This window comes from Strongylocentrotus purpuratus, unplaced genomic scaffold, assembly GCF_000002235.5.
Source record: "Strongylocentrotus purpuratus isolate Spur 01 unplaced genomic scaffold, Spur_5.0 spur5_scaffold_4, whole genome shotgun sequence".
Lineage (NCBI taxonomy): Eukaryota > Metazoa > Echinodermata > Echinoidea > Camarodonta > Strongylocentrotidae > Strongylocentrotus > Strongylocentrotus purpuratus.
Genome location: NW_022145610.1, coordinates 16,348,155 through 16,492,333, shown reverse-complemented (window position 1 = coordinate 16,492,333; position 144,179 = coordinate 16,348,155). Strand labels below are relative to the sequence as shown.

The 144,179-nt window shown below is 37.7% G+C and overlaps 6 protein-coding genes across 10 annotated transcripts in view; 5 read left to right on the top strand and 1 right to left on the bottom strand.

Moving 5' to 3' along the window:
• Positions 1 to 28,411, top strand: part of LOC582411 (guanine nucleotide exchange factor VAV2) — a 66,188-nt gene extending 37,777 nt beyond the window's left edge. The window contains exons 12-26 of one of the 5 annotated variants that reach the window (XM_030997427.1): positions 62 to 154; positions 3,149 to 3,215; positions 5,287 to 5,307; positions 10,350 to 10,436; positions 13,098 to 13,216; positions 13,885 to 13,980; positions 14,598 to 14,913; positions 15,514 to 15,623; positions 17,981 to 18,085; positions 19,689 to 19,776; positions 21,188 to 21,296; positions 22,327 to 22,368; positions 23,922 to 23,954; positions 27,026 to 27,189; positions 28,235 to 28,411. In XM_030997427.1, coding sequence (XP_030853287.1) covers positions 62 to 154; positions 3,149 to 3,215; positions 5,287 to 5,307; positions 10,350 to 10,436; positions 13,098 to 13,216; positions 13,885 to 13,980; positions 14,598 to 14,913; positions 15,514 to 15,623; positions 17,981 to 18,085; positions 19,689 to 19,776; positions 21,188 to 21,296; positions 22,327 to 22,368; positions 23,922 to 23,954; positions 27,026 to 27,189; positions 28,235 to 28,285 — 1,501 coding nt within the window. In that variant the 3' untranslated portion in view covers positions 28,286 to 28,411. The remainder of the gene's footprint in view (positions 1 to 61; positions 155 to 3,148; positions 3,216 to 5,286; positions 5,308 to 10,349; positions 10,437 to 13,097; positions 13,217 to 13,884; positions 13,981 to 14,597; positions 14,914 to 15,513; positions 15,624 to 17,980; positions 18,086 to 19,688; positions 19,777 to 21,187; positions 21,297 to 22,326; positions 22,369 to 23,921; positions 23,955 to 27,025; positions 27,190 to 28,234) is intronic. The other 4 variants (XM_030997428.1, XM_030997430.1, XM_030997429.1 and 1 more) reach the window with 4 other exon arrangements.
• An 11,146-nt stretch (positions 28,412 to 39,557) lies between these two features.
• On the top strand, positions 39,558 to 57,159 carry LOC590270 (multidrug resistance-associated protein 5). Its single transcript, XM_789879.5, is given in 11 exon segments — positions 39,558 to 39,635; positions 44,054 to 44,510; positions 46,423 to 46,698; positions 47,265 to 47,396; positions 51,060 to 51,207; positions 51,954 to 52,102; positions 52,913 to 53,158; positions 53,450 to 53,548; positions 53,908 to 54,426; positions 54,845 to 56,026; positions 56,028 to 57,159. Coding segments are annotated over 10 exon segments (4,098 nt in total). The 5' UTR covers positions 39,558 to 39,635; positions 44,054 to 44,090; the 3' UTR covers positions 56,955 to 57,159.
• An 8,925-nt stretch (positions 57,160 to 66,084) lies between these two features.
• LOC590074 (multidrug resistance-associated protein 5) lies at positions 66,085 to 81,511 on the bottom strand. Its single transcript, XM_030997711.1, has 11 exons — positions 81,392 to 81,511; positions 76,251 to 76,473; positions 75,199 to 75,649; positions 74,192 to 74,467; positions 73,502 to 73,633; positions 71,961 to 72,108; positions 71,118 to 71,266; positions 70,262 to 70,507; positions 69,834 to 69,932; positions 68,953 to 69,471; positions 66,085 to 68,481 (listed from the first exon to the last, which is right to left on the bottom strand). Exons 2-11 carry the CDS (start codon positions 76,400 to 76,402, stop codon positions 66,370 to 66,372), a joined length of 4,284 nt encoding a protein of 1,427 aa, XP_030853571.1. The 5' UTR covers positions 76,403 to 76,473; positions 81,392 to 81,511; the 3' UTR covers positions 66,085 to 66,369.
• Positions 81,512 to 88,625: 7,114 nt separating this feature from the next.
• LOC580956 (4-trimethylaminobutyraldehyde dehydrogenase) lies at positions 88,626 to 105,112 on the top strand. Its single transcript, XM_030997720.1, has 9 exons — positions 88,626 to 88,781; positions 93,363 to 93,488; positions 95,211 to 95,356; positions 98,099 to 98,228; positions 98,818 to 99,149; positions 100,047 to 100,187; positions 102,108 to 102,296; positions 102,645 to 102,871; positions 104,173 to 105,112. The coding sequence occupies exons 2-9, from the start codon at positions 93,380 to 93,382 to the stop codon at positions 104,378 to 104,380; spliced, it is 1,482 nt and encodes a 493-aa protein (XP_030853580.1). The 5' UTR covers positions 88,626 to 88,781; positions 93,363 to 93,379; the 3' UTR covers positions 104,381 to 105,112.
• Positions 105,113 to 118,690: 13,578 nt separating this feature from the next.
• On the top strand, positions 118,691 to 119,923 carry LOC115929057 (C-type lectin domain family 4 member M-like). Its single transcript, XM_030997180.1, has 2 exons — positions 118,691 to 118,761; positions 119,502 to 119,923. Exons 1-2 carry the CDS (start codon positions 118,695 to 118,697, stop codon positions 119,921 to 119,923), a joined length of 489 nt encoding a protein of 162 aa, XP_030853040.1. The 5' UTR covers positions 118,691 to 118,694.
• A 9,978-nt stretch (positions 119,924 to 129,901) lies between these two features.
• LOC115929037 lies at positions 129,902 to 132,846 on the top strand. Its single transcript, XM_030997103.1, has 2 exons — positions 129,902 to 130,265; positions 131,218 to 132,846. The coding sequence occupies exons 1-2, from the start codon at positions 130,004 to 130,006 to the stop codon at positions 131,472 to 131,474; spliced, it is 519 nt and encodes a 172-aa protein (XP_030852963.1). The 5' UTR covers positions 129,902 to 130,003; the 3' UTR covers positions 131,475 to 132,846.
• Positions 132,847 to 144,179: the final 11,333 nt, after the last annotated feature.

Below are 144,179 nucleotides of genomic sequence, written 5' to 3'. Positions count from 1 at the left end.
GTTTTAATATGAACTCATTCCATGTTTCATTGATCGATTCTTTGTCTTTGTTTGAACACAGTTTGGTCAGCTACAGAGGGGAGAGTCTGAATTCGTACGGACGTAACCAGAAAGATGGAGAGTTGAAGATCAGAGTCACTGGAGCAAAGAAGAAGTGAGTCCAATTTCTCGGGTACCAACAGCCATCAAATATTCCAAATGGTTCTCGATAAGTTTGGGGTCTTGAAGGAAGTTAAATATTTAAAGGCATCGTTTTACAATGTTCAGTCTTATATATGTATAGCCCTACATGTTATCAGTGTCTGTGATATGGTGTAATATTGAAGCCCTAAAAAAATTGTGCTTCATAATGATCATGAAGTGGCTTTATTTTTTTAAAATTCTTTGATTGGCCGGTTTTACCAAACTCATTTTCCCTAACAGACTGTAGTATAATAAAACAAACGTTAGGAAAACAAAAAAATTATATTCAGTCTTCCAATCATAAATATCTTGATAATCAGACCGGCTTGTAAAAGTCATGGGAATCCAGACCTAAAGGTTTAGAATTATGATTGTAGTATGAGCTAAATCCAGGATTTTTGTTTCCAAATCTGAAGCCATGTTTATACCGAGGATGTAGGAGCAAGTTTTATTTTGAAATATTTTTCATATCATTTGTACAGTTCTAGATGGCAGACAGAAAGGTACGATTGAATTGAATTGAATTGAATTGACTCCGTAAGAGTTGTCAGTTATAAATTAAATTGGAATGAAATGTGGATTTATCTCATACAGTCTTCCCTCTTTCTCTCTATCTTTTTTTTTTCTCTCTCTCTCTCTCTCTATTGCAAGTCATTCTCATCCTTCATTATAATTCATACTGTATGTACTATAAGCTGTTAGTTTAGGTTAGATTTAATAGGTTAGTTTAGTTTAAGTAATAATGGTATACAAATAATGAATGGTTACATGAGTTCAATAGTGCGAATATTTTCATGAGTTGAAAGATTAACATTCTATTCAACGAGGCGTCATAGAATAGAATTAATGTTAATCTTTCAACGAATGAAAATATTCGCACCATTGAACGAATGAAAAACATTCATTATTTGTTTCATACAACATCAAAGAAGATCTAATAGAACGTTAATCAACAAATTATGCTTTACTCCTTATATTAAAGATAAATTCAAGTTGGATTCAAGCCTTCTCGATTACATTCAGATTGCCTTCGCGTCAGATACACGCAGGGATACGCGCGCGCACGGCAGAGAGGTACGCAGTCTGCATATAACCAAAAATGCACGGCGCATATAACCAAAAATGCACGACCGTGCAATATACCATCTATTGAATATCATGTGACCAACAATCCTCCAATCAAATGACAGGGATCCACGTAGGTGTTGTATAATTTAGTTTAATCGAGGGCTGCAAGCATTACAAGCTTCATGCTTAGGCTGTATCCCTCTTATATCATGTTAATTGTAAAAATTAGTATTGTTCTCCTATGTATTATATTATCTAGGTTCTATACTATATGAGTATTATGTATTGCACTTTGAAACGTAAATTATATCACACTGATGGACATTATGTATATTTAAAATATTTATGTTTAAAATATGATATAGAAACCAATGAATCAAATGAATCAAAAGTTACAGTATATGACACGCAAAATATTGTGCAAACTATAGTTTCATATGAAAACAACATGTAGCAAACATTTGTACCTGTGTGTGTGTTTAGTTGTATGTTTGTATTAGAAACAATTATATTTAAAATAAATTTTATTACTCAACTAAAACAGCAATTTCAAATCAACTCTGCCCATGTTTTGTTCAAAATCATGCATTTTTGAAAATTCCAAAAAAATTGCACATTGTCATAAAAGTACATGTATTAATAAAAAATAAACATAAAAGATAACAAACATTACCATCTCATTAAATATGCTTCAATCTATCACCATGCTAATTTTCACATTGGACCTTATGGGGGGGGGGGGGCATAAGATTTTGTCTTACGTATGTAAAAGTCTAAAATGCAATTTGAATACGAGATAAGTAAAGTTCTTAGCTTAACAGTTTACTTAGTAAATTTCTTACTTATTTTATGTATTGAATGCCAGCCATGGCCAACATAGCAATTGTTAAATATCGGTACTTTCTCAACTCTTTCACTCAAACAACTTCCATTTTTTCTTCTCCATTCTCTCCTTTCCGCCGTCTTGGTCTTTCAACATGAAAGTATATTATTTCATTAAACTTAAAATTTTGTTTTGCAATTTCGACTTCATCTTACCAATGCTAAATAATTTCTGCTAAAGTAGACTTACAATATGTATTTTAGTTTTGTATATGTTTATATCTCTCTATTTTTTAAACTTATTTGTAAATTGAACATTTTCAACCTACGAGCTGCTTGTTTGATGTGATTCTGCAATAAACCAAACCAATACAATGCAATACAACAGCCAAAACTAAACATTATTTTACTATGCTTGGCCAAGGATCCTCCATTTTCATGTCACAGTAGAGTCGCTTGGTTGATATGACTATAAAGGTATTACTATTAGCTGGGATGATATTCTATATTGAATAAACGATAGTGACATACCCAAGCACATACCAGGTGCATAGGGACATACTTAAAGAGAAGGTCGAGTTCTGGAAAGAGGTGAAAAATAACTACATGTATGAGCGTTATCATTGTTTTTATGCTAGTGTGTAAGAACATCAGATAAAAAATGTTCCCTGAAAAGCATGGCTCCTCAAATGCCTTCACATTCTAAATATGGCATGTAACAGCATAAAAATCGGGACAGATTTTTATGCCACATGTTTGTGTAGTCCCATATACATCTTTCTGTGTACAGTGCTTGTAACTTTAACAAGACTGGGCCAAATTTCTTATCATTTTGATGATTCCAGAACCTTGCTGTACACACCAATGCTTATAGATGATCATCCTTTTCTGATCAATTTCACACCGTTTCTTTCACAATGCAATCGCATGACCAGAACTCAACTTTATCTTTTATTAATGTGTTATGCACTATATAAGAGTGGTATTATTATCATTATTTTTATTTAAAAAACATGTCTAATCAAATCAAATCAAATCAAATCAAATTGTATTTCTTCTTTTGTCTTTCTCACAGTGCCGCACAAACAAGATACTGCTTCTTGTTTGACAAGGTCCTTCTGGTCTGTAAAAGTGGTGGAAGGGTAGGTCACAATACTTGTTTCATTACTCAAAAGAAAAATCAGAGAAAACAAGAATAATTACCCCCCAAAAGAACAAAAAAAATGCATATATACGTAATTTCCTAATCACATGCTTACAACTGGAATTCTCACTTGCAAATACAATGATGAAGCAATTTTATATCTCAAATTTGTTTTTAAGTTGTTTTCTGTTCATGATAAAACTGCGTCCTTTCTCTTAATTCTTTTGTTCAACAGGATTTTTGTTATGTTGATGTTTCTAGCAACCTTTTTTTTCCTTCCGTTTTAATAGTGGGGTTTAGTTTTTAACACTTTGCTATTATGGATGAACACTTACAGGCTTTCGGAAGATAACTTTATGAATATTGATATTGTTGTAAACAAGGAACAGAAACAGGAAAATGATATGGAAATGAATTCTAATGAACATTTGTGTTAAGCATTTACGTTACTTATTCATTTTCCATTTCTTTTTTGACTTCCTGCTATTGTTTTTTTAATTTTGAAAGTAAAATGCAATGAAAGAAAAAATATTTTTGCAACTTTAAAGTGAAAAGATTTCCGTTAACACAGATTATTTTGTTGCTCCCTTTCACTTTACGAGTCTTAATTTCTTGTCATTTACAATTCATTCTCCTTGGTCTACGTGAACTGTTTTTAAACGTGGGATACGAAATGTATCTTTTCGTGCACCCGTGCTCCAAAGTATCATATTTTGAAGCAATGCCATGCCTGGTTGTTCAATACAAAAGCTTCTTAGATTTTCGATTTATTTTAAGGAGGAAATATGCGTAAAGCACTTGATGAGACATTTACGAATTTGTGCATAAGAATGTTTATAACACTCAATAACATTACTATATTTAATGAGATTTGCTAATAACATATACAACACAGTACCACAGCACAGTGTGTTCTAAGATAATGCTGCAATCTCCATTAGAACTCACGCAGTTACATGTTTTTGTGTGCCATTCGTATGTAAAGCCTGATTATATATAGTATGTGCCAGTATTATTGCAGGGAATGGCTGATGAAACACAGCTAGAGAGGTAGCAAGTCTTGCATTTGACATGGCTCTTTAATAGCTGCACTGATGTAATTATTACTGTTAGAGTTTCATAGAGCTGCATGCGTGCTAGGTCTTTAGCGACTTACATGTAGTTTCTATATGACATGCAAATAGATGAGGAATCGCATGGATACTAGATGGTTCCATAAATAACAATTGGGTTTGCCTACTGTTTGTTATATGTCTTTTCTTTATAATGACTCTCTTTCTTGACTGTTGATACTAGGACATATTATGATTATTGTTATTATTATATTTTTTTATTCTTTTTAAAAACTAAACTGCTCTCAATTATATTTATAAAAGTATGTTATATAAGAGTGTTGATAACTAAGTTTGTAAGAGTTCAAAAGCTAAGACTCTAATACCATTTAACTTGTTTTTGGCTGTTGGGGTTGATGATGTGATTAGAGTGGGGACAGGGTTTATTTTAATGTTGATATTTCATAACTTTCTGTTTTTTACATGTAAGGTGTGAAGTTAAAAAGCTTTCATATTGTTTGTTCTATCATCTCTGTTATTCTGGGAATTCTCTACTCGTTTCATCAACCTTGTTTATAGTGGAATCCCGTGGATTCAAAAAATCATTAGCCTAGGTGGACCAAGGGAAAACAGATTAGATGATCTAAAATATATTGGACACATCTGAAAGACTTCTTCTAAAATACCAGTACTGGTACTCAAAATAATACCTCTGACTTCATTGCAAATGATTTTGGCAAAGCTGAATAGTTTTGTGAAGAAAGTACTGGCTTCTGATTTCATTACATGAAATTTCAGTACTCTAGTTTACTTTCTTGGAACCACTGCCTCAAATAGGCAAGAGTTTGCAGAATGATGTAGCCGGGGTAGTACCTTGCCTGTCTCTCTCTCTCTCTCTCTCTCTCGAATAATCCATATATATTCATGGATATTCTTTCCTCGTCTTCCTCCAACCCTCCTCCTTTGACTCTCTCTCTGACTGTCCACCATGGACTCACTTTCTGTTCTCATTCGTAGCTAAACGTGGAGAAGCTATGGGTAGGTATACTGCCTTGTTCTGGAATGCCCCCCTCCTCTCCTCTCCTCTCCATCAGCTAGCTATATTCCATCCATCCATCTGTGTCTGATTTGAATTCATGCATCTTTTTCTTCCTCGTAGTAGAGTGCAGAGTCTTCATGTTCCTTTTCTTTGCAATCCCCTTGAATCGACTTTTCCATAATGGCTTGACGTCATCGCTTGTTTTTTCTGTTTTTAAATGTTTTCTTGTCTTTGATGTTCAATCCTGCATGGCTAGATGTATTTTGTTGCATGCTTTACTCTGTGCGTGCATACTAATATCAACAAGGCTCTAATATTCGTCTTTTCGGTATGCTGTGCGTAGGATTAAGAATCAAAGAGGCCTTAAATGAGATACAAGCATGTGACGGTTAGTGTCGTTTACAAAAAGTCGGTGCCATTCCTGTCAAATTTGTGCCGACACAAAAAGATTTTGCGCAAGTAACTTGGCGGGCAAAATTTAGCCGTCTCAATACTGCTGCATACATGAAGTTGTGTACCGACTGTTTGTTTTTATCTTCTATTTCGGATTGTACTCTAAAAAAAAAATGCTTGCTGTCAATACATGTGAGAGAGGTCGGTTCCCAATGTGGAAGTGGGTTCATTGTGCTTAAAGACTGTCTTATGACACTCCTTAGGGTTGAGAAGAGAAGATGGAGATATCTAAAAATAATTATTATTCAAAGTTGGTTGAAAGATACAGAAGTGAAATGGATTTTTTTTTAAAGCCCTTTGCTGCCGAAATGCATGTATAAAGCAATATGAAGAATAAAGTATACCTTTGAAAATTAATCTTTAAAGGTAAAGACCAGTTTTGGAAACGCCCCCTCTCAAAAAATGAAATGGGAGCTCCTATTATCAATCATGTGAAAGAATATATTTTGACTAATACGTGATGATACAAATTTTGCCGAGAAACCGCCTACTAATTGATATATTTGGTAAATTATCATATCCGTTTGGACCTGATAGATATCGCGCACGTGTCATGTAGTCCCATATACATCTTTCTGTGTACAGTGCTTGTAACTTTACCAAGACTGGGCCAAATTTCTTATCATTTTGATGATTCCAGAACCTTGCAGTACACACCAATACTTATATGCTAGATGATCAACCTTTTTTTATTGATTCCACAATGTTTCTTTCTCAATACAATCGCATGACCAGAACTGGTCTTTATCTTTAACAATGCCATTTAAAATGCATGCCAATTTTGCCTAACCATTCTAATAAGACAAGAAAAAGAAGCAATATGAAGAAGAAAAAAAGCATACAGCTTATCTTTATCTACAAAGTATAACAGAGAAATGAGATTAAAGGCAATACAAAGTTTTGGTATAGGGTCATGAATTTGGTTCAAATGAACATATTGGATGCATATGTGATCCTGCAATATTCAGTGATCGCTGTCGCGGTTGAAATCAAGTCTAAAGTTATGAAATTGTAAATAATTAACTCTTTATGTTGTGTAGCTCCCTCTCAAGGTCAACATATTAATCAAGCTATAAAACAATGTTTCTTGACTAAAATTGACCGAAGAGCTACATGTATTCTCGTTTGGAAATTATGTATCACAACTACGTATTCTGAGATTTTCATGGTCGCAGCTACCATTGTTCGGTCGTAGGCGCTATTTGAAATTTATCAAAATTTACCAGGAGCACCGGTAAATTTTTATATTCAATTTTTCTCGAAAGCAGAAGTGTTTGAGGAGCTAAATTTTCTAGTGCTTATAATACATCCACAGGGGCATCCAAATATATCAAAATTGTAAAGAATCACTATCCACCCAATTTTCAAAATTTCCCAAAACTTTGTATTACCTTTAAGCTAACTTATGGCACAAATAAATGAGGTAGTAGGAGGAAAATATGGAAAACTGCTCAACAGCTTCAAAATGTTCAAAAATACATTTTAAATCAAATAATAAACTGCATGCATACGCAAATGTCTGCTGATTCCATGCATATCCCAGTATTGCGAATGTATGTGACTGCATGATTGTACACTGTATTTATGTGCATCTATATGAACAAAGTTGTTTGCATTGCATGATGTCAGAATTGCAAAGCCTATTAGGGTAATTACACATGGGAGAAAAAAAATATATTATTGTGATTTAAAGTGTATTAATGCTTAACCTATAATTTTTATGCAAAATATGTCTCTATTTGAAGGAGTAAAGTAGGATACAAGTTTCTCAGCCACTATTTAAAATTCAGAAATGCATATATTGAAGGTTTGAAGGAGGGGAAGTTTTAAATTCTCTGATTCATTTCTGTCACCAACATTCTTTTGGTACAGGAGTAAATTTGGGTCAAAGAGGAATCGGTTGTTTTTAGATAAAATTTATATCATTCAGTAGTTTCTGTGAGAATCACACACTAGTCTATGTACTTCAAACTTACAGCCTCCAACGACCAACGCTATGTACACAATGTACAAATTATATTAATAACACGGTTAACACCCATGTGAAATTGCTCTGATATGAAATATTGTTGTTTCCTTCCTTGTATTAAGAGCTACCTTTCAATGTCCCACCAATGTGTAACAATAAATGAATTGATGACATGTACTCTAGTGGTTGGCGTGTTGTGAAGTGACCTGTTTTTACAATATAGTACTTGTTTTGATGTTTAATTGTTGTTTTCCTTGTCAAATATTGTAGTTTATGCATTTACCCAGTCAGTGTCAAACACTCAAAATATCCTTGTCAATATCTACAATACAGAAACCTCTAATTTAGCTTTGCTCTTTAAGAAACAAAATAATAGATAAATACACAGTATACATAAACACAAATAGATATTTGCATCCCAAGCTACCCATGTTTAAAGGTAAAGACCAGTTATGGTCATGCGATTGCATTGTGAAAGAAACGTTGTTGAATCGATCAGAAAAGGTTGATCATCTAGCATCTAGCATCTGCAAGGTTCTGGAATCATCAAAATGATAAGAAATTTGGCCCATTCTTCGTAAAGTTACAAGCACTATACACAGAAAGATGTATATGGGACTACCCTATATCTCTCACAGTCCATGAGAGAACCAAATTTACCAAATATATGAATTAGTAGTCGGTTTCCCGGCAAATTTTTTATCATCATGTATTAGTCAAAACACATTCTTTCACATGATTGGTAATGAGAGCTTCAATTAAATTTTTTGAAATTGGGGCGTTTCCAATACTGGTCTTTACCTTTAAGTGGGTAGATTGAGTATAGACAAGATAGGTTCTTGATAAACCTTGTACTATCTTTGCAGATAACATGAATACCTTACCTTATCATAATTGGATTTAGCGAAGAGAAAAAACAACATGTAGACATAGCTTGTTATGTAATGTATGAGCAAACTGTGAAAGATCCAGAGACCTGTTTCACAAAGCCTTTTTTCAATGACAAAGAACAAAAATCAGTGAAAAATCTGCTGATAACCGATCAGAAGCAAAGATTTCAGTAGCTTATAACAAAAACTGTAATTTGTCACTGATGACAAGTTTTATGAAACGCCCCCCTGTGGAGGCTTGAAAGGATTGTGGGAATGCTATGTGAACAATGTATACATGTATATAGCTTTTTTTTTTAGATCCAAATTCTTTTGAACACTTTGAGCTAGAAATTGAAAAATGTGCATAAGCATAGAAAATTAGAAAAGAGGGATTTATAAGATATGTTATGGTTTCTTTCTAGTAGATGTATCTTTAGGCATCAAAGAAGCCAAAGAGTAAGACAATGTATGAAAGTAATGATTTTCTATAAACAAATCTTTGAGTCTGATTAATTGTTCTATTTTCTCAGAAACCATGTACGGTTGATCATAAATTTCGTTAAGACATATGTTAACCTATCAAATACAATTATTTACTGTATATCATATTTTGAACATTCTAAGATTTCCTGTATAAGGCCCATACATGTATTTCACCTAAAGTTAAACTTGATGCAGGGATTTTATGTCAAGTTTTTTTAATGAAAAAAATGGTTGGTCCATTTATTTTGAACTTGATTTTAACCAGGCATACACCGAGCAGCAACTTTGACATCTTTAATTGAATACTTGACGGAGGCAAACAAACTACCTGTTGATTATAAGAATCCACATCTTGAAAACTTGAGGGGGGGGGGGGGGGCTTGTTTCTCAAAGACTCAGATCGACTTTAACTTGGGCTTAACTATGGCAGGCCGTTCATGCCACTGTTTGCTCTCGCCGTTTACTGGCATCGGTCTCTCAAAGGATGTACAAATCATGGTAAAAAAATCTACAGAATATACATTTTTAGATGATTCATTATTGAAGGAAAATATATTATCTAAAGCATCATAATGGTACGAGAAAACAGTGGCATGAATGGCCTGCCATAGTTAAGTCCAACTTAAAGTCAATCTTAGTCTTTTTGAAACACCCCCCTGAACCAAGTGAAGAAAAAATACCTAGCATTGAATTCAAAATTTGATGTACGATTTTCGCTATACAGTTAAAGGTTATAAGCAGCCTTTTGGAAGTTTCTTATTTCATTAGCTGCTTGGAAAACAATGTATTTCTTTTTATATAATCAGCTTCTTTTCAAGATAATTAAAAAAAAATGTTATTCTTACAATGTTCTATTCAAGTTTGTACTTTAGTAGATTAGTGTCATAATCCATCCATTCGACGGCTGATTGAATTAATGGATATCCATTAAACATGGTCCAAAATGCTTAAGGGGAACAAGTTTTTCTCTCATCCTGATAATAGAAAGTATCTGACTTGATGTCGATGTCGATATTGATGTACCGGGTTTAATATATTTGTTTTCTTTTTCTTGAAGTGTGGTAATATAATAGCGGATTAGCCTTGACAGGCCTTTGTTGATCCCTCACATCCACCACCCTTCATCCTTCTTTCATAGTACCATGTCAATGAATGTTTTTATATTTATATTGTTTAATTTATACTGATTTGTTTGAATATATTCTGATGAATTTTTAAAGAGATGTGAAATAAAATTGGATCGAATTGAATTGAATATTTACAGGGCCAGGAGAGCCATGAGTACAACGACACCATTGACCTAACCCAGTACAATGTGGAGAATAACTTACCAAGTGGCAGAAGTGGACGGGTAAGTAGCATTATGTATGCAAATATCCTGCATGATCTGCATTGTATTCTTAAAACACTCTGTCTGTTGAGTTCTAAAAAAATTGGAAAAAATGGTGAAACTGAGATTTGTCTATAATTACTTAAATTATGAACATGATCATGTTGTACATTGGAGTGACTCTGGCCATTTTCATTTCAGATGGTATTATTTCTGTACATAAAAACATACATGTATTAAAAATATGAATAAGAGATTCTAAAATATAATCAATAATTTTCTTAATTACATACATGTATAGATTAAAATGATCTATTCCACAACTTTGAGTACTTTTAAATGATTGCACGATTGTAGTTATTTCATTTGCATTAACAGGTTTCAAAAATAAAGGTACAGCACATAGTTCAGGCAAGAAATCTCTATAATTTACAATATTATTTACAGGAATTGTATTGCATATATTCAATCCAATATCAATGAAAAAATCATTAAAAGAATTTTTTAATATCATGTGGATCATGCATTTATGCTTTCTCAGCAGTCAGGTAAAATAACCACCACCATATATTTTGTCCATTTACTATAAAATATGAAGGCAAAGTCTTCCTAGATTTACAAAATATCTCATTTATTACAAACCATGTTTGTTTTATATTACCGGTACCTTGTGTCTTCTTGAATCTTTGTGCATAATATGCCTTGCGTGCCTTTTTCAATAATTTGTTTATCTTGCTGTGAGCTTTATGATACTTAAGTTTATTATTTTTCTTCTTGACATGCAATTCCATTTTTATTAATAATTTCAATAAAAAAACATACATTACCATCGCATTCCAATGGGATATCATTATATTATTTTGTAAAATCCAAATAGTCCAAAACAAGAAAAGCCGCTCCTCCTCCTCTACCACTTATACGATCAGAATGAATGAATGAATATCCTTCTAAATGAAATAAAATGGGTGTATGGTGGTGGCTATATAAAAATTAAATATTATTATATTATTATTGTATCCCCCGCCAGTATGCCGGTGGGGTACTTTGGATTCAGCAGCGTTACACCGCCGCCGCCGCCGCGTCATATTCTTGTGTGCGCTCTCACTGCCACATTTCTTGATGGATTTCTTTGAAATTTTGTATGGAGGTGTATCCTGGTATAATCTACATACCTATAACTTTTGGTGATGCTGCCCCCAGTGTTCCGCCTTCTATAGGGTACAAGGCCATATTTTTGTTTGTGTGCGCTCTATAGGCCACATTTCTAAAGGGATTTTGTTCAAATTTTGAACAAAGGTGTATCTTGGTATAATCTACAAGCCTATAGATTTTAGTGATGCTGCTTCCAATGTTCCGTCTTTTATAGGGTCAAAGGTCATATTTTGATATATGTCTTGTGTGCACTCTAGTGTGCGCTCTAACTGCCACATTTCTCTACGGATTTCTTTCAAATTTTGTATGGAGGTGTATAAATGGAACTTTTTTCATCAATTGCACCATCTTTTTCATGGGTTCAATTGTTATATTTTCTTTGCTGTTTTGCATGCACTCTGCCAGTCACATTTTTCTACAGATTTCTTTCAGATTTGTATTAAGGTTCATTATAGTTTACTCTAGACCTCCACAAATTTGGTGCTGCTACCCCCCAGTATTCCATCTCTTATACATGTAGGGTCAAAGGTCATATTTAAAGGAATATCTTGTGTTGCTATGCAAATCACATTTCTTTCAAGTTTTCTATAAATATGCATCATAATCTGATCTACACACCTATTGTTTTGGTGATGCTGCTCCTAGTCTTGACAATAGTCTGAGCCACTTGCGGCAATCTCTACGTCATCCTTTTGTTTCACAAAGAGGAGAGGGAATCTTTGTCCCTCCTTCCACATAAGGATAACACAAAATCGCTGCCACTGCCGGGGGATACATTCGCATTGCGCGGCAATACAGATTGCGATATTTCTAGTTATTATTACTTTGAATCCATGTTTTTGTGAAACCATAAATAGAAAAAGTGTAACTAAATGAAAAAGTGTAACTAAATGAAATGAATAAAATCACTTATACATGTAGCTAAGAAATTCTTGAATAAACTCCTCCCATTAAATATACGACACTATAAATCAGAAACTAATTTTGGTAAAGACATAAATTCATCTTCCAAACAATAATTACTTTTAATTATTTTATCCTGTAAATTACCTTCATTGTCACTGTCACATGCTGGATCACAAAGTTGTTAAAGATAAACTTGAGTTCTGGTAAAAAAAAAGAAAATGAATTCTCACAGAATCAAACGAAACTTACACTGAATATTCAAGATTACAAATAAATGTCATGTGCTAAACAATTTTGGAAGAAAATGTATACTGGCTGAGTAATGAGCATAGAAAGATAAGAAAATCAGGTAGTACTAGCCCCGACACCATTTGTGTAGTCCCATATACATCTTTCTGTGTACAGTGCTTGTTACTTTACCAAGACTGGGCCAAATTTATTATGATGTTGATGACTCCAGAACCTTGCAGTGCACACCAATACTTACATGCTACATGACCAACTTTTTTTGATCCATTCCACACCTTTTCTTTCACAATGCAATTGCATTACCAGAACTCACCTTTATCTTTAACTGCACTTACATATTATTGAAGTCCTACTTTCGTGAATTGTATTTTAAAGTGGAACTTCTGCTTTCATCTGACGGCAAAAGACAAGACTGGCTCCAGGAGCAACATTGAGGTGTACTGTAAAACTGAAGAGATGATGCTGAGATGGGTGGAAGGAATTCGCCTTGCCCAGTAAGTATCATCATTTGGACATAAACACTTTTTTTTTTTTGGGGGGGGGGTGGGGCGGTGGGGGGGGGGGGAGGGGGGAGGGGGAGGGGGGAGGGGGAGGGGGCAGTGGAGGGGGGAGGGGACATATATATATATTTTTTTTGGGGGGGGGCAGTAGGGGGGAGGGGGGGGATGGGGGAGGGGGGAGGGGGGAGGGGGGAGGGGGGATGGGGGAGGAGGGCAGTGGAGGGGAGGGGGAGGGGACATATATTGTATATTTACAAAAAATAGCCAGTTCTGGTAACAACAGATAGTTTTTGACAGCTGGTCAAACCAAGCAGTCCCTGTAAGGATAGTACCAAATGATGTTATGTATTTGTTAGGCTACATGAAACTTGGTAGTTGTATAGCATGCAAGTCAATTTCAAAGCACCATTTTGAAGATACTTTGTAGATTCAAAATTCAGTGGTAAAAATACTTTGTTGGAACTGAAGAAATAAGCATCGAATTTGAATAAGTTTTGGTGAATAACTTGATGACATATGTATTGTAGCTCCCATTTGGAGACCCATTTTTCTATTTTGTTCTGTTTATTTCTTTCTCTTTCACCCTCGCCTTGTACCCTCTATTGTGGCCTTAAAATGACTATGGTTGTTCCATTTATCACTCTTCTTATTTTGTTTCTTAGGGACAACATCCTTCCAAGGACCACCAAGGGACACACAGTAGAATACACATCCTTCAAGGAGTCTACAACGTGCGATTCATGCTCAAAACTTCTCAGGTAACATCATATTTTATCATCTATAAGCACGAGGGTAATTATTGTATGAAGGAACAAACAGTGAAACCTCCCAGGAGGAACTCGCTGGTTCAAAACCCAGCTGATGCTCTTGTTCCCATTAGTAAGGCATTCATCCTCAGTTACCATACCATGGACTTCTAAAAGGCTTGTGGTCCACTTTTTGAACATCTTTACGGAAAAGCATAGACATGTACATGTACTTTCCTCTCTTGTCAGTCGTAAGACATTTTGCAGCTATATGGACAGATCAAAGATAAGAAAAGGCCATTAAAGAGTGTCATCTGACACAAGATGTGTTCATAATAATATTGAATACATGTATTTAGGAGCTCTAAAATACATAAGTACCATAGTCCCTACAAATACAAATATATGAAAAGTCTCACAGGAAGTAGATCTCATAGGTCATTTGGGAAAAGGGTAAGTTTTGAGGGATCTTTTGAAGGTGGCAAGACAAGTAATTTCCCTATGGAAAGGGGGATGCTATTCCATGTCTGTGATGCAGCTGCTGAGAGTCTAGATTTGGGAATGTTACCTGATGCAGTTTGGGTAACAATAGTGACCATCACCTTTTGGTTCACCCATATTTATTACAGAGGCCTGTTCTTCCAAGGGTACAAGTGCACGACGTGCGGTATCTCGGTACACAAAGAGTGCATCAGTTCCAACCACACCTCCTACTGCAAGGACCAGTCAGGCGGCAAATCCAACGCGCCCTCAATGTTCACCGGCCAACAGCTCAGGGTCTCCAGGTCCTACAAGGGTGCGCCGATGCCTCCCAACGGGGAACAGCCTCTTATCGTGTCGGGCGGATCGCAGGTGGTCGTGCTGGAGAACATCGGCAGTGACTGGAAGCGAGTCAAGATGCTGAGCCCGCCAAACCAAATTGGGATTGTACCATCAGTTTACCTGGTTAGTATGCACAACAGGGGCCCGTTTCACAAAACTTGTCATCAGTTACAAGTGACAGTCCTTGTTATAAGCTACTGAAATCCGTGCTTCTGATTGGTTAACAGCAGATTTGTCACTAGTTTGGGTCATTTGTCATTGAAAAAAGGCTTTGTGAAACGGGTCCCAGCTTACATGCATTGTTTTGGAAGGCTTTGTTTTTTCTTTAATTTTAAAATTGCATTTCAAAATGAAATTATAACATTTACTTAAAAAATATTTTGGGTACAGCTGTATGCACTGAATTGACCTCCCAAAACTACCTGGCATTCTATTGGTGAACAATTAAAGGGCAAGTCCACTCCAAAAAAAATTACTTTCAATAGAAGCAGAAAAGTCAGACAAACCAATCATAAAAAGTTTGAGCAAAATCGGATAACTACTAAAGAAAACTTTGAAGATCACAAGACAAATTGGCAACTCACTCATGAGTCTGTGACGTCATTGCCTCACTGTCCGCTAATTGTTTTCTTTATATTGATAATATAAATTTCCAAAATATTTGATGTATGCATAGCTAACCACCCTGCTTGTATTCAACCTTTCTCTTTAAACCCACTTCAGATGGAGAATTATGAGCCAGTTGATATTTCTCCCCCTCAAGGATTTCGACAACAACCGCCAACGCAAACACCAAAAGCACCCGAAGTATCAGACTTATTTCAATACCCTTGGTAAGTCGTTCAATTCTAGGCTCTTTCATCGCAGCGCTTGCTTCACTTTGAATGCACTTTTGCAGAGGTGAAAGGCTTAAAGATAAACTCCAGTTCTGGTAAAAAAAAGAAAATTAATTCTCACAGAATCAAACGAAACTTACACTGAATGTTCAAGATTACAAATAAATGACACGTGTCAAACAATTTTGGAAGAAAATGTATATTGGCTGAGTAATGAGCATAGAAAGACAAGGAAATCAAGGTAGTACTAGCCCTGACACCATGTGTGTTGTCCCATATATAGCTTTCTGTGTACAGTGATTGTTACTTTACCAAGACTCGGTCAAATTTATTATTATTTTGATGACTCCAGAACCTTGCACTGCACACCAATACTTACATGCTACATGATCAACTGTTTCTGATCCTTTACATACCTTTTCTTTCACAATGCAATCGCATTACCAGTACTAAAGTTTATCTTGAAAGTGACTCAGTAACATTGGTGAAGGTTGATGAAAAAAATGTGTAATTTTTGTATGAAATGTTACTTATTATATTCCTTCTACTGGATGAGTTCATTATACGATCTATCTGCACTCTAGTTGAGGCTGTGTGTGTCTATCGCAAGATCACACAGCATCAACGAGGGCGGGTTGATCATATAATGAACGAATGAAAACATGCATCATTTGTTTTATACAACAAAACTCCTAGATCCTTGTTATTTGATGTAAAAAGAATTCATTCAAGATTGTTTCGTGACAGTATGGATGACAAATATATCTCGAGTTTAATAAGGCTTAATTTAGTGCGCAAACATAGATTTAGTAAGCGCACTTACCTCTACACCCATTTACGCATAGTGCTTCGCGAGAATAGGCCTATGCACACACAGTAAGCACTCTACGCGCACTACTTTGCATCATGTAGATCACGGGTGGCCAACCTTTTAAAGCTCGCGGGCCACATCTAACGATTGTCATAACTTGGCGGGCCGTAGGCCAGGCCCGGGGGGAGGGGGGGGTAATCACATATTGAGACATACGGGGTGTGCCGCTCTACTGGGTAACCTTTTTTACAAAGAGAATCCCTAAACTTGGGTCCCATTTTTAACAGAAATATCCTAAATATGGGTCCGTGTTTTCAAAAAATTTATTTAAAAAAAATTCAGGGTTTTAGCCATGCAAACACCCGAAATTTTTATAAAATAGGCTTTACTTTCAACAAAAATCTGCCAAAACAAGGCAACCCTTAAAAATGGGTAGAGGTTACGAGGCTTCAGCGGCACACCCCGTCAAAACCAAATCTGAAATCCCCCCCCCCCCACACACACACACACACTCATGTACACACCTGCAATTTTGCAAACAACAAAATCAGTCGAACAAAATCAGGCTTACTTTTTTAGTGTGATTTCTGGCTGACAAAATATGAGGCAAAGTTGTTTACCTTTCTCTTCTATGAAGAAATACTTCAGAGATCAATCCGATTTAAAGTTTCTGTCTTCATCAGAAACTTTCCTTGTCTTCGCACGTCTCGAAATCGATGCCATGTTGGTTGTTATTTCAAACAAAATCAATGACACAGCAGAAAGAATATAAGGGGACTATCCACGATTAAGATTAATGAAAAAATTAAACGGCGGGAGAAAAGGGTTGTTAGTTTTAAGACAAGTATGGCATTTCAAACATATTTCTTGATTCACGATCGATTGGGCAAAAAGAATTTCCATTTTCGGTTTAACTTAATAAAATTTGGAGTGGATTTTAAAAGATTATTATTATTGTTATTATTTGTATATTTACAAAGCTTACTGCATGTGGAAATAACAAACTGAAATTAACACGGCGAGTGATGTTAATGTCGTTAATGTAATGTAATGAAAGGGAATTTGAGGAGTTTTGTATAAGCCACGTAACGAATCAATATGTTGTGAATGATGAAAAAAAATTATGGAAATAGAGATAGCTGTGTGTAAATGTTTTACTCTATTTCATCGCTGTTATGCGGGCCGCATTTCATTCATTAACTATTTTTATAATTACTTTTTCAATGCTCCGCGGGCCGCAGGTTGGCCACCCGTGATGTAGATGTACTAAAAAACGTGTGATAGTATGGAAACTATTGGACGCTTTTCCATAAAAAAAGTGTGATAGTCTCAGTATTAAATAGATCACACATGACTGCGCATGACCAATCATTTGATTAGGATCTGGGAGTAAGTTGTATAATTACAATTATACTTTTTACTCTTAGTCCTTTTCTTTTAGTCCCTCTCTCCAATATTTCCCCTCGGTTTGTGTTGTAGCTCTTGTTCATTCTTTTTCCTGTTCTGTTCTTCTTCCCTGCTACCATCCAATATTATATAACAGGTTTATTGGGGAGATGGAGAGAGATAAAGCCAATGACCTGCTCATAACTAAGCCTGGATGTTTCTTACTCAGGAAGAGTAAGAGAGGATATGCTGTCAGCTTGGAGTAAGTTTTCTCTCCTTAAAGGGATCGTTTAACAATGTTAAATCTGAGATACACGGCCCTACGTGTTATTAGTGTCTGTGACATGGTGTAATATTAAAGCCCTAAAAAAATTGCGCTTCAAAATGATCAAGAAGTGCCTCAAAAAAGTAAAAATCTTTGAGTGACCGGTTTTACCATACTCGTTTTCCCCAATAGACTGTAGTGTTATGAAAACCGTCAGGCGAACGGTTTTCAAAATTTGTAATTCCAATCATAAATATCTTGATAATCAGACCGGCGATCGGCTTGTAAAAGTCCTGGGGTTCCTGACTGACCTAAAGGATTATAATTATCATTGCATCATGAGCTAAATCCAGAATATGTTTTCAGAATCTGAGACAAAGTTACCGGATCCCTTTAATCCCCATTCTAAACTTTTTTACTCTGGTATTTAATTTATTTTATAAAGACCAGTTCTGGTCAGGCGATTGCATTGTGAAAGAAATGTTGTCGAATCGATCAGAAAAGGTTGATCATCTAGCATATAAGTATTGGTGTGTACTGCAAGGTTCTGGAATAATCAAAATGATAAGAATTTTTTTGAGAGGGGGGCGTTTCCAAAACTGGTGAATACCTTTAAATGGTTTAATTCATTAAAAAAATTTGTTTCCCAAGAGACTAATTGCAAGTTCTTTTCTACAAGGTATACATCAGTGACAAAGTAAAATTACATCTAATACATATTATGGTAGAGACCAATGCCAGTATTAAAATGGCGAGAGCAAACAGTGGCATGAATGACCTGCTATAGTTAAGTCCAACTTAAATTCTATCTTAGTCTTTGTGAAACCCCCCCCCCCCCCCCCCCCCCAGGAATCAGTGAACGATTGTCAGACTGTGGATAAGTTGAAGAGAAGCTGAAACGCACCTAATGACAAGCGTTTTCTCCCTGTATTTTTGGTTTGTTTTATTCCAAGCGTCCTCGCGCAATCTCTTTGTATGCTGTTTTTTTTTAATGTATCCATTATTACATACACGTTTATTTTTTTTATAGCAGATGTTTCTGCATTTATTGATAAATCAAATATAAAACATTCAAATAACAATAATAGTATATAATATAATTGATTTACATAAAGAATGACAACTTAAATACACACAAATAGAAAATGCATAATTGAAAGCTTGAACGTATCAAGGTAAGTAAAAATAATCAAGATAAATGCAGAGGCCAACTATCATAAGCAAGAATGCTTGAGGCGATAGCAGCAAACACAATTGAGAAAAAAATCACAGATCAGGGAAAAAAACAGGCAAATGAAATGGCACAAAAAGAAAAGATAGTCTGTTAACATTTTTTAAAATTAAAATCTTTACTGTGTATATACATTTTTAAAATGTTTCACGCTGAAAATCGCTGGAAATAATGATCCTGGAAGTATTTGAAACAATCAGAGAAAATCTGGAGAAAAAATCAGGGACAATCAGGAAAATTTGTTTTCATGAAATGTTGTTAAACCCTTTTTGATTGTGGAAGGCATCATTGACTTGTGAGAGTTTGTTTGTTTGATTGTTTGTTTGTTTATTTGTTTGTTTGTTTGTTTGTTTGTTTTTGTAATGGTAGACATGAAGGCAATATCAAGCATATGAAGGTGGTGATGGAGAACAATCAATTTGGACTAGCAGAACAAACAACCTTCTCTTCATTACAAGTAAGTCTAGTAGCCTCTACTCTTCTAATCTTCTACTGTTTCTCCTTCTTTCTCCTCCTACTAAGTCTAGTAGCCTCTTCTCCTCTAATCTTCTACTGTTTCTCCTTCTTTTTCTTTGCCATCCCTCATTTTGTATTCTCTCCTTTTTTTTCTCATCCTCCTCCTCCTCCTTCCCCTGTTTCTTCTTCTTCTTCTTCTTCTTCTTCTTCTTCTTCTCCTCTTCCTCCTCCTCCTCCTCCACCTCCTCCTCCTTTTTCTACTACTTCTTCTTCTTCTTCTTCTTCTTCTTCTTCTTCTTCTTCTTCTTTCTTCTTCTTCTTCTTCTCCTCTTCCTCCTCCTCCTCCTCCACCTCCTCCTCCTCCTCCTCCTTTTCTACTACTACTTCTTCTTCTTCTTCTTCTTCTTCTTCTTCTTCTTCTTCTTCTTCTTCTTCTTCTTCTTCTTCTTCTTCTTCTCCTCTTCCTCCTCCTCCTCCTCCACCTCCTCCTTTTTCTACTACTACTACTTCTTCTTCTTCTTCTTCTTCTTCTTCTTCTTCTTCTTCTTCTTCTTCTTCTTCTTCTTCTTTTCCCTTTCTTTCTCACCTTCTCCTTCTTTTACTCCTCATGTTTGTTGTTCCCCTGTCTCCTGCCCCTCTACCTTCTTTCTCCACCTCTCTAACTATTGTTTTTTGTTTTATTTATTTGTTGTTTCTTCTTTTCCTCTCGTATGACACGTTCCAATCTAACTGGGTCATTAGTATACAGATAATATATAGCAAGGAGGGCATTAGTAAGAATTAACCACATAAGGTACCTTTGGAACATTCACACATTGCCTCAGCGTTTGGATTGTTTCGAAGGTACCAGGTCTGGGTAATTTTACTAATGCCTGAACAAAATGATGTGTAGTATTTGTTTTATGAGATGATGTTTTATTTGTTTTTATAAAACAATGTTTTAGAACATGATTTTACTAATGACCGGTCATTAGTATATTTGGTAGGGCTGCGACGAGTAGTCGAATGCCCGAGTACCCGCAATGTTGACAACTGCTCGAGTACGATTTCTCGTACTCGAATATTCTGCCGCAAAAAAATATAAAAAATAATAAAACATTAAATTTTTTTTTTTAAATTGGACTTGGATTATTCTGCCATCTTTGGTTTTTACAACAGCAATGTTTAATGTTATTATTATTATTAAATCGGCGCGTTCAACTGCAACTCGAAGTAAAATTGCGTGAGTTGCCTTAGTGTTTGGTAATGACCGGTCCGTAGTAAAATAACGTGTTAGGCAAAATAAATGCCTGTTCACGTGTAAGCTCTCAACCCATTATTTGAATTGGATCCTCTTCATCATCTTATAAACTCTCTTTACTGATGTCTTGTAGCCTTACACTCATTCAAATGCTCCATTTCCACCTCTGCAGGAAATGATCAACCACTACGGTACAAACAGCCTTGTGAGCGTGTTCCGAGGGCTGAATGCGTATCTACGGAAGCCATACAGAGGAGGAACCATGCCCTTAACGGAGAATGGTAAGGGTCCTCATTTTCTATATGTCCTTTGGCAAGGCATTAATCTTCATTTGCCACACTCGACCCAGTTGAGGTAAATGGGTACCTGGCAGGAATCAATTCCTTGTGAAATGCTGGAGCGCTGTAATGGCAGCTAGGCTAAAGCCAGGGTAATAATAAATGCACCCCGGAATAAAATTTCTAGACAGACGGCGCTATAGAAATGCCTATTATTATTATCATTATTAATGTTACATGTAGAGGTGTCGTGGTCTAGAGAATAATTTCCGGACTGTGAACCACAAGGTACAGGGTTCAAATCTCTGCCCCAGCACTATCTTCCGCTGACGAGACATTAATCTAAGTGCTGTAGTCAAACGTTTAACCGTCCGGTATCGGACCGCCCATGGCACTATTCGTTTTCATTTGGATGGTTTTGTTTTTATTTTTTTAAGTTTCGATTTATGCCCCCCACCTGGCACTATGCCTGGCAATGTCTCCCAGCTCAGTAATTGGTGTGTTGACTCACCACTCGGAAACTAGAACAAAACTCTCAATATGTACATGTAGTTTATAAAAATCCTCTAATTTTTCTTCTATTACACATGGCGTACCACAAGGTTCTATCCTAGGTCCTCTACTGTTTTTAATTTACATTAATGATCTTACACATTCTTCTAAAAACGACATTGTTACTATCATTTGTGACAAGTTCACAAGCACAAGCACAAATCAGCGCCTTCAACTGCACCTCGCAGTTTAATGAAAGTCCTTCCCGCGTGGGTTTTTTAACATGTACCTGGCTTGCTGCCGACAAGAGTCCCCCCCCCCCCCCCAGATGTAGATTTGTGACGTCCCTTGAGAGACCAATGCCAGTAAATGGTGAGAGCAAACAGTGACATGAACAGCCTGCCATAGTTAAGTTAAACTGAAAGTTGATCTTAGTCTTGTTTCCCATGCTAAGGTTGATTTAGCAATAAAATTACTGTAACTCAGTGTAATACCGTTATGAGACTGTAATGTTTACCTTATAAACCATTATTTGTGAAAGGAGCTGGTCCCAACCCTGAAGCCGAACCTCCAACTTCTTTAGGTATGCTGTGGAATCTATTTTCTAATCTTGTGCACAACATACGGCTTACTTATCACATCTTACTTCATATACATGTACATGTACTAAGGCTGCGACGGGTAGTCGAATGCTCGAGTACCCGCACGGTTGACAACTACTCGGGTACGATTTCTCGTACCCGAATATTCGGCCGCAAAAAAAATTTAAAAAAAAATGTCCAGGCCCACGCTTACCCGTGCCAGGGAGAGCGGTGGCCACACTGTCAAACTCACCTTTCAGAAACTGGGACCAAATGTCCAGATTTCTGTTTGGACTTGGAGGAAAATGGATTATTCTGCCATCTTTGGTTTTTAAAACAGCATTGTTTACTGTTATTATTCTCATTAAATCGGCGCCTTCAACTGCAACTCAAGGTAAAATTGCATGCGTTTTCAGCGAGGGACCTGGGAAACTGCCCAGTGTATGGTAGTGGCAAAAAAAGAAAAAAATGAAAAAAAATGAAAAAATCAAAAAATCAAAAACAAAATCAAAAAATTTAAAAATTTAAAAAAAAATCAAAAAAATTCAAAGAAATTATAAAAAAACATGGCGTCTGAATATTTGAGTATTCGCTTGTGAGCCTGGGAGTGTAATCGGGTACCTCATTACACTGTTGTGCACAGCCCTAACATGTACACTCACTTTTTAGGAATAAACTGAACCTATATGAAGCCTAGTTGTATGTTTGTCTCCCATGCTATTGTTTATAATAACAACATTTCATTATAGGATTTAGTAATACAGTTAAACCTGCTTTAGTGACCACCTTTCTACAAAGACCGCATTCTTTGTTTCCCTTGAAAATGCTTTCTCATTGAAACATGTACTGAAGGAACCTGTCTACAAAGACCACTTGTTGTGTTTCCCTGGGTTGGTCGCTATAGCAGAGATGCCAACTGTTCCGTTTTTGCCATATTTGTTCCGTTTTTTCGCTATGAATACGGCAGTACGTTTTTTGTATGTTTTGTTACGTTTTTTTTAAAAAAAATTTTTTTTTTTTTAAATTTTAATTTTTTTTTTTTTTAGTAATGTTTTTCTTAATTTCTGATCATGGGCTTTGTGTCGTAAGTGTATTATGCACCTACATCTTAAAACGATGCACGCAGGAAGGTGATACGGGCCCCAAACTGCGCACATTGCGAACAACCCACATGTAATGTATGCATGTCGCGCTCCGATCCGGGTACGTATACGTGGTACTGCTTGGTTTTTAAGCTCCTCGATTGGGCGATATGTTAAGTTGAGAGATTTTTTCTAAAATACTGTTTTTTTCCAAAAATACTGTTTTTTGCTCTTAAGAATACTTTTTTTTGTTGAAGAAGGTTGGCATCTCTGCTATAGACAGGTTTGACTGTATAAACGTTTCATTATAGGATTAAGTAACATTTTATTATTTTCATTTTCTTATGACATCACCAGACAGTAGGCCTACATGTATGTGGTATCAGACAGTTTTGTCAAAATCGTTCATTATAAAGTGTAAGATCGTTCCAAAACCTGAACGTTTCCTTTTAAAAACGTTATTTTTGAAAAAGGAGCTGGTTCCAACTCTCAAGCGATACTTACAGGTATGCCGTGAAATCTTTTATTTTCTAATCTTGAGCCACAATATATGGCTTATGGCTTAATTATAATTTTTTACTTCATATACGCTCAATTTTAGAAAATTTCACTTTAATTATTATTTGGTTTCGGGAGAGTGTGTAGTCAGATTGGTAGACTGAATGCTTTACTAAGAAATGCTTGAGTATAGTACTGCTCCTTGCACTAACTCCTGATGTAGTCATGGTCATCACATCGACAAAAAAGTAACATTTTATCAGAATGCAATATAATTGATGCCTAGATAAATAAAGAAAAGAATATTTCTTGTAAAAATAGTTAATTGTGAAGTCATTTATGAAGTCATTTCAGTAAACGTATTAATGAACATGCACAAAGAAGCAACCATGATAATGAGTCACTGTGTCAGCAAATTTTCAAAAAATTTATCTATACATGTACAGTAAAGCTATTCTAAACAAAACTCTTACTGCTATTCGTTCATTAATCATAATCTCTATTTAGAAAAAGTGAGAACATGAACACTTTCATAGGAAAACGTCCTCTTAAAATCTCATATTTATTTGCATTTCATTTCAATTTAAAAATGGCTTAATTTTCATACATGATTTGCTCTAAATCGCTTTTTCTCCTTAACCAAAACACATAGGTTGTAGGTGGGAACATGGTTCTAATTATTACTCAGAGATGGATAAGTGCTAAGATTACTGACTTGTGAACAATATTAAAGATGTAGTTGAGTTCTGGTCATGTGGTTGCATTGTGAAAGAAACGGTGTGGAATCGACCAGAAAAGGTTGATCATCTAGCATATAAGAATTTGTGTGTATTGCAAGGTTCTGGAATCATCAAAATGATAAGAAATTTGGCCAAGTCTTGGTAAAGTTACAAACACTGTACACAGAAAGATGTATATGGGACTACACGAACACGTGGCGTAAAAATCCTACCCTGGATTTTTACGATGTTACAGTGTACATGACATATTTAGAATATGAAGGCATTTGAAGAGCCATGCTTTTCAGGGAACATGTCTTATCTGATGTTCTTCCACACTTGCATAATAAGAATGATAACGCTCACAAATTATTTTTCATCTCTTCCCAGAACTCAACTTTATCTTTAAATGCAGTTATCCCTTTTAGAATCTCTCTATAGATCTTCTTTGAAGGAAAGAACAGGATTGATATAATCCAATCTATTGCCTGACTTTAGGCTCTGTTACCTATCCATTACAGCCTTAGGCTTCATATATTATATTTGGCTGGGTCTCTTTTCAATTAATTAGCTAACACTAAGTGGTATTCCCGAGTAACAGGTTGAATAATTTAACCCATAGTTGATGGTTCTGCACATTTATGTGCTACGTCTGTGTAATTATTCCCTCTCATACTCAACTAAAATTGTTTGTCTAAAGTGATATTTTTGTGCAATAAGCTAAATATTTGAGGACATTTGCTCATTGAATTTTTCCTTGAATATTTAACAACATTGCCTTAAGTATTTTGATAATTAATTATCAACATCTTTTTTCTAAATTTGTTATAATATTGCTGTGTTATGTTACCATTGTTATTTTATTATTTTGCTCGTGCTCAGACTGCAACTATGAACGGGCTTATACACGAAGCTTATTCTTTGCGTTTCTTAGTTTTGAAATATGAAAGTGACAAATTAGCACTTATGAAAAGTGGAGGTGTAATGGGGTAGTGGTTTATCGCTTGACTCTCAACCCAAGGGTTAAGGGTTCAAAATCCCTGTCTTACTCTAACATCCTTTGGCAAGACATTAACCCACATTTACCACTCTCCACCCAGGTGTAAATAGGAACCTGGCATTGATCCTAATAAGGTTTTCCTGGGTAAATAAAATGACTATTATCATTATTTCAAAAGAAACAATCGGTTGCAATTTTTTTGGGAGATTTGAATACAATGTGTACGAGAAAATCCAATTTGGAAATCATCTTTCTATGTAATTGCACAATGACCACAGGTTCCACTTCTGTTGATGAATATAATATTCAGTTTGTTAAAAGGATAGCACGATAAGTGGGCCCGAACATATGGATTAAGTATAGAATCCAGATTTTTTTATTTTTTATTGTAGAAGCAAATTGAGTCATGGTAAGGAGTGTGTGATTTCATAGCATGCTGATTTATGAAATCCTGTGTTTAATTTTTTGAAGATATTCATTCATGATTGAAAGTATGTTTTAGCAGAATAAACAATGACCATATTTACATGTGTATCTTTGCTGCTTTTGCCAAATAGATCTCTCCTTGGTTAAATAGTAGATTGATTGTGTGTCTTCAGCTACATCACAAACTATTCATTCTGTTGGGAAGTGTTATTTTTTTGTGGATAAGAACTTTCACCAATGCTGCACTCTTGACTCTCACTTTCTTTATGCTACACATACCACTGATGGTAAAATGTTGAAGCCTCTAGGAATTCACTACTGTTAGTTTTGTTACCAACTCTGTGTAGAGCAATCATTATGATTTTGTTGGAATATGCATTTTAAATACATGTAGATGCCAACATATGATATCTCACACATTTGGGGAACTACCATCAACAACCATCTGTTCCAGTGTTACTAATAATACTAATAATGATGAAATAACATACATCTGTGAATCTTTATGTACACCCCTTCTTTCTTTTTTTCTTTTTTTTTCTCTCTCGCGCTCTCTTTTTTCTCTTTTTCCCCTTTTACCCTTTTACCAATATTTGTTCTTCCTTTGAGGGTACTCATGCTATCAAGCTTTGCTTACTTTGTCAACTCTTCTGTTTGATGTTTTGATTAGTTACAGCCAGCCTTACTGTATTCTATATACTCTTTTGTCATGTGTAAAATTGGCAATGATTTGTTTGTTGTATATTTGTAAAACTGCAAAACAAAAAGAAAATCAAACAGAAATATATAAATCAAATCAAATCAAATAAATCAAATCAAATCAAACTTTGCTTGATTTCAATGATGCAGGTGTGAAGAACAACTGTTACACTGGACAGTAACAATAAAATAACCAATAATGATGAAATAACTTTGCTTCATTTTGATAATGCAGGTGGGAGGAACAAACGTTACAACGTGACCGGGCAGGCCAAGGCCATGTATGACTTCAGTGCGAGGGATACGAGAGAGCTGACGTTGAGGGAGAACGAGATGGTGGCCATCATCAGCAAGGCAGGAGGACATAGAGGGTGGTGGAAAGGATGCATAGGCGACAGGGTAAGACAGCATCTGGGGGGGGGGGGGGGGTTTCACAAAGATCCTAAGTCAAACTTAAAAGCATCGTTTAACAATGTTAAATCTGAGATGCATTGCCTTACGTGGTATCCAGTGTCTTTGATATGGTGTAATATTGAAGCCCTAAAAAAATTGCACTTCAAAATGATCATGAAGTGCCTCAAAAAGTAAACATCTTTGAGTGACCGATTTTACCATTTTCCCCAATAGACTGTAGTGTTATAAAAACCATTAGGAAAACGCAAAATTTGATTTCGATTTCCAATCATGAATATTTTGATAATCAGACAGGTGATTGGCTTGTAAAAGTCATGGGGTTCCTGACTGACTAAAAGGTTTATAATTATCATTGCAGCATGAGCTATATCTAGGGCTTTGTTTCACAATGTGAGGCAATGTTACCGAGCCACTTTAAAAAGCATAAAATGTTGATTTAAATCATTCATATTTTCTATTATCAAGGAGATTTCATGTTCTTGATGTGAAATTTATGAAAAGTCTAAATTACTTCAATTTTTGCTTTTAGACATAATATATTTTAAGGCTACAAATGGCTCTCCAAATGTTTATGTCCAACTTAGAGTTAAGTTTGACTTAAGATCTTTGTCAAACACTCCCCAGGATAATCGTACCGTTTATTCCTTTAGAGATATAGGGTAGGATTGCAATTGGCGATCTACATATAGGTTTTGGGTTAGGGGCAGGGTTATCAGATTCACGGGAGCTCATTTGAAGGGGGGAAAAGGCTGCAGGTTTATGAAATACATTGTAGATTCCATCATCAATAAAATTCTTATACTGCCATATATAGCACAAGTACCAAGAGTTGTAACTGATCCTGATTGATTGCAAGTCCTACAATCACAAACTTAGAAATCCTATACCTTTTCAAAACAGAGTTGCTTTTTAAGTTGCACTTAATTTGAATCAATCTCAACTGTTTATAAGTTTTAGGCTCAGATTTTGAACATGACAATGTGATCTCCTTATTTTTCCGTTCCTTTTTCCCATTGTTTTACTCCTACAGGTTGGCTATTTCCCTTCGACGTATGTTGAAGAAATCGACGTGCCGTCCTGATGCAACACGAGACTTTCACCACGATAACATCCCAGATGGAATCGCGACTTGCGTTATGATTATTGTATGTACTGTTTCACAGAGCCTTTATCCTTCTATACATACATGTGTGATAAATGAAAAAAACTAGTGTGAATATTAGACTTATATATTTGTGAGATAAAGTGGTGAAGACAAGCGAGTGTAACTAACTAACCCAGACTCCTCCTCATCGACTGATGAGAAATGTTGCCGATATTAAAGTGGCTTCGGTATATGTGCTGGACCCACAAGATATGATATAAACTGATCAGAGTAGATTCATATCAACATGTTATCCCTATGTATGTATTTGTCCCCCCCCCCACCCCCAATCAAAAAAAAAGAAAGGGAGGGGCAATCTTCTATATATCTTTTTTTTGCATTGTTTATTCAATTCTAATTTTCTAAACTACATCTCTGTGTTATAGTCCAGACGTATCACAATGTAGTGAAGTATCCGCCATTGAAAATCAACTTCTCTTTACATGGGTTGAATGATAATGTGAAAAGAGGTTGCATATAGTTTGGTTGTATGCTATAAACAACAGGTAATTAAACACAATGCTTCTGGGGAAATTGAGACTTTAAACAAAATTATCTTTTATTTTTAATTATTCATTTAGAACCATCAAATGTTTGTTATTATGTATCGCCATAATTTGTTCTATCATTTACTTAAATTTGTACAGGGATCAAGAGCAGTGATATCAAAATATTTGCTATTCTATACTATGTAGTTTTTTTGTACTCCCTTCTAAAGAAGAACAAAATGTTATTAGGGGCCTGTTTCACAAAGTCTTTTTTCAATGACAATGACAAAGATCTGTGACAAATCTGCTGATATCCAATCAGAAGCAAGGATTTCAGTAGCTTATAACAAAAACTGTCATTTGTCACTGATGACAAGTTTTGTGAAACACCCCCAGTAAGACTTTCTCATCGTGGAATATGACATCAATTACATATTTTTGATATAATACTTCTGTTTAGATGTCAAAGTGAACGTGGGTAGCTGTATCTCGTAGTTTATGCTTGCTTTCCCAAGCTTGTGTGCTGTCTGAGTAGTCAAACTTCATGTTAATTAAACTCACAGCTTTTATATCATCCTCTTTAATATTGAGACCAAAATAATACATGCGTATATTATAGTCTTAATTCATTTGGATATGTTGCACAATTTGATATGTCACAATGATATAATACACATGCTACATGTATATTCTTTATACCGATGGATGGGGGTTATAGTTGGTCAATATGCATAATTCAGGTAATGATAAAAATGATACGTGTAAACAGAACTGAGTAGACTACTTTATTTGGTTTCACATAGGAATTCCCAACCGATGTAAGAACAGAGCCTTGTATTTAAATAAAGATGAAGGTAATCTTAACTAAATATTCAATCATCATGAAATTAACAATTGAGGACTTTGTCCTCTTACTGAAACTAGTCGAACAAAGAGTACTGATGCATCCATGTTAACATCTTATACGTGCAAATAAGTGAAAGGACGAGCCATTGATATTTGCTGATGAGTGGAAAACAAGAAAACTCACACTTTGTCAATGACATTTTTAAAGAGAATGTTGAGTTCTGGTCATGCAATTGCAATGTGAAAAAAACTGTATGGAAGTGATTGATTATTGGTGTATACTGTGAGGTTTTGGAATCATCAAAGTGATAAAAAATTGGCCCAGTCTTGCTATTAAAGTGCCACATGCACTGTACACAGAAACGTGTACATGGGACTACACAAAAATGTGGCATGAAAGTTGTCATATTTTCGAATGTGAAGGCATTTGAAGAGCCATCCTTTTGAGGGAATATTTTTCTATAATACTTTCCAAACTTAAGAGAATTAAAAAAAAATACACCTTATCTTTCACCTCTTCCAGACCTCAACCTTCTCTTTAAGAAATTATAAAGACATTCCAATTTTTTCTCAAGATTGTGAAAAAAATGTCACATGTGTGGCAAAAGAGACCAAAATATATTTTTTTAATGTCAGTTTTATGGTTGGGTTGTTTTTTAACCTTGGCCAATCTTACATCACCTACCAGTACATTGTATCAGGCATGTCGGAATGTTGTGAGTAAACACTGCATGGAGGGGGAATACCAATTGTTTGGTGTACAATGGTTTGCCCCTTAATGAAATGTAAACTCACACCTTTCTGATGATTCTACATGACAAAGATCATTCAATATCTTCTGTTTTGTATGGTATTGCATATTTTGTGTTACCCTGAAATACACATTTTTCCAAGAAGTGAAGTCAGATATTTCCATGAATTTCCATGAAGTTTGATTAAGGCAAGCATAACTATTTTGGCGGAGAGAATGTCATTATGCATGCATGTTATTAAAGGAAATTACATGAGAAAGTTGTATGTTGGAATATTCATGAGGGAAAACATGTTAATATTTAGATTTGTACTAGTGGGTATAGGATTGTTATTAGGAACCAATGAATTGATCAGACTCTTTGAGTCAATATGCAAGAAAAGAGAAAAAATTATTTGTTTTGCTATTTTTAAAATGAGATGAGACTTCCGATACACTTCCTTCAGACAGCTAGCATTAACAGATCAAGAGATGTATCAATAACTTTCACAGATCAAGAGAAATATCAATAGTTTTTTATTCAGATATGGGTATTTTTATGAACAAATTTGCTTCCGTATAAACATTTTGAGATAATGTCTTAGACTGTACCGATCAAATAACTTTGTTCATGTCTGTTTCCAAATTAAGATGTCCTATAATAGATAATCTAAGAGAGTTCTCATTAGGTGAATACTTATTAAAGCATTTTTCCATGAGTTCACCTGCAACTTTTATGCCATCGAAAATAAGTATCATGGGCTCCATAGCAGCGTCAAAATCAATCCAAGGGACCTCTTAGCATCTGAAAATGCATTGGTGATGCAAGGACATTTTAACCAAAAGTAGAACGTCTTTTATAGCAGAGCAAGACTTAAATTCTTGTTTTTCACACCACGTTGGAACAGATTTTAATTGAGTTGTAAGTTGGTCTAGCTGTGTGGTCAGCTCTCCGTCTTGGCCTACGAACTGACTGGACCCCAAGACCTTCTTTGTCTCTAGGTATAACTCTAATTATAAAATCAAGGGGCTAATGAGGCGATGATTTATGGAGCTAAGATGATGCCTCCTTCTCTTAGGGCTAACCAATTGTTTGCTGAGACCCACAAGGGCGTTAACTCTGTGTAAAGGATGTGAAGAAATGACCTACTGGCCCTCAGCAGATGATATACAGTCAAACCTGTCTATAGCGACCGCTCAAGAGGAACACAAAAAGTGGTCTTTGAAGACAGGTTCTTTTAGTACATGTTTCAATGAGAAACCATTTTCAAGGGAGCCAAAAAAATGTGGTCTTTGTAGACAGGTGGTCACTAAAGCAGGTTTGACTGTATATACATATCATTGCTTCATTTTGTTTTTTGCGAGACCAATTTACAACTCTTATTTATACAATAAACTGTGTTGGCTGCCCTTCCTGCATTCACGAGGCAGTGTGTGTTTAGTGTTCTTAGATGAATGTTGAATATTGAATATTGAATCACTCACTAAGTACCTTTTGCAGACTTGTGCAAATTCCATGAAACTCGGCAAGTGTTTTGAATATATCCTTCAGATATTGTGTGTGAAATTGTACAGTCATAGATTCTGAAAATTCTTTGTCAGAAATGAAAATTGAGCGTTTTTTTTTCTTCTTCATTTTGCTACGGAGGGAGCCAGTCTCAAATCAAGAGATATAAAGATGGAATTAGTTTTTAATCACTAAAAATAGTTTTTTCTTTTGGTGGAACGTTCCTACAAATTTACTTCTTCAGTATACACCCTAGGGGGTGTTTCACTAAACTTGTAATCAGTGAAAAATGACAGTTTTTGTTATAAGCTACTGAATCCTTGCTTCTGATAGGTTATCAGCTGATTTGTCACTGATTTTTGTAACTTGTCATTGAAAAAAGGCTTTGTGAAACTGGTCCCTGGATTCATGGAACTTCAGGTTTTTAGGTCTGCAAAAGGGACAAACCGTCTTCATTGCAACAAAACCTTAAATTAAGCAAATAACATTTTGTATAAGGAAGGTGCCTACGTGGAATCGTCTCTCCTATCAGGTTCCCACTATAGTCACTGGATAATTTTTTTTAATTTGATGAACCACATGTGTAGTTTGTCAAAGATTTCATCAAATGATATCAATGTTTTTTTTTATTTTGCTTTTGCTCGTACCCTGTGCCGGTCTCCTTACACATTCTTCTGTGAGGTTGTGATTTGAAGAATACAAGTATTGCTGATCTCTCAACTGTAGTAACTAAGTGTCAAATACTTTGGGTCATTCTAAAATCCTGAGGTTCATATGACCTTGCACCTGTTCGCGATGAGTCCTGCTTCATGACTTGTTTATTTTTTTGTTTTGTTTTCATGTAACCAAGCTAATGATGACAATGAAAAATAACACATACACAATATGGAGAATGTGCTTGAGATTGTTGTGCTTATTTCCATATTACTTTCTTTTACTTAGTTGCTGTATCATATTCAACTGAAAAGAGCACAAAATAAGATAGCTTTACAGATTACAGAAAAAAAAAATGATTTAAAAATAATTTTTCCTCTTGTACTATTCTATCAATGCTAAAAAATGTAATGTTTATATAGTAAAATTTACAGTCTTGTCAAATGCATTACTGTGCATCTAAATCAATGTGTGAATTTCAAAAGGTTTGTGTTTATATGGTCTATCTATGTATAAGCATATTTATAAGTTGCTTTTGTAAACGTGATACTGTTGTGTGCCTAGCAGAAGAGCACACAAATGGCCAAAATAATCACTTTGAAAAATTTGCAGTGATAACAATAATTTGAGAAGCTTAATCTTTCACATTGAGCAGTTTAGACAATGTACTGACTAAAATGTGTTGTGTGGATATAGCAAAGGATGACTAATTTTCAAAATATACTATAGGTCTGCCTTCATCAGCTCAAGATTGCCAAATAGCCTGATATTTCTGATTTGGGAAATAATCTTGAAGTTACAAATCAGTCTTCATCAGCTCGAGACTTGACCTCGAAACTTGAAACTCAAGCTCAAGATATTAGCTCGAGATATTTTGCTCAGCGTACATGCATAGTGCAAGTCTTCGGGCTGGTGAAGGTGCAAATTAACTGGATATCTCGAGCTGATGAGGACAGGCCTATTGACTTGTTGTGCTTCCATTCGCATCCTCCTGCTTGGCACATAATGGTATCCGGTGAAGCCTCGACCTGGAGAATATGTAATAGTCAAGTAGTTATTTCAACCAAGATAAGATACTTGTACATAGCAGATTGTTTATATATTTGGAACATTAATAACAAGTTGGAAGAGAGAGAGAGAGAGTGAGTGGTTGCAATAAGACTTGTTTCTATAACTGTAACATATTTGGGCAGTAAAAGGTAGAGAAAATCTTGTATACCCTAATCTGTATAGATGTATTAGCTGCTGCACTAGGTTTTTTTAACGTTTTTTTTTTAAACATCAAATATATCATGAGGGAGCTATTTGGTGGAATAGGCCTGTGAGAGATAGAAGGGCATTAGCTTTAATATATATGTGTTTACACACAGAGTTAATATTGTTCTGGCTCTCAGCTGGAATATGGATTAACCGGGCCAGGTTCCAATCCCAGTAGAGGGACTTGTGTATGTTTGGCAAGGCGTTTAATCTATTTTTGCCATGCGAATTGGAATGGTGCACTGTAGATGAGAATAATCCTTGGAGGGGTGGAGATGGTGCACACAATGTGTGCTGGCTTGAAATCAAGTGACCAGGGTAATTACTGTGTAAAGGGCTTAGTGAAGTTAGGATTAAAAACCACAAATGCAATTAGTTATTATTTCTTCAAATGTCACACCATCTACTGTGTATATCTTTATTTTCTAAAAATCATTAAATCGTATAACAACTCTCATCTAAAGGTCTATATGGAAAAAGCCGATGTTTACTTGATGCAAAGATTGAATATTTGTATAGTTCCGGGAAAATCATATGTTATATGCACATGTACACCTTTTCAAATGTACTATTACCAGAAAGTATCCTTCTTTATTGTTTGGATCCATTCATTAATGTTTTCTTTTTTGTTTATAGATTGTGAAGGTAGTTTCTAGAAGTCTACACTCTACTCATATGTTTTTTTTGTATTATTTGTTGTCATATTTCTTTCATGGTATGTAGTTATATATATATTGTTACACATTTTCAAATTGAAATGAATGAGTCAAATTAGATGCTGATCTAAGTACATAGGAGTCTGCACATTTGTTTACCCCATTCATACTGGAATAATTTCCTCCTCCAGCCCTCACTAACCCATTAGTATTTTATGCAATTCATTGTATTCGGACCATCAAATCTACAAATAAATTCTTCATACTAAAAAAATTCATTCGGTTTCAGCAATGGACGTTTATTGATCGATAAGTTGTATTTTTTGTTGTCCCTCCCCCCTCCCCCCAGTCCAGAGATAATACATGAGGCTGTGTTGACAGGATAAAATTAAAGTGGAAATAAGGCAGCTGTATGTTGGAAGAAAGGCAATGTGATGTTGGCCATGAAAGCTCGGTTGTAATAATCATCATTGGAAAGTCTATGTAGAATCAGGAGATATGTGAAAATGTCTACTATGGCATAAAATCATCGCTTGAAGGGGGGGGGGGGGGGGGGGGTGGGGAGAGCTAGAACACAATCGCAACTATTTTTCAAAAATCAACTCGAGGGCAATTTCAATACCCTATTGTATGCCCCGTAGGAACCGTATATTCAGATTACATAATATGTTGTCATTTTCTCACAGTTCAATAGGTGACATATAAGGCTATTGAATTGCCGGAGGTTGATTTTTTCTAAAGTACATGTAGAAGTTATAATGTTTGAGGAAAAACACTTAAAATTAAGTGTCATCTCTATCTCTCTCTTCCTCTTTATCTCTCTCTCTCTCTATCTGTAGTTGTATACTTTATTGGATAACTTGTTTAGCACAGGGCTAATCTGCCACCTCACTTATATCTTCTTCTTTCTTCTTCTCTCTCCCTCCCTCCTTTTTTGTTCTTAATCATATCTGTCTTTCTCTTTGAGATGACTTAATATTTTGCCAAGGCATGTGAATGATAATTGGTGATATCAATGCACAATATCATAGTAGTATTCTAAATAACTTGAACATATCATTCATTTGTTTTAAAATGTTGAAAGCTTGTTTTCCTACTAAAACTGTAATCTGTCTCACCGAAGGTCACACACAATACCAAGACAACTCTAAATAGTTTTAATGTGAGTCAAAGTCTCCGACGATTATAAAACCATTTCCAAAAATAAATATCAGTACACACAAAACTATATTCTTCTTGTTTGTTTACTATGGGAGATAGAGTTCAAACATAAATAGAACTTCCTTACTTACAAATATATTTCACAATGTTGGTCATAATCAAGTCAGTTCAGCAAACTTCAGTAGTGCATTCTACTGCCAAATAATACAGTATTTACTCCACGTTGATAAAAGTGAACAAAGATAACTTAAGTCTTCTCAAGGTATAAACATATATTTTTTTTGCTCCGTTTTCATATTCAGTGTTGCAGCTAGCTAGCTAGAAACAAATACATATTTACTCTTTTATGCGTGTTGTACATGAGAGTTCTGCTCCAAAATTGACCCAAAAATATTATTCTTGTCCATGATACATGTAGAGTTATCCCCTCCCCCCTCTTCCGTTTATACTTGCAAAGTTTTTTCTGTGATGTACCGTGATTTACTATTCCAATCATAAATTCATTACGATGATAAAGTGTACTTATTTTGTGAAGTATAACAATACACCTTTTTTTATTAATGAAATTTTGAGCATTGAGTTGAAGAGTAATATATGTATGTCACACCCTACAATAGACTGTATTTCAATTTCTCTGTATTAAACATACAATATTTACCCTATACTGAGTGTATCAAAGCTATAGTCAAACATTTCCTGTACAAAATCGCATTAAAATTACTGTCATTAATGCTACACAGAGCCGAGCACTTTTGTGGAGCTATGTTCATTTAAAAAAAAAAAGATGCTTGTTTTTCCTGACTGCGAAGAATGAAAGCATGTATATGTGTGTAAATAAACAACCAGGGGACCAGCGGCTTGAGGTCCTCTCCGAGGGACTTGGTAATGGGGATTAATGCCTTACCACTTGCAGGAAGGTCTAATCCCTTCTGGCCAAACTAGTGCAGACGGGCTTCAAAGTAGAGAGATAGAGAAATAAATGGAGATATGTATACTTATAGAGAGAGAGAGAGAGAGAGAGAGAGAGAAAGAGGCATTGTGTGTTGGTGTGTATGTGAGACAGAGGGAGGGGGAGCAGAGGTAACGATTATGAAGAAAATATGTGAGAGAGAGAGAGAGAGAGAGAGAGGATAGTGAAAATATGTGAGAGAGAGAGAGAGAGAGAGAGAGGATAGTGAAAATATGTGAGAGAGAGAGGATAGTGAAAATATCGTAGGAGAGAGAAAGAAATGATGAGAAACAGAAGAAAATGAATGAGATGGTCATGAGGTAGAGATGAGAGTGGAAAAGAGAATTTAGCAAGAAATACCCTGGTGAGATATCAAGAGGTATTGATTTTATTTTATTTCATTTATTTATTTCTGTTTGATTTTCTTTTTCTTTTGCACTTTTACAAATACAGATATAACAATCAAAACAATGCAAATTTTATACATGACAAAAGAATATATGAAGAATAAGGTAGGCTAGCTGTAACTAATCAAAAACATCGAACAGGAGGGTTGACAAAGTAAGCAAAGCTCGATAGCATGACTACACAGGCGCGTACGCAGGTGGGGGGGGGGGGAGTTGAGGGTTAACCCCCCTCTTTGTATTTGTTTGTATTTTTTATTATTATTATTTTTTTTTTAAATATATACCAATGGCTGACCTTAAAAAGGTGACAATACCCAAAATGTCAAATTTTCAAATTTCGAGACCAAAAAAGAAAAAAAGTGTCCTCTTACCCCCCACCCCCCCCCCCCCCCCCCCCCGCTTATTCAGCGGCCGGCTGAGTCGTTGCGATTTTTTGGGGGACCCCAAAAAAAGAAAAAAAGTGTCCTCTTACCCCCCTATGCTATAGAATGAGAAGACTCGCGAGGTTTCTGGACAACGAGAATAAGATTGTGAGATCAGCGAGCTTGTTTACAAAGACTGTAAATCTAGGTCTGCGAGTCGGAGCCTTGAAGTGTTTGTATATATACAACACAGTGTTTAATCAGTATCCCAAGTTGGCCACTTTTTATTCATACGTTTATTCATACCAGCTAGTCATGGAAGGTTATAATCAACGTTTCAATGAATGGAAGCAAAACAAGTACGAGTACTGAAAATTATCGAGTTTTGTGACGACGGGTATAGGACTATCTTTTTCTCTTATTCTCCCTTTGCTATTCACCTCTTTGCGTTTTTTCCTTTTTGTGCACCCCTTCAAGTAGGCATATACCACCCTGCATGGGCAGATGGCCATTGCCCCCTCCCTCCCCCTCCCTCCCCCGTACACCTTTTTTCTCTTTATTCTCACTTTGCTATTCGCCTCTTTGCGTTTTTTCCTTTTTGTGCACCCCTTCAACAAGGCCTACCACCCTGTGCAGGTGCCCCATTGCCTCCCCCTCCCCCCTCCCCTCCCCCGTACACCACGCCATACACCACGGCATACACCATGGCACGTCTAGAGTGACAGAAGCGGATCTAGAGGGGGGGGGGGGGGTTGGGGGGTTGCAACCCCCCCAAAAAAAAATCCGGGGACCATTTTTTAAAATCTTATCTTTTTTTTTAAACTTGTAATTTTATTTTATTCTATTTCTATGTATTTATTTCATTTATTATTATTATTATTATTATTATTATTATTATTTCTTTTTGGGGGGAGGGGGGGGGGGGGTTGGGCGAACAAATGTCACAGAGTCCCTTGCCCCCCCCCCCCCCCATCAGCTTTTTTGAGGACACGGGCCACCGCCGAAGTGACAAGCTATATAGGCCAGCGTTGCCGATTCTCATCCCCAAAATCCCCACATTAAAAAAAAAAAAAAAATTGGGGGATTGTTGAAGTCTTTGGGGATGAAAAATAAATATTTGGGAATGAAAATAATATTGAGTTTTATGAAAAACGAATTTGGGGATTTTCTGTCAAAATTTGGCAACTTTGGGGATATTTTAAGTGTCGTTTGGGTGGGGATTTTGTGAAGATTTAACCTGGCAACGCACGCTGAGCTGGGCTGCTCATTTCCTGGATTACTTGTTCAAGTTGCTCACTTTTTTATCAGTCTGGTCTGAGTGTAGTGACAAGCAATATGGAAGCAAACAGGGCAAAGAAGTTGCGGCAATCCAGTCTCGCATCTTTTTTTTACTGGAAGGTATGTTTGAATCATGCAAAAAAGTTGGCATACAGGGTAAATTACCATACATGGGGGTGTAAAACGGACGTGTTGTAATACTACAATTTGAGTAAATAAAACACATCCAGCGCCCACGCTTCGCGGGGAAACAGGCGCGGATCTACGGGGGGGGGGGGTTTAGGGGGTTTAAACCCCTCCCTTAGGCGGCCCAAAAAACAAACCAAAAAAAAAAGGGGGGGGGAAAGGAAAAAAAAAAAAAAAGAAAGAAAAAAGAACGCACGCTGGAGAGAAACCCTTTCAAGTGCAAATATTGTGAGAAGATATTCAACTCATCTGGTAACTTAACCAAACACATGATAACTCTGGATATAACTGTGTATTTAACTGTTACTTGATTTAAAAAGACGTTATCATGCACTGCTTTTTATGGTCTCCATTGTGTTAATAGATGCCAGGGAAACATCACTTACGGGGTTCAAATAAACACCCAAAAAAAAAATCGGCTCGCCGCTTCGCGGCTCGTGGACGATGCTCCGCATCGTCATTATTGGTCAACCCCCCCCCCCCCCTTAGCAAAAAGCTAGATCCGCCCCTGAGTGATCCTTATTTTCACAAAGGATATATTGATGGGCAATGATTATCGCCGAGTCGCACGATCGAAATGGATCCTTGACTAGTCACCAGACCATGTCTTGAGCTATACCTGTCCTGCGTACCAATAAGTAACGAAAATAAGCCACATCGTTCTCTTAATGCTACGCAATTGCGAGTTTGTTTTTTTATTCCGGCAAAAAAAATCATTGTCTGGGTGCAAGTATCGGTGTACAACGTACGCCACAGCTTGGGAACATAGACGAGTTGGCGCAATCGAAAGTGACACAAATTCTTGGGTAAGTTTAAATTAGATCTTGTGTATTTTCGTTTCTTTTTCCGTCTGCTGTGTTCCAAATCACAGAATCATACGATTATTATGAAATACTAGAAGCAAACATAATATGCAGAACTTCCCTTCGCCTAAATCCTGCATATATGCATTAGCCAAGATATTTGATTTATTGAAGTGTGCCAAACTGTGGGTGTATCGGCGAATACTGAGGGTTCCATGGGCAGATAGAAGAAAAAACCGACAGTTAATAATAATAATAATAATAATATGGATATTTATATAGCGCCGGTATCCGTCAGGTTTTGACGCTCATGACACTTTACATAATGATATTACCCTGGTTGTAGCCGAGCTGCCAAAGTAACTAGAGCTCAAGCATATCATGTACCCATTTACACCTGGGTGGAGAGTGGCAAAATAATGTAGATTAACGTCTTGCCAAATGACTTTAGTGCCGCGGCGGGACATGAACCCCGTACTTTGTGATCTGCAGTCGGGTGACTTATCCACTAGTCCACAACAACAACACTGACATGTAGTGGCATGTGCAGATCCAGGCGGGGGCACAGCCCGCCTGTGCCCCCCCCCCCCCTTTGGCCGCTAACAAAAAATAGAGAAAGAAAGAAAGAAAACAGGGGACAAATAAACTGCTAAAAATTTCCCTAGGTATGCGTTAGAGCAGGACTTCTCAAAGTCCGGACCTCCGGGGACATTGCCTTTTTTTAAAGGAAATTACAGAGTTTTGATAGTGTCAAGGAATTTTAAAGGAAATTCAATATATCCAGGTGACGACCGAATCAGGTGCGGTCCCCTTTTTATGGCGGCCTAAAAAAGAGTAAAGAAAGAGAAACACAAAGGTAAAATAGAACAAGAGAGGAAGAGGAAAGAGAGAGAGAAGGGGAAAATAAGAAATGTTATACTAATAATATAAAAATCGCTACTCTGAGTAACAAGTTGGCAACGTATTAGATATATAGGATGGAAATCAAATCCCATTGAACTGATGCGTACTGCCTGCATCAACGTATACATCACTGGCTGAGCGGGGGTGGGGGGGGGGGGGGGGGGGGAGGGAATCAGCTGCGGCCCTGCTTTTTTGGTGGCCTTAAACAATGGAAATGGAAAAAAGAGAGAACGGTGGAAGGATAAATGAGAAAAGAAAGAGACTATAATGTAACAGAGAGGAAGGAGATAGAGGGTAGAGGAAAAGGAGAGAGACAGAGAGAGAGAGAGAGAGAAAGAAAGACAAAAAGGAAGAACATGAAACTTCAATTTACACTTACAGATTACATTTCCGATAATTTGGCTCGACATAATTATGCCAAAAAAGTCTTCGGACGAAAGTACAAAAATACGAACAATAAGTTCTATAATTGTCTTTAAGTGAGAAAAAGAGGTTATTCTAAATTGAAATGAAAGCGGCCATGCGGCTTATAACGAGGAAATTACAATTTCTATCGCTCTTGACGAATATTTTGATATTTCTAAATTTAGAAGAAATCAACTTCCTTGGGCTCCGCCCCCTAGACTCCCGGCAAAAGCTCTGCCCCTGCACCCCATCCGTAAAGATGGAAGTGGTTCCCACGTATAACATTGGAGAGAGTGTGAGTTTTATGTTGTTTAAGCTTTTAACAACCACTCCCGTGAAAAATTATTCACACAATTTACTGCTGGCTTCTGCCTCGAGATTACTGGAGCGAAGACAAGTAACAATGTATAGCAAGCGAAGGATTTATCCTTTCTATCCAAATGGATTCTTCTACCATTCTTGATCAGAGGTGCGTTTCAAACTCGATGATGTGGGCATCATCCCATTGAATGTTATGTCCAGTTTATTAGGGCCGTCTACTGAGGGTTTTTTGTGCTCGTTAAAAAGAGCACACAATAGGGGCAGTGCAGATTAAATTTCAAGTGATAGATTAGAGTTTTTATCACTCACGACGGCTATCTAGAAAGAACTACGAACTTCTGAACTACGTATTAAATAAGATGCAATGCATATCCTGAGAACTTTGTTGGGCTCTTTAAAAAGAGCACACAATAAGGGCAGTGAAGTTTATATTTTAGGGATTTTTATCGCTCATGACGGCTATCTAGAAAGTAATCTTAATTGCCAAAACTCGAGAGCTTCCGGGGGTTCCGACTCCTGAATCCCTGGCGGGGGCACTGTCCCTGCAACCCACCAGGGCCCCTAAGGCGGACCCCTGGACCCCATTAGTAAAGATAGAATTGGTAACCAAGCTAGACAACCCGCAGTTGTATAAAATTGTCCTTAGGAGAGAGTGTGAGTTTCCATAAGCCCCATAAGCTCAAGACGGTCATCTTGAGGCCCGGCCCCCCCACTCAGTGTTATTTAGGGTACGCATATGCTCGTACCCTCTTTTTGAAAGCACCCCCTATCTGAGGACTGCCAACATTTCCGAACCCCCCTTTCGCGGGCTTTTCGCGGGCTTTTTTTTGCATTGGAGACCCCCCTAAATCAGAAAAAATGCTCAATGTACCCCCCTAAATTCGGAATAATTTCTCAGGAGTCCAAAGAGATGAGAGAAAAAAAGAAAAACACCCCTTTTTAAAGAAATCTCCGGGTGAAAAGTCAAATACACCCCTTTTCTTACAATTCTCGGGCCGGACTTTGTCGCACGAAAAGTACCCCTTTACCGGACATTTTGGCAACACGCATGCGGTCATTCCGACCTCTGAGTGGGGGGGGGGGGGGGCCGGGTCTTGAGGTTCTGAATTGCTAACACTCGAGAGCGTCCTGGTGCTCCACTCCGGAACCTCCGACATGGACTCTGCCAGTCCCCAAGCTCTGCCATGTTGTATGGATCCATTTGAAAGCAAAATAAGCCCCACTAAAGTATGCATACATATATATGTAAACGTCTTTGTGCTCTGCCACTGGACCCCACCAAGAATGGCTAGCGTTTACGTGCCATTGCAGTGTACGTGCTTCGCGCACTGGCTTCGCCCCCTCCCTCTCCCAGCCCTTTGATAAATCCTTCATCCGCCGCTGAGAAAATGTATATATACCTAGTTTGATCCCTTTCCTTTTACTTCCTCAGTATTACTTGTTATTCGCAAATCTAAAGTTTACTGAAAGTTCATAATCTGATACTGTGCGACAAGTCGTATGAGTTATGACGTTGGTCTCCCCATAGCAAATAATTCATCCAAATAAAAAAAATCCACGTAAGAGGCATTTTGAAAGTTTTTTTTAGAAAATTCCAGGACAGTGGGTGTTCTTTTTCAAGAAAATCTATTTAAACGAGTGGAAGCACTAGCGGTTCTGTTTTTTAAACTGTAACAATTCTCCTTGGATCAGATATAGACTTAAAACAAGCCTCATTATTTTCAGTACCAGTATCATTGCTGTAAAACTTGGGAGAAGAATCAATACAATACATCGGCTTGATCTGGCATTACATTCCCTCTAGACAGTTACGTTCTCAAACTCTGGCGTACTTGTTATTCCTAGGGTTAAAACAAAGTGGGGAGCGAACCTTCGCTTATGCCGGGCCTTCATTGTGGAAAACTCTCCCTCAAACAAAAGTCGCAGTTCTGGTCAAGTGTTTAAAAATAATCTTAAGAAATATCTGTTTAAGTTAGCCTGTAATTGATTACCATTTCCTTCGATGTCCGTACCTTTTCTATTGCACTTATGTAAGTATTTATCATGTATTTCATCTTTCGCACAAGCTGCGCCTTGAGCATTTTATTGTCAAGTGGATTTGGCGCCATACAAATCTGATGTATTATTATTATTATGCCTGCGCGGGTGTCTGATCGTGAAAAACATACTCGTGCTGGTCTGTTCTCTTTCAACATTAAGATGTTAAATTCAGAGACAAAGCGCACCTTTCTACGTATGACAAGTGCCCCTTTTCCTTTGTAAGAACTGCTCCCTCTTCTATTAAGTGCCCATTATCCTTTTGATAAGTGCACCCCTATTTTTCATAATACTCCATTTACTTTTCTACGAATGTCCCTTTTTACCTTTGATTAAAGCCCCTATTAAAATCTGATAAGTGCTCCTTTTCCTTCGACAACTGTCCCTTTCCCTTTGTGATAAGTGTCCTTTTTCCATTTTCATAAGTGCCTGTTTTCATCTCTGGTGAGTGCCCCTTTTCAGGAACGAGAAGTACCCCTCACCACCTCTGAGTGCCCCATTCATCTTTGACAATTGTCCTTATTCAAATCTGACACTTACACGTTTTACTTTCAGAAGTGCCCCTTTTTTCTTTGTAATAATTGCCCCCTCCCCTTCTGATAAGTGCTCTTTTTCTTCTTTGATGAGTGCCCCTATTCACTTTTAATTAATGACCCTTTTATATGATATGTGCCTCTTTCCCTTGCTAAAAAGTGCCCCATATTCAATGCTAACATTCGGTTTTTTTCCCTCCATTTTCCCATGAATACTGAAAGGGCTCTGAGCTACATCGACGGTAAGACACCCAGAAAGATGAAACACGTGAGAATCGGAGAGCAGGAGGATGACCCAGGGGAAACTGAACAACTTCCGGTCAAACGGGAACTTGAAGGAGGTGATACTAAAGTAGAGATGAGTAGCAACACCGGAACTAAGCATTGGGCGACCGGTAACTTCATCAGCGTCGTAACATGGCAGTGGTTAACACCGCTGTTCCGCACCGCCAAGAAACGCGGACTTAACGACAACGATCTCTATCCCATCTTGCCCGTGGACTCAGCGGAGAAAAACGCCAAGATCTTTGCTCAGTTATGGGAGGAAGAGATAAAACATCACGGTGGTGACGCGGTCAAAGCGTCACTGGGACGCGTCATTCTGCGGTTCGTATCGTGGCGTATTCTCGGCAGTATGCTTATGGTTATGTTATCCCAATTGGTCATATTTCTTCTTTCGGTGAGTAGCCTCCTGTTATATAAACAAAGACATCATGATATTTCAAACTACGTCTGATAATACCGGGGGAGGGGGGGGGGGGGGGGATACTCAGATTTGGTTTAATTGGACGAGGGTGTGCGGCTGAAGCGGGTTAACCCATACCCATTTTTAAGGGTCAGTTTGGCAGAAAATACTACTCATTATCAGGGTTTCGAATCTAGAATTTTCACTTTGGTGTGATTATGGGTGAGATATTGTTCTGAACTGAGAAAAAAGTAACCCATATTTAAGGCAAATATGTGAAAAGTGGGGGCACTTTAAGGGATTTTGCAGGGCAAAATCATACTCCATGTGTAGGAATATTTTTGCAAAAAAATAACCCAATAGAGCGGCACATCCCCGTATATCTTGTGAGGCCAGTACCATTTTTACTCTGTTGTTAACTTAGCCATGCCCATGGTCCTGCACGTTTTTCTCAATAATCATTACCAATTAGTACTTTGTTCTCACATAATTCAAAAGTTAAAAGGCATACAGAATAAAATCTACATGTAAAATCGGTTAGTGTATCAACATTTTACTTTTCTTGGTGCGTTTTTTTAATGATTTTACGAAACGGAGAAAGAGACATTTATGATAGCTTATTACTATTGTCTGTTACATTTCAAAGCCATAATCAAATTAATCAATTGCCGGTAGAAGTAGGTAGTTGTTGACTTGTTGTATTAAATCTACGATGGATATGCGATGTCAAGGGATTAAATAGTCGGCCAATTTTAAAGAAAAATCCAACTTTTATAGAAAACTACTCTAAAAGAAAGCAGAAAACTCAAACAATTTGAACGGACATAAAATGAGAGAGTTATGCATTTTATAAAGCTGTAATAGTTATTGGCACTTCGAATTGGCTGATTGGTTGAGTGTAAAAGATAACATATTATGATGATGATATGACAAAGCAATTACGGAAGAAACATCCTGCACAGCTGGACCATTTCAGCACAGCTGTTCTTCCGTTGGGTCCGACAAAATAAAATCGGTAATGTCATTGTGACGTATAGTGCCAGACAATTTTTGTTGTTCAAACACAACAAAAATGTCTAAAATGTCAATTATTCAAGATGTATGACTCAGGAGGGCCTTTTCTCTCTACCGAGGACCTATAATAATATGCTATTCATAATATGTTTTGGGTAGTGCCCCAAAGGAGAACGCACTTAGTACGGGAAAAAATTACAATGCTTATGTACACGACTAACGGGAAAGTTGTTCGTGACTATACGTCAGGATTGCGCCCATGCAAATTTTGATAATATCACTGCCCTACGCGCTGCGTTGTGCGCGCACATCAATTTGCATGGGCGCAATCTTAATTTACGCATAAATACCAGAGGTCAGAGGTTATTGGCCCCGTTACGGGGCCAATGACCCGAGGTCAACTGTCTGCGCATGCGCACTGATACAACTGTAAACTGGTGTATTGCCGATTTGAGATTGGCATATATTTAGTGATGTCATAGTTCAAACATTTAAAACTTCCTTATACACCAGTTTACGGTTGTATCAGTGCGCATGCGCAGACAGTTGACCTCGGGTCATTGGCTTTGAAACAAAGCCAATGACCCGAGGTCAGTGGTATTTATGTGTAAATTAAGATTACGCCCATGCAAAGGATGATGTGCGCGCACAATGCAGCGCGTAGGCAGTGATATCATCATAATTTGCATGGGCACAATCTTAATTTACGCATAAATACATGACCTCTAGGTCATTGGCTTTGTTTAAAATGGTATTATTGGTCCGATTTATCTCAACTTTCGAGATTCCGTTTCGTTTCTATTTCTGCTTTCAAACAAAATGAACGAAATCACGAAAGCTGGATTGCCCTTTAACGATTTTCTTTCTCACTTTTGAACAAACATATTTTCAGTCCGTTTCCATCCGTGGTCTTATTCAATTTTCCGAGGATGCGACTGCGCCCGTTTACCGCGGTATTCTGTATGCGGTCAGCGCTATGCTCTTCACAATGCTCTACAACATTATCCTCAATGCAAACTACCTCATCGGGGCTAGCACCGCGGTGCGGCTACGAGGCGGCGTGGTGGCGTTATTACTACAGAAGGTTCTGCGGCTGCGTGGTCTTCACAATACATCGATGGGCGAGATTGTAAATCTATGTGTCAACGATGCGAATAGACTCCATGATGTAAGTCACAACAACACAAAAATGTTCTTAATTATGCATTTGATATATGGATTTATAAAAATAAAGACAATCACAAAGACATTCGGGAATTTCAATGTGTATCCCATTGACCAAAAAAAATCATTGGATTACGAAATACATCATTGTATACTGTTCGCTCATATCAAAGGGTGATGCATGGGCAATCCTTTTGAAATTGTCTTAGAATGATATTTTGCGAAAGACTATGTGACCCCGTTTATACGAAACACCTTTATTTGAACAAACATAGGAATTCCTACTTGTTCTGCATAATTATTGCAGACTGAATTATCAAGAAAAACAATAATTTTAGTTCTCAACATTAATTAGCCAATCGGGTTCAACAGCAGACAAATCTCGCGAAAGTGTTTATTGCGACTATACCCATCAACTCAATTCCAAGAATTCCGATGTTTCATGAAGAGTCTAATTCATTGAATTCATTTTATATTCAAAATACCTCGTCTATGTTATATTGCTTTCGATAATGTTTGCTAGCTCTAATCCTACTTTCCTCTATCTCTCATACTCTAATTGCTATTAAGGGAGTGGTGTATACACCTTATGTCGTTGGAGCGCCCGTGTCATTCATTTGCGCATGCGTATTCACGACTTACATAATGGGCAAATCAGCTTTGATCGGGATGTTGGTCTACGCGCTAACATACATCGTACAGGTAAGTACAAATGATAATAATCATAGTTGCTATTTATAGCGCCTTTTCCACTGAATATAAAGTGCTTCATAAGATGCCATCAATTATAGTCGGCGTTAGAGTTAAATATACACAAGTTACCAACCAGCTACATGTAATGTAAATACGTCGTGATTAATGTAATGGATGTAATTGACTCTTATCCTGCCAAATAAAAAATATTTGCAACTTTGGCGTTAAAACCCTATAAGTTGTTTTTATATCCCCCAAAACGTTATATTTTCATAGTTCCGTTAATATACATAATTCTTATGCCCTATACAAAAACATTGACGGTAGATATTATTTGTTCATATATATCAAGAATTAGCAATTGTTTACTGTTTACTAAGTCAATAATGTTGGTGAAGGTGATGGTGGCCGTGGCCATGTGGAACCCATATAGGACCCCACAGACAATGTCCATATTTGATAGTCCGTATTTTGCCCCAAAATGCCCACAAGGTTTACACAGATGGGGGCCTACGTTTAACATACCAATCTTACAATTTTCGCACAATCTTATGGGATATGTATGGATATCCCTTATGAGACCCATATTGTAACTCATATGCGGCCCACAGGCGCCCCATATTAGTCAGTTCTGGACCCTTTTATTGATTTTTTTTTTATTCGCCGACTATAAGCGTTAAGCCGAGTGATGGCGCGATACTTAATGACGGCGCGATCCCCGACAACCGCGCTAGTAAAGGGTCCAGTCCAATAAAAAATTATAATTCATAAGGTACAGGATATGTATAAGAAATGAGGTACATGGTATAATGTATAATGTATATGATTCAAGGTACGTGGTATAAGATGTAAGGTATAGAGTATAATGTATAATGTATGGAATGTAAGGTATATGGTTTAAGGTATAATGTGTAGGGTATACGGTACAGGGTATAATGTGTAAGATATAGGGTGTAAGGTACATTATATAGGGTGTAATGTACAAGGTATAAAAATGGGGTATACGGTATGGGGTATGATGTATGTGGTAAAGGGTATGGGGTATGGGGTTTAAGCTAAATGGTATGAGTATATAAGGTGAAGAGTATAGGGTATAGAAAGGGGGTGTAAGATAGAAAAAATACGCAAAAAGAGACCAAGAGTATTTATGTGTGTTCATATTACTTTAAAATACAAAATTTCCCAACTCTTATGGGGCAAGGAGTAAATCCCTTTCTGGCCTATATCTTACCCTCAATTTTTAAACATCTAGAATACCACTTTTTAAACCGGAATGCCGCGAGAATATAAGAAACCGAAAGATTCTCACATATATATTATTTTTTGTTAATTTGATAAGGAAATAACATGTCAGAGATAGTAAGGTGTCTATTTTACTCATTCGCTTTGCTCGCTCCCAAACTTAAGAAACGAGATAGTTTCAGGCGGGGAGTTCCATGAATATCTCCATAACAATAATATGACGATATTCTCTGCCCAAATATAATCATATTTATTGTATTTTTCTAATATCAAATTGAAATTCATACCAGGATAAATTGTCTCTTTATACCCTCTCTCACTTCACTTCTCGCAAAATTGATATATCAAGATGATTTCTGGTAACGACATGACCGAATATACTTTTACATTTTATCTAGTTTATATTGATGACTGAATAACATTTTTGCTCGCTCGCAATATTTCAGATCAGGAGAGCATATTTTCGGACAAGAGGCCCTCGGCCCTCACTCAACAATGTGCCCTAACGTCTATGTGTAGGAGGGATGGAAAACTAATTATGTTAAATAGATTAATTTTAGATTGGGGCGACGGGAAATGGTTTAACTCCAAAAAGGGTGCCGTGACTAAAAAAGGAATATACAGTGCGTCCCAGAAAAAAACGAAACCGAGAATTATCAATGTTTTATCATAACTTAGTCACATTTATAATTACTAAATAAAACATATTTGGAAAGCTTAGATCCTCCTCTTTTCGCAATATGTGATTAAAATGAATTTGAAGAGAGGAAACCAAAAAGTCATTTGGCGGACGGTATCTCAATTTCGAAAAGAAAATCACATTTCTAAAAAATTGAGGTTCTGCCCATTCAATCGTTAATTCTCGGCTTCGTTTTTTCTGGGACGCACTGTAAATTAAAAAAAATTAGATGGAATTTTGACTGCGCGCAGTCGAAAATGATGCCTCCGCCATAGAGCAATTTAAACAAGTTTGGAGTTTAAATCTCCAGTGGTTCTTGAGATATCATGATAACAATCTCAATGTATGGAATTTCATAAGTTGACCTCTGTGACCCTTGACCTTTGACCTACGTGCTCCAAAATCTAATCAGATTGTCTTTCTATGGTGATACACACTATCATTAAGTTTGAAGTTTAAATCTCCAGTGGTTCTTGAGATATTATGATATGGTGATACATACTATCATTAAGTTTGAAGTGAAAATTCTCCAGTGGTTCTTGAGATATCGCGATAACGATCTCAATGTATGGAATTTCATAAGTTGACCTCTGTGACCCTTGACCTTTGACCTACGTGCTCCAAAATCTAATCAGATTGTCTTCCTATGGTGATACACACTATCATTAAGTTTGAAGTTTAAATCTCCAGTGGTTCTTGAGATATTATGATAACAATCTCAATGTATGGAATTTCATAAGTTGACCTCTGTGACCCTTGACCTTTGACCTACGTGCTCCAAAATCTAATCAGATCGTCTTCCTATGGTGATACATACTATCCTTAAGTTTGAAGTTTTTACATCTCCAGTGGTTCTTGAGATATCATGATAACAATCTCAATGTATGGAATTTCATAAGTTGACCTCTATGACCCTTGACCTTTGACCTACGTGCTCCAAAATGTATTCAGATTGTTTTCCTATAGTGATACACACTATCACTAAGTTTGAAGTTTAAATCTCAAATGGTTCTTGAGATATCGCGCTAACAAACTCAATACAAGGAATTTCATAAGTTGACCTCTGTGACCTGTGACCTTTGACCTACGTACTCCAAAATCTAATCAGATCGTCTTCCTATGGTGATAAATACTATTCCCGAGTCTTAAGTTTAAATCTTAAATGGTTCTTGAGATATTGTGATAACGGTCAAACGGGACGAACGTACGGACGGACGTACGGACGGACAACCCGAAAACATGATGCCTTCGGCACCACCTTCGGTGGCGGAGGCATAAAAACGCTGATCTTGTAGACTAAAGACTCCCCCCCCCCCCTTAGGATTGAGCCGACGCTGCTCCTCTGATGGTGGTGGTGGTAATGATGATGCTGGTGATGGGGGTATAATGGTGATGGTGGCTCGATGGTGGACCCAAACAAAACATTTTGTTTGGGTCGGTGCGGCATAGCCTTATTCAAAATGATGACAATAACGTGGCGTAATTTTGTTGAGATGGGATTGCGTCAGTGATTAGCACGGCCTTGACGCGTCATAAGAGAGTCGTATCGTACACAAGTAGGTAAATGCAATAATGGTAAACAGTACAAAATAAAGTGTTTTTTTAATTAATGCAGTTTGGGCTTATTCCCTATCTAGGTTTGATTAGCGCAAGTGATGACGTGATGAAAATAAAGCCTTCTTTGCAACAGACCTATCAGGTTCATCGCCTTGCCTAGCTAAGCAGCATTTTTGTCTTGTTCTTTATAATAGTTCGCATTAACAGGAGGCAAGGTGATCTACCGTGCACGCATGATGAAAGAGACGGATAAACGAGTTCACATCATCAGTGAGATGCTGACTAACATCAAGTTCATCAAGATGTATGCATGGGAAGATTGCTTTGAGAAGAAGGTCAATGGTAGGTCAAACATGGACCAGGACTATTCTAGATTGTGTGTCGTAGCAGAGCTTTTACGGTCGGTCTACACATGGACACTATATAAGAGGGAGAGTCTGTGGTCTAAGAATCGACCTCAATTTCAAAAACTCTGCATGCAAAGGGGCCGGGGCATGGAGGAGGAGGACTAGACAATATCGATTAAAATAGGAAATGTCATATGTTACAATGAAATATGGATAATCTAATATGCAGAGACATTCTTTTAGTTTGTCTGTTTGATTAAAGTTTCTTTTTTCAAGGGATGGAATTTTCACCCTTTCCTTTGGCATTTCCCGAAATATTTGAATTGGTGAAAATGTTATTTTGGCTTCTCCTGAGTAATTGTAATTAGATACAAAGTCAGAGGCTGAGATATAAATATCGACATTACATATCTATGCACGTCCTCAAATCCTAGTCTCGTTTATTGAACTTTCAAATTTACCAATCATATTCGAGAATAAAATATAATAATATAATATAATATAATACAACAACCTGTCTAATGCTAGATGGTGCACCCCGATTGGGTATTTTCCATTATCCAATCAGCTAGGATCCAGAACCCTGAAAAACAAAATGCTGACTATTATGGGATGCTAAAGGAAAACATTTATAATACTAGAAGTAATTGCAAAAATGTAAAACTATGACCTTTCAATGGATTTCCAATGGACAGAAGGAAATAAGGAAATTAAGGCCTCATTTTGTTTTTAACTCTGCAGAACTCCGCCGAAGTGAACTACGACATCTCGTTGGTTTGCGCATCCTTAGTGGTATCGAAAAGAGCCTCATCATATCTGTACCAATAGTAGCTGTAGTAACCACAATCATGTTCAAACTCTATCTCAAAGAGAGTCTTTCCCCAGACCAGGTACGTTCAAATCACACCTCAGAATCCCAGACTCTTTTTCTCTCTCTCTGCAACATTATTTTTAATGAAAAAATGGGAATGCGAATAATGTACCATGTACGATGGTTATGTTGGTAGAGGACTAGGGCTTAACAAATTTCATCAGCAGAAACGGTATTAGGAGAAAGAAGCTGCACATTATTAAACTATTGATTTTTATTGTACTGAAGTGATGGAGAAGTATTCGACTGACATAGTAACTGCAGGTAACGTTATGTTGTGCCCATAATATATCCAAGGGGTTGCTCAAGACGACTAAAAGTATAATTATCACACTGGCTTTTAAAGCCAAGCCCTCCAAAAGTGCTGAAAACAATATCAATGAATAACGTCTTACTATGCAGGCAGGCGCGTACGCAGGGGGGGGGGGGGGGGTAAACCACCCCTTCAGTATTTTTAATGAGTGTATTTTGGAGCAACCCCCCCCCTCCTCCACCCCCTTGTGATTTAAAAAAAAAATATGCCCATGGCTGACCTAAAAAAAGTGTCCTCTTACCTCCCCCCCCCCCCCCCCTCCTTGAAAAAATCCTGCTACCTACGTACATCTAGATCAAGAGTTGTAAATGTAAAAATAATGTCTTTTTAAATGATATTCGTGCCACTGTTGCAACTCGAATTTTGAACTATTGATCAAAGTCCGGTGATGTATTCACAAGACAACGAAATCTCGACTTACCCATGGATGTATTCGGGTTAAAAATATAAAATGCAAGATTAATTTCTTTACGTTTAATTTTTTTTAAATACCATCCTCATCCTATCTATTTCTAGGTGTTGACCTATTTAGCCGTCATCTACAGTATACGTTCGATGCTCAATATGTCTCAGTATGGTTTCCAATACTTGAGTGATATCCTGGTGTCCATACCACGTATCAAGAACTTGCTGATTCAAGATGAGATGCTACCCATCACAGACAGTGTCAATGACCGGTCGAATGCGATCGAGATGAACTCGGTGTCGGCTGCTTGGGATGACTGCAGTAAAGACAAGAAGACTCAATGCGATACAGCTCGGGTAAGATAAACAAAGTAAACATATACCACAAACTGATCAATGAATCCGTTTATCGATTGATGTTCATTTTCCCATAGGAATTCCTGAAATCACATTCTTTGCGAAAACGAAACTTATTTCTTTCTTTGATCAACCCTGGATAACCAAATCAGCAAAGAGAAATGCTTCCATCTGCTTAGTGTCTATTACTCGCTTAGTATTCCTTATAAATAAGTCATGTCTGAATGTAACTTATCAACAATAAAATGGATCTATAATTTCCCTTTCTATGAACTACCTGACGGTTGCTAGGATACAGAAGATCATGACTTCCTAGACAGAGGAAATGTTCCATCATCAAACCTCTATGGAGCATGCGCATTGAATGATGTATCGGCGGCAGTCAAAAAGGTACGGTATAATTTTCTCCTTTATCTGCATATCTATTATTAATACAATCTTGGTTGTTTCCTGTTCAGTTATGAGAGTTTGCAATCAAATAGACAATGCAAAATCTCTAACAAAATCAAAATACTTTCAGAAATAAACGTAACTATAAATAGAAAGGGGTAATGCTTCGTCAATGGTTTGAAAGATGTAAAACAGAAACACAAATCTTTCGAATGCACGACAAACACGTATAGTTATAAGAATCCTTTCTACTTTAGTGATCAACGAAGGCCGAACTTTTTGAGGGGTGTCTAAATACGAGGTGACGGATTGTCGTGAATTAAGACAAAACTTGCTCTCTTTTTAAACAAATTTGGCAGGGATCTCTTGTTGGTATATGCGGTAGTTTAGGAAGTGGTAAAACCAGCTTACTACACACCATACTGCAACAGACACACATCCTTGAAGGGTCCATAGCTGTATCAGGGTCTTTGGCATACACCTCCCAACAACCTGATATCTTCAACGCAACATTACGTGAGAACATCACCATGTTCGGCGACCATTGTGAAGATGAAGTCGAGACTAAGGACGATGCTGAGAGAGTTCACAGAGAAGAGAGATACTGGGAAGCGGTCAGGGTATGTTGTCTGAGTGACGAAATCGCGGCGCTTCCGTGCGATGATCGTACGGAGATCGGCGAGCGTGGTGTCAACCTGAGTGGAGGACAGAAGCATCGTGTGAGTCTGGCTCGAGCTGTGTACGCTGATCGAGACATCTACTTACTGGATGATCCGTTGAGTGCTGTAGATACAAGGGTAGCAGAACACATCTACACAGAGTGCATCGCAGGTATCCTCAAGGAGAAGACCGTACTCTTGGTCACATCTAACCTACAGGTAAGTCTACTTGCTTTTCTATTACAGTTTGAATCAATCTGTAATGTTTTTTCAACTCTGTATATATCATAACACTTTGGAAGCGTATAGAAGCTGAATGATCAGATTAGTATAAGTTTTCTGGTAGAACATTTGGTATAATGATGTATCCATACTGACATTATAATATAGAGTAATCCTTATGTCATATAAGTACGTTGCACTATATTTACTATCAAACTATAGTCGGCATAATTAGTCTTGATGTTCATTTTCCAGAGGGTTCTATAGCTTACCCATTGATATTTTCCAAGTGCGCATATGGTAATAGTGAGAATTCAATTTTACTTACGCTTGTCGTCTTACTTAAGAAGAATCTGTTGTGACTATGAAAACATTTCATTGGAATTTTATATCTTAACATTTTCTGTTATCTTAGTACCTGAGCAAATGTGACGAGGTGATTGTTATCAGCAATGGACGGGTGATCGAACAGGGTACACACACGCAGCTCATGACAGATGAAGCCGAGTATGCTCGCCTTCTACGAACATTTGGCTCTGACCACGACAAAACAGCAGACGACTACATCAGCGTGCAGAACGACGACGAAAGCTGCACCGATAACGGTGACCTCTTGGCAAATTGCTCGACGAGAAATATGAATGAAGAGTGTCTAGAAGAAAAGATTAAGGGTCAGTTGGTAGACGCAGAGACTCACAAGCAGGGTGCAGTCAGCACAGGGACATATCTGGCCTATTTCAAATACGCAGGAGGTGTCCTTCCATGTTTATTTTCTTTATTCTTATATATTCTATCACCAGCGAGCGCTGCATTCAACAACGTCTGGCTAAGTCATTGGCTCAGCGCGGGCAGTGGCATCCCTCAAAATGGCACCCATCAGTCAGAAGATGAACAAGATATTCTGAAGAATCCTGAATTCCATTTTTACAGGGATATCTATCTGTATAGCTTTCTGAGTGTGTTTGTAGTATGTAGTCTTAGCATAGTTTATTACGTAATGATTACGCTGAGGGCGTCGTTCAACCTTCATCGATCCCTCTACAGGCAAGTCTTCAGTTGCCCGATGGAATTTTTTGATACCACTCCATCGGGAAGGGTCCTGAATCGTTTCTCTCGTGACATTGATGAAGCAGATAATGAAGTCCCGAACTCTCTCGAGACGGCCCTCTGGACATTTCTCAGTGTGTTTGCAGGTATTGTTATTGTCATCATGGTCTTTCCCTGGTTTATCGTCTTTGTTGCCATTATTGCTATTGTCCTTGTGTATTTGTCTCGAATGTTTCTACCAGCTATTCGTGATATCAAACGTATTGAAAATATCAAACGATCACCCCTCATCGGACACGTTAAAGCTACAGTCGAGGCTCAGACTACCATCCGGGCATTTGGCATGGGAGAACTCTTCGTTAAACGCTGTAACAAGCTTTTAGACGCCAGCGCTGTTCCAAAGATGCTGTTTTTACTGGGTCCGCGATGGTTGGCATTTAGACTGGACCTATGCGTAGCAGTAGCCCAACTGCTACTTGGTCTATCTGTCGTTTTTACACACAACACTACTGCTGCCGCTTTTGCCGGGTTGGCTCTTGCCTACTCTGTACAGTTTTTTAGGAACACTTCAATTTTCTGTTCGAATCTTCACCTTTACACAGGCCCGTTTCACGTCCATTGAACGCATCACCGAGTATATAAAAAGATTGATACCTGAGGGGGGCACCGGGAAAAAGCATATATCAAAAAGTGATATTGATAGTTGGCCCAAACATGGAAATATCACAGTTGATTCACTTCAACTCAAATATCGAGACAACCTTCCGATTGTATTGAAGGATATTTCCTTCCATGTTAATTCTAAAGAGAAAATTGGAATCATTGGAAGAACTGGATCAGGCAAATCGTCCATTGCAGTAGCGCTTTTCCGTCTCGTCGAAGCAACCTCTGGCAGAATCCATATCGATAACCTCGACATTGGTAGCATCCGTATCAGGGAACTTCGTTCACGTATCTCTGTGATTCCTCAGGATCCTGTTCTCTTTACAGGAACTCTTCGTTTCAACCTAGATCCATACGATCAGTACTCCGACGCTCAGATTTGGGATGCTTTGGATAAAACATACATGAAAAAAAGCATTGCTGGTATCCAACAACAACTTGAAGTCCGGGTGAGGGAAAATGGCTCTAACTTTTCCTCTGGAGAAAGACAACTTCTCTGTCTAGCAAGAGCTCTCCTGCGCAATTCTACGATACTGTTCCTTGACGAAGCGACTGCGGCTGTTGATGCTGAAACAGACAGTCTGGTCCAAAGTACAATCAGAACAGCTTTTTCAAACTGCACAGTTCTGACCATAGCCCATCGTCTTCACACAGTCCTAGACTCAGACCGTATTCTTGTCTTAGAAGATGGTACCGTCCTGGAGATGGATACTCCAGCAGCACTTCTTGCCAACCCAGACTCCAGACTGAACGCTCTCTTGAGCTCAGGACAAGACGTTTCCGTCAATAAAACCAACCATTGTGGACACAATTAGAATGTTTCCTATGAGCAGGATAAGAATGAGGTTGTGGGACTAGGCCATAATGTGTAGATTTCAGCTTTGAAACTTCTGTTTAGGATGGAAGACAGGGTAAAGCCCAATGGTAATAATATAACCGGCTTATTGATCCTAGACCTCATCTGTAATACAGCTCATATTGCTTGCTCATTTATTTAATGAATTAATTATTATTATTATTATTATTATTATTATTATTATTATTTTTTTTTTTTTTTTTTATTTTTTTTTGGGGGGGTATCCCATTGATATGTTACATAATGTGTGTCTCCTTTCAAGATTTGGTAAGGGGTAGCTAGGTTTCGAGTTAGATGTAAATAAGGGTTGCTTTTTTTAGGAGAGCGGGGGTGAGGGGGGGGGGGGTCCCATAAATATAAATGTTATGTGGATCCCCTTTGAAGATTTGGAAAGGGATAGGTTTCGGGATAGATTTACGTCAGGTTTTTTTTTTGTCATGTAAAAAGAATATACAATGAAAAGAAAATAACAAAAAATTCATTAACGTATACAAAATACACAAATTACATATGCAAGAAAAATCATATGACATTAAATTAAAAAGAACAACAAATAAGAACGGAATAATGTACATAGAAGTAAACAAACACAGAGAAACAGACTGCTGGATAGCCCATTCTCTGTTGCAACTTGCATAGTGCAGCTGGTCTTCAATGGGAACCAGAAAGAAAAAGAAGAAAAAGGAGTCGAAAAAGAAGAAGAAAATGGAAGAATAAAAAGCAAGACAAAACAAATACAAACAAGAAGAACAATGGCATTTAAAACAAATTATTAATGAAACTACTTGTGAAAGAGATCGTTGAAATAAGCACAGAGATGTGCAGTTGCGAATAGGTTGGGGAATGCTGTTGTTATAGTGTTATATAACTTAGCCTCCCTGTAGAAAAAAAAACGCGTTTGCAGTGGTCTGTTCGGCGTTTGGGAAGGGAAAGATTATTGTATTATAGATGATAAGGCCTGGGGTATAAAATGTGTTTTCAGTTAAATAATTTGATGTCATGTTATTGAGGATTTTAAACATCATCTGGCGAGATTTCAAAGTCTCCCACCGCAGTATGAAGTAACAGAAACATGTAATGGAGCTGATCTTCCATTGGGGACCAGAAAGAAAAAAAAAGACGAAGAAAAAGAAAAACTAGTAGAAAACAAGGAGAAGAAGATGGAAGAAACACAAGACCAAATAAAAGAAAACAAGAAGAACAATGGTATCTATTAATAACAAGTACCAAGGGGCTGTAAGGACTTTCTAGGCTCTAAATTTTCTCAGATTTGTATGCGTAACGGGAACATTGAAGTGTTTAAATTGACCAAATACAGGTGTAAATTCAGCAGTAACGCTTTGAAATTCTATTCCAACAGTTTATCTTATTACAAGTCCTCACGATTTTCACCTATTTTATTTTTGTACGAGTTTACACTGTGAATAGGTAGCTGTTTTGTTTTTGCTTTTTTGTCTTCTGTTTGTTTTTACTGAAATTTCTAAGAGTCAAAATAATGTGTAAAATATTTATATTCTCAATAATGATCTTTTCCCTTTTCGTTAATCATTTGTTATATCCATAATATAAATAAAATCCACAGGGCCATTTCCTGTATAACATCGTCATAACAAGATTGAGGTTGTCTAAATATTAAAGGGGGGTGTAGCATGACGAGACTACGTATTTTCCCCTGGCCAAACTCGGGGCCAATCGGGTACGACTACGGACGACCGTACTATTCACGTGCGTGCAACATGCGCGAAACCGAAGCGTGAGGAGAACTTCGGTCTGTTTCGCGAACGCTAGCGCGCTGACCATGTAGAGATTAAATCGCCGATTACCGTTAATCAGGTCCATTCGTTACGTGCAGTTGACCAAAAGAAGTCGTAGATGGTGTTAACCAGTCTATACTATGCTACACCCCCTTTAAAGATATTGTACAAGGTTTAGGACGACAGTGAAATACTAATATTAATGTATTATGAAGAAAAAATAATTGCGGAGCTTTAGCCTACAGAGAGAGAGAGTTAGAGAGGAATGAGAAAGAGAGAGTGAGTGAGAGGGGAATGAGAGAGAGAGAGAGTGAGTGAGAGAGAGAGAGAGAGCGAGAGAGAGAGTGTGTGTGTGTGTGTGTGCATGTGTTTTAATGAGGGGGTTGTAATTTGTTTTTATGTAATAACTGATTTTATCCATTTTTTTTTCTCGATAGTATATTTGTATTTTATGTATTGTATATGTATTAAGTTATTTTAGTTATGTTAAAATGACGAAAAAGAATTGTATTTAAAAAAAAATTGTATTGTTTTGATATTGAATGAAATAAAAATTAAAAAATAACAGAAAAACAGTGTGTGCATATGTGTACGAGAAAGAGAGGGGTAAGAGTGCACAGACACATAAATGTATTCCGCCTGCACCCAGTCTAATACCCCCTTCGGCCAAATAGAATCCTGTCTAAACACCACTGGGTCAAAAAGGTAAGATATTCATTGTATATATTAGGCCCAATCATTATAGCATCCCTCCATTGCTGTTGTTCTGTGAGAAAAGCAAATAAATTACATTTAAAACTAGATTTGTAATACTTGTTTGGTACAAGTATAGGTGGGCTGGTCCAGCTAAAATTTTAGACAAAATAAAGGGCACATTTGAGATAGCTAATTGTCTCAGCTACATCATACTCAAAGTTAGGCGTAAACGAAGCTAAAACGACGGAGATATTGCTCGCGAAAGACGGGAATGTAGAATCCAGTTTTGAGAAAAAGTCATGACCCATAGAGAATACACGCAAAATGTGAAAAATTGACATGCCTCCTTTAATCGCAAAAATACGCCATGATGCCTATGCCAAAATAAAGGATCGTAGTCACTTTATTTGTAGAGAATTGTCTCAGCTAAAACATATACAAATTTTAAAGAAAATCGATCAATATCTACAGAGAAACAATCAATTTTCCGTAAATATGCTGACGTCATAATATGCAAATTGGAATGTTGAGTTCGGAGGCCATTATGATGACGTCATGAGTTAATTGAGGGTCAAATGAGACATGAAACAATATCTCCGAATCATACTCTATTAAAATATGAAAAAAAATTGGGGTCACCTTCCATCCTAAAGCGCGACAATGGATTTTGTAAAGGCATGTTTTGCCCATGTATGCTATGTATTACAAGAGCTCGCACGCACGGAAATTATCTTAAACGGACGCTCAATCCGTTATTAATGGTCAGAAAAAGATGAACAAGGTATCAAAATGCTTGAAATAATGTGCCAAATATGATGACAGAGAAAGTTTGGCGATTCTATGTTGGAAAATACCAGTACGCGCGAAAACGCGCGCGCATAAGTGCTCTCGCGCAATTTTTGAAAATGCTTATAATGGCCTGAAACGTATGCAAAATTAATTTGAGACGATTTTGAGCATTTTAAAATTTTGCGCGCGCATTGACGCGCGGACGTACGCGCACGCGCGCGTTATTTGACCTGAAATTGACCGGACGGATATTGACCTCGATCATTATAAATATGAATGAGAAATACCTTTTGGTTATGAAGATATGATCATGAGTTGATTTTTGTAAAATTTTACAAAATGGCGCCTAGATGACGTCATCAGTGAAGGACAATGTTGAAAACGTTATTGTGCTTTGTACATATGCCTTTACATATGTGTGCCAAATTTCAAGGCATTTGATTGAGCCATTTTCAAGTTATCTTGCTAACAAAAAAGTGGTTAGAAATAAGAAAAATATTTAATAATAATAATAAACTAGACATATAATACTTGTTTGGAACAAGTATAGGTGGGCTGGTCAACTAACATTTGAGACAAAATAGAGCAAAGATAAGCGACATAATGCTTACAAATTCTTAAAAGACAATATCATGTAGATTCATAACGTGAACTAAATTCACCTTCTATAGGCATAACACGCAAATTATGAAGTTTTTGACATGAGGCCTTTAATCAAAATTTTCACTATGATGACGTCATCAAAATGAAAAATGGTTATTACTGCGCTTGTAGAGAATTGTCTTAGCTACAACATATCGAAATTTTGAAGAAAATTGATCAATATTTACAGAGATACAATCAATTTTACATAAATATGCTGACGTCATAATATGCAAATTCGTATTTTGAGTTCCAAGGCCATTGTGATGATGTCACGATACACTTAATGGCCAAATGAGACATGGAATCATATTTCCGACTCATACTCTATCTTAATATGAAAACAAATTGAGGATCCCGGTGCATTCCAAAGAGCTATAACGGATTTTGTATAGGCATGTTTTTGCCCATATATGCTATGTATTAAAAGACCTCGCGCGCACTGACATTTATCTTGAATTTACGCTCATCTTGTTAATAATGGTCATAAAGAGATAAACATGGAATCAAATTCCTTGAAAAAATATGAGAAATATCATGAAAGAAAAAAAAATGGCGATTCTATGTTTTTTAATGGTGTTACGCGCAAAAACGCGCGCGCATGCTCGTACGCGCGATTTTTTATAAAATGCTTAAAATGACCTAAAACGTATGCAAAATAAATTTGAGACGATTTTGAGCATTTCAAAATTTTGCGCGCGCATTGACGCGCGGACGTACGCGCACGCGCCTGTTTTTTGACCTGAAATTGACCGGACTGATATTGACCTTGATCATGATAAATATGAATGAGAAATACCTTTTGGTTATGAAGATATGATCATGAGTTGATTTTCAGAAAATTTCACAAAATGGCGCCTAGATGACGTCATCAGTCAAGGTCAAGGTTAAAATCCTTACTGTGTTTTGTCCATATGCCTATACATATGTGTGCCAAATTTCAAAGCATTTGATTGAATAATTTCAAAGATATCTTGCTAACAAAAAGTGGGTCGAAATAAGAAAAATAAATAATAAAGGCGATTTTAACAAAAATATAAGGTGGTCTGTATTAGATACAGCCCACCTGATAAAGAAATAATAATAAGAAAGAAAATTCTGACGAAAACAATAGGTGATCTGTCGTTGACAGACCACCTAATAAATAAAGGCAATTCTAACGAAATTATAAGGTGGTCTGTACGATATACAGCCCACCTGAAAAGTAGCGATGTGCAACTAGGTGGAAACAATAAATTGGGTTTTAGACATAGAGAGTGAGTGAGGTAGAAAGCCAAAGAGAAAGAGAGGGGAGTGAGAGAGGGAGAGAGTGATACAGTTAAAGAGAAGGTTAAGTTCTGGGGAGAGAGATGAAACACAATTTGTGAGCGTTGTCATTTTAAATACACGTCCGACTATTTTGTGACGAGTAGTCTGTCTCGTTTTATACCTGAAGATCATGAACTGCATGTAGGCCTACAGGTGTGCATGTAATGTATTAACATGCATCGTTTCTTCTCCCATCTCCGTGTTCTAACTATACTGGCCCGAATCCACAAAGGAGGTTTGTAGAAAAACCTAGGGTAATGTTCGTCATATGACGCGTTTTGACGAGTTTTAGACCAAGAATGGTCTTAAAGATAAACTTTAGTACTGGTAATGCGATTGCATTGTGAAAGAAAAGGTGTGGAAAGGATCAGAAACAGTTGATCATGTAGCATGTAAGTATTGGTGAGCACTGCAAGGTTCTGGAGTCATCAAAATCATAATAAATTTGACCGAGTCTTGGTAAAGTAACAAGCACTCACATAGAAAGCTATATATGGGACAACACACATGGTGTCGGGGCTAGTACTACCTTGATTTCCTTGTCTTTCTATGCTCATTACTCAGCCAGTATACATTTTCTTCCAAAATTGTTTGGCACATGTCATTTATTTGTAATCTTGAACATTCAGTGTAAGTTTCGTTTGATTCTGTGAGAATTATTATTTTTTTTTTACCAGTACTGGAGTTTATCTTTAAGTTTGGTCTGAAACGCATCGAAAGGCGTCATATGACGCACACAAACCTAGGTTTGTCGACAAACCTCCTTTGTGAATTTAGGCCCCCTTCACATACACGGATTTTTCTTACGAGTCCTTACGGATCGCAAAAGTTCAAGGATCTTTCACGGATCCTTACGATTTGGCCACTTTTTACGATCGATTTAAGAGCTGTTATGAGTTATTACGAGCTATTTACAGTTCATTACGGATTATTACGAGTTATTATGATGTATTTACGGCAGAATCCCATGATTTGTTAACGTTCTAGTTGACCTGTTTACGTGCTGTTAACGTTCTAGTTGACTTGTTTACGTGCTGTTACGAATATTTACGAGCACTTACGATTGTTAGCCAACAAAATTACATCTGAAAATGAAGTGTTCAAACTTGCAGCTTTTATACCTTTCAACAAATCGTTAACAATTCGTAAGTATACGTATATATTGGTAAAGTACTCGTAACTACACGTAGAGTGCTCGTAATAACACGTTACAATCCGCAAACCCAAGACGAAAATCCAATTGAACCCCCATTGAATGTCCCCATTGAATCCCAATTGAATACCAATTGGCAATTTGGAGTACATGGAAAGTGAAACAATGATTTGATTTGATTTGATTTGATGTATTTATTTCTGTTTGATTTTCTTTTTCTTTTGCATTTTTACAAATATATAACAAACAAATATTGCTAATTTACACATGACAAAAGAATATATGTAGAATAAAGTAAGGCTAGGTGTAACTAATCGAGAACATCAAACAGGAGGGTTGACAAAATAAGCAAAGCTTGATAGTATGACTACCCTCAAAGGATACATAATAATACAAATATGGAGGAACAAAATATTGGTAAAAGGGGTGAAAAGACAGAAAAAAAGAAGAGAAAAAAAAGAGGGGATGCACATCAATACTCACAGACTTATGTGGTAGTTGGATTTCAAATTGATATATAAAAATTTTAAAAAAGAAAAGAAAATGCAAATTTGAATACTGAGTGGCCAACTTGGGATACAATAGAATTTAAACTAACCGTAACAAATCGTTTTTTTTTGTTTTTTTTACGAGTCATTTACGGATTCTTGCGAGCAGTTTACGGATGGTTACGTGTTGTTGCGAGCGGGTTACGATACTTACGGATAGTGACGAGCTATTTACGAGCTATATTCACTGAATAACCAATCCGTGGACAATCGTAAGAAGTTTTTTGACATGTCAACAAATTTGCCTCTCCTTTCACGGATCCTTAAGAGTGTCTGCGAGTTGGTGACGAGTTATTTACGGATACCAGCTAGTTATTTATGGCTGTTTCCGATTAACTACGAGTTGGCGATCCGTAAGGACTCGTAAGAAAAATCCGTGCATGTGAAGGGGGTATAAGTCTGCCCTTCTTGCCCTTCTTCTCCCTCTCTCTCTCTCTCTCCCTCCTCGCTGTGTATCCGAGTGTGTCCCACTGAAGCAGAGTTGGGCTGGATCTGATCCAGCTTACGTAACTTGGAAAATGACTCTCGGCATTTTTTAACACTTTCCACCATTTATTAAGTGCATCTTCATCAAAAAGTTGAACATTTTTATGTTGCAATTTGTGGCAGATCCGTGCCTTTTTATCACGAAATGACTGTACTAGTAGTTCCGATAGTGTCGTTAATATTCACTTCACGACATATAACAAGTTCTAATAAATCCAACTATCCAAGTAAACCATATGATTTACTCAATACCACAGTGAACACTCAAAAAAAAAAAAAAAAAAAAAACAAAAAACAATCAACGAAAACAACATCAACAAAAAGTTTTCAGCCTGGTCATGTCACAGGCAGTTCTATAAACTTGTAGTTCATCTTAAAGTTACAATCCAATATTCTTCCGACAAAGAGAAAGGCAAATAAGAGAGAGAGAGACAATGTAGAGGGACAGTGATTATCGGAGAGAGAGAGAAAGAGAGAGAGAGAGAGAGAGGAGAGAGAGAGAGAGAGAGAGAGAGAGAGAGAAGCTGAGCTGAACCAATTCATATCATGCAGAGGGCTTTGTAGCCTTCACTTATCAAAGGGATTGGGTAACTTTGTCTCAGATTCTGAAACAAAATCCTGGATTTATTAGCTCATGCTGCAATGGTAATTATAAACCTTTAGGTCAGTCAGGAACCCCATGACTTTTAGCAGCCGATCGTGTGTCTGATTATCAAGATATTTATGATTGATATCGAAATCAAATTTTGCGTTTGCCAAACGATTTCCATCACACTACAGTCTATTGGGGAAAACGAGTATGGTTAAACCGGTCACTCAATTCGTTTTACTTTTTTTAAGGCACTTATTGATCTTTTTTGAAGCGCAATTTTGTTAGGGCTTCAATATTACACCATATCGCAGACACTGATAAAACGTAAGGCCATGCATCTCAGATTTAACATTGTTAAACGATACCGTTAAAGGTAGTTGAGATTTACCTGTGTATAGGGATGGGTAGGGGTGTGGTTTGGGCGTTACCGACCGAAGAGTTTGTGGGAAGGAGGCAACTCAATTCAGGCGGGAAATTTAAACAGAATGAAAATTATGTCCTATGATGCAAAGTTTGGGGCGAGTCCTATCTGACGGCTGGGTGGCGTACGCATGCATCAACAATGTCTTGTCTTGTCAACAATAAAGTCTTGCTATCGCTGTTTTAAAAGAGGCCGAAAATTGCCATAAATCACATTCAAATGAGCTTATAATAAAACTAATATCTTACTTTTTTGACCCAGTGGTCTTTAGACGGGAAGTTTATTTTATTGGACGTTTCTGTGCCCTCTAACCCTTCTCTTTCTCATACCATACACAAATGCACACATTTTTGTTTTTCCGTAATTTTTCATTTTATTTCATTCAATATCGAAATCATACAAATAATTCTTGAAAAATACAATTATTTTTCATCCTAATAACATAACTAAAATAACTTGATACATGTACAATTCATGGAATAGAAATGTACTATCGAAACGAAATTGAATAAAATCAGTTATAACATAATAATAGATTACAACCCCCTCATTATAACGTCTTTTAAATATTTGTTAAAAAGATGTTAATTTTCTTACTTGTGTTATCCGTATAATTTTGTATATGTTTATGAATTTTGTTATTATTCGTATTTTTTCCTTCATTGTATTTTCTTTTTATATGAAGGAAATAATACAAACAAACAACCTTTACTTACATCTTACTCGAAACCTAGCTACCCCTTACCAAATCTTGAAATGAGACACACATTACATAATATATCAATGGGATACCCCCAACAAAGGAAAAGTATGCAAGCAATATGAGCTGTATTACCAGATGGGGTCTAGGATCGATAAGCCAGTTATATTATTACCGATGGACTTTCTCCTGTCTTCCATCCTAAACAGAAGTGTCAAAGCTGAAATCTACAAATCATGGCCTAGTCCCACACCCTTCACTCTTATCCTGCTCATAGGAAACGTTCTAATTGTGTCCACAATGGTTGGTTTTATTGACTGAAACGTCATGTCCTGAGCTCAAGAGAGCGTTTAGTCTGGAGTCTGGGTTGGCAAGAAGTGCTGCTGGAGTATCCATCTCCAGGACGGTACCATCTTCTAAGACAAGAATACGGTCAGAGTCTAGGACTGTGTGAAGACGATGGGCTATGGTCAGAACTGTGCAGTTTGAAAAAGCTGTTCTGATTGTACTTTGGACCAGACTGTCTGTTTCAGCATCAACAGTCGCAGTCGCTTCGTCAAGGAACAGTATCGTAGAGTTGCGCAGGAGAGCTCTTGCTAGACAGAGCAGTTGTCTTTCTCCAGTGGAAAAGTTAGAGCCATTTTCCCTCACCCGGACTTCAAGTTGCTGCTGGATACCAGCAATGCTTTTTTTCATGTATGTTTTATCCAAAGCATCCCAAATCTGAGCGCCGGAGTACTGTTCGTATGGATCTAGGTTGAAACGAAGAGTTCCTGTAAAGAGAACGGGATCCTGAGGAATCACGGAGATACGTGAACGAAGCTCCCTGATACGGATGCTACCAATGTCGAGGTCATCGATATGGATTCTGCCAGAGGTTGCTTCGACGAGACGAAATAGGGCTACTGCAATGGACGATTTGCCTGATCCAGTTCTTCCAACGATTCCAATTTTCTCTTTAGAATTGACATGGAAAGAAATACCTTTCAACACAGTCGGAAGGTTGTCTCGATATTTGAGTTGAAGTGAATCAACTGTGATATTTCCATGTTTGGGCCAACTCTCCACATCACTTTTTAATATATGCTTTTTCCCGGTGCCCCCCTCTGGTATCAATCTTTTGATATAATCGGTAATGCGTTCAATGGATGTGAAACGGGCCTGTGTGATCGTGATAAGTCGAACAGAAAATTGAAGTGTCCCTAGGAACTGTACGGAGTAAGCAAGAGCCAGTCCGGCAAAAGCGGCAGCAGTAGTGTTGTGTGTAAAAACGACAGATAGACCAAGTAGCAGTTGGGCTACTGCTACGCATAGGTCCAGTCTGAATGCCAACCATCGTTGTCCCATTAAAAATAGCATCTTTGGAACAGCGCTGGTGTCTAAGAGCTTGTTACAGCGTTTAATGAAGAGTTCTCCCATGCCAAATGCCCGGATGGTGGTCTGAGCCTCGACTGTAGCTTTAACGTGTCCGATGAGTGGTGATCGTTTGATGTTTTCAATACGTTTGATATCACGAATAGCTGGTAGAAACATTCGAGACAAATACACAAGGACAATAGCAATGATGGCAACAAAGACGATAAACCAGGGAAAGACCATGATGACAATTACAATACCTGCAAACACACTGAGAAATGTCCAGAGGGCCGTCTCGAGAGCGTTCGGGACTTCATTATCTGCTTCATCAATGTCACGAGAGAAACGATTCAGGACCCTTCCCGATGGAGTGGTATCAAAGAATTCCATCGGGCAACTGAAGACCTGCTTGTAGAGGGATCGATGAAGGTTGAACGACGCCCTCTGCGTAATCATTACATAATAAACTATACGAAGACTACATATTACAAACACACTCAGAAAGCTATATAGATAGACATCCCTGAAAAAGTGGAATTCAGGATTCTTCAGAATATCTTGTTCATCTTCTGACTGTAGCTGGGTGCCATTTTGAGGAATGCCACTGCCCGCGCTGAGCCAATGACTAAGCCAGACGTTGTTGAATGCAGCACTTGCTGGTGATAGAATATACAAGAGTAAAGAAAGGAAACATGAAAGTATGCCTCCTGCGTATTTGAAATAGGCCAGGTAGGTCCCTGTGCTGACTGCACCCTGCTTTTGGGTCTCTGCGTCCACCAACTGACCCTCAATGTTTTCATCTAGACAGTCCTCTTCATTCAGAGTTCTCGTCGAGCAATTTGCCAAGAGGTCACCGTTATCGGTGCTTTCGTCTTCGTTCTGCTTGCTGATGTAGTCGTCTGCTGTTTTGTCGTGGTCAGAGCCAAATGTTCGTAGAAGGCGAGCATACTCGGCTTCATCTGTCATGAGCTGCGTGTGTGTACCCTGTTCGATCACCCGTCCATTGCTGATAACAATCACCTCATCACATTTGCTAAGGTACTGAGATAACAGAAAAAAAAAAGACATAGGTTTCAACGAACTATTTTTGTAGTCATGACAGATAATTAAATATAATTAATTCAAATGTCTCCATAGCCTAGAGCTTCCTGATCGTAAAACGTAAGGAAGAACTGTGGGAGTGGGAAGACATTGTGTAATGTGTTTAACTTTTTTTGTTGCCTCTTTATTTTCGAAACGATTGAATTCTCACTATTACTGTATGCGCAAATGGAAAATATAGAACCCTATGGAAAATGAACATAAACCATATGCCGATGATTTGATTATAAATATTCTACAAACGTATATGATAGTATGGATAGTTCATTGTACTAAATTGTTTTAACTGGTAAACTAATAACAATTTGTTCTTCTTCTATATAAATTATGCTTCCGACGAGTTTTGGAAAATACCGAGTTGAAAACATTATAGACTGGTTCAAACTGTAATAGAAAAGCAAGTAGACTTACCTGTAGGTTAGATGTGACCAAGAGTACGGTCTTCTCCTTGAGGATACCTGCGATGCACTCTGTGTAGATGTGTTCTGCTACCCTTGTATCCACAGCACTCAACGGATCATCCAGTAAGTAGATGTCTCGATCAGCGTACACAGCTCGAGCCAGACTCACACGATGCTTCTGTCCTCCACTCAGGTTGATACCACGCTCGCCGATCTCCGTACGACCACCGCATGGAAGCGCCGCGATGTCGTCACTCAGACAACAAACCCTGACCGCTTCCCAGTATCTCTCTTCTCTGTGAACTCTCTCAGCTTCGTTCTCATTCTCGACTTCATCTTCACAATGGTCGCCGAACATGGTGATGTTCTCACGTAATGTTGCGTTGAAGATATCAGGTTGTTGGGAGGTGTATGCCAAAGACCCTGATACGGCTATAGACCCTTCTAGGATGTGTGTCTGTTGTAGTATGGTGTGTAGTAAGCTGGTTTTACCACTCCCTATGCTACCGCATACACCAACAAGAGATCCCTGATAAATTTGTAGAAAAGAGAGAAGTTGTTCATGACGATTTATTAAAATCATCCCATTCCCCTGGTATTTAGACATCCCTCAAAAAGTTCGAACTTTGTGATCACTATATAGTTGAAAGGATTCTTATAATAATCCTTATGTGTTATGCATTTCAAAGAAATGTGTTTCTGTTTTTATCTATCATACCATTGACGAACCATTACTCCTTTTTATGTTAAAGTTTATATCTGAAAATATATTTATTTTGTCAGAGATATTTCATTGTCTATTTGATTGCAAACTCTCATGATTGAACAAGAAGCAACGACAAGTGTTAATACTAGTTAATTATACAGATAAAGGGGAAAAAGATATCGTACCTTTTTTACTGCAACCGATACATCATTCAATGCGCATGCTTCACAGAGGTCTGACGACGAACCATTTTCTCTGTCAATGACGTCATGATCTTCTTTATCCTAGCAACCGTTAGGTAGGTTTTTAAAAAAGAGTACAATTTAGAACCATTTTATTGTTAATTAGTTACATTCAGGCATGATTTGTTTTCATATACCTCACTTAAGAAATCCAGCCATCTGATAGGTCGAAACGAGTAATACAAATAGACAATAAACAGATGGAAGCATTTCTCTTATATGATTTGGTTATCCAGGGTTGATCAAAGAAAAAAATAAGTTTCGTTTTCGCAAAGAATGTGATTTCAGGAATTCCTATGGGAAAATGAAGATCAATCGATAAACGAATTCATCGTTCAGTTTGTGGAATATGTTTACTTTGTTTATCTTACCCAAGCTGTATCGCATTGAGTCTTCTTGTCTTTACTGCAGTCATCCCAAGCAGCTGATACCGATTTCATCTCGATCGCGTTCGACCGGTCATCGACACTATCCGTGATGGGTAGCATCTCATCTTGAATCAGTAAGTTCTTGATACGTGGTATGGACACCAGGATATCACTCAAGTATTGGAAACCATACTGAGTCATGGTGAGCATCGAACGCATGCTGTAGATGACGGCTAAATAGGTCAACACCTAGAAAGACATAGGATGAGGATGATATCGTTTTAAAGGTACAGTGTAGATGCGTAAAGAAACCAAAGTGACTACAGGATGCTGGGTATCTTGCATTTCTTGTTTGTAACTCGAATACCTTTTGGTTTATATCCAGGGGTAAGTCTATGTGCCGTAGTCTTGTGGATACGTCACTGGACTGTGGAACAAATAGTTCGAGATTCGATTGCTACTCTGTACCTAGGTGTATATAGGTACCTGTATAGTAGGACATTATTCGTTGCTCTTGTTTTTAGCACCTTGGGACGGATTGGCTATAAAAGCCAGTTTGATGATTATATTTTGTAGTGTCCTTGAGCATCTCCCTTTAAAAGCACGCCATAAATGTTACCTGCGGTTACTATGTCAGTCATATACTTCTCCATCACTTTAGTACAATCCAAATCAATGGTTTAATGATGTGCAGTTTTTTTCTCCTGATACCTTGTCTGCGGATTAAATTTGTTATGCCCTGGTCCTATAAAAACAAAACCATTTTACATGGTATATTTTTCGAATTTCCCTTTTTTCATATAAAATATTTAGCATATAACAAAAACGCATGATATTCTGATGGGTGATTTGAACGTACCTGATCTGGGGAAAGACTCTCTTTCAGAAAGAGCTTGAACATAATTGTGGCTACAACAGCTACTATTGGAACAAAAATGTTGAAGCTCTTTTGGATACCATGAAGGATGCGCAAACCAACTAGATGTCGTAGTTCCCTTCGGCGGAGTTCTGCAGAGTTAAACAAAAAATGGAGCCTTAATTTTCTTAATTTCACTGCTTCTCTACATTGGAAATCTATTGAGAGGTCATGATGTTAATTATTGCAATCACTTATAGTATTACGATTATCATTCTTTAATCTCCAATAATAGTCATCATTATGTTTTTCATGTTTGTGGATCCTGATTGGGTAATAAAAAATAACTAATCAGGGCGCACCATCTAGCATTATACAGGTCCTCGAATATGATTAGTGCATTGTTAAGTTCAATAAACGAGATTAGGATTTGAGGACGTACATAGATATGTAATGTCGATATTTATAACTCATCCTCTGACTTTGTATCTAATTACTGTCCGGAGAAACCAAAAATAACATTTCCACCAACTCAAATACCTCGGGAAGGGTCAAGGAAAGGGAGAAAATTTCATCCCTTAAAAAAAGAAACTTATCAAACAGACAAACTAAAATAATATCTTTGCATATTAGGTTATCATCATTTCATTGTAACGTATGGCATTTCCTTTTTCAATCGATATTGTCTAGTCCTCCTCCTCCATGCCCCGACCATAGGAGTTCTTGAAATTGAGATCGATTCTTAGACCACAGACACTCCCTCTTATAGTGTCCATGTTTAGACCGATCGTAAGAGCCATGCTACGACACACAATCTAGAATAGTCCTGGTCCATGTTTGACCTACCATTGACCTTCCTCTCGAAGCAATCTTCCCATGCATACATCTTGATGAACTTGATGTTAGTCAGCATCTCACTGATGGTGTGAACTCGTTGATCTGTCTCTTTCATCATGCGTGCACGGTAGATCACCTTACCTCCTGTTAGAGCGAACTATAAAGAACAACACAAAAATGCTGCTTAGCTATTAGACAGGGTGATGAACCTGATAGGCCTGTTGCACAGGAAGCTGTATTTTCATGACGTCATCACCTGCACTAATCAAACCTGGATAGGAATGAGCCCAAACTGCATATATTAAAAACAATACTATATTTTGTACTGCTTACCATTATTGCTTTTTCTTTCTGTACGAAAATTATGCCACCTGTAAATACAATAGGCAAAATAAATTGTCGTCATTTATATTGTCGCCGACAAGGGCATGAGTCTATGCCGTACCGACCCAAACAAAAAGTTGTGTTTAATCCTAATCCTTCAACCTTTAAAAGGACACTACTTCTACCACCACCACCTTCAGCAGCACCACCTCCACCACCATCACCATATATATACCCCCATCACCATCATCATCACCACACCACCATCACCAAAGAGGAGCAGCGTGGGCTCAGTCACAGGGGGAGGGGCGGGGAACCAGTCTTTAGTCTACTAGATCAGCGTTTTTAAAAAAAAATAGGGGGGGGGGGGTCATGGCAACCTTTTTGGAGTTCCCGTCGCCCCAAAAATTTACCAAAGAGAATTTGTTTTCCATCCCTCGTACACATAGACGTAAGGGCACTTTTTTAGTGAGGGCCGTTAGGGCCTCTTGTCCGAAGATATACTACCCTGACCTGAAATATTGCGAGCGAGCAAGCACTTTTATTATGGCAAATATGTTATTCAGTCGTCTATATACACTAGATAAAATGTAAAACTACATATTCGTTCAGTAAGATTCGGTTCCCATAAGATTTTGCAAAAATTATAAGATTGGTATGTTAAACCTGGGCCCAATCCGGGTAAACCTTGTGGGCATTATGTGGGCAAAATATATGGACATTGTCTGTGGGTTCCTATATGGGTCCATTAACATGGCCACGGCCACCACCTTCATCAGCACTATCATCATCATCACACAGCTCACAAACTGCAGATATCAAACCGGCAACGTTGTTGACTTAGTAAACAATAAACAACCGGTAATTCGTGATATATAATTATGACAAAATAATATCTACCGTCAATGTTTTATATTGGGCATAAAGACTATGTGTATTAACGGAACTATCAAAACCTAACATTTTGGGGGGAATATATAAAATAAAAAAAAACTTTACATGGTTTTAACGCCAACGTTGCAAACTTTTTCGGAGGCAGGATAAGAGTCAATTAAATCCATTGCATTAATCACGATATATTTACATTACATGTCACTGCTTGGTAACTTGTATATATTTAACTCTAACACCGACTATTGATAGCATATTAAAGCTGCACTTTGTATCCAGTGGAAAAGGCGCTATAAATAGCAACTATGATAATTATCAATATAATTTGTACTTACCTGTGCAATATATGTTAGCGCGTAGACCAACATCCCAATCAAAGCTGATTTGCCCAAGATGTAAGTCGTGAATACGCATGCGCAAATGAATATCACGGGCGCCCCAACGACCAAAGGTGTAAACACCATTCCCTTAATAGCAATCAGAGTATGAGAGACAGAGGAAAATAGGATTAGAGCAAGCAAAACCATCGAAAGCAATATAACGAGGTATTTTGGTATATCAATTAATTCAATGAATTAGATTCTTCTTCATGAAACATTGGAAATCTTGGAATTGAGTTGATGGGTATATAATAGTCACATTGAACAATTTCACGAGATTTATTTGCTGTTGAACCGAATAGGCTATCATTGTTCAGAACTCAGTAAAAATATTGCGTTTGTTTTGATAATTCAGTCTGCAATGCCAGACAAAATTTTGGAATTCACATTATGATGTTTGTTCAAATAAAGGTATTTTCGTATATTAGCGGTTCACAAAGTCATTTGCAAAATATCATCCTAACTTCCTAAGACAATTTCAATCCAATGATGTATTGCTTAATCCAATCATGATGTTTTTTTTTAAATAGGACACACAGTCAATTTCTCAAATATCTTTGTGATTGTGAATGTCTTTATGAAATATATAAATCCATATATGAATGCATATAAAATTATGAACATTTTTGTTTTGTTGTGACTTACATCATGGAGTCTGTTCCCGTCGTTAACACATAGATTCACAATCTCACCCATCGATGTCTTGTGAAGACCACGCAGCCGCAGAACCTTCTGCAGTAAAAGCGCCACCACACCGCCTCGCAGCCGCACCCCGGTGCTAGCCGCGATGAAGTAGTTTGCACCGAGGGTAATGTTGTAGAGAATCGTGAAGAGCATGGCGCTGACCGCGTACAGAATACCGCGGTAAACGGGCGCAGTCGCATCCGCGGAATATTGGAGAAGGCCACGGATAGAAACGGACTGAATATGTGTTTGTTCAAAAGTGAAAATGAGAAAATCATTTAAGGGTAATAAAAATTTCATTTGCAGGAATCAAAGCAAAAAATGAGAGAAACAGAATGGCGAAAGTTTGAGATAAATCGGAACAATAATACGGGAGTATCTGAGATCATTTAATCTATATGCGATTCTCAGTTGAACAGGGTTTTCCTATCGAAATTATTTTGCCATGTTATCATATTATATCTTATCTATTTGTTCTTATATATTCGGTAAATTAAAGTGCCCATACCGTGACACGTATAAAGTGATACCAGCTTTCAAATTTAATAACTTTCTTTTTTTGGTTCAATTCCGTTCAAACTTTCACTAGACTGTTTTGCTGATTGTTCTGCTTTCTTTTCGTGTAGATGTCGATATAGGTTGGATTTGTTTTTCTTTCAAATTGGCCGACTATTTAACCCGTTGACTAGGTGAATTCTCACATTGCTCATACGATTAATACAGAAACCATCTACTTACATTGATTAATCAATGATTTGAAACAAAAAACACACACACAATTAAAATGCAGTCACATTTCTATTTGGGGGTTCGTAAAATCACGCTCCAAGAAAAGTAAATTCTTCTTTTCATACACTACATAAATGTTGTACTTTATACTTTCCAACTTTTGAAGTATACGTGAGGACAAATTTCTTGATAAGGAATAGATTGAAATACAATGTACATTATAGCAGAAAGCTACTCACGGAAAGAAGAAATACGGTCATCTGGCTTAATATAACCATGAGCATACAGCCAAGAATACGCCACGATACGAACCGCAGAATGACGCGTCTCAGTGACGCTTTGACCGCGTTACCACCGTGATGTTTGATCTCTTCCTCCCATAACTGAGCAAAGATCTTGGCGTTTTTCTCCGCTGAGTCCACGGGCAAGATGTGATAGAGGTCGTCGTCGTTTAGTCCGCGTTTCTTGGCGGCGCGGAACAGCGGTGTTAACCACTGCGACGTTACGACGCTGATGAAGTTACCGGTCGCCCAATATTTAGTTCCGGTGTTGCTACTCTTCTGTTCTTCAGTATCACCTTCTTCCCGTTTGTCCAGAAGTTGTTCAGTTTCATCTGGGTCATCCTCCTGCTCTCCTATTCTCCCGTCTTTCAGTTCTCCGGGTGTCTTCCCGTCGGTGTAGCTCAGAGCCCTTGCATAATTCAACGGGGAAATGAATTAAAGAATGTTAGCTTTGAATATGTTTCACATGAATACTTGTCAGCGGGTTGAAAATGAAAAATGTCCGAAGGCGATATTTTTTTTGCTTGTCGAGTTATACCAGGATAGCATCAGAATGTCATGGAAAATGATCACTGAAAGCGGGTGCTTCCATATCTTATAATGATCAGTATAAGTTATTTACAAATTTGCCAAAGTGGGTGATTTTAGATAAAGGTGAACAACATTTCAGCTATGTCACCGTACTACCATTCGTATAAAAAAGCATACTCAACTATGGTTTATTTCAAGTTAAAAGTTATAGCCTATTTGACCTTGAAATATAGGCTATGATATATAACCTTTAACAAATTGGGAGTGTCCAAAGTTTAACAAGTTTTTTCCTGTGGGTAAAACGTTTAATTCTGATTTTCGAAAGCTACTTAAAGAAGGCTAATTATTGATTCCATAATGCAGGATGTATGAAAGCTGATGTAGACATTCTTGTTTTATTTTTGGTGTGTGTGTGCTCCCAATTGCATGACGCAGGGAGCAAAATGTCTTGTCCTTCTCAATTCACTGAAATTAATTACGTGTCAATCTGTGAATCCATTTCGATGACAGTTTGATCTTCTAATGAGGAACTCCTCTCTTGCACCCCAAACCCTTCATCATTGTGTATATCGCCCTCTGATGCACGGTGTGGTGACGTCATACTGAGAGGATCGTTGCCTTCTATAATCATGGTTGTTTCGTCAGTTAGATCCAAGGTTTATTTTCCCCGGCGTCATAAGTTTATAGTAAGCACCAACGAATCTGACAAGCAAGCAGAACATTGTTTTCTAATTCATTTGGTTGGTCTATCATAATCATCGTCATCATCAATTTTACAAAAATAGAATCATTAGCCTAATTAATAATAGTAATAATAATAATAACAATAATAGTAATAATAATAATAATAATAATAATAACAATAATAGTAATATAATGATGATGATAATAATATTGATAATAATAATAACAATAGTGTTTAATGATAATATCAATTTAAAAAATAATAATCATGATAACAATGATAATAATAATAACGATAATTATGATAATAATAATAATAATAATAATAATAATAACAATAACAATAATAATAATATGACTGATAATAATGATAATGATAATGATAATAAGCTGAAGTATTATACATAGTTACACAACTTCGCACGCATTTTCCAAGCTATAACTATGTGAATACATCCGTGCACTTGTGTCTTGTAGCTCGTCTTCTGAATAATTCATGAGAATGTTCGTTATATCGCTGCCCGGATCGACCATTAACATTTTTACGTCATTCATTAGAAATAAAGCATATCGCTATAAGGATGCATTGTTTGAAAGAGTTAAAGGGCCACTCTAACCAAAAGGGGCTAACAAAATGAAAAAAAGGACGTGTCGAATAATTTTTGACGGAGATTCCGAACATGACAATGATTTTTCTTAGAAATCATCAATAATTCTGGAATCTAGCTCTAAAAATGGCGACTCAGAACGCATTTGACGTCACTGCGGGCGCCTCTCTGGTGAAAAGTAGGGTGATTTAGGCATGAAAATGTCTTTGAAAAGGCAAACTATGATATTAATTGAAGAAAAAAAGGACATTTATCAAAAAAATAATATGCACTTGATAATCCCTATACGTTTCTGGCAATTTCGTCATGCCTCAGTGGCGGATCCAGGGGGGGGGGCGGTGGCCCCCCCCCCCTGTGGAAAAAAAGGGAAAAAAGGGGGGGGGGGGGGGGAAAGAAGGAAAAATAAAACAAGGAAAAAAAGGGGGAAATGTGTTACTTCCCCCCAAGTCACTGAACGAAATATCTGACGACGTAATTTTTCCAATTTCCGGGTGCAAAAAAAAAAAATGTGGAGAGAAATTAGGGAAAGAAAAAAAAAAAGAGAAAGAAGAAAGGTAGGGGAGATCAGGTGCGATTTTTTCCGCCAACAAAGTGTAGATCCGGGGGCGGGGGGGGGCGGGGCACTGGCGTCTTGATCGGGGAGGGGGTTTATTTCTGATTCCATAACTGTTACGGTGGTTTACACATAATGCTGAAATGACATAATTTTCTGAGATTTTTCCTCATGTTTTAGTAAATTATACATTTTTATGCGTTTGTTCCTAAATTCCTAAATTTACAGCCAGGCAAGAAATATGCTTCTTGAGGTGCCTTCATGTCAGGGCCCGCGGAAATGCGGGGATCGGGAGCTTCCAACTCCCCACCCCCCCCCCCCCCCCCCCACACACACACACACTTTTTTTGACAAAGTATATTAAAGAGAAATACAAAGAAAAAGAGCAAGAAAGAAAGAATAGTTAACTGCCAGTGTCACAACAAAATAAGGTATCAAAAAATGCTCATCTGACCGTAATTAAACGCCTAAAACCCCTGAGCTTTCGGGGGCAGGAAGGGAGGGGGGCCGAATTCAGACAAGAATTAAGAGTCGAGAATGGTAATACGAATCGTCTTCTTTCTCTAATGATTTAATGAAACGTAAAAGCTTCCGCGCTCTGCGCGGGAGGGGGAAACCAAATTCAAAGGAGGATTAAGAGTCGAGAACGGTACCACAAATCGGTTTCTTTCTCTAATGATTTAATGAAACGTAAAAGCTTCGGCGCTTCGCGCGGGAGGGGGGGGGTGGTAAACTAAATTCAGATGAGGATTATTTTCGAGAACGGTACAACGAATCGTCCTCTTTGTCTAATAATTCAATGAAACGTCTAAGATTTGGCGCTTTGCGGAGGAGGGAGGGGGTAGTCGCCCCCTCCCTGCACCCCCCCCCCCCCCCCCACTACGTCAATGTAGGTCACCATTACGTACCGATATTTGGGTCGCATAATTTCAAATTTGGGCCCCCCCTAAGAAATCCTGGATCCGCGCCTGGTGTAGGGCCTCTCAAGCGTTTGGAGCCCCAAAAGTTTGATGGTAAAATTTGACTCAAATTGTATCATAATATGAAAGAGGATCTAATTTAAGACATATTTCTGCGAAGGTTTTCAAAACAAATGCGTTTAAAGTCGAATATTCATGAAAGAATACAAAATTTGATTTTTCTGCGTACAACAGAAAACCCAAATTATTGTTCTGCTTCTAATGAAGCTAACTTAATATCAGGGTGGACTTCCCCTCCCTGTATTCAATAATGAGCAGAAAAGTGTAATCTATTCCTTTTTCCATTAGACCATTTTTCTTTAACATATGTCTCAGCAACAATTTGTTTATATTCTCTCAGCAAAATAAACCAACATTTCAAATATATACAGGGCGTCTATAGGTTGTTTTTGTTAACAAAACTTAAAAAAGTTACGCAAAACGTTGTTTGAATATAAAGCTAAAATCTGACCGAACGTTGCCTGCCCCAGATATCGATTTGCACAATCATGGATTGTATATGTATTAATTCCAATCATGTTTTCACTTCGATGGATTGATTATACTCCTTAGCATATAAAACAAGCTACAATAAACACACCGTTTGGAATAGTAGAATTTTAAGCAGGTAACCTTAGGTTCTTGATTAGTGCACGACAATCAAACCTTTCTGATTATCATAATAATTAAAACACCATATGGAATAGAAACGTAAACAGGTAACCTTAGGTTCTTGATTTTAACATTGTGCATGACAATCAAACCTTTCTGATTATCATAATAATTAAAACACCATATGGAGTTGATTTGTAAACAGGTAACCTTAGGTTTTTGATTAGTGCACGGCAATCAAATCTTTCTGATTATCATAAAAATTAAAACACCATATATAATAGAATTGTAAACAGGTAACCTTAGTTTCTTGATTATGTGCATAACGATACAAATTTCATGATTATAATATTACTAAAAACACCTATTTTACAATCTTTTTAGGTGCTCTCCAAAAAAAAAGATTAGAGATAAATGAGGTAAAAGTAATTATAGTTGGACAGGTTAATGCACGAAGAAATTCAAGTCCATGGAATTGAAAGGGTGTATAAGCAGGCTAAGGTAATGAGAGTCTTATGGAAAGCATATTATCTGAGTACTCTAAAATGCAAAGACTCTCCGGAGTCATACATTTTGCACAATAGAAATTTTAGTTATTTTGTGGAAAATTGTTGGACACCAGTGGTGGATCCAGGGGGGGGGGGGGGGGGGGGGCTGAGCGAATTATCGGCCGGCACGATTTTCAATTTTCAAAGTGCTCACTACCCCCCCCCCCCCTCCACCCCCTCCCCCACTATGCGAATTATCGGCCGGCTGTTTCGCCGCTAAATATTTTCTCACGAATTGCCCCCCCCCCCCCTGCCACCGGCTGGCTCCGCCCCTGTCATGCCTTATTATGAAATTATGAGATTATCAAATTGGACATGCCCGCAATGACGTCAAATGCGTCATCAAGCCACGTGACTGTATTGCCTTTTTTCGAGGGGCGTAGCCCAGCAAGCGTGAGAACTGGGAAAATGGATGGCTATTATCATTTTTGGGTAAATTTAGAGATTTTCTGAAATATCAGAGGCTGGAGTATTAATAATTATGTAGAGGTGTATTTATGTTTTGAAAGTAAGAGTGGCCCTTTTAACAGCATAATTAGTATCATATAGATTTAATGTGTGATGACAATTATTGCGTTCATAATTGTTAATAATATACAAACTATCATGATCAGTTTCTCCTTTTACAACCCAGAAATGGTTACTCCCTACTGCTCAAGAGTAATTCCTATACCTTCCTATACTTGTACTGTAGGCTATATCCAGCATTTCCAAAGGTAATCGACAAGAATATTGAAATTGCCTTTCGTCGATTTTCCGAAAGTCAGCGTAAAATTACCCCCCAAGGAGAACGACCCCCCCCCCCCGGAAAGTTACCCCCTGTTCATTGAAGGAGAAGTCCATATCCTGATAATAATTTGGTGTATTCGGGGGTGGGGGGCAATTGTGGGGTAATTTTCAGGGGGATTGTCCTAAGGGGTAATTGTCCTCGGGATGGTTGTCCATAGGGGGTAATTGTCCCGCAGGTAATTGGCCGGGGGTGATTGTCAAGGGGGTAATAGTCCTAGAATAAATTTATACCATCCTCATCTGTCTGCTGTTGCTGTTGTTGCCTCTGATGACAGCTTTCCCCTGTCTATATGTGGATAACTTTCAACCATGAAATAACAGTCCATCTCTCCCTCCTTCATGGCCCAGAACCTGCAGTTTAATTCCTTCTGGCAATACACTTTCGAAGTGACATCTCTGCCTGCCCCCCCCCCCCCCCCACACTCAGTGTTATGGTACGCGTATGCATGTTCCCTCCTTTTGAAAACACCCCCCTAAGTACGGTGTGTAAAGTCAATACGGGCCGGAGTTTTGTGTACTACGAGCCGGATTTTGGTGCATGAAAAGTACCCCTTTCCTGGTCATTTTGGGAACACGCATGCGGTCCCTCCGACCCCGGAATGTGGAGGGGGCGGGCATCTTTGTAACCAGCTCGTCCAGTCTCCATAGGTTTGTTCTTCTATCTGCCCATGGAACCCTCAGTATCCGCTGAATACACCCATATATCGGCACACTTCAATAAATCAAGTAACTTGGCTACTCCATCTTTAGGATTTAGGCTGTCTATATCGGTTTGACTTAGTAGTTCATAATATTCATGTACTTTCTGTAAATTGTAACACAGAAGACAGAAAAAGAAACGGAAATATACAAGATCTTTAAACTTACCCAATATTTGTGTTACTTTTGATTGCGCCAACTCGTCAGTCTAGTATGTTCTCAAGCTGTGGTTTACGTTGTGCAGCATAATTATCAACCTCTATTAATGAAACGTGCACCCAGAGACAATCATCTTTTTGCTGGTATAATAAAAACTTGTAGCATTAAGGAAACGATGTGAATCAATTTTGTTACTTACTGGTACCCACTACAGTCAGTGAAACTCAAGACATAGTCTGGTCGTGTATCCATTTTGTGTGACTCGGCGATAATCATTGCCCATCAAGATATCCTTTGTGAGGCTAATGATATGTGCAGTGCCGTGGTGTATGGCGTATACGGGGGGGGGGGGGGGGGGGGGCAGATCTACTTGAAGGGGTGAAAAAAAATGAAAAACGCAAAGAGGTGAATAGCAAAGGGAGAATAGAAGAAAAAATTATCCTTGAGAATGTTTCTTTCTTTCTTTGTAGTGGGGGCTGTCAGGGCTAAATAGGGGTTGTTTGGTGCAGATACTTCTAAAAGCACCAAATTTGGCCCAGAGGTAGATTATACCATAATTTTACGATTTCTGCCGGACGCCAAGAAGGGCGCCCTCTGGCTATGCCATATTGGGCAAATCCAAGCAACGTCTAGACATAAAGGTCGAATCTCAACTTTATTTTTCTTATTCTTCTTCTACTACATTTCGAAGCGTTGCATGGGATCTTAATCCTGTTTTCCCTACATACATCAATGCCCCCATTTAAGCATACTTAATCTGGTCACGCTTCGAAAAGTTCGTGGCCTAGCAAATTGTTTCAGTTGATGATCAAATAAAGAAAGCACCCTTTATAGATCAGGGAGAGTTTGAAAAAAAAGCAGACAGTAGGAGCCGTGCAATTTAAATATCAAAGGATGGATTAGAGTTTATTTCCAAAAATTGAAATGAAAGAACTATTTTAGTTTTTTACTTTCAAGAGACCTTTCATTTCATTTGAGAAATAACCTCTCTTTATATCTTAGAGACACTTGCTCTTGAGAGTCAAATCAACTCGAGAGCATCCTGGGGCTCTGCCAGACCCCTAAAGCTGTGCCATATTGTACGGATCTATTGGAAAGCAAAACAAGCCCAATAAATAATTCGTATATATATGTATGCACACATATAATCATATATATATATATATATATATATATATAATTCTCCTATGCAAACTTTCCTTTGTGAAATGCATAATAAATTTGTTTTCGAGGGTTGGCAATGAAAATAGATAAACAGTAGAAACAGATCATAACTAAAGAAATAAACAGCTTGTTCGATTTGTTTTGAAGCGTTATCTTCAAAAACCCAGACAGCTTAAACTGTATTATCCTTAAAAATAATCTCTCTTACATTGTTATGTAACTAGTCAAGTTTAGCCCCATCTAAAACTCAAAGATCTATACATTAAATTAATCATTAAGAATCATTAAAAATAATCATTGAATAACATTTTTATATTTGTACTAAACAAGACAATTTTGATTGAATTTTGAAATTTTGAAACGCTACTGTTACGACTACTCATATTAGCGCTTATTTAGGAGCGCTTAAAACAAAAGTACCATAGTTCTTACAAAATCGCAGAATTCGAAGAGAAACTTAAAATGTCTACGTTATCAATTAATATACCATTACAATAAATTTCGGCGATTGCACTCTCTTTTTAAAATATTGGCGCACAAAATGCTGGACTTAGCTCATGCTGCAATCATAATTATAAACCTTTTTTTCAGTCAGGAATCACATGACGTGTACAAGAGTGTTCGACGCCCCCCACTACTGGGATTAATAATAATAATAATAATAATAATAATAATGATAATAATAATAAATAAATACATTAAAAAAAAAATGCTTGTTCACCGGCTTGTTGAGTCGCCGCTCAATATTTTCTCACGAATTACCCCACCCCCCCCCCCCCTCTTGCCGCCGGCTGGATTCGCCGCTGTGTAAGTCCCGTCCTATGGGAAATTTGATGATCTTAACACGCAAGGGGGACTCGCGCCACGAAGAATAACCAAACAGTTTTATAGTGTTTCTCTTAATAGGCCTACTAGATAAATTGGCTTGACTAAATAAATCAGTAATATCATTTAACACAAAATTTAATGAAAGTTATATTTCGTCTTCAATAATCGTTAAAGGCAATGTGAAATTAATAAACATAATATTCATTTATTCAGCCTAATCTATGCTTGTCTAATTGAATTTAAATTATAGTTTGCTTTAAATTAAATAGTGAATGACTTTAATAGACCTACTAGATAAATGGGCTTGACTAAAAAAGTAATAATCCATTAAACGCGCGCTTTGGTGGATACAATTTTGGAAATGTTTTTTCAGAGTAAAAAGTGTCCGTTGATCCGAGTCCCTGGGGACTTGGATCACGATAATGCCGATAATACTTTACACCGATGACCAGATTCCAAGTAAAGTTTACTATAAAGAACCAATTCCGACATTCAGAAATGATTTTCGGTGACTGATGTGTCAGATGTAATCATTCACAAAGGAAAGGCCAGCACACAAACAAATTACAGTTCCTCTCTCAGCTCTCTTTATGTTCATATATATAGCTCCGTTTAGTCTCATTTGAGAACGCCCCCTATCGGCAGAGTCCAGCAGCCTAACATGTACGTTAGCCTATGGACTTTTACCCAACAAACTCGTTAAAAATTCATTTTTTGTTTAAACGAAAAGCACATCCACCCCGACGTACGTTATCACTAGCTCTTTCATTGGAACCCTCATGTCCCATTGACTTTTGAAAGTTCACCCACCGTAATTTGATCAAAGTAGGTCGCAAGCTCGTCATTGCCTATGTAACACATGTACAACAAGTCGAACTTTGGACTCAATTTACCACGCGAGTGTAAGGTTATAAGTCAAGCACACGAAGGATAAGAAGCATGAACTATCATAGATCAGTTCTGATTTGTTCATTATGTACATTTCATCCAACCACCCACCATAATTTTTCCAGTATAGGCAAGCATTTTGCCGAGGTAAGCAAATTCATGAATATTCATGAACACCATGGACTATTCGATTATTAACAGAGGGGTGCAATTGTGCACCACATCGAACTCCCCTACTTTTAGTCAAGTATTTCATTGTATATGTAGTTTGGTAGGTTTATTTTACTATCTGTTTCATTATCAGATATCAATGATAGTTTAAAGATATGGAAAAGATTCTTGTATTTTATATTTAGCAAAACAATCTCACGTACAAAATCATGCGCAGTGTGCAATTACGAACTCGCGTATTGATAAAAGAACATCATAATCAGATTACCCGACCCGGAAACCCCATGAATTCATCAACTTTTATCATACTGCTCCTTTTCCTTTTGAAACTACGCTTGACCTTTAACTCGGATGGCGGCCATTTTTTATTTGGCCAATATAACCAGCATGACAGCCCCAAGGAGACCTGTAATTGATACAAGCACATCATAATCAGCTTCTCTGACCCCGAAAACCCCTTATAAACTTTTATCATACTAACCCTTTTCCTTTCGGAACTACAATTGACCTTTTACTCAGAGGTGGCAACCATTTTGGATTTGACCAATATGACCAGCATGACAGCCCCAAGGAGACCTCAAATCGATGAAAGAACATCATAATCAGTTTCTCTGACCCCGAAACCCCCCATAAATATATAAACTGTTATCATACTAGCCCATTTCCTTTCGAAACTACACATGACCTGTAACTATCAGCTGGCAGCCATTTTGGATTTGACCAATATGACCAGTATGGCAGCCCCAAAGAGACCTCAAATCGATGAAAGAACATCATAATCAGTTTCTCTGACCCCGAAACCCCCCATAAATATATAAACTGTTATCATACTAGCCCATTTCCTTTCATAACTACACTTGACCTCCGATTGCGGCCATTTTTTATTTGACCAATATGACCAGTATGGCAGCCCCAAGGATACCTCAAATCAATGAAACCCTATAAATATAAACTATTATCATACAAGCGCTTTTCCTTTTGGAACTACGCTTGACCTTTAACTCAGATGGCGGCCATTTTGGATTTGCCCAATATGGCAGTCCCAGAGAGCGCCCTTCTTGGCGTCTCGGCGGCAGAAATCGTAATAGTATGGTATAATCTACCTCTGGGCCAAATTTGGTGCTTTCTGAAGAATCTGCACCAAAATATCCCTTACAGCCCCCACTATTGTTGATACCGCTTGATATCTCATCAGGGTATTTCTTGCAAAATTCTCATCTCTACCTTAATGACTATCTTATTCATTTTCTTCTCTTTTTCATCATTTTCTTTCTCTCTCCCACGATATTTTCACTATCCTCTGATTCCTCTCTCTCTCTCACACACACACAAATTTCTTCATCATCGGTACCCGCGCCCCACCTCTACCTCCCTCTCCCACACACGCGCACTCACGCAAAAACACACACGCAAACCCCCCACACAATGGCCCTTTCTCTCTATATATATGTATATTATTTCTCTATCTCTCTACTTTAAGTAATTCTGCCATTCTCTCTCTCTATAACTCTTCTGTGACTTCACATCATTTCGAAATATCCAATCAATCTCATACTACTTCCATCGGTTTTTTGGATAGTTGGGTTCTGTTTTCAGACCGCAAATGCCTTCAAAGTGCATGGATATTGCTCTTATTCTTTTCTATGATATCTATAGTGCCCTTTTAGAACCTAAAATTGCTATGAAGGTAATTTTTAGACCCAAAAATTTGTAAAATTTAGCCAATACGATCATACCAATTCAGCTCCACAAAAAAAAAACACGGTGACCGTTAATTAATTATTTAATTAAAAATAACAATACATGAGCCGGCTAATTGTGGGTAATATAAGCAACACATAAATGCCAACAAAAAAGCCAACATCGGCATTGGCTGAAATACGACGTAAAAGGCGTTATTTCGTTTTTTTCAACGGTTTTCAAATTTTTCAAAATATCTAATATTTGTGGTGATACACAAGTATTAGAAATCGTTATATTTCAGATGTCTCTGAATCAATTGTGATCAAACAAAGATGATTTTGTCATTTAAATATTATGTTCTTTCAAAATTGACACTCAGTTTTTCATTATCTCACCAAAAAAATGTTGTGTAGAGCCCTTTGCAACATAACTATCCTTTTAAAGATTAAACTTCCATTGTTCACAAAATCTATCCCACCTTCAAAATGAAATTTACTAACTTCCAACTGAGGTGGCGCGATGGCTCAGTGGTAGAGCAGTGGTCTCGTAAGCTATTACTTTCCTGTAGGGATATTGAAAGTGCTTGTCCTCCCAGACAGGCGCGGATCTAGGGGGGGGGGCGAGCGGGCCTTGCCCCCCCCCCCCCGAAAAAAAGAGAGGGAAGGAAAGGAGGGAAAGAGGGAAAGGGGAGAGAAAGGGAAAGAAAGAAAAGGAAGAAGAAAAGAAAAGGGGGAAGAAGGCGATCGAGGGGGCCGAAAGGGCCATGCCTCCCAGGCTGTTGCCTCGGAAGGAAAAGGAAAGAAAAAAAAGGAAAAGTCTAGAGGAGATAATGGTAAGGAAAAATGAGGAAGAAGAAAAAAGAAGGGCATATCAGATGCAATTTCCCGCCAACAAGTTGTGGATCGGGAGTGGGGGGGGGGGGGGGGGGTGAATTTGCCTCCCCCTCCCGCCCCCACTAAAAAAGAAAGAGAGAATGGAGGAAAAGGGAAAGTGGAGAGCTATAACTGGGGGGGGGGGGGCACTGTACTAATAGGGTGAGAGGACTTGGGGGAATACAATTCGTGGTTTATTTTTAATTCCACACCGGTGATTTACAAATGATGCTGAAATGACATAATTTTCCGAAATTTTACTTTAAATTATACTTTTTATGCACTTGTTGGAAATGACAAATTCCTAAATTTACAGTCAGGCATATTGAGATGCCTACATTGTCAGGGCCTGCGGAACGGCGGAGATCGGGAACCTCGAGCTCCCTCCCCCTCCCCCTCCCCCCTCAACTTTTTTGAAAAAGTATATTAAAGAGAAATAGAAAGAAAGAGAGCAACAAAGTTATAAAGGACCGTGCAGATTCTGGACTACTTTGATCCCGGCTTTGATCCATTGCCGAAAATATTTTGGCACATAATCATTCCCCCCCCCCTCAACCACAGATACAAATCGACACCGTTGGTTGTCAGGGTAGCCCATTCACCAATAAGTGGTCTTCCATGGGGCCCTGAATAATTATGAACATATTTAAATCAAAAAGCATAACATCTATAAGACAAAAGTCCATAGTACATTAAGAAAGATATAACACAGCAATAATAGACGTGGCACAAAAGAATACTCGTTTGCAAAATAATCATATCTGTTCAGTAACTAAGTTCACGATAGGAAAATATCGACTATAATTCAATATGTGAATAAACCATGTTAATATAATTACAGGGTATGTTCGGCTGAGCTATTCTCAAATTACAACCGTGTTTAAACACTATCTTAAATGAATTGACAGAGCAATTAGTGGAAGCAATTTTCGTAAAATGACTTTCTACATGTTTCAAGTGGTGGGATAGGTACCTTAAAGGGATGGTTGAGTTCTGTTTTCAGACCGCAAATGCCTTCAAAGTGCATGGTTATTGTTCTTATTCTTGTCTATGACATTTATAGTGCCCTTTTAGACCCCAAAATGTGTGAAATGCCTTTTAGCCAATACGATCATACCAATTCAGCTCCACTTTAAAAAAGACACGATGATGACCGTTAATTAATTTTTTAATTTAAAATAACAATACATGGGCTGGCAGGTTGTGCGTAATTTAACCAACACGAAAATGCCAACACAAAAGCCAACATCGGCATTGACTGAAATACGACGTAAAAGGCGTTATTTCGTTTTTTTTCAAAATATCTAATTTTTCAAAATATCTAATTTTGTGGTGGTACACAAGTATTAGAAATCGTTATATTTCAGCCATGTCTGAAATGATTTTGATCAAACAAAGATGATTTTGTCATTTAAATATTATGTTCTTTCAAATCTGACACTCAGTTTTTCATTAACTCACAAACAAATTTACTTGGTGTAGCGCCCTCTGCAACAGAACTCAACTATCCCTTTAAAAAGTTTCTAGGGAAGCCACGCCCACCAAGTGACTGTGAGCATCAAGATTTGTATCGAATCTCACTAACACATGTGCCATTCATTTGTCATTAGCGTGCATTATTGTGAACGGAGTATCGTTATTTTACCAGTCTTTGCAAGGAGCTGCCCTGCGAAAACAGCTGCTTGAGCCTTGAACTCGCCTTTTCGACTGCTGGCGCTGGCTGATATCACGCATTGTCTTTGTCCACCTCTGAAAAGCTTTGGCAGTTTGAATCTTCTTAACTGGCATTTTCAGTAAGTTCATTAGTAAATACATAATTCGTGTTTTAGATTACATTGTATTCTTGGCAATAAAAAATGAAATAAGCCACTGCTCGTTCACTTACGTTGCGGTTGTGGTTCACTTTATGACATTGCGTGTACCGTGTACTATATATACAATGTGAGAATGAGCGATGGTTGTGCACGCACTCGATTACGAGTGGCCAGTGCAGTGGCTTATTCCACGAGAACACCATATTCTTTTAGGTAGAGCTAAACTTAAGCTTATGTTTGGAAAGAGAATATGTGTACCTCCTCCACCCGACGCTTGTTCAGAACTGTTACCATGCTTTAATTTTGTCTTTGGACCCATGACTGTGGCATGGATGGAGCCAACTAATTCTATTATTTAAAGTATTAACCACTGCACACCAACAATCACAATGATCAAAACTTTCTGTCGCTAATTTCATGCACGTGTACCCGCCCGCCCGCCCGCCCGCACAGCACATGTATTATGCGGTATGTACTTGTACAGTACATGTATATTGTGCAGCGGTTTGCAGTGAAACATGTAACTCCGGGAAGCTCCAACACCGGCGCCGCAGGCGTCGGAGCTTCGGGTGGTTTCGTTGGTTTCTCGTGGGGGCTAGTAAAACAGCCGATTGGGTGATATTAGCGTTAAATCTGCAAAGGGAGTACTTACAATTTTTACATCATAAGGTGCACGACTCCTCAGGGCTCAACTCCAATCACTTGAATGTATAATTTGAAGAAGTCTTTGATGGGAAAAAAAGGCTAATTCGGGGTACTACACCAATGATTCTTCCATGTCGCAGCGTTAATTCAAAATAGCGATGAGAAGGTACGCAAGCGCGGCAGTGGCGAAGAAAATATGAATATTCATGCTATCGAGCGCCGATCGCTCGAAATCGCTGAATATGCACGAGGTTGAGAAGGGCTTTGTTTGTTCGAGTCGTGCATATTCAGCGATTTCGAGCAGTCGGCGCTCGATAGCATGAATATTCATATTTTCTTCGCCACTACCGCGCATGCGTACCTTCTCATCGCTATTTTGAATCAACGCTACGACATGGAAGAATCGTTGGTGTAGTACCCCGAATTAACCTTTTTTTCCCATCGAAGACTTCTTCAAATATGATTGTAGTTGAGCCCTGAGGAGTCGTGCACCCTATGATGTAAAAATTGTAAGTACTCCCTTTGCAGATTTAACGATAATATCACCCAATCGGCTGTTTTACTAGCCCCCACGAGAAACCAACGAAACCACCCGAAGCTCCGACGCCTGCGGCGCCGGTGTTGGAGCTTCCTGGAGTTATGAAACATGGAGCTTCCACGATGTTGATGCCAATGAGGCATGTGAGAAAGTGTATGTTATAATGTACACGTTTCACGTATAGACCGGTGAGGAACAAATATGTACATGTATCTGTTTACCAAAAAAATTTAACCCTGACCTTGCTGGTTGGTTTGGAGTTACAATATTGTTGGACTAGCATGCCATTTGTCCTTGGAAAAATAATGGAACTTTGGATAATCATTATCAATACAAATGTGACATTGTATTGTGAAGCAATAAGGATGCAGGATTCAAGAATTCCATTCCATGTTGAGGTGTTGTGGACGAGTGGATATGTCACCGGAGTGTGGATCACAAGGTTCGCGGTTCAAGTTCCACTGCGGCACTATTCCTTTGGCAAGACATTGATCTACATTTGCCACTCTCCACCCAGGTGTTAAATGGGTACCCGGTAGGATGCGAAAGCTACTGTGCTTAGATAAGAAGTGTGAGCTTGTAAAAATGACGCCTGGCTGGAATGCTCCCCAGGGAGTGGAACATGTGCATACATTGTGTGCGGGTACATGTAAGTCTGAATCCGATGACCAGGGTAATAATACATGTATATATCTGTAAAGCGCTTTGAGAGGGCCTTCGGTCTTGAAAAGCGCTATAAAAGAACTAGCTATTATTTGGTTCCAGGCATAATTATTGATACGTTGTAGGTTCAGTCTTATAAGCACCTCCTTGTCAGAGCCCATCAGAACATGTGTCTCTCTATTATACATGTAGTCTCTACCAACATAACCAAGGAGCTAACCCTCCCATTCTAACATTGTTTTAATGTCCGAATAACAATCAAGCCTTACACTAGTTGCAGACCTACACCTGAATGGTACATGTACACTGTATATACATATAATATATTCAAATCAACCACTGCACCTTGTGTAAGCCATGACTTACCGGTAAACAATATTCAATGAGCATGCATGGGCATGAATACATTAATAAAAGTATGCATCGACAGTGTTTACAAAGAAGGTACAATGCATTAAAGGGATCCGGTAACTGTGTCTCAGATTCTGAAACAAAATCCTGGATTTAGCTCATGCTGCAATGATTATTATAAACCTTTAGGTCAGTCAGGAAATCCATGACTTTTACAAGCCGATCGCCTGTCTGATTATCAAGATATTTATGATTGGAATTACAAATTTTGAAAACCGTTCGCCACACGGTTTTCATAACACTACAGTCTATTGGGGAAAACGAGTATGGTAAAACCGGTCACTCAAAGATTTTTACTTTTTTGAGGCACTTCTTGATCATTTTGAAGCGCGATTTGTTTAGGGCTTCAATATTACACCATACCACAGACACTGATAACACGTAGGTCCGTGTATCTCGGATTTTACATTGTTAAACGATCCCTTTAACCTGCATAAACACCTGTAGTCATATCACTACAGTATTAAAAGGGAAAGGAAATCATGTGTGTGGAGCCATAACAATTTAGTGTATGTATGAGTTAATGCTTTTGTGGCTCAAAACGGATGAATACTACATGAACACAGAAGCAATTTATTTCCCTTTACAATGATGATATTATTTTTACAACTACTGTACGTTATGTACATGTATTTCCAACTAAAGTAGAGCCATTTCAAATTATTTAAATAAAGCTCAAATTTCTTAACTTCTATTTCAGAAGTAGCTGATTAGTACAGTGTAAAATGTAAATCTAGGTGGAATACACACTCCCTTCATTGCATTAGTTGAGTAAATAGTAATGACTACTTTCAGTGTTTTTGTATTCATTGCTACACAGCTGTGAAAATGGTATTGTTTCATTTACATTATATATCTGTAAAGTCTGCGAGTAATTAGGGATGTTTGATTGAGCTGATTTCTGAATTGACTTGGAAATATGATACCGTACACTAGTGTATCAGGGATGATGGCATTTAAGGGCGTGTTCACACCGCAAGGGGGGACTGTGGGTGGACCGTGGATCGCGCTATTGTTACGCGACCCACAGTCCGCCCATTGGCATTCACCGGATTCACACCGCAGTGAGATCTATCGTAGCACCCCCTTTTTTGAGAGGTCCTGTTGCCATGATGAGTGACGTCATGAGGTCAGAGCGGTCAAAGATTTCGCATGCTAAATGGTTTTAACAACACTACGGTCTACTGGGGAAAAAAACGAGTATAGTAAAACCGGTAACTCAAAGGTTTTTAATTTTTTGAGGCACTTCTTGATCATTTTGAAGCGCAATTTTTTTAGGGCTTCAATATAACACCATATCACAGACACTGATAACACGTAGGGCCGTGTATCTCAGATTTAACATTGTTAAACGATCCCTTTAACGCATATAAACATTGCATGGAATCGCCCTAAAGATTTTTTTTGGTTGTTTACTCCCCTTCATCTATTACCATGCAGATTGGTTATCAGATATGATGTGTATTCTGACAGGCTTTTATTAATGTTTTGTTTGCTCACATGTAGCTTGCCTCGATCCGGGATCCAGAATCCAGATGGTTTTAATTGCAGCGATATCATTGCGACGCGTTGGAGTCTAGCTCTTTCCACATAGTAAACCACAGCATATTTTGCGCTCAAATTAAAGCTGCATCAATACTAGTGAACAGGAGGGATTATTAGACTACCCTGCAAGGTCACTGGACAGGTGGTTATCTCATCAAATCAGCTCTCAATTAACATAAGAAAAAGAGGATCATGCGGGACCAATGGTCACCGATTTTGAATGGTTTGTTATATAGAGGGAGCAAGTACATGTAGTTATAAGTACTGCAGTGTGGCTTTAATGTATCTCTGTGATGAAACAAACAGAAATGTGAAACACGCTTTCTGTGGCATATGGAGAAAAAAACCGTGAGGTGGATAGGTGCATGTAGTTATAAGTACTGCAGTGTGGCTTTAATGTATCTCTGTGATGAAACAAACATAAATGTGAAACACGCTTTCTGTGGCATATGGAGAAAAAAACCTTGAGGTGGATAGGTGCCAGCTATAGCATGTAGCCTGCATTTTATGTCCGTTTAGAGGGACGTTAGGTCATTCCATAAACAAAGAGTTAACCCCCTTCTGGCTCTGAAACAGATGACTTTGTAGGCCCGAATGCGATTAGTGTGGTACCAAAGAATTGATGCGAAGTATATGGTTTGGATCAATCGCAAGTCGTCCAATCAAGCACAAGTTTGCAGTCTCCTACATGTATCTCTAGTCATAGTTGCCACTTATTTCTTTATACATATTTCCATTCTGAAATGTCCTTTTCTTAGATAATTCCTGTTTCAACATGACTGACCCTGTCTTGACCGCACCCCTGAATTTCATCGACGGTGAACGGGTCCCGCCCACAAACACCGACGACTCTCAGGACTTCAAAGTCTATGAACCTGCTACTGGTAAGTCGCCACTGCTGGTATTCAATTACACACTTAAATTCATTTTGATAAATAGTATTTTAAATACCAATACATAATTTGAAAATATAAATGTATGTTTTAGGTTCCATGCAGAAATCTGTCTTAGTGGCCACCTCTCTATAAAGACCACCTGTCTATAGTGGCCATGCATTTTGTCTCCCTCAAGAAAGAAATGTGAGTTTCAGACCCTGTCTAGAAAGCCCACCTGTCTACAGTGGCCATTCGACAGTACTTGGCCACATTTTCTGTTTCTCTTGGGTGGCTTTTATAGACAGGTTTGACTGTATACTACTGTGAAACCTGTCTATAAAGACCCCCCAAGGGAGACAAGAAAAGTGGTCTTTATAGGCAGGTGGTCTTTATGTACAGGTTCCTTTAGCACATGTTTCAATGAGAAACCGTTTTCAAGGGAAACAAAAAAATTGTAGTCAGGTGGTCTTTCTATACAGGTGGTCACTAAAGCAGGTTTGACTGTATATGTACATGTTCAAAATGTCAGCTTCTAGTATGACGTCTTGAAAGAGAAGTTGAACAAGTTTGAATACTGAAATAATAATAATTATAATAGTGAAATTGACTTGAGTAGACAGGTTAATTTAAACGGGGTGATTCTCAAAGATGCTGCCTTAAGAATGATGTATCGTCAGGTACATGTTTTCAAAACAAATCTGACGAATGAATTTTACTACCTACATTTACAAATACTTGCTGCTCATTTTGTCATTATTCAGTGAGAAAGTTTATCCATATTCAGGTTACAACTATAACAATGATAATTGAAGTAGCATATGGAGTATGGAAGTGGCAAGTGGAATAGCGATTTGAATTTTATAAAATAGGAAATCTGCTGTTTTGACTCTCCTGATAGGGAGCTTTAACATGAGGTCATCCTGAATTTTAGGAGGTCATTTGCCTGCAAGGGTTTCAAAGTCCTGGGTTATAGCAAAAATGCAAATATATGTATTATTTACTCAGCAATCAACATTAAAGGCATCGTTTAACAATGTTAAATCTGAGATGCATGGCCCTACGTGTTATCAGTGTCTATATGGTGTAATATTGAAACCCTAACAAAAATTGCACTTCAAAATGATCATGAAGTGCCTCAAAAAAGTAAAAATCTTTGAGTGACCAGTAAACCATACTCATTTTCCCAATTGACTGTGGTGTTTTAAAAACCGTTTGGAAAATGAATTTTCAAATTTCGATTGCCAATCATAAATATCTTCATAATCAGACAGGCGATCGGCATTAAACATTGTTGATATATTGATTACATAAAAATAATAGATACAGTCAACAACTAAATTGTTCATTCCCGTAATTGTTGAAATATGTGAAAAATTGATTTGTCCCATATATGTTTTTTGAGAGTGCAGTATTTAAGCTTACATCTAAATGTATTCCACAAAGGCCCTAATTCAGCTACACTGTAGTCCTACTTTCATTCTTGAGTTACAAAACACACATACAAAATATCAAATTTAGAAGGGGTATGAGTAATTTAGTTGTTAACTGTAAATGAGGGTTGTTTTATTATCTGTCTTTGTAGGTAAGGTTCTGCGTGAATGTAAAAGTGCTAGGCAAGAGGATCTAGGTAGGGCCGTGCAGTAAAAAATAGTTAGCATTATGGATTTATATTGATTACATAGAAATAATATAATGTAAATATATGGGTTGTTTTATTCCGTATCTTTGTAGGTAAGGTTCTGTGTGAATGTAAAAGTGCTAGCGAAGAGGATGTAGATCGGGCTGTGCAGTCTGCAAAGGCAGCGTTCGAGGTCTGGTCTGAAGTGCCGGCTTTAGAGAGGGGACGTGTTCTACAGAAGGTCGCAAGGAAGCTCGAGGTAAAAAATGAAAATCTTATGATATACATGTGTGCATGGCTCAGATCAAGGGTACACTCACAAAAATGTAGATTGAACACTGGGAAATTGTTCAATTATCCAAAACCATGAGACCCAGACACAAATTAGCATTTTTATATTAAAAAGTACCATTGGGGGAAGCTCCAAACAAGTTTTCAGCTTCATTGAGTTAAAATTAAAGATTTTAGAGCAATTTTATGATGAAAAAAGGCCTATTTTAAGCACTTTTAACGTTACATTCAAAACATGCACTAATTGGATACCATATTTTTACTAATGGGATGCAAAACTTGTGATTTTTTTAAATCTTGATGTAGAATCTATGTAATAATTAACATTTCTGTTGAGTTAATTCCTATTATTTTACTTTCTTATTCCATTTACACGTGATACAATTTTTGTGATATGTACATAACTTTGGTGTCCTGCAAATTTCAAATCTTACTAACTGAAGAATGGTGTATAAATAATTGATTTATTTACAAGCTTGCAATGTTATAATGTTTAGTTTCACTTTATCTTTGATTTCTAATCAGATCATTTCATTCTGGGTCATGGTTTTAAAAATATTCAGATTTCTGAAAATGGAAAATGTTTGGTGTCCTGTAGTTATGAACAAACCATGCAACAGAATCTATACAAAAACTTATTGTATTCTTTCAAAATGATAATGCAATGGTGTATATAGGTGAATGAAGAGCACTGATAACATTGGATTCCCCATTTTAACTTGTATGTGTGATTTAATCAACAATGAATGGACACCGAGTTATGTACGTGACGAGTTATGTACGTACACCATGTTTTTTTTTCTTCAATAAGACCACCTATATTTAGTTATTTGTCATGGTAAGGTAGTAAACAATGTATAAGACATACACACGTCTGATTTGGTGAGAAGAATATTACAAAATATTGCAGTTTGAGCTTTTTCATGTCATGTACATAACTAAGACACCGTTATAAAAAGACACCGAGTTATGTACGTTACTACCAATCACAATTTGAAATAAATTATCATAAATGAATCAATTTATTTCTGTCAGCATGAATTGCACCCTTCTGCATTTTCATTTAAACAAACATTTATTGAATTTAAGGAACAAGAAGTTATAATTTGAATGTAAAACTACTTACTTTTGGTGTCCACAGTTATGTACGATTAAGTACAGAAATCTAACATTTCAGTCCTGAAATAGTAGTTTACAAACTATTTACACATTGCAAATTATGTTTCATTCAGGAAACACATCATTCCTTCAATTGAAGTCGATATTAGACTAATGCAAAACCATATCTGACAATAAGGCAAAGAGAAAGCATCTAGAGAATAAGATGTACTGTACATAACTCGGTGTCCATATTTGTTTTGGCCAAATTCTAATAACTAAATTGAAAAAAGTTAATATGGCAATGGTTTTAAGTTTTGTTTAGGGTATGTTTTAACATCTCATGTACTTTGTTGAGAAAAATTTAAATTATAAGAGAAATATCAGCATGAAGTGGACACCGAGTTATGTACGTAACATTTTTGATGATGTGATATTTGGCTACTGATTGCCGCTTAACGGCAATTTGTTAAGGTCTGATTTTTTAGCTATGTGTTGCATAATGTTTGCAGATTACAAAATTAATGTTGCCACAGTCTATAATTGACTTTTAAAATTCACCTCATATGTAACACTTTTATGCCCTTGATCAGAGCCCTGCACATGTATATGGCTATTGACTTTTATCATTCTTTCTGGCATTACTAATATTAAAGGTAATACAAAGTTTTGGAAAATTTTGAAAATTGGGTGGATAGTGATTCTTTACAATTCTTTATATTCGGATGCCCCTATGAATGTATTATAAGCACTAGAAAATTTAGCTCCTATAACACTTTTGTTTCAAGAAAAATTGAATATAAAAATTTACCGGTGCTCCCGGTAAATTCTGATAAATTTCAAATAGCGTCTACAGCCGTACAATGGTAGCTGTGACCATGAAAATCTCAGAATATGTAAATGTGATATATAATTTCCAAACGGGAATAGCTAATCAGTCGATTTTAGTCCAGAAACATCGTTTTATGGCTCAATTAATATCTGGACCTTGAGAGTGATCTATGCAACATAAATAGTGTTATTACAATTTCATAACTTTAGACTCGATTTCAACTGCGACAACGATCACGGAATATTGTAGGATCGCATATGCTTCCAATATGTTCATTTGAACCAAATTCATGACCCCATACCAAAACTTTGTATTACCTTAATAATAGACATACATTTATCTAGACAATCAAGGCACAGTGTACATACTCTATATTATAACTGAATGGTAAGTAACACAATGTATGTTAACACGGTAGGTGCAAATTTATGTTTCCCGATGTATTATGTGAAACATAAAGTACCACATATCAACAGGCACGCTAAATAGACCAGAGCGGCTTGGTCACCAAATTATCACTGTGGCATATTATAATGGAGCCTGAACATAACATACAGGTATTCGTCACTATATCAACGATAGCAAGAATTGGTACTAATTATTTTGCACCAATGAGCAATTAATAATAATAACAATAAAAACGTTACTTTCACCTGTATAAAGCGCTTACCACCGAAGTCTCTAAGCGCTAAATTGTGCAGAGAGACAAAGAAAGAAAGCAAATGAAGTGTTAAACTGACTTCTCGATCGCCACCATCTGAACTTTTTTTTTAAAATCAGGAACGACTTGAGGAGTTGGCAGTATGGGAGACAAGGAACAACGGCAAGCCTATCTGGGAGGCCAGAGAGGATATCAAGAACATCGTAGAGTGCCTGGACTACTTCGGAGGGCTGGCTCCAGGAATCGTTGGTGGGTCCAGGGCCAGTTTCTCGAAACCGTCATAAATCTAAGTTCGAGGACTTCATATAGAAACGTTTGTTAATTCTATCGCATACGTTTTAATGGGATGTCCAGGAAGTTAGACTCATGACGGTTTAGAGAAACGACTCCCAGGCTTTCATAATACTGTAAAATTAGAAATTGCATGCAAGATACTGTCACACATTTTGCGATTGGTCCAGAGTTGTGAATGTTTCGTGACAAAATGAGTGAATCACAAGTCTAAAGTTTTGCCATTCTCATTAATGTTCTTGCCGTAAGTATGGGTGTTATTAACAAGGTGCTAAATTTCTAGTTTTACAGAAGATTTAAATTCCATGAATGTTCTACTCAAGCTCTCTCTTCAGAGTTTACTACTTAAGTGATTTTTGTTTTGTTGCCATACCCAAATTGACTGGAAATGACAGAGTGTACTTATTCTGAAATAAGTTTGTTTCTGTGGCAGGAGGGGGACAGGGGGGGGGGGGGGAGAGATATTTGCTGTAAATACATAATTACATTACTACGGAGAGACATTGTCATATTATCTCCCTAACCTTTTCCCTCTGTATATCTACAGGAGAGCATGTACCCTGTGCAGGGGGTTCCTTCGGCTATACCAGGCGTGAGCCTCTTGGAGTCTGTGGTGGTATAGGGGCGTGGAACTACCCCCTACCCAACATTGGCTGGAAGGCTGCACCTGCCCTGGCCTGCGGGAACACCATGGTGTACAAACCCTCCCCCTTTACCCCCATCACCGCGCCCATCCTGGCTGAGATCTTCATCGAGTGTGGACTACCGAAGGGGGCTTTTAACGTGGTCCAGGGGCAAGGACAGACTGGAGAGTATCTCTCGAAGCACCCTGATGTGGCTAAGGTCTCCTTCACAGGCAGTGTGCCTACAGGCAAGAAGGTGAGATACTATCCTGCAACCCCTGGGGGTGTTTCACAAAACTTGTCATCGGTTACAGATGACAGTTTTTGTTATAAGCTACTGAAATCCTTGCTTCTGATTGGTTATCAGCAGAGTTGTCATTGATTTTTGTCATTTGTCATTGAAAAATGCTTTGTGAAACGGTTCCCAAGAAGGTGAGATACTATCCTGCAACCCCTGGGGGGTGTTTCACAAAACTTGTCATCGGTGACAAATGACAGTTTTTTTTATAAGCTACTGAAATCCTTGCTTCTGATTGGTTATCAGCAGAGTTGTCATTGATTTTTGTCATTTGTCATTGAAAAACGGCTTTGTGAAATGGTTCCCAGGCTGTCATTGGACATCTAAAGACGCATACATGTAGTAGTGGGCTCTCATGGACGATTTGACATTGATTTGGTGTGTAGCCAATAACAGGTTTTTTCAATCACCAGTGTTAGCCTACAGTTTTATGACAGACAGACCTTAAGCCAAAAACAAAAAAAATCACTTGGTTGTCCTTGACCGCCCGCTTTTTTTGGGGGGGGGGGGGTGGGGGGGGGGGAGCAATTTTAAATGCCTAACATAACATTTTATGCATTTTGCAAAATGGGTCTGTTGCCAGTTTGGTCTTTTCAGTACGCAATTCTGTATTTATTAAAAATTTTGCTGGGAAACCGCCTACTAATTGATATATTTGGTAAATTATATGGATCCGGCCTGCATAGATATCGCGAATGCACTTCAACTTCAACTTCAAATTTAGTTTGAAGTATTGCCATCTAAACCTCTGAAGGCAGTATTTAAACATTATTGAATGGATATTTTGCACCAAAAACCCTTGAACTGCAATTTTATCACTACCGGTCTATATCTTTAACATTTGATCCCTGGCAGATCATGCAGAGCTGCTCCAACCGAGTTGCCAAGTTGACCCTTGAACTGGGAGGCAAGTCTCCACTGATCATCTTCAACGATGCTGACATGGATAACGCCATCAAGGGAGCTATGCTTGCAAACTTCCTAACCCAAGGACAGGTAAGTTGCTGTTCAGCAAAGCGTAATTTGAGAACTAAAAAATGAAGTTAGTGTTCAAAGATCAGTGCTTTAACCCTATCTAGCCCGAGGGGGGGGGGGGGGGGGTTAAAAGCCCCCCCCTCCCCTCTACATTTTTTGAGATAATTTTTTAACGCCGAAGAATCTTACGCTGAAATGTTATGACTTTTTTCTTTCGAGTCTTGCGCATGTTTTGAGAAAAAAACGCTCGAAAATCAGACTTACTGTTACAAAGTCACATGACCTTTTGTCTTTTCTTGTTAGCCCGAAAATCATCCATTTTCGTGATTTGTGTAGAAAACATATGGAAATCTCATTTTCCCCAAAAGAGATAAAACATTGGTTATTTGGTCATGTTTATAGTTTAGGTGTTTATTTTGGGGGTCAAAATAGTTGAATTATAGTTAGAAATGAAATGAAACAACAACAAATTTGAGTTTAGCGTAGTATTGATCTACATTTGCCACTCTCCACCCAGGTGTTAATTGGGTGCCCGGTAGGATGCGAAAGCTAATGTGGTTAGATTAGCAAGTGTGAGCTTGTAAAAATGACGATTGGCTGGAATGCTCCCCAGGGAGTGGAGAATGTGCATACATTGTGTGTAGGTGAGCCTGAATCCAATGACCGGGGTAATAATATACTTATCTGTAAAGCACTTTGAGAGGGGCTGCGGTCCTGAAAAGCACTACATAAGAACGAGCTATTAGTGTTATTATGATATGCTCCTGGGTCCTGTTTCATAAAACATATTATCAATCACAAGTTTCAATAGCTGTTATAAGCTACTGAAATCGTGGCATTTGATCGGCTGAGGGGAGATTTGTCATAGAAAGTTAGCATTCGTTATTGATAACAAGTTTTATGAAACAGGGCCCTGGAGAGGTTCTTCAGGGTGAAGATGGCCAGGAATGAGCGTTTGGTAACGTAGCTTTGATACATGTAGGTGCTTGATACTTGATATCAATTATCAAAGAGATCATGATCATTTCTTGTCTGTCAAAGTTAATGGAACATCCTTGAAAGCTTTGTCATGTAGGCAGTGAATAGTATCGGTTTGTTTACAAGTGATGCTGGAAGCTCTGGGCACTTTATTGCGGCAGTTTGCTCCTTCAACATGCCAATGAATGGCAAATTGGATAAAAACAAGAGCTGTACATAATAAAGATGTAATAATAATAATCCATTATCAATAAGGTCCATTTATATATCACAGCTAGTACATGTATATGAATATACTCTCCTGCACTTAATACAAAGTATCACATCATTACTCCAGCTGTAGCTCGGCAGCAATAATAAGGTGCTATTAAAAGTATTCAAGGAATTGCTTCCTACTGGGTACCCATTAACTTTTTTCTTCTTCTTTTCTTTGTTTTTATTGTTATTTCTGAAAACTTAACAGAGTAAAAGCAACAATATAATATATAATATCATCTTAACTTCACCTTGGTGGAGAGTGTCAAATGTAGATTTATGACTTGCCAAAGGACATTAGTGCCGCGGCAGGACATGAACCGTGAACCATGTGATCCACAGTCTGGTGACGTATCCACTAGACCACGACAACTCTATTATGTGTACTCATTTATCTGTAAGTTATAGAATACCAGAATGTTAAGTGCATTAAATTTACATCATCAAGCCCAGTGGTTTAATAAATGATGGGAGACAAATTTGTTTCAAAATTCTATCAAGGGTTCCTCCTTTTCTTTTTGTATGAAGGTCTGCTGTAACGGGACTAGGGTCTACGTCCAAAAGGACATCCACGATAAGTTCCTGGAGAGCTTTGTGAACAAGACCAAGACTCTAAAGATTGGAGAGCGTTAATGAGTGATGGGATCATGGGACACAATTATTTCAAAATTCTATCAAATATTCTTGCTTTTCTTTTAATGTGGGAAGGTCTGCTGTAACGGAACTAGGGTCTACGTCCAAAAGGACATCCATGAGAAGTTCCTGGAGAGCTTTGTCAACAAGACCAAGACTCTAAAGATTGGAGACCCTCTGAAGGAAGACACCATGATGGGTGCTGTCATCAACGAAGGTCAGATGTCAAAGATCTTGGGGTACATTGATGGGGCTAAAAAAGAGGTCAGCAAAATACCTTTCATCCTCTAAAATTATAGTTACAGCTGTTCCTTTATTTCTCTCACGTATCTTCTCACTTTTCCACTTTAAGATATGTATCTCTTATTGTAGATTATTAGTCTATTTGTTATTTTAAAGATGTAACGTCTGGCTGGAATGCTCCCCAGGGAGTGGAGATTGTGCACACAGTGTGTGCAGGCAAGCAATGAATCCAATGACCAGGGTAATAGTATATCTGTAAAGCGCTTAGCGACGTCTGAGATGTATTAAGCGCTATTTAAAAGCTGAATATTATTATTATTATTATTATTACATGACATTTCTGACTATTGCCACTGTCTTTTAATACAGGGTGCTACTGTCCATTGCGGTGGTGGTAAGCACAGCACATCTGACCCTAACTGCCAGGAGGGTTTCTACGTCAGTCCGACTGTCCTCAGCGTGGATGATAAGATGACCATTGCTAGAGAGGAGGTCTTTGGCCCGGTCGTCTGTGTCATGCCCTTCGACACGGAGGAAGAAGCCATTCAGCGTGCCAACGATACAGACTATGGCCTGGCCAGTGGTGTCTTTACCAGGTAAGTTAAAGGCATCGTTTAGCAATGTTAAATCTGAGATGCATGGTCCTAGGAGTTATCAGTGTCTGTGATATGGTGTAATATTGAAGCCTTAAAAAGATTGCGCTTCAAAATGATCATGAAGTGCCTCAAAAAGTAAAAATCTTTGAGTGACCGGTTTTACCATACGGTACTCATTTTCCCAATAGATTGTAGTGTTATAAAAAAACGTTAGGAAAGTTTGAAGAAAAAAAAATTTGGTTTCGATTTCCAATCATAAATATCTTAATAATCAGACAGGCGATCGGCTGGTAAAAGTCATGGGATTCCTGACTGACCTAAAGTTTTATAATTATGATTGCTGCATGAGCTAAATCCTGGATTTTGTTTCAGAATCTGAGGCAATGTTACCGATTCACTTTTACCTGTTGACTACTGGATTCTTTTATTCCTATAGGCTTGTTTTTATTTTAATGAAAAATTCAGTGTTTGAAAAATAATAAAGGAATCAGATGTAGCTTCACTATGGCATGTAACGAAGACACCATTGTATTGTAGATGCATACATGCATTTCATCAAAAGTAAACCATGTCCGAATTATAGAGTGAAGCAACAGATCAAACAGTAAGAATAACACTGGTGAAGTAAGGGAAATAAGTGAAGAGGAGACGACGAGACAAGCACTAAAAATGTGTGCATTGTTATTGGACATCTTCTGCTTATACTACTTTGGTTCACTTGAGTGACGTCACAAATCCCAGCAATGTTTAGAGCGCGAAAGTGGGACTGTGTTTTACTGTTTTAAAATTGATAATAATCATTACTTTGAATGTTTCCAAACAGGAAATTTTGATAACCTTGTTCGATTTAACCTTCCCTTATGCAATTCCCTTATACAAATTAAATAAAGATTTTAAATCAATGAAAGTCTATTTTAATGAGCATATTTTTGTCTCTAATGAGCAGTCGTATGTACTATTTTGTCTTACCTTCTTTATCTACTCTCTCCCTCTTCTCCCTGCTCCCCTTCTCCTTCCTCCCTTTCTCCCCATCCCCTCCCCTCATATCCATCTCTAACTCATACCCACCCCTCCCCTCCATACCACACTTTCTCTCTCCCTATCCTCTTCTTCTGCTCCTACCTCCTGTTCCCTCCCCCTCCTCCTCCCCTCCCTCTCCTCCATTCCCTCCATCCTCCTCCCCCTCCTCCATTTCCTCCCCTCCTTCACCTTCCCATCCTCTCCCCTCCTCCATCTTACCTGTTGTCCCCTTCCCCCCACTCCCCTTCTTTCTTCGGCCCCCTCTCTGTTCTTCTCTTCAGTGACATCAAGCGGGCTCATCGTGTAGCATCCAAGCTCCAAGCAGGCTTCTGCTGGATTAACAACTACAACATGAACCCCTTTGGTCTTCCGTTCGGTGGTTACAAACAATCTGGTTTCGGTCGGGAGAATGCCTTGGATACCATCAACCATTTCACCCAGGTTAAGAGTGTGTACGTGGAGATGGGCGATATCGATTGCCCCTACTAAGCTACTTTACAAAGTTCACTACACTTTTTACAACCGTACTATAATCCCATAATCCCACAATCTGCGATAGCATTTTATATGAATATTTTAATATGTAAAGTCTGAATGACTTGTTCTGAATTGTCATATGAATCATAAAATTGAATTTTAGGATACTGCAATTCTACTCGTAGGAGGAAAAGCCAAATTGGCTCTGAATTGTAGCTACGTCAGACCAGTGGTGTGACAGTATGCAATTTCCATCCAATTTTGCCTTAACTTTACCTTGAAGGTTGACAATAAACATAAATTTCAATATTTACTATTCATATCATTAGTCAGAACCTCAATGAAGATGGATGTTTCCTTAAATTTTCATATCTAATGTAATTGCTATGTATTGCTACATCGGATTTCAGTTGAATTGAATAATGTGTGGTGGGCTTAACAGGTGAATTACGGGTATGAGTAACAAATCATCATTTAATTATCTTTTAGAGGCATAGAATTTAACCTTTCTTTAATGTTTCCTTAAATTTTCATATCTAATGTAATTGCTATGTATTGTGACATCGGATTTCAGTTGAATTGAATAACGTGTGCTGGCCTTAACAGGTGAATTACGGGTATGAGTAACAAATCATCATTTAATTATCTTTTAGTGGCATATAACTTAACCTTTCTTGTGCCAGTACAGTGTTATACCCTAAACAAGCCATTAATAAACACTGCACTTTTTTGGGGGGGGGGGGGGGAGGGGTGGGGGTGGGGTAGGGAGATGGTTGTCTACTTATCTAGAAAGAAAACTACATGAAGAAATAAAACACTAAAACAATTTACAAAAAATATTAACAAACTGACAAAATTACTAGAACAATAGCCTAGAATATGTCATGCTACTACATACTTGTACTCTGCACACTATAATGAATCAGTTGGTGACTACACAGCTTTATTCCTAGGGTGACTTAACGAGGTTATGGCAGTACTACAGTGGACCAGGGTACATGTACATGGCATTTCTGTATCAAGAGTGGAAAAGAACTACCGGTAGGCAGCTTAAGGGTGAATAATGTCTATTTGATCTCATGGAAATTGCGCTTTAGTTTGAGACCAAATGGTACCCTCTTCCCTGAAAAAGTTATGATTGATTGTACTGCCATATTAGGGTATTAATTGCCCTGCTTATTATTTTTGTTATGAAGTAAAGCTTGTTTGTAATCTTTCAATTTGAAATGCGTTCAAGAATTTGGAAGTTAGAAATGAAGAAACTTGGTTATACCAAGATAAACAGTGAGGGGAAGGGGGAGGGCACTATAATTGAAGAAAACAGGTCTAATGAAATTTTTATTTTCATACAGTAAAAACTTTGTGGAGCCATAAGCAATAATATATATCTTTATTTAGGGCTTAAATTGTTAATTTTATGAAATTTTATAACAATAATTCTGGTCATGTGTGGATCTGTGGATATATTACTAGATGTGTACAAATACATCCTGTTTCATTATCATGACTTGCCTGTTATTAAAAAAAATTCTTGTGAAACTGGTGTTCTTTGATCATGGTGATTTTATTAAACCCATTACTTAGAATGCTGTTCTAGACAGGTAGTTGTAGGTAAGAAGCCACAATGATCTACAACTTAGAGTCCTATTTGAGGGATTTGTCCGGGCACTTTAAGATCACTGCTATTTTTATGCCTCCGTTACAAAGTAGCCGGAGGCATTATGTTTTCGGGTTGTCCGTCCGTCCGTACGTCTGTACGTACGTCCGTACGTCTGTACGTACGTACGTACGTCCCGTTCTCGTGATCGCGTTATCTGAAGAACCGATGGATAGATTCCTTCCAAACTTTGGTCATGTATGTATCTTGCAGAGCCAATGAACTGATTAGATTTTGGGGTCACGAGGTCAAAGGTCAAAGGTCACAGGGCTCATTATGTATGCAAAAACGGCTCGTGATCGCATTATCTGAAGAACCGATTGATGGATTCCTGCCAAACTTTGGTCATGTATGTATCTTGCAGAGCCAATGAACTCATTAGATTTCGGGGTCACGAGGTCAAAGGTCACAGGGCTCATTTTGTATGCAAAAACAGCTCGTGATCGCGTTATCTCAAGAACTGATTGATGGATTGCTGCCAAACTTAGGTCATGTATGGTAAGTGGAGAACCGATAAACTGAGTCGATTCTTGGTTCATAAGGTCAAATGAAATCTGATATTACCTCTTTAACCACCATATAAAAAATTTCTTCTGTTTTGGTTTGTAAAATTGCTCTATGACGGAGGCATCATTTTCGACTGCGTGCAGTCAAAGTTCCATCTAGTCTCATGTTAATTTGTTTTCCTCTTTGCTCAGTTTTGTATTTTTTTATTCTTGCCAATGATGCCATTCCTCTTCAACAATCAACTGCATGTTGTCAAATTGAAGATTTCTCATGCAGTAAAAATTACCTATTGTTCCTTTTTTTTCTTCTTCTATATATCCACAATACTTTGTTAACCATATATGAAAGGATATTTTTTTCTAATTTAAGTGAAAATATCACATAGTTTATATTAAGTAATAACTTTCAATATGTATCATTGTATTTTAGATATTTTGGGAGGTTTCCTGATCAAAAATTTTCTTATTGTATATCTGTCTTAATGAATTTTATTTTATTTTTCAATTTTGTTTATTGTACAGCATTACAATAAATAAATCTTTTGTCAGTGGTCCGTTTTTTCCTGATCAAAAATATTCTCATTGTATATCTGTCTTGATGCATTTAATTTAATTTTTAAATTGTGTTTATTGTACAGCATTACAATGAATAAATCTTTGTCAGTGGTCCGTTTTTTCCTGATCAAAAGTATTCTCATTGTATATCTGTCTTGATGCATTTTATTTTATTTTTCAATTGTGTTTATTGTACAGCATTACAATGAATAAATCTTTGTCAGTAGTTACAGACTCTAATTGAGTGCTACAAGTCTAATGTTAACATTTTTATCATGGCTTAAGAACTCTATTTCTTTTCCTATGGTTGCTCATCGGCTAAAATATCTGTTGTATTTCTATGTAAAGTTTTAGAAAAACACAAAAAGATTTGATGTGAAATTTATCAATGTTCATACTGTATCTGTATTATCTTAACGCGATATCTGAAATGAAATATCGTCATGACTGATTATGCTTAGCATCATGTTCATGTTTTTATTTGTGCATGTATAATTTGTAATCTATTTTTTCTCCTGATGGTATGATTCTTTTTTAATGTATAACTATTTTTACACAAATCTTTGTCAATTATCAGCTGCAAAATCCAAGATAAACTTGCAGGATGGATAAATTCGTTTTTTTTTTTTTTATACTTCGATTGTATCTATTTCGTGGTATTGTGTCTGGTGCATGTTCAAATCAGTTGTGATCACAAAATGTTATTGCATTCTTATTTCACAAATTGTGTAAGAACTGAATTCATGTGAAATTACATTTTTGTAAATGCTTTGTGAAGCAGTCTAATTCTTTATATTGTATGATAATGCTGCAATAAAGAAGACACATATCAAAGTACTATTTGATGCTTTTCTGTAAAACCAGAATAAAATATTATTGCATTGTTATGTCACAAATTTGGTAAGATTTCTAACTTATGTGATAAAAAATGAAATTATGTAACGTTTTTTTTATAAATACTTTGTGAAGAAGACACATAACAAAGTTCTTATTGATGCTTTTCGGTAAAACCAGAATAAAATATTATTACATCGTTATATCACAAATTTTGTAAGAGTTCTAACTTCTGTGATAAAATGTGAAATCATGTAATATTACTTTTTTAATAAATGCTTTGTGAAGCAGTTTAATTCTTTATATTTTATGATAATGCTTCAATGAAGAAGACACATATCAAAGTACTTATTGATGCTTTTCTGTCAAACCTGAAACTTCTTTAAATTTCGCAAGTGGTTGAGCTTTGCAAAAGTATCATGTAGCTGAATGTTTAAAACCTATTTAATCACAACATAAAATTTGAAAATGAATGAAGATTTCTTGCCATGAAAATGGCTGTCATTGGTAATCTGTGAAGGTTCGGGTTTTACAGCATTAGATCTTTCCATTTATAATAATAATATTTATCATTCAATTTGCAACTTGTCTTTCATAAATGTGTTTATTTTCAGTCCAAGCTGTCATTGGCAAGGTAATCAATATTTATCTCTTATCGTAGGAAAATATAGTCTTTTGTTAAGAGCTTGCACTAGTTACATGTATGGGGTTATTTTGAGCTTTCTCCGATTGGGAGAACCTGACCACACCACCCTCACCCACCCCCTCCCCCTCCCCCTGTCCCAACACACACTCCATCAACAACTTAACACTGGGCAACTCGTTATTGTGATTCAAATGGAATTTAGTCATAATGAAATAGATTTAGTATTCTGGCTAAAAAGTATAGCATAGTGAAGCGTTGAAAACAAACAATATAACAGGGAAATACATATTAGGTTAGTAAAACCACGTATTAGGTCCATGGTAAAACACTCCTTTATTTTAACGACAATTATTGTTTATGTGACACGTTTTTAATAGATATGTCTAATTTATTAGTTTTTAGCATACAAATCCAATTGATATACGTGCCTCATAATCATCGAGAAATAGTTGTTTTTATACGCTCTCGGGAAGGTTACAATTGGGCTATTGCCCTCGGCACGCCTCGGGCAATAGCACAATTCTAACCTTCCCTTGAGCGTATAAAAACAACTATTTCTCTCAAAGCAGTCATTAATACTATACTATAGTTCAACAATCAAAGTGTTAATATTTTAATATCTGCTTCATACATGATCAAGAGAAGACGTGTCGAATGATGAATAAATCCTTGATATCGGCAAGTAAATTTTATTTCAAGCTTGGCGAACTTCTAGTTTTAACTCTCTCTTTAATTTTGTCTTCTTGAAAATTTTCGTGACCGATCTAATATCCTGGGTGTGAAATCCTCGTACAATTTGTGATTTTCCATGACTCTCTTTTATCTCTTTTCATGATTTCTTTCTGCTATTCTACGGTAAAGATAGCATCCACCCGATGAGAGTAAAGTCAGCAGTGATCGTGACGTCACAATCGTGCAGTTTCTTGTATTATGAGGTAGTATGTGTCGATTAACCGCTGAAAAGGAATGAGAAATTGAAATCATACATTAGAACATGAACGTGTTAAAAACTAAGAACGATCGCGATCGCAACGGTTTTCAGAAAGTCAAAAAAGGCAATTTCATTTCGTTATTTATTGAAATGTGCGTACCTGACAATGACGTACGCAATCCGAACATGATCAATTTTGCGGGATTGAAATTGACCTTCAATTTCTTCTTGCATTGCTGTTACCATGGTTGCAATATCTATACAACAATGAAATAATTAATTAAATTGCTTTCGCTTTTCAATTAGTGAAAATGAACCAATTACCCGTCGTCTTTTTAATAGAATTAGTTAAAAGATGTTTATTAACTATTGAATATCATTGGGAAAAAAACCCTGCATCATGCAAAAGACTTGTAAAAGTAAGAGCACCTATTTTAAATCTGATTGATTATGAATTTTGTGCAATAGCTACAACTGAAACGTGGCTGAAAAAAAATGACCCAGTGTATATAATATGAATGGTTACGTATTTGTGGGTAATGGCCGTAATACTCGTTCTGGGGGTGGGGTAGGCATTTATATACGTGACGATTTAACTTTTTCTCGTAGGTTGGATCTGGATTTAAATACTGCTGAATTGGAGTCTGTTTTTGTTGAAATAAAAATTAAAAATTAAAATATCATTTTTGGCACTATTTATAGACCACCGAATACATCTGTTCGGACGTTCATCGATTCTTTCAATTCAATTCAATTGTGAATATAGTTAATAAAGAAAATAAATGTGTATACTTTGCCGGAGACTTTAATATAAACCTACTCAATGCTAATTCTTGTCCTCAAGTTTGTGATTTTCTTGATGTACTTATGGTAAATTCAATGTTTCCAGTTATACACTATCCAACTCGTGTTACTATAAGTTCAGCTACAATATATTTACTAATAACATAGAAACTATTAAGAGTGGTATTATATTTGCTGATATAATCGATCATCTCCCAGTGTATTGCATTCATGATAAAATAATTGATAACATAGAATATTCACCCATTGTGAAACGTGATATATGTGAAAATAATATTCAATCATTTATCGAAAAGCTTAAAGCCGTATGTTGGCAATCTGAAAATGGAAATCCAAATATTATCTATGATTGTTTTTTTAATCAATTTAAGTCTATATATGATGGTTGTTTATAAAAGTTCAGAAGCTTTATAAGCCCAGAAAAGACAAAATGTGGTTTAATGATGAATTACGTAAAATATGCAAGAAGAAATACATAAAATATAAATATAAAAAATACATAAATTGTCCAACTCCTAAAAATCATTATTCTTATAAATTGTATAGAAATGAATGTAATAATAAAATTAACTAGATTTGTAATACTTGTTTGGAACAAGTATAGGTGGGCTGGTCCAACTAAAATTTGAGACAAAATGAAGGGCACATTTGAGATAGCTTATTGTCTCAGCTACAACATACTCGAGGTTCAGCGTAAACGAAGCTAAAACGACGGAGATATTACTCGCGAAAGACGGGAATGTAGAATCCAGTTTTGAGAAAAAAAATCATGTCCCTTAGAGAATACACGCAAAATGTGAAAAATTGACATGCCTCCTTTAATCGCCCACAAAAGCCATGATGCCTTTGTCAAAATGAAAAATTGTGCCAGCCACATTTGTAGAACATTGTTTCAGGTAGAACATATCAAAATTTGGAAGAAAATTGATCAATATTTTTAGAGATACAATCAATTTTCAAAAAATATGCTGACATCATAATATGCAAATTAAAATTTTGAGTTCGGAGGCCATTATGATGACGTCATGAGTTAATTGAAGGTCAAATGAAACATGAAATCATATTGCCAATTTATTCTCTATCAAAATATGAAAACAAAATTGGGGTCACCTTGCAGCCTAAAGAGGTACAATGGATTTTGTACAGGCATGTTTTTGCCCATATATGCTATGTATTACAAGAGCTCGCGCGCACGGAAATTTTTGATACACGGTCGATCATTCCGTTATTAATAGTCATAAAGAGATAAGCATGGTATCAATTTGTTTGTAAAAATATGTGGATCATTATGAAAGAAAAAAAATGGCGATTCTATGTTGTGTAATAGTTTTACGCGCGAAAACGCGCGCGCATGCGCGTGTGCGCGATTTTTTATAAAATGCTAAGAATGGCCTAAAACGTATGCAAAATGATTTTGAGACGATTTTGAGCATTTTAAAATTTTGCGCGCGCATTAACGCGCGCACGTACGCGCACGCGCGCGTTCTTTGACCTGAAATTAACCGGACGGATATTGACCTTAGTCATGATAAATATGAATGAGAAATAGCGTTTAGTTATGAAGATATGATCAAGAGTTGATTTTCGTAAAATTTTACAAAATGGCGCCTAGATGACGTCATCAGTCAAGGTCAATATTGAAAACGTTATTGTGCTTTGTACATATGCCTATACATAAGTGTGCCAAATTTCAAGGCTTTTGATCGAGCCATTTTCAAGTCATCGTGCTTACAAAAAAGTGGTTCGAAATAGGAAAAATAAATAATAAAGGCAATTCTAACGAAATTATAAGGTGGTCTGTACTTTATACAGCCCACCTGAAAAGATTCGAAATAAATATTATCATGACAAATATTCACAGGTGCAATTCGACATGAAGAAAACATGGAATTTAATAAATAAGGCCATGGGCAAATTCTCCAAAAAGACACATGTCGACAAACTCATTGTAGATGATCGATCCATCAATGATAATTATAACATTGCCAATGAATTCAACGATTTTTTAAAATCAATATTGGTCCGTCTTTAACGCAAAATATCCAAGATACTGATACCAACTCTACGTGTAATTATTTGCAATATTTAGAAAGAAATAATCAATCTGCTTTTTTATGCCGATTACTCCAAAGGAAATAATTGATATTGTTTGTAATCTTAAGAATCGATCGAGTACTGGTACTATACTTGGTCCTCTTTTGTTTCTTATTTATATGAATGATATTTGTAACTCATCTCACATACTTCAATATATATTATTTGCAGATGACACCAGTCTGTTCTTTAGCGATCATAATATTGAAAGTTTCATTATTCATTTCAATCGTGAAATAATCAAAATTAATTCATGGCTAATTTCTAATAAGTTAATTCAAAACATAAATAAAACCCATCACATGTTTTTTTTCCAACAAGTCGATTGATTATAATGATATGATAATTAATATTCCGTTCTTGTAAAGCGCAAAACACTTTAAGCTATGCGCTACAAAAGAGCTTTGAAAACTATAACCCTAGCTAGCTTATAAGCTCCGGCAACCGTTATCATTTCAAGGAATAATCCTACTAGGTACCCATTCACCTTGGTGGAGTGTGGCAAATGTAAATTAACGTTTGTGCTACGGCAGTGATTCGAGACCCGTACCTTGTAGTTCACAGTTCCGGAGACTTATCCACTGGACTACAACACCTATATTAATAATTTAAAAAAAAGCTCGAGATACACCGTTGATAATTACCTCCTTTTCGTATCATTTCCATAAATCAATGGTCATTATCATAATATTTTTATTTTTTAGCTGAAGTAAATGGAAACATGATTAAAGCCCCACTGTCCTACTTGTAGCTACTTGCTAGCTCTATATAGAAAACTTCCCAATCGGTGCCTGTTGGTCCCCCACGATCCTCTTTTTCTTATGTTAGTTGAGAGCTGAGTTAATGAGATAGCCAGTCCTGTCAGTGACCTTGCTGTGTGGTCTAATCCCTTCTGGCCCAGTAGTATTGACGGTCTTTAAAGTCGTACCGAACACATTTCACAGAATTGCTTTCAAGGGTCTTACTTTGAATCATCGGGTCATCGCGTCCGGTCGGGTTGTCGCGTTACACGACCTTTCGGGAAACGAAAGCGGAATGTCATGCGTGTTCTCACACAAAGTGTTGGGTAAATTGGAGCAGACGAGAGGGATTTGTTTCACATAATTATATTACCCCGAAGCGACCACCCAACCCGACGCGAAGATCCGATGATTCGAGGTAAGCCCTTTAAAGGAGTGTCATGCATGAGATTCATGAACAGTCTTTCATTACCAGTGGTTTTTACTGGTACATTTCGTGGATTCCCCCTTGTTTATCGACCAATGGTAACGCCAATGCTAACCTTCAGAAATAGTGCATTGCAATCTATAAGAGAAAACCAATATCAATTTCAGGTTCATTTCACTTTTCCTTTAATCCTCACCTCAAAGCGATTCATCCCCCATTAGATGATCGATAGAAAATGTCTATCCCCCTCTGCATTGATTGAAGAACATGATTACGAATATATCGAATCGGTCCATTGTATTGGTCCATTGTATTCGGAGCGAATCATCTAACAACTATTGTATCGAACTGCTCTGCATAAAATGTTGATACCTTATGGATTATTAGCTAACAAAGGGCTAGCTACCATCGCCTAGTGGGGTTTAATAATAATAATAATAGTTAGCTCTTATATAGCGCATTAATTTTAATTACTGAAGGTAATACCAATGCGCTTTACAAATGTAGAAGATAATAGAAATAAAGACATAATATAGAAATAATTACATATATAATCAAAACTTACAAGTAAGTAGGCATACAGTATACATTAGAAACATCGAAAGTAGCTTCTATTAAAGGTGATACATGTAATATAATATTTGAAAATTATTATAATGGTGAGGAAGGCCCAATACAACAATATACATATGAATAGATAAATAAACATCCAGCTTGTTAGGAGATTCATTGGAAAACTCTTCCTGGCATTATGCTACGCATTCAGTCAGTCACAAAGATGTTACAAACCAGTACAAAATTAAAAGGAAATGTTGAACAATATGCCTTAAGTTCTTTCTGGAATATGTCTATGTTTGACTGAGCACGGAAAGTGCCAGGAAGAGAGTTCCAAAGAGTTGGTGCAGCACATTCAAACGACCTGTCACCGAAAGATTTTGCGAGGCAGATCTGAGTGATCTGGTTGGTAGATATTGGGCTATAAACTCGGATAGGTAAGTAGGAGCAAGGCCATGGATTGCTTCAAAGTGGCATGTTCCCCGTATTCCAGAGGGCGTTCAAAATACGTACCCGCTGGCGGACGGTGCTAGCTGCCTATTGACACCAACAGAATACGGCTCTTACGCAGATGGCATGTTCCGAATGCCCGCACAATGCCGATTTTCGTATACATGTGCCGAAGTAATACAAATTGCAGTTCGGTTCTAATGCCTTGGTCACAAATACCCTTACGGGCTGCTTGGTCGATGGTCTTGTCCAAGATTTTTTCTAACATCGTACGAAACCCTCTCTTCGTAAGGCGGCCATACGAACGCCGTAATTACATCGTAAGAACCACGCAAGATCTACGTACATTTCTTAGGGTCGAGGGACAATTCTAGAAGCTTCAAATTATTACGATGACCGTAAGAACGCCTCAAGTTGTTCAAAGAGGGCTCCTACGGCGTTCGTACGTAAGAACGCCTTACGAGCGGAGATTCTTATGGTATTCGTTCGAATGACTCCTGGCGTTCGTTAGACGTTCGTAAGGTGCTCGTAAGGTGTACGTACACAATTTATGCAAATTTTGAGTTTTAACGGTTATAAAGCCTCTCTCTGTTCATAGTGTTCGTCGAGGGTGCATCTCCTGTCGAAGAAATATGGGACCAAAGGGGAAATCTGTTAGAGGGAAGAGAGGGAAGGGAAACAAACTTAAGGAAAGAGATGAGGAGGAAGGAGAAAGAGGAGGAGAGCAGCAACAACAATATCAAGCAGAGGCGCCGGAAGTGGAGGGGGAGGGGGAGGGGGGCAGGGGGGCATTCGCCCCCCTCCAACCCCCCTTTAAAAAAGCAGTAAAGGAACAAAGATGATTTGTATTTTTTAACCAAAAAGAACATACAAAAGAACAAAATCTGAATTGAATCACATATCAATTATATTCGATTCAAAGAAAAGAAAAATTAATAGGGATTAAATGTCGTATACATTCCGCTTGCTCCTACATTTTATCAATGGAGGTTTTTATAATATATGCGATTTGCGCATATCGTGGAAATGTTGTAAGAGGATGGGAAAGTGTTTTTTTTTATTTTTTATTATAGTGGTGAGAAGACATGAGCCCCTGAACACTGGCGTACTTATGGGCGGGGAGTATTTTTAATTCGATACCAGTGATTTACAAACGTTGCTGAAATGACATGATTTTCCGGTATTTTTTCTCTTTTTTTTGCAAATCATAACTTTTTATGCGTTTGTTTGAAAACTACTAATTCCCAAAGTAACAGCTAGGCATAAAAATATGCTTATTTAGAAGCCTTCATGTCAGGGCCTGCAGAACGGCGGGGCTCGGGGCTCGAGCCCCCCTCACTTTTTTTAAAAAAGAGGAAAGGAAAGAAAGAGAGAGAACAAAAATGTGTGACCTACCAATGCCACAAATGAGATATCAAAATATGCTCATCTGACCGTAATTAGATGCCGAAAACCTTTGAGCTTCCAGGGGCTCTGGCCCCTGAACCCCAACAAGGGCTCTAAGACAGCCCCCTGGATGCTCATCTGACCGTACTTTAATACCCAAAACCTTTGAGCTTCCAGGGGCTCTGCCCCCTGGACCTCACCAAGGGCCCTAAGGTGGGCCCCTGGATGCTCATCTGACCGTAATTGAATACCTAAAACCCCTGAGCTTCCGTGGGCTCTGCTCCCTGGAACCCCCGACAATTAGTGACCTGCCAGTGACACAAATAAGGTATCTAAATATGCTTATCTGACCCCAATTTAATGCCTAAAAACCATGAGCTTCCGGGCGCTTAGTCCCTTGACCCCCACCGGTGCAAAGCCCCCCTGACCCCACGCCAATTTACGCTACGCTCGCTAAACTCTGACCTGATCGTTAATACTCCACTTTGAAAAATGTTCCGTGGGGCCTGCATGTAACATGTAGGCCTAGTGATGCAAATTTTCCTTCGGCCCTTCCCCCCCTCCTCCAAACGATTTTGCTCATTACGCCACTGGCCCTGGAAGGTGAGCCCCCTGGAATTTTTGCCACCTCAATCCAAAACTGCTTTCGGCGCGCTTGATATCAAGAATGATGGCCATATCGGAAGCGACCGGGAGGAGGCGGTGGAAGATGACGACGACGAGGAGGAGGGAGAACCATCAAGACGGCAGTTTGACGGCGATGAAACTAAGAAAGGAGAAGCAGTCCTATGACTTTGATGCCACCACAGAGCAAAACCTTGTTGACTTCTTCGGTTAACATGACTGCTTTTATAATAAAGGAAGTAACAGATATGCTAACAGCAAGTTCAAGAAACATTTTATGGAGTTGCAGTTGCAGTTGTAGTCTTCTTGGTAATACTGTCATCGTGTAATATCAAACTTTCAACAGTCATAGAATTTTCGACAGTATACGGCAGCGTTTTTTTTGCAACCCGACCAAATAGGTTTTTTTTTGTAAGATCTTCTTACGAATGACTTGTGAATGCCGTGAGTTAAACGTACGAACACCTTGCGAGAACAAAACTCATAAGATTGGCGTAAGTCTGACGTAAGAAGAACACAAGGCGTTCTTACGAAAAACGTACGAACTCTGGGGCCATTGTATAACCGAAAATCACTTCGTTTCTCAAGAAGGTCTTGAGTTGTTCTTGCGAATTAAACGGCGTTCGTACGAACTCCGTAAGAAGGACGTAAGAAACTATGCACCATCTGCGAATCTCTACGAACTCTGAAATTCGTAGGAACAGGGAGATTCGTACGAACGAATCGTTCGTACGAACATTTGTGACCGTAGCATAAGATTCGCTGCTGTTTCTGCCCATTTTCGTGACGTCAGAATCGGCAGCGATCAGCTGGCTTGACGAAGGCAGGCCAGGCCGCGCGTACATTGATTGACAGCTGTATGCAAATTAGAAGTCGATCTTCGGAACCAAGATGGCGATGACTAGAGCAGCGATAACTACAATGGCGGGAACGTGCCCCTTTAAATGTGAGCAGGATAACTTTGTAGTGGATGCGTGCGGGAATAGGTAACCGATGGAGCTCCTTTAAGATGGGAGTGATGTGATTGTATTTACTTGACATAGATACAAGACGGGCGGCAGAGTTCTGACATCACTGATGTCATAGGAAAATGTGGGTCAAATTAATGTACTAAACATAAAATAGCAAACAAAAAGCGAGTCGACCAAATGCTGCATGTCACAGTGACCTTGCTGGCTCGCTGCGTGGTCTAATCCCTTCTGACTTAAGTAGTAAAGCCTGCCTTTAACACACATTTTTCAACATAATCCCGTACTGTGATTTGGTGTATCGGGCCTTCAATCAATTATATGATGGAAGTCATGTCATACCTGTAGGCACTGATTTGATATATAAATGTTGAGGTTTTCATGAGAATGCATTTGAACTGAAGCTCGTCCAACCGAGAGGATACACTTTAGTGGTAGAATTGAGAGTCGGTGAGTTGCAAGACACCAATTTGTTCGAGGTATGTACTTTTAAATATAAGGAAAACCTATTCACATGGCATACATGAATTAATGTTTTGTTTTACCAAATCATATTTGAAACTCTAAATATATTTCTAAAAAGCCTACAATCATCTTAAATGTATACAAGTGCTCTTTGTTGCTAAAGTGTAATATCTGCTTTAAATCGTTGGTAGGTATCGTTCGTGCATATTTCCTTATTCTTATTCCAGAGTAATACCATAACCATGTTTTTCCCTATTTTATATACAATCATAACATCATGAAAACATATGGTAAGCGCTGTCGTCCACTAGTCCTTAGTAGAGGTTTCGTGGTCTAGTGGATATGTCAACGGACTGTGGATCACATGGTTCGCGGTTCAAGTCCCACATCGGTACTAATGTCCGTTGGCAAGACTTTAATCTACGTTTGCCACTCTCCACCCAGGTGTTAAATAGATACCCGGTAGGATTTGAATGTTAATGTGGTTGGTGTGCGCTAGCCTTGTAAATTGGTGCCCGGCGGAATACTCCACAGGAAGCGGAGCGCGTGGACTACCATGTATTGATAAGCAATTGAATACAATGATCGGGGTGATGATAATTACAATGTAGCGCGCTTAGAAACGTAGTATCAAGCGCTATACAAATGTGACTTTATTCATATAATTATTTTATATTTCTGCAGATGGAGTTATCTTTCTTCGTTATCTTCGTTATATTAAACCAACACAGCCCAGTGACTGCTAATCTAGGTGAGTATTTGATGGGTTTCTTCTTATCACCTTTCTTTCATCCACATATTTCTATCACGTTGATTTTGTGTGTGCCTCGATCGGGACGTTATTAACATACAATCGTCAAAATATAGTGGTGAAAACAAATAAAAGCCAATTACAGTATTGTAAAGTAACAATACATAGTTTTTGTTCACAATATAATATTTTACTACTTATTATCTAAATTGTTTTTTACAAACTTTCCCGGCGATCTTTTGTCTGGATTTTTGAGCTCCTTGTATAATAGTAACATATCATCCATCAAATTCTGTAATTAATTCTTTATTATGACCTGCTATATCGTTCTTCTACTCATTATTTTGGATTTCAGAAAAGGCTAAAAATATACAGGAAAAAACAAATAACAATATACCAATATGACATATAAAATACCTTGCATGTAGGATAAGGGAGAAAAGCCCTTATATAATTATGTGAACTTCAACTATTTGACCAAATGATGGTTTGATATTTCTTGCGACCGATCGTTATAAGCAACTGATTTTTTAATTTTTTTTTTACTTGAGCGAATCAACCGAGAAGTGTATAAATGGCATGAAAACGTAATCTGCGAAACTTAACCTAAATATGTGATCATTATTTGATCAATCACGCCCACCCTCTTCCTCGCTGTGCCCAAAATCCTTTCATATATCTTCCGTCCACCTCTTCTTCCCATTCTCGTCTCCATGTCTCTCTCTCTCTTTTATTTGCAGCTTGTGAATCTGATCAAAGCGAGAATGACGGGTCCTGTTATTATTTCTCAGAAAGCGAGTCAAACTTCGCCACGTCAAAATCGTCCTGCGAGGACCTTGGAATGCATCTTGTCTCCATAGGATCACAGGAAGAACAAAACTTCATGCAGAGTAGCATATCATCTGGTAATAAAGAGCTTTGGATAGGTTTATCCCGACTGACCTGGATAGATGGCTCAAGCTTGGACTACAACAATTTCGCAAACGGTGAATACGACAATTACTTCGCATCTCAGATCTTTGATGACGGAGGAATTTGTTTCGAAATGACAGAACTACAATCTCAATGGTTTGACAGCAGCTGTTCCGGGGCGTCCTATTACATTTGTGAAAATGAAATAGAAGACAATGCCGGTACGTACAGAAAATTGAGTATAAACTAAGGATTTGTTTTCAGTACGGTGAGGGGCTTCGTTTTCTAAGTCTGTAAAAGGCAAAATATTTTTTTTTTCTTCTACCAGAATAAAATCGTTAAAATCACTTATGTCCCTTATCGTAAGATTGTTGCATTAGGAGTGCACAAACAAAGACAAAGAACAGTTTTACTAGAAAAGACGTTTCCTGACAAACAGTTCCATTGTTTATTGCTGACGTCACAAACAGTTCTCCTTTTCCCGGTAGAAAGAAAACTATAACAAGAAAACAGTGCCGGTACGTACAGAAAATTAAGTAGAAACTATTGATTTTCAGTACGGTGAGGGTCTTCATTTTCTAAGTCTGTAAAAGGCATAATGTAATTTTTTTTCTCTACCAGAGTAAAATCGTTAAAATGTATTATGTCCCTAATCGTAAGATTGATACATTAGGAGAGTACAAAAAAAGAAAAAGAATAGTTTTACTAGAAAAGACGTTTCCTGCCGACAAGTTCCATTGTTTATTGCTGACGTCACGAGCAGTTCACCTTTTCCCGTTAAAAAGAAAAGTATGTGTCCCTCCCCCCCCCCCCCCCCCGCTCCCACTGTTAAAATCCAGCGAGCGTACGGGAGTTCAAATGCCCCCGCGCGGCCAACTCCCACGGTGTCATGACGCTCAAGCCGTGTAATTTACGCCGTGCAGTAATTGCAATACACTACTGCAGTACAGTCTTGTATAGCGCCAGCTATAAATATATATTTGCAGGGATTCATTTGTTTTATTTGAGCCGTGCACTTTTCTTGTATTTCTTTTATGATGTGAATGTTATTACAGAAGTGTACAAGGAATAATACAGATGGAAGGGATATAAAATAAATATACAATGACCCATTCTCGGAACAAACTATTCGCACTCATTATAGTGTTCCTTCGATGCGAATAGTTTCAGGTATATCCTCGAGTGTCATTTTGTATGATCAAACATCATACTATACTGAATTCAGTTCTACCCCTCCCGCGCGAAGCGCCGAAGTTTTGAGGTTTCATTAATTTATTAGAGAAAGGAGACGCTTCGTTATACCGTTTTCGACTCTTAATAAGCCCTAATTGTTTAAATTCACTTTCCCCCTGTAGCGCGAAGCGCGGAAGTTTTGACGTTTCCTTAAATTATTAGAGAAAGCAGACGATTCGTTGTACTGTTCTCGACTCTTAATCCTTATCTGAATTCAGTTTCCCCCCTCCCGCACGAGTCGCGGAAGCTTAGACGTTTCCTTAAATTATTAGAGAAAGAAGACGATCCGTTGTACCGTTTTTGACTCGTCTAAATGAAGTTTTCCCCTCCCTTTGGCTTTTCATCAAAATATAGAGAAAGGAAGACGATTCGTCGTTTTGTTGTTGAATCTTAATCCTTCTTTGAATTTAGTTTCCCCGAAAATTTTAAACCTCTGATTTCTTTAGCTGATATCATAGGAAAGTGAAATTTCGAGCAAATACAACTAATATAGTTGTAGTCACTCTCGAAGTCGTCACAGCGGATAAAAAGTCACAGTTTGTAGGTTAAAAAAACTTGTCGGCCGACCGACAGTATACATCTCACCGACTTCAAAATTCTGCATTGATATAGTACACGAGGATCGAGCAAGAATACCGACATAGCAACTTATTTACCCGTGTCTTTCTTGCTCCCTCGACGAAACGACTCCACCCAACAACCCCCCTCTCTCTTTTACTCCCACTCCTCCTCTCTCAGGCTCTTACCTCCCCTCTCTCACCTCTCTTTCATCCCCCGTTTCTTTTGTTTCCCTTTTCTCTTTTTTAAATTCTTTTTAGGTGGTCTGTTGTCAACAGACCACCTTTTGATTTCGTCAGAATTTTCTTTCTTTATTAATTTCTTTATTATTTATTAGGTGGTCTGTTGTCAACAGACCACCTATTGATTTCGTCAGAATTTTCTTTCTTTATTATTTATTAGGTGGTCTGTTGTTAACAGACCACCTATTGATTTCGTCAGAATTTTCTTTCTTTCTTTATTATTTATTTATTTATTTATTATTTATTAGGTGGTCTGTTGTCAACAGACCACCTATTGATTTCGTCAGAATTTTCTTTCTTTATTATTCTTTATTATTTATTAGGTGGTCTGTTGTCAACAGACCACCTATTGATTTCGTCAGAATTTTCTTTCTTTATTATTCTTTATTATTTATTAGGTGGTCTGTTGTCAACAGACCACCTATTGATTTCGTCAGAATTTTCTTTCTTTATTATTTATTTTTATTTATTTCTCCACTTTTTTGTGCAACCGATTTCTCAATATCCATCCACCCAATTTCTTTCAATTTTGACACACTAATAGCTAATCACCATGAGACGTGACAGGAACATTTTCAAGGTCATCAACTTATCGTGACGTCATCCAGGCGCCATTTTGTGAAATCACATTATCAATATCTTCATGATGCGTCATCAAAGGTCATTTATATTCATATCACATATACTTGTGGTCAAGGGTCATTAGGTCATGTCATCAAAGGTCAAATAAAGGTCATGACTATTAAAGGAGAGTACGAATCAGGTCATTTTAAGCATTTCAAAAAATTTCGTCCGTACGTGTCCCCCCGCGCGGTGTGCGCGCTCACAGCGCGCGGAAAAGGTCAAATTCAAAATGTTTAGATGATTTGGATTCCTCTTAACGTAATTGACAATTTACATTAATTTCAGTCACTCTTCATATTTCATAAGGCCGTGAGCGTGCGTCAAAGTTCAAAATCCGCGCGCGCTGCTATGGGCAATATAATGCAAATTCGATCAAAAACATGCCATTTTAAAAATCAAAATAGCTCTTTAGATAGTCCATCGACCCCAATTTTTATATCATTGTTGGAGAAAGCATGAGTTGGAGATATGATTTCATACCACCCTGACTCGTACAAAGTGAAATAAAGTCTTCATAATGGCATCTAAACTCAAACAAATGTATTTTGTTGATGACGTCATTTTTGTCTTTGTTTAATTGAGATTATCTCACTTATCGGTTATCGATTTTCTCCAAGAATTTGATATGTTGTAGCTGAGATAATTCTCTATCAAAAAATATGTCATTTATTTTTCAAAACATGAATCTGCATGTCAATGTGTTTTGACCAGTATCTCGGTTGTTATTCAACAGTTTTCTCCCAAATTGTAGTATGTTGTAGCTGAGACTACTTACTATCGAAATAATTCCTCATTTTTTCAATCAGATGTCAGGATCATGCTCAGGCTCATCATCATCATTAACATTATCGTTTTCATCATCATATAACATCATCACTATCATCATCATCACCTTTAGTATCATGATCATGATGGTCATCATGATCATCATTGTTTACATGTCGTTATAACTTCACCCATTCTCAAATCTATCATAAGTTAAGACAGACCACCTAAATCGTCCCCATGACGAATTAATTTTTCTAGTTTTTATTTATTTTTCCACTTTTTTGTGCAACCGATTTCTCAATATCCATCCACCCAATTTTTCTCAATTTTGACACAGTTATAGGTAATCATAATGAAACGTGACAGGAATATTTTCAAGGTCATCAAATTATCGTGACGTCATCCAGGCGCCATTTTGTGAAATCACATTATCCATCATATCTTCATGATGCGTACTCAAAGTTCAATCATATTCATATCACATATACTTCAGGTTAAGGGTCAGCAGGTCGTGTCATCAAAGGTCAAATAAAGGTCATGACGCGCACGAACGCGCGCGTCAAAATTTGATATTGCTCAAAATCACTTAACTATTAAACGAGAGTACGAATCAGGTCATTTGAAGCATTTCAAAATTTTCCGTCCGTACGTGTCCTCGCGCGCGGTGTGCGCGCTCACGGCGCGCGGAAAAGGTCAAATTCAAAATGTTTACATGATTTGGATTCCTCTTAACGTAATTGACAATTTACATTAATTAAAGCATTAATAGAAAGCATGAGTTGGAGATATGATTTCAAACCACCCTGACTCGTACAAAGTGAAACAAAGTCATCATATTGGCATCTAAACTCAAACAAATGTATTTTGTTGATGACGTCATTTTTGTCGTTGTTTAATTGAGATTATCTCACTTATCGGAGATCGATTTTCTCCCAGATCTTGATATGTTGTAGCTGAGATAATTCTCTATCAGAAATATGTCATTTATTTTTCATTTTGATGACGTCATCATAGTTAAATATTCGATTAAAGGCGACAATGCATAATTTGTCATATTTGCGTGATATGTCTATGGGAGGTCACTTTTTTCAAAACATGAATCTGCATGACAATGTGTTTTGACCAGTATCTCGGTTATTATTCAACAGTTTTCTCCCAAATGTTAGTATGTTGTAGCTGAGACTATTTGCTATCTACTTATTTCCTCATTTTTGAATCAGATGTCAGGATCATGCTCATGCTCATCATCATCATCATCATCAATATCATCATCATCATCATCATCATCAATGTCACCATCATCATCATCATGGTCTGAAGATGATCATCATCAACATCATCATGATCATGATCATTATCATCATCATTAACATTATCGTTTTTATCATCATATAACATTATCATTATCATCATCATCATCACCTTTGCTATCATGATCATCATCATGTTTATCATGATCATCATTGTTTACAAATATATAACTTCTCCCATTCTCAAATCTATCATAAGACTTAGACAGACCACCTTATTCGTCCCCATGACGAATTAAATTTTCCCCGACGGCAGCGCAATTTTACCGACAATTTCCTTACGGGTGGGGGGGGGGGGGGGTGTCGCACCCCCACACCCCCCCCCCTTTTGAGACGCCCCTGACTGTAGTATGTCATCGACAGATCATCTATTGATTTCGTCCGAATTTTTTTTTTTTTTTAAATTTATTTCTACACTTTTTGTGAGCAGACGATAACTTTTAGAATTGTGAATTTCTTTCAATTTTGGCATAGTCATAGATCCTTGGGCTAAGATGTGTCCGCAACATTTTCAAGTTCATCAAGTTATCATGACGTCATCCAGAGACCATTTTGTGAAAATCAACTCATGATTATATCTTCATAACGGAAAGTCATTTCTCATTCATATTTATCACGATCAAGGTCACTTTCCGTCCGGTCAATTTCAGGTCAATAAACGCGCGCGTACGCCAAATTTCAAAATGTTCACAATCACTTTTTAATTAAATTAGAGTACGTTTTAGGCCATTTTAAGCATTTCAAAATCAAGTTATTATGACGTCATCCAGAGACCATTTGTGAAAATCAACTCATGATTATATCTTCATAACGGAAAGTCATTTCTCATTCATATTTATCACGATCAAGGTCACTTTCCGTCCGGTCAATTTCAGGTCAATAAACGCGCGCGTACGCCAAATTTCAAAATGTTCACAATCACTTTTTAATCAAATTAGAGTACGTTTTAGGCCATTTTAAGCATTTCAAAAAAATTCGCGGGCATTTTGGTTCGTCATTGCCGTACGCAACATAGAATCGACATTTGTTTTCTGTTATCATAATCCCCATTTTTCTGAACAATTTTATACCATGTTCTCTTCATGGCCATTATTAGGGACTTAGATTTGCACGACGAGAACGTGTACTGCTATGTGTGACATCCTTTTAAGGCACTGCCAGTGCCTTCAAAGGACGTCACATTGCCTTAAAAGGATGTCACACGTCGTAGCAGTCCACGTTCTCGTCGAGCAAATCTCATCATCATCAACTTCAGGTGGCGCTGTAAAGCGCTGCTGTGGCCTTCACGAGAGCACGCCATGCAACTCTTTCAGCTGCCATTTGTGTTGCACCTTTCATTCCTTGTCCAGACACTTTCTTGATATCATCAGTCCAAGATATTGGTGGACGACCTCTACCCCGTTTTCCTTCGACTGCTCCTTGCAGTAATTGCTTCTCAATACCTTCAGATCTCCTAACAGTGTGCCCCAAATAGTTCAGTTTTCTTTCCCTTCTGATGGTCAAGTCTGTTCCAATCTTTTCCAGGACCCACACATTTGTCTTTTTATCTTTCCATGACACCTGCAACAGCCTCCTGTAGCACCACATTTCAAAGGCATCAACTCTCTTTCTGTCATTCTTTGTCATGGCCCAGGACTCAATTCCGTAAGTAGCAATAGAAAAAGAAGTTGCTTGAAGCAGACGAACCTTCAGACTAAGAGATAGGCCTCGGCTGTTCCAGATGTGGGACATATTCTGTACTGTTGATCTTGCCATTACCATCCTTCTTCTTATCTCTGTGGTGCTCTCTCCTTTGTTAATGATAATTGAGCCCAAGTACTCAAACCGGTTTACTACTTCAATCTTATTTCCAGCTACGGTGAAGTCAGTGTTATCATAATCTCTATCGACAACCATTATTTTTGTCTTTTTGGTGTTTAGAAGAAGGTCTTTCTCTTTACTTGCCTGTTTGATGCGATTCAATAAATCAATCAGATCCTCTGCTGCTGCTGCAAATTACGAGAGTGGTGTCATCAGCATAACTTAGGTTCGTGGTCATAACCTCCAAACTTAACTCCCCCTTGAATCCTTCCAGAGCATTTCTCATAATGTCCTCAGAGTAAATATTAAACAGGTTAGGAGACAGTATACAGCCTTGACATACTCCCCTGCCAATTCCAAACCACTCAGTGTTGCCGTTACTGGTTCTCACTGTTGCTTCTTGGTCATGATAAAGATTTTTGATCAGTTCGATGATGTGACTTAGGAACCCCATCTTTGCCATTGTATTCCACAAATGAGAGTGGTTCACACAGTCAAATGCTTTGCTATAGTCTATAAAGCACAAATAGAGGGGATGTTTGTGTTCTCTGCATTTCTCTAATATGTTTCGAATGTTGACAATCTGTTCTCTTGTCCCTCTACCTTCACGGAACCCTGCTTGCTCATCTGAGATCTCGGCTTGCAGTTTGATTTTCATTCTTCTGCTAATCACCTTCAGAAGTATTATGCTTGCATGACTAATCAAGCTGATCGTTCGATGATTTGCACATTCTTTCAGATCTCCCTTCTTTGGCAATGGTATAAAAACGGCTCTACACCAGTCCTTGGGCCACTCCCTACTATTCCAGATATTGCAACAGAGACGCCACATCAGGTCAGTACCTTCTTCACCTGTAGCCTACCACATCTCGGAAGTCAAGTTGTCAAAGCCAGGGGACTTGCCATCCTTCAGTTGTTTCATTGCAAGCTCCACTTCTGATCTTAATGGAGGGGGCTCCATTTCATCACTTTCCTCCCACTGAGTGTCAACTTGTTCCTGTGCAGCAAACAGCTTGGTACTATACTGCACCCATCTTTCCTTGATGTCTTCATTCGCCGTCAGTGTTTTGCCATTTTCATCATTAATTACATCCAGTCTTGGGATTCTTTTCTTTGTGATTTCTTTCACAATTGCAAATGCTGCCTTAGAGTTGTTCTTGTGACGCTCTAGGTCTTCACACTTCCCCTCGATGTATTTCCTTTTGTTCTCCTTCACACTACTTGTTACCGCCTTATTGAGTCTCGTCCATTCTCCTCTATTGCGTTTTGCTTTTGCCCTCTTCCTGTCATCAGCAATGTCAAAAGTCTGATTTGAGATCCATGGTTGTTTCCGCTTCCTTTTCTTTGGGATGTGATTCTTTGCTGCATTTTCAACTGTTTCTTTCATGTCTTCCCACAGCTCATTTGGTGTTTGCTCTGCTTCATCGTTTCTCAACAGCAGCTCAAACTTGTTCTTCACTTCCACTGAGAATTGAGAAGGGATATTTTCCACATCATACCTTGTGGGAGCTGAATCACATTTCTTAGCTTTTAATCTTAGTCTCAGTTTAGCCATAAGCAGCTGATGATCGCTGCCACAGTCAGCACCTGGTCTTGTCTTGACGTTCTGTAGTGAAGTTCGCCACCTCTTCTTGACCATGATGTAGTCTATCTGGTTTCTGGCTCTGTCTCCCGGACTCATCCACGTCCACAGTCTTCTGGGATGATGCTCAAACAACGTGTTACCAATGGTGAAGCTGTTTGCTACACAAAATTCTTCCAGTCGATCTCCTCTTTCATTTCCGATGCCAAGACCATAATTGCCAATGCACTCAGATCTTTCCCTCGTTTTACCAATCTTGGCATTCCAGTCACCCAATATCATGAGGAAATCTTTCTTAGGAATGCTGTCTACGACAGATCTTGCACCATCTCATAGAAATCAGTGATTTCTTCCTCCGGTGCCTGAATTTTGGAGATATTCATAGGATGCCCTTGTAATCTCACAGTCATAATCCTCTCGTTGATCGGGTTATATCCCAAGACACATTTAGCTGTAGCCTTCTCTATGATGAATCCCACACCCCTTCGCTTCCTTCCACTTTCTTTCCCTCAAAAGATGATTGTACTTCCTTCGTCTGATGTAAATCTGCCTTGTCCAAGCCACCATGATTTAGATATTCACAAAACTTTAATATCATTAATAGCCATCTCCTTCTCCACCATTTCCACCTTCCCATCTGACATACCACGCACGTTCCACGTGGCTACATTGTTCCTTTCTATCATGGGACCCCAAGAAAAGAACTTCCTACAAGAGGCTTTGATCCTGATCCGTCATCACCCGCAAGCGTACTACGAGCAGGACCTCTCTCTTCCGCAGTAGCTCTTGACGTATCTTCCGGCCTGCGGGTTCCACCTTCCGATACCCACTTGATTTTTTGATTTTGTACATGATGACAAACGTGACCAATTAATAATGGTGGGCGGCCAGATCCTTCCATCGCAGTACAGAAGCCAGAAGCATTGATACCGACCTGCCCTCTGCTCCCCCATAGCCACCGTTGTCCAAGATTTGGTACTATAGGTACTGCATCGCTGCTGCCCGGTGCAGGACAGGCTTTATTTGAAGGCGACCCAACCCGCCTTGTCATGTTCTCGTCATAGGGTTATGAGAGTTTTTCTCAAGCTAACTGCGTCACCTATTAGCTCCTCTCCTCTGGTAAGAACTCCGGGATCAGACTAGCACCCCGCTGGAACCCAGCCAGTATTTCTACGGTCTCGGTGCAAATCTAAAAGTCTATAATAACGAAATGAGCGTCCGTTGTCTGTGCCCGCGAGCTTGTGTGGGGAAAAACATGCCTATACAAAATACATTATACTTGTAGCTCTTTGAGATGCGCTGGGACCCCAATTTTTGAAATATTTGGATGGAGTATGAGTTGGAAATATGATAAAATGTCTCATTTGGCCATTTATTATATCGTGACATTATCACGATGGCCTTGGAACTAAAAAAACGAATGTTTATATTATGACGTCAGCATATTTATGGAAAACTGAGTGTAAGTGTGTAAAATTGATCGTTTTTCTCTCAATTTTTGATATGTTGTAGCTGAGACAATTTTCAACACAAAATGTGGCACTTTTTTCATTTTAACAATGGCCCATCATGACCCATTTTAAAGGAGCCATGTCAATGCTCCCAATTTTGTGTGTATTCTCTAAGGGAGGTGGCTTTTTCTGAAATCTTGATTCTACATTCAAGTCTTGTTCGAGCAATATCTTGCCTTATTTTCGCCCGATTTTCTCCCAGCTTCGGATATGTTGTAGCTGAAAAAGTCTTGTACACGACAGTTTTTTTTGGTATGGTTATCAGCATATCAAAAAGTCATTCACCGCCATCAAATTTACGGCAGACAACCAAATTCGTCTCCAGTGACGAATCAAACTCTCGTTTTATGATACTATTCAGGTTGGATTAAAGTACAATGGACCTCTACACTGCCGGAATATGAGGTGCCCAAGTTCGATGATTTCCTTGGTTTGTTTTTACATTCAAAGCTTGTATCGATCACATTCAAATAAAAGAGTTTGGAAGAAATGTATATGATATAACCATAATATAATATAAATTCTTGTACAGCACATTATCATATAGTTCGAAAACATATGTATCATAATAAACCCCTTTTCATGATTGTCTCTAATACAGCTTGTACCGCTGGCCAAAGAGAGAATGACGGATCCTGTTATTACTTCTCGCAAAGCAGGTCAAACTTCGACACGTCAAAATCATCCTGTGACGACCTTGGAATGCATCTTGTCTACATCGGATCAAAGGACGAACAAGAATTTCTTGCGAATAACCTCCCCGCTCCAAATTTCGATTACTGGATAGGATTATCCAGTGTGACTTGGCTGGACGGTTCGAGTCTGACCTACTCCAACTTCGCAGCTGATTCACATATCATCAGTAACAACGGGATGTGTTTCGTTATAAACCGAGATAAGTCATACCAATGGTTGGATGATGATTGTAATATCGAGCACCATTACATCTGCGAGAGAGAAGAAGGTGAATATGTAGTGATGATCAATAATAGTTTTAACAATATCAGTCTATATAGTTTATTTTTCAAGGGTTTTTCATGTTTTTTTTCTTCAGTGATATACGGAAAAGTACCTACATTCACCTTATCCGATGCACCAGGATATACATGTACGTGTAGTTGTCTTGGATTTTAACTAGGAAGCAAATCCTTTTTTGATGATAAGAACATTAGTAGGAACATTTTTGTTTAATGTGTTCCAGTCTCCCCTAGCCCACCCACACACACCTGTAAACATGGGTTATGTCTTTAGCAATTGGCGTTGTGTCGACTTACCTATACTACGCTAATTAAACCTAATATTTGCATTGGTTGTACGGTGCCACTATCCCACGGCGCGTCAAAGACCACACAAATCACTGACGCAGTAACAATAACGCCTCGTGTGTCATTACAGAGATGTATATGTTTACTCGTTACATTCATTACAGCACCTCTGGGCAGACGCGTACGCAGGATTTTTTCAAAGGGGGGGGGGGGGGGGGGGTAAGAGGACACTTTATTATTTTTTTTCGGTCTCGAAATTTGAAAATTTGACATTTTGCTCTGTTGGGGGGGGGGGGGGGGTTAAGGTCACCTTTTTTTAGGTCAGCCATGGGATTTTTTTAAATATTTTTTTTTTTAATTAAAAAAAAAAAAAAAAAATCCAAAGGGGGGGGGGGTTTAGGGGGGTTATGGGGGGGGGGTTACACACAGAAAAATAACAAAGGGGGGGGGGGTTTAACCCCCCAAACACCCCCCGTGTACGCGCCTTCCTCTGGGTATAACCCTACAACCTAAAAGTTCAGCGACAAATAATTTGTCTGATGGGGTATAATTCATTGCAGCTCTTTACTTTATCACTAATTTACAATTAATTTGTTAAAAGTCAAACTCATATTTTGTATTTTATCTTTAACTTAATAACCTTTGGAACAGGTCACACGAGCTTCAAAAACTTCCGACTCCTGGCCAGCAATGTCGCCCACATCGATGCCTATGTTCTGTCATCATTCACGGTTTCGTCCATGATCGAATGCAGTCAGTTGTGTCTTACCGATGTCCGTTGCTCGTGTTATACTTTCATCGCCTGCAAGGGTTTGTGCTTACTCGGCGAAGAATGTCTTGCGACGTCTACATTCGCTTTTGAAAGGCGAATCGGAGCTACATTCTATTCGGCACTTCTTGAAGATTAGGATTGTTTCTAGAAAGCATGTAGCTGTGAATACGCGCGCTGCTAGACCACTTGGAAACTGAGGGTGGAGGATGGCAAAATAGTAATTTAAAATCGTCCCGGAACACAACAATTAGGAAACAAATATTTTGAAAGGTGCCAATTACAGAGATTTTGTTAACAAAACTAGAAGAAATACATTCGTCAGATAAACGAATTGGCCGACAACGGATACAAAAAAAAAAAAGATTTCAGAAAAGTTGGGATGAACAAAAAGTAGTTGTGTTGTCGTTGTCGTTGCGATTTGCAGACACTGCTAGAAAGGGGAGGGATGTTACCCCCTTTACTAACGGCCCTGCTTATGTAGCTATTTAGAGGCCATGTGCAGTGATTAATGATAGTGTGAATATATAGTGTGTACATATTTCACTCCTGGATATTCTGCAGAGACGTTAATTTATAATCCACTATGTAAATATTCGGTAAGTATTAAATTAACACAGATTTGCAAAAATGATTCAAATATCGACTTAAGACTAAAAGATAATTCACTTCTAATTTTTTACACCGGCGCAAGTGATTTTGTTCATCACAACATCAGGTCACTGTTAGTACCTTGCTTTTCAAAAGTGGATTAAAAAATTGTGTGAGTGTGTGGGTGTGTGTGGGGGTAAAGGGCTCATCAAAAAGCTATATGGCTTTAAATGAATTGGATGAAAAAAAAGAACATTCCACAGATGGTCGGTCTTATGAACTAATCACCTAACCGCAACATGCTTAACAGAAATTTGCGACTTTTTATATAAGAATTGGAACTTTGATGACGATAAATTTGTTGGCGCTGCATTCCTTGACCTTAGACTAAGCTTTTGACGCTTTACCCCATGACTTGCTTTTGTGTTAAAAAGCGTACCTTAGAGTTGAGTTGAAATGTTTTGAATCTTTCGTAACAGGCAGCAAGCTATATGTATTTTTTAAAGGAAAAAATAAATGACTTTCTCCCCGTCCGAATAGGGGTCCCACAAGGGTTCATACTAGGATCACTTCGTTATATGTTCATGAATGGTATCTCGAATCTAAATTTTAATCCACATACTCACATTCTCACTTTATGCGGACGATAAAGCTGTATGTAATTCAGGTTTACAATCAAAATAATAAGCTCAATGAATGTTTTTAAAATAATGGAATGATTATTAACTCAGACCAAAAAAATCCCCCAAAAATCATCCCGTCGGCAAAGAAACACTTTTGATTTTCTGATATTTATAAATGGTTCATTACTAGAAACTTAAAAACATTGGTGTTATTCTCGAATACAATCTTAATTGGGCAGTACATGTTGATGAAGTAGTTATGAAAATGGTTCGATCAGTTGCATGTATACGCAGGAGTGGACCCTATTCGTGAGAAAATATTTATCGGCGAAACAGCCGGCAAATAAGCGGGGGGGGGGGGGGGGGGGGGGGGGTAGTGCGCACTAATTTTGTTTTGCTCAGCCGGGGAGGGGGTTATGGGTGGGGGCCCGTCTTCTTTTTTTCTTTTTAACTTATTTTGGGGGGCAGGGGTGGGGGCCTGTGTATACGAAGAAGCAAGTCTTGTTTAACTAATGACAATTTTAAACAATTGTATTTTACACTCATACTTTAGCACATTTACTATTGTTGTACTGTTTGGAGCTCTTTAACATAAAAGGAAATATTGAGGATAGAAAGATGTCAATACAAATAAGCTTGAATGGTTTTGAATTCTTACTATAATGCACCATCATGAGGACTTCTTCACTCACTTTAGTGGCAGCCAACTGTACAAAGAACAAGCTTTCATTTTGTTTATGGTGTACAAGTTACTGCACAACTTTGCCCCACAATACCTCTGTAATCTATATACTTAGTATCTAAACGTTATGTCGCCTCCTGTACTCGATATATCATTTCTTGCCAATAATACTTACCGAAACCAAGAACTGAACATAGAAAATGCTCCTTCTCATATACTGCAAGCGAACTTTTTAATTCACCAGCAATGCTTGTTTAAATATCACCCACATTAGATATGTTAAACAAACCTACGGTTACAACAGGGATCTATTTTACGATATCGCAATAACGAAAGCCAATTGATTTTATTTTATATTAACAAGTTCTATGTAAATCTATCATAACACTGCTGTACATTTATGCTTTAGTTGCCATGTATTTTATGTATTTGTTTGTTTGTTTGTTTTTATGTAGTATTTTAACTTTATACATTATAATATCCACTTGATACAGGGCCCCTTGCGAAAGCAGGCCTTGCGGCACTGAATGGGCTACCCTGTGTTTTTAAAGAAGACTAAATAAATAAATGTTTGCTTGCTGTTGATCTGAGAAAAATTGTACGAGCAACATCGCGGGTCTTTCTTTATCTTTATTCAATTGTTTATCAATACAATTCTCTTGAAGAAAAAAATCTGTTTCAGTAGTTGTCATATAAAAAGAATATATAATCATAATATCTGTTGTTTGTGCGTTAAAGGACTGCTTAATCAGCCTTTTGTGAAACAGCAAGAGAGAGAGAGAGAGAGAGAGAGGGGGAGAGAGGGAGAGAGGGAGAGAGGGAGAGAGAAGGAGAGAGGGAGAGAAGAAGAATGGGGAATGCAAAGTTACGAATATAAAAAAGTTTGAATGCACACCAAAAAGAATAATCATTGGACTTGTCACTAGAAAACAATAAATTACATAACTGCCAAGCATATCAAAAGAGGAAGGAAATATATTCAGAAATTAATTAGCAGGACGGAGGGGGGGGGGGGGGATTAACTCCCTCCTGACTGGGGAGATTGAATGTACCTTTAATACCAGCCCCACAATTCAATTCAATTCAATTCAAGGTTTATTAAAAACATGTGTCGGAGCCCAGTGGCTGAATTGGTCATGTGTACAATTAAAAACATTCAATGCATATTCAAACAACACAGTTACAATTGATTTGTCAATATTGAAATATATATAGTTAAATGATAAGATTGCTTGGGCAGCAAAAATAAGAAAACAGAATATAACATGAAGTCAGGAAAACGGAAAAGAGAAACATGAAGGAAAGAAGTAAAAGAGGAAGTTGTAGAAAATGCATGTACATCAAAAAAATATAAATTGCATACATGTATTTTTAAGAGAGTCATTGAGACAATATACGAATATAAAAAATAGAAAAGAGCATTATTCTTTTCATAACATTGTTGAAGTTTGTTATTGCAAGTATTTGTGTTATTGGCGGATACCGGCGCTATATAAATAACCATATTATTTGTTATTATTTATTTTCATTGCTTAGAAAAATGATATAATAAAAAGAAAACAATTATTGCACTCTAACATTCCTTTTCCTTCAGATATATTGTGGCTATTGAAGGGAAAAGGAAAGGAATTGTGTAAATTTGGTTTATAATTATCTTAAGAAGAGTAAAAATCAGGAAACTTTAACATCTGTGAAAAGAGTATAATACAAATAGAAAAATTTATATTAATTTATCTATTTTTATTAATTGGGCTTGGCTTTATTGAGAAGATCGACAAAGTAAGGTATGGGGCTATTTCGGAAACGATTGGTTTTGCTTGAACTGTTGATATCTGGATGCATGGCGTAAGCAGGCGCGTAGCCACGGGGGGGGGGGGGGGGGGGGGGCACGGGGGGGGGGGGCACGTGCCCCCCCTAAAATTTCCAGGATCGGTTGAAATTTTGTAGACCCCTTTTTTTGACCTCGATCGATTACATGTATGTGCCCCCCCAAACATCAAACTCTGGCTACGCGCCTGGGCGTGAGGAGATGGGTACGTTTTTCCGGAAAGGTATCCAGGTACTACATGATGGGTGTTTAGCTAAGGATGTAGCGAAATCCAGACAAAGCTTTACCCTTCTGGATTCAAGCGTTGAAAGATCACATATTTGGCAAGCATTGGTACAATTTGTGTATCGTGGACCCAGCATGATTCTACATACTCTTTTTTCAACTTGCTCCAAGATTCTTATTTGTTTCTGGGTAAGCCCACCATTAAAAACGGGGGTACAGTATTCCTTGACAGGACGAATGTAACCGGTATATACCATTTTCAAATCAGCTAAAGACAGTCAATATCGTTTCAGAAACCTAAACATATTCAACTTTCTGTTACATTTTTTGAGGATTTCAGTGACATGGAGATCCCATTTCAGATTGGATTGTACAATGATACCAAGAATTTTGACAGATTGGAAGTTTTGCAGGGGTGAGTTATCAATATATAAAGTTGGCATGGCAGGGGGTTTTTGGAGAATGTCACACTTAGTGAAAAACACTTTGAAGGATTTAACTTGACGTGATTTTGACAGGACCACTGACCCAAATTGTAAAGGACAGCTGGTAAGTCAGAGGGTTCGGTTACTTTACGACATTCCAACAAAGTAAGATCATCTACGTATTTATAACAATCGACTTGTATGTTTTCATAAGCATCGTTGATCATCATTAGGAAGAGGATTGAGCCCAATTTAGTTCCTTGGGGTACACCAGCATAATTAGGTAAGTATTGAGATAGAGTGCCTTGGTATTTGCATTACGTCTATGGTATTTGACACACTGTTGATGGTATTCCAAAAACTAATAATCCATTCAATGATGCATGGCCGTACATTGAGTTTGATCAATTTTCTAATAAGAATGTTATAATCCAGCCTGTAGAAAGCTTTGGTGGGTCGGTACACACAACAGTGGATAAGCTCTTACTCTTTTCACCATTTTCATAGAGATTGTGGAGTAAAATGATGGAGACAAACTCCAAGTTCTTTTGTTCTTTCTTGGTAGTCAAGCAAGGGGGCTGATGTTGACGTGATTCTATGTTGGATACGCCGTTGCTTGCTCCTCAAAAGAAGTTCTTCAAAAAACTCTTTAACTTTTCAGGACTTCTTTAGAAACTTTTGCAACCGAAAATATAAGCAAAAGCAAAATCAACTGTTTTGGACAAAAGGGTTCCGGCTTTGCTCATTTTTTTAGTTTGCAGTATAGAAGGATCTATTGGTTTGAGTCTATCGTGTGTTAATATCCTAACTGCCGCAATTAAGGTAATTTTAGAGACGGAATGTTTAAAACAATACAAACACGCAACTGATTTGTATGAAGGTTGAAGGACATACAGTCTTATACAAAATAAAAAATATATGACATCTGTTTTCACATGACTATTGCTCGCAGTAGAAGCTATCAGTTAATTGTGCATCGCCTCATTCCCCTTACTGCTTCCCTCAGATAAAAAAAAAACACAGGCACATGTAAAAAAAAAAAATGTTTCTACTAATGTAAAGGAGAAGGGGAGGAACTACGGCACAGAAGGATACAACATGTAATTACCACCATTATGAAAGAGAAGGGGGGGGGATCTGTCCCTTGTCAACCGAATGTTTGACTTTCCTGTCTCAATAGAATAACATTTTTAAACATGAATTCTTCGTGCTCAGAAATAAAAATAAAAAATTTAAAGAATATCTGCACTAGTTTTGCCAGGAGGGATTAGACTTCCCTGCGTGGTCACTGGCAGGTGGTTATCTCATCAAATCAGATTTTAATTAACAATAGAAAAGGGTTCCATGGGGGATCAACTGGTAACGCTTATGCATTGTTGGCCATATAGAGGGCGCAAGTATAGCTACAAGTAGTACAGTCCCGATTTATTGTCTAAATACAGTGCACTATGCACTAGCGTCCAGGAGACTACCTCCGTTTAAAAATGGCTGAATGACAGGATGAATGTCAATAGGCACTGATAATCGACAGTTTCAACTTCTTGTGAATGCCCTTGTGGCAATTAATATATGTAAAGATAATCTGTGTATGACTGATAGGCAATGCAATGTACACAAACTGATACAATATCATACCATCTCTAAAATATAAGAAATATGTAAAATGACTGCATGCTTATACCTTGATTAAGTAAATCACATTTCGTGCGTGACCATAATGAATGAAAAAGTCGCTTATTGCAATTCACTCACTCATACAGATTAATCATTACAGTATAGCAATAGAAAGAAATACTTGACAATCACAGCCTCATATTTTGTAAGTAAAGAATTGATTTTAAACCGATATCATTCTCTATCCAAAAACATTTTCTACCCTTCTTCGATCTGATATACTTCCATGTAACTCGAATGAACACGTTACGAAATTGACTGCACATTCGCGAATTGTAATGCCCAAGATAACCCTTCATCTTCTGCCGACGGAGTTGAATAAACCTTTGCGCATGCGCCAGACGGACTGAATTCGAAAGATAAAAGTGCTGCATTCCTTGTTCGATACGATAAATGTAGTGACTGAAGTACATTTTTAAAAGACAGTCGCCGTAAAAAATGCTGCTTGCACTCAATTGAAAGAATAGAACAATTTATTAAATGGACTGAAAACACTGCTAAATTGACCGCGAAAACATATATCATCCTTACTTCTTCATAATTTATATTTTTGTCTATAACTTAGATTGTTTTTCCTCTGCTCCTCCTCTCTATTCTCTCTTCAAAGTCGTTGCATCTTCCCTTTTCTCGTTTGTATCTTTGCCTATGTTTCTATTTAAAACGTTATTTGCTTTTCAGTGTACCATATTTTTTGTATACTATCCTTGGAAAACAAAATTCAGCTAATATACTCCTCCCTTTATTCCTTCTGTTGACATTTCGTTATTCAGTGATTTAAGTCTGTCAGGTGGTCCATATGTTGTTTTGTAATCTGCTCTCTCTTTCTTTCTTTCTCTCTCCCTCTCTCTCTCCCTCTCTCTCTCTCTCACTCACTCACTCTCTCTCCCTCTCTCTCTCACTCTCTCTCTCTCCCTATCTCACCAACGTACATATACTCTCTCTCTCTCTCACTCTCTCTATCTCCCTCTCCCTCTCTCTCACCAACGTACATATACACTCTCTCTCTCTCTTTCTCCATCTCTCTCTCTCTCTCTCTCTCTCCCTCTCTCCCACTTTCTCTCTCTCTCTCTCTCTCTCACACTCTGAATCTCTCAATCTGTCTCCACACCCCATGTATCTTTTTGAGAAATGAGTTTCTCTTTCCTATGTGGTAAAACCATTCCTACTTGGCATCTTGTCATTCACCAAGTGGAAACCATATTCAGTTTTAATCCAATAATGGATTGTTTAATGAGATAATATAATGTACAGTACATGTATATCGAAACACCACGACCGATTAGAAATTATCATTAATCATTCATGCTTCGTTAATACACTAAAGTATACTGTAACGTGGTACCAGGGTCAGCGATCCCGGGGGGGGGGGGTGGGGGTGGGGGGGGGGGGACACGTCCCCCCTCAATTTGTTTAAGGGGGAATCATGCCACTTCAACAACATTTGTAAATCATTGGTATCGAATTAGAAATAAACAACGTTTGAATTTAATTTGGGGGAACTGCCACCAAACCGCCATCAGTACATTTTTATTTGTCTAAACGCTGCACTCTTGGGCCCTCCAGAGCCTAAAAGTGTGCTGCAGTCTTTAGTCAGTATTTGCTATACACTTTTATTTATTTATTTATTTATTTTCATTCGACAAGCTTCCAAAATAAAACAATATACAATAAAAACAGATCAGAAATAAGTCAGCTTGAACAGGATAACCTACGAAAGCTCGAGAGCTTATTGCCAGTGGGGTCCCTTACAGACATGTATAAAATTAATAAGTTAAAATAGTAATATTTACAGACAGATAAGAAAAATAAAAGAATTACTTATTAAAGATAATTGTAATAACAACATTAAACTGATGATAGAAATGATAATAAGTAAAAGAAGAAAAGGAAGAAGGAGAAGAAGGAGAAGAAGAAAAACAGGAGGAGGAAGAAGAGGAAAATAATGATGATGAATTTTTAGGCTCTGGAGGGCACAAGAGTGCAGCGTTTAGACAAATAAAAATGTACTGATGGGGGTTTGGGGGCAGTTCTCCCAAATTAAATTCAAACGTTGTTTATTTCTAATTCGATACCAGTGACTTACAAATGTTGTTGAAATGATATAATTTACCCTGAGCTTCCGGGGCTTTGCCCCCTGGACCTAAGGCGGGCCTCTGGTTGCTGATCTGACCGTAATTAAATGCCTAAAGCGCCTGAGCTTCCAGAGGCTCTGCCCCCTGGACTCCACCAAGGGCCCTAAGGCGGCCCCTGGATGCTCATCTGATCGTAATTTAATGCCTAGAACCCCTGAGCTTCTGGGGGCTCCGCCCCCTGGACCCCACTCCAATAAGTGACCTGCATGCCGGTGTTACGAATAAGGTATCAAAATATGCTCATCTGACCGTAATTAAATGCCTAAAACCCCTGAGCTTCATGAGGCTCCGCCCCTTGACACCCGCCGGGGCTTTGCCCCTGGACCCGGACCCCACTCCAATGTACACTCCACTTTGCTTTTCTTTGCTCTACCTGATCGTAAATTTAGCTTCCCCCCCCCCTCCACTTTGAAAAACGTTCCCAGGGCTTGTGTAACATCTAAGAGTGGTGGAGATGCGGATTTTTTTTTTCTGCCCACAAACGTTTTTGCTCATTACGCCACTGCTCCCTCGTCCCTCGCATTTCGTCATGAAAACAAAATCGCCCACTTGCGTAGACCACAATCATAGAATTCTTGTGGTGCATAATAATTTTATTGAATTGAATTGAAGTGAAGATATTTGTAATGCGGGAAAAGGAAGGGTATTACATGTTTAAGCATGTTGCGTGCAGTTATTGATGCAGCCGTGTGCGAAGACAAGAGGCGTTGAAAAGATTTCCCACCCCTTTCTGAAAATGACACTACCGAAATGAATATAAGAGTAGCCTGTCGGTAGGGCAGCTGTTTAGACAGCTACAAACCTTACAAAACAACAATGCTTTTTATCAAAAATGTTTTCTATCTTGTGTCTTTTGAAAACGAAAGTTCATTTAATTGGAACTGCATGTTATATTTTACAGGACTTGAAAATCGCGCCGACCAATATTTCACTTAGTGCCGGGGGGGGGGGGGGGGAGGGGTAGGTGACCATAATTTTTTGTTTTTTTGTTTCTGCTCACGGAAATTTTAAAATCGCAGACCGTTATTTTCGCTCAGTGGGGCGGGGGGGGGGGGGGGAGGGTAGTGTAAGCACTAACTAGATAAAAAGAGGAATTGTACTGTGTGTGTATACAGAGAGAGAGAGAGAGAGAGAGAGGGGGGTGATTGAAAACAAACTACTGATATGTAAGTTAGACCATCAAACTGATTCCAAACAGACCGATTCTTGGCCGGTGGGACAGTGACGGATCCAGCAGGGGGCCGTGGGGCCCTCTGGGGATTTTCCTTTTTTTTTCGTGGGCCAACAAAAAAAAATAGTGCTCACTACCCCCTTCCCCCCTCCCCCCCCCCCCCTCAGTGAGCGAATTATCGGTTGGCTGTTTCGCCGCTAAATATTTTCTTACGAAATGAGCCCCCCTCCCCTGCCGCCGGCTGGATACGCCCCCTGCGGTGGGGGTAAGGTAACTATTTGTTCTGGTGCCGCACTTGTTGGTGTGACCGGGATAGTAATTAGAGATAAATCATTTTTGCATCAATATGTCGCAGACAGCAGCCAGGCATTACATCAAACATAGCAAAATGCGAGTTTGATACCATGGTGATTAATGCCTCACAACATTTCAGCATGCTGCATCTATTAAACGTTTGTATATTTGTCTCTCAGTTGCAAAATACTCTCATTGAGCATTTCGCAAACTAAACGTATCAAGATAACAACGGTTTTTCTTCAGCGTGCAGAATCATCTTCATTTTTAGTGATTCCTAGGATCTTCTGTTTGGATTTTTCTGCGTTAAATGAGCAGATCATTAAAAGAAGACTTCCAAAGTTGAGTAGAACGAGTTCAGTTTGTGAAAAAAGGGAAAAAACACACTGGTTACTTACATTTTGAAAAAAAACAGGAGATGACTTTCCTTGGTTGTAAATGGGATTCGTCTCAATATTCTTCATAACTCTGTAACTCCATTGACAATATCGACCTAAGAGAGGGATTAGTGAAAGGAAATCATCGACACGGTTGATTTACCTTCGAGTGGACTAAGGATGTTCCTTGCCTCGTGTGGGAGGTTTTCTCTGGTAAGTAAATGGAATAAAATCGTTATATCTCTTCAAAAAGTGAAATACAGATGATTTATTTGCAATCCAAAGAATGATATTCCTTGAACCAAAAATGACTGAAAATAATGTATGTTATGTTAAAAAAGGTGTTATATTTGAATACTCTCCCCCTATCTTCTATATTTTCTACCATCCATCTACTCTCTACCTTTATACAAATTGCATCAATTGTTTTATTTAAATAGTCTTTTGAAGAAAAACAAATAATGCCTCAAGTGTAACGGGCATTTACCAGTTTTCGTATCTTTTGTTGTACATGTATTTGACATGCTTATAATGTTGTATATCCTTATTAAGAGTCGTGATAAAGAAAAATACAGCTTTGTTGATGTTTTGACCTGAATAAGTAGGTTTCACTAAACAAATCCATTAATGAATAAATGAATGATAGTATTCACAAATTGAGGCTTTCGGTATTAACCCCAATGTCCTAAACCTATTGTTGGTATCATACTTTTGTCAAATATCCCGCATATGGGCCGATTACAGGAATTGAGAAGGACGTATAAAGGAAAGGAAAAGAATGGACAAGATGATAATGAAATGGAGCTTTATTTAACACTTACACGAGACTATTTTTTTTTTTATGTGTACTTCATAAATGAGGTATTATAAGAAACTGATGTCTGTACCTACTGCTATGCCACAAGACAATGGCGGATCCAGGGGGCGGGAGGCCTCCCCCCCCCTGGAAAAAAAACGTGTAAAAACACCGCAATTTAATTTTTTTGGGGGGATGGGTCCCCTCCCCTGGCGCTCAAGGGGGGGGGGGTGCGATTTCTTGAGGAAAAACACAAAATAGTGCTCACTACCCCCCTTCCTGAACGAAAGCTAAATATTTTCTCACGAATTGGACCCCCTCCCCTGCCGCCGCGGCTGAATCCGTCCCTGTCACAATCACTTCTGTACAATACTATTGGTTTAGACGAAACTCTGAAAAGGTTCTAGACCACAGCAAAGTGTGCTTAGGAAACTAACAATCGTCATTTGCAGAGATATTTTGATTGATGTTACTGTGGAATATTATTAGTTCATTGATACATTGGTTGGTCTAATAATGGTTTAATAATTTTGCCTCCCCCCTTATAAAAGTGCAGTGTGTATATAAAAAAAAACATCCAGAGAAGGTCCACTTTCATGTCGATCAGTTCTAGACTAGGGTTTCGAGTTCCCGAGTGTGCTTCTCAAAATATATAGGGGTATTTCAGTTTTGTTGCATGTGGTTGTGAGACATAACTTAATAATCGATGCTATATTTAGCTCATGTGAACATGATGACTTGTGACTATAATATTTGTTCACACAATATTTTCACGATTTCTATCACTGAAGAAGGTACATGTTTGAAAATACTTTGCTCGTTTCCAAACATCGGGTTTTCATTAAATCATAAATGATACACAATTAATACCCCTATCATTCAATGTATTAAAGATGTATTCCATGCCAATGTAGAAGGAAAATGATATTATACTTTTTCAAGAAACATATATCACTTCTAAAAGAGAATCTGATTGGTAACGAGAATAGCCGAGGAGATGTTATTTTGTTAACACTGTGCAAACCATTTATACGGAGTCATGGACATCTGTCGACCGGGATAAGACTATGCAGTGAAGCATAAAAATATCGATTAGTGATTTAGGTCATTTTAGATGTTAAAACCATAATAACCATTGACGGCAATGATTATACTCTGGGGAATATCTTTGCCAGGGATAAAAAATACTAAACCTATCCACTTTTTCAAATAAACACACAGGAATTCATTTGAAGTGGTAATATAAATGCAGTTTATAATTATATTGCAATGAATAGATAAATGTTGTTCCGTTTCCAATGTAATGATTATTTTTAGATTGTTATTGTGTTTGTGAAGATGTACATTTGTTATTATTGTAATGTGTATGTCTCCACACAGGTGTAAAATGGGTACTCGGTAGGATTTAAATGTTAATGTGGTTTGATTGACATGGGTGCGCTTGTAAATTGGCGCATGGTGGAGTACTCCCCAGGAATTGGAGCGTATGCACTGTCATGTGTTGATTAGCAATTGAATCCAATGACCTGGGTAATTATAATTGCAATGTAAAGCACTTAATAGAAGCATGTATTAAGCGCTATACAAATGTGTCTATTTGTATTATTATTTGATTTATTTGCAGATGGAGTTATCTTTCTTCGTTATCTTCGTAATTTTAAACCAACACAACCCAGTGACTGCTAATCTAGGTGAGCAACTTGACAGGTGTCTTCTTACCACCTTTCTTTCATTCATATATTTCTTTTGTGCTTTTTTTGTGCTTCGATTGAGGTGTTAATTTAAATTCAAAAATCTGAATATAGTGGTGAGAAAAAAAATTGTCAAGAAAAATTCATATCTTTTGTCTGGATTTTCCAGCGCTTTTTATGACATTAAAATATTATCCATCACATTTGTCGTGATTGATTCTTTATCATGGTCTGCCATAAGGTTTTCTTTTCTCATTTTTTCCTTTCAGAAAAGACTAAATATTTACCGGAAGAAACTAATAACACCATACCATTACTAGTAATATGAAATTAAT

Coding starts and splice junctions, on each gene's coding strand:
- LOC590074 (XM_030997711.1), bottom strand. CDS start 76,402: ATGATTATAGAAGGCAACGATCCTCTCAGTATGACGTCACCACACCGT. Junction 70,508..71,117: donor AGAGTCTTTCCCCAGATCAG/GTACGTTCAAAT, acceptor ATGTCTTTCTAG/GTGTTGACCTATTTAGCCGT. Junction 69,472..69,833: donor TATCGGTTGCAGTAAAAAAG/GTACGATATCTT, acceptor CAAATTTATCAG/GGATCTCTTGTTGGTGTATG.
- LOC580956 (XM_030997720.1), top strand. CDS start 93,380: ATGACTGACCCTGTCTTGACCGCACCCCTGAATTTCATCGACGGTGAA. Junction 99,150..100,046: donor GTGTGCCTACAGGCAAGAAG/GTGAGATACTAT, acceptor GATCCCTGGCAG/ATCATGCAGAGCTGCTCCAA. Junction 102,872..104,172: donor GCCAGTGGTGTCTTTACCAG/GTAAGTTAAAGG, acceptor TCTTCTCTTCAG/TGACATCAAGCGGGCTCATC.
- LOC115929057 (XM_030997180.1), top strand. CDS start 118,695: ATGGAGTTATCTTTCTTCGTTATCTTCGTTATATTAAACCAACACAGC. Junction 118,762..119,501: donor CCCAGTGACTGCTAATCTAG/GTGAGTATTTGA, acceptor TTTTATTTGCAG/CTTGTGAATCTGATCAAAGC.
- LOC115929037 (XM_030997103.1), top strand. CDS start 130,004: ATGCATCTTGTCTACATCGGATCAAAGGACGAACAAGAATTTCTTGCG. Junction 130,266..131,217: donor CATCTGCGAGAGAGAAGAAG/GTGAATATGTAG, acceptor CCTTTGGAACAG/GTCACACGAGCTTCAAAAAC.